The sequence below is a fragment of the Anolis sagrei genome, chromosome 2 (assembly GCF_037176765.1).
Source record: "Anolis sagrei isolate rAnoSag1 chromosome 2, rAnoSag1.mat, whole genome shotgun sequence".
Classification (NCBI taxonomy): Eukaryota; Metazoa; Chordata; class Lepidosauria; order Squamata; family Dactyloidae; genus Anolis; species Anolis sagrei.
In genome coordinates this window covers 75,255,624-75,398,970 of record NC_090022.1, presented here as the reverse complement: position 1 = coordinate 75,398,970, position 143,347 = coordinate 75,255,624, and the positions used below count along the sequence as shown (strand labels likewise).

At 40.6% G+C, this 143,347-nt stretch overlaps 7 protein-coding genes and 1 pseudogene across 8 annotated transcripts; 1 reads left to right on the top strand and 7 right to left on the bottom strand.

Moving 5' to 3' along the window:
* Window positions 1-10,529: 10,529 nt before the first annotated feature.
* On the bottom strand, window positions 10,530-12,647 carry LOC132766679 (taste receptor type 2 member 9-like). The gene has a single exon (XM_060760998.2). The coding sequence runs from the start codon at window positions 11,601-11,603 to the stop codon at window positions 10,701-10,703; it is 903 nt and encodes a 300-aa protein (XP_060616981.2). The 5' UTR covers window positions 11,604-12,647; the 3' UTR covers window positions 10,530-10,700.
* Window positions 12,648-13,806: 1,159 nt separating this feature from the next.
* On the bottom strand, window positions 13,807-23,801 carry LOC132769097 (epidermal differentiation-specific protein-like). 2 transcript variants are annotated; one of them, XM_067463636.1, is made up of 3 exons: window positions 22,969-23,801; window positions 20,583-20,621; window positions 13,807-17,648 (listed from the first exon to the last, which is right to left on the bottom strand). In XM_067463636.1, the coding sequence occupies exon 3, from the start codon at window positions 17,573-17,575 to the stop codon at window positions 16,571-16,573; it is 1,005 nt and encodes a 334-aa protein (XP_067319737.1). In that variant the 5' UTR covers window positions 17,576-17,648; window positions 20,583-20,621; window positions 22,969-23,801; the 3' UTR covers window positions 13,807-16,570. The 2 variants fall into 2 exon arrangements, with proteins under 2 accessions (XP_067319737.1, XP_060621710.1); XM_060765727.2 differs by lacking the exons at window positions 20,583-20,621; window positions 22,969-23,801 and adding an exon at window positions 19,400-20,572.
* Window positions 18,920-19,095, bottom strand: LOC132769509 (U2 spliceosomal RNA; annotated as a pseudogene).
* Window positions 23,802-24,459: 658 nt separating the features above from the next.
* On the bottom strand, window positions 24,460-37,897 carry LOC132769098 (NACHT, LRR and PYD domains-containing protein 3-like). Its single transcript, XM_060765728.2, has 7 exons — window positions 37,714-37,897; window positions 33,290-33,571; window positions 31,843-31,863; window positions 28,967-30,686; window positions 27,738-27,824; window positions 26,136-26,303; window positions 24,460-24,792 (listed from the first exon to the last, which is right to left on the bottom strand). The coding sequence occupies exons 2-7, from the start codon at window positions 33,555-33,557 to the stop codon at window positions 24,693-24,695; spliced, it is 2,364 nt and encodes a 787-aa protein (XP_060621711.2). The 5' UTR covers window positions 33,558-33,571; window positions 37,714-37,897; the 3' UTR covers window positions 24,460-24,692.
* Window positions 37,898-44,768: 6,871 nt separating this feature from the next.
* Window positions 44,769-47,699, bottom strand: BRK1 (BRICK1 subunit of SCAR/WAVE actin nucleating complex). The gene is given in 4 exon segments (XM_060765729.2): window positions 44,769-45,465; window positions 47,251-47,333; window positions 47,458-47,613; window positions 47,616-47,699. Coding segments are annotated over 4 exon segments (333 nt in total). The 5' UTR covers window positions 47,683-47,699; the 3' UTR covers window positions 44,769-45,438.
* A 2,310-nt stretch (window positions 47,700-50,009) lies between these two features.
* FANCD2 (FA complementation group D2) lies at window positions 50,010-108,201 on the bottom strand. Its single transcript, XM_060765730.2, has 44 exons — window positions 108,088-108,201; window positions 104,091-104,178; window positions 101,802-101,939; window positions 100,059-100,126; window positions 93,061-93,164; window positions 92,792-92,855; window positions 92,149-92,201; window positions 91,542-91,620; window positions 90,459-90,583; window positions 88,974-89,061; window positions 86,294-86,398; window positions 85,208-85,308; window positions 83,687-83,795; window positions 82,334-82,369; window positions 80,405-80,548; window positions 79,080-79,214; window positions 78,174-78,305; window positions 76,020-76,127; window positions 75,329-75,438; window positions 74,091-74,151; window positions 73,420-73,539; window positions 72,720-72,793; window positions 72,415-72,561; window positions 71,303-71,403; window positions 70,835-70,950; window positions 69,784-69,892; window positions 68,645-68,746; window positions 67,006-67,115; window positions 66,195-66,341; window positions 65,449-65,565; window positions 65,216-65,344; window positions 64,981-65,099; window positions 64,591-64,701; window positions 63,636-63,763; window positions 62,859-62,958; window positions 60,313-60,435; window positions 59,223-59,319; window positions 58,893-58,964; window positions 57,717-57,755; window positions 57,191-57,265; window positions 55,931-56,005; window positions 54,859-55,005; window positions 52,280-52,366; window positions 50,010-51,293 (listed from the first exon to the last, which is right to left on the bottom strand). The coding sequence occupies exons 2-44, from the start codon at window positions 104,155-104,157 to the stop codon at window positions 51,216-51,218; spliced, it is 4,350 nt and encodes a 1,449-aa protein (XP_060621713.2). The 5' UTR covers window positions 104,158-104,178; window positions 108,088-108,201; the 3' UTR covers window positions 50,010-51,215.
* A 14-nt stretch (window positions 108,202-108,215) lies between these two features.
* EMC3 (ER membrane protein complex subunit 3) lies at window positions 108,216-124,047 on the top strand. Its single transcript, XM_060765731.2, has 9 exons — window positions 108,216-108,297; window positions 114,064-114,266; window positions 115,145-115,202; window positions 117,238-117,331; window positions 117,854-117,958; window positions 119,656-119,737; window positions 119,844-119,923; window positions 121,069-121,151; window positions 122,779-124,047. Exons 2-9 carry the CDS (start codon window positions 114,112-114,114, stop codon window positions 122,905-122,907), a joined length of 786 nt encoding a protein of 261 aa, XP_060621714.1. The 5' UTR covers window positions 108,216-108,297; window positions 114,064-114,111; the 3' UTR covers window positions 122,908-124,047.
* Window positions 124,048-126,513: 2,466 nt separating this feature from the next.
* Window positions 126,514-129,257, bottom strand: C2H3orf62 (chromosome 2 C3orf62 homolog). The gene is made up of 3 exons (XM_060765732.2): window positions 128,812-129,257; window positions 127,166-127,257; window positions 126,514-126,802 (listed from the first exon to the last, which is right to left on the bottom strand). Exons 1-3 carry the CDS (start codon window positions 129,255-129,257, stop codon window positions 126,555-126,557), a joined length of 786 nt encoding a protein of 261 aa, XP_060621715.2. The 3' UTR covers window positions 126,514-126,554.
* Between the last annotated feature and the right edge of the window lie 14,090 nt (window positions 129,258-143,347).

The following is a 143,347-nucleotide window of genomic DNA, read 5'->3' as shown; positions in this document are numbered from 1 at the left end:
AGAAAGTGCGCTAGCAGTTAGTCTTAAATTAGTCCCAGGAAAAAAATGGCACCGGTTTGGTTGATCAGTTGACTTGTGGATATGGGTACCCAATAGGTTTCCGTATCCAGCTTCAGCCTCCCTGGGACATTGTAAGAGCATCCCGGGCAAGCCAGCGGGGATCTGCGGCTCGGGAAAGGAAAGGTTCATGCTAGTTAATGTTTGAGTCAGTAAAGAGACACAATGTCCCTTTACTGAAGAGGAAAAGTTAGAAGAAAAGATACTTTTTTATTAGGGATTGGTTACATTGAAATGGGGAGGCTTTGCAGGGAAGCAAGAAAGGTCCCTTGTATTGGAGATGCTGCTAGAGTCCCAGTCCCTCCATATTCTTGAAGGTCCATGCTCTCAGGAACTGCGGAACTTCCTGCTGCGTGGTCAGATCAGCTTGAAGGTGGCGGCCTGCGAGTTCATACTCATCCTGAGCAAAACATTTTACTGTGCAAAGGCTGTCATTGCCATATGAGAAATCTTAATTTTGAAGTACATTTTTGAGGTAATATTTTTAGACCCATCCTGCACGTGTGTTATTAAAAGTTAACCCTGGGCCCAACATTGGCATATATTTGTGCATAAAATAGTGACTTGATATTTATTTGTTGTATCATATTCAGTTTTTGGGATGATGGCTTTTTCTAGAAAAGGATTTGTTTAATGCGATTTACAGAAAGATAAATGCAAAGATGGGCCCTCAATACTGGTAACTATTTCCATCCTATTTGCATTACTTGCAGTTGCAGCTGTGATGGCGGCAAGAAGGATAAGCTGTTTTGCCTACAAATTAGAATGTTACACCTTAGACCAGATATGGGCAAACTTGGGCCCTCCAGGTGTTTTGGGCTTCAATTTCCACAATTCCTTGCCAGCTGTTAGGAATTGTGGAAGTTGAAGTCCAAAACCCCTGGAGGGCCCAAGTTTGCCCATGCCTGCCTTAGACTCATGGCAAGGAAGAAATCACTAAAGAGCAATTCAACAAAAAGTTAACACATCTATGACGTAAGTCAGAAAAAAAACCAGAATAAGCTCATACTTGGTAGCTAAACACAGCAAAAAGGACTTTGGTTGTAAATCAATAAGGTCATTTTAACTTTATATCCCACAGGATACAATTCTCAGCTAAAATTCTTTCTCAAAAGAAGAGTTAGTTAACCCCTGGGCACAATTTCTGTTAATTTAAACAGTGTTAGGAAAGTCAAAGGCTGCTATAAAATAGCAGAAATGGACAAAATGACTATACCTGTCTGAACGTATCTCCATCTACGTCCCACTTCGGAGTTTAAGATCTTCTGGGGAGGCCCTGCTCTTGACCCCACCTCTGTCGCAAATGCGCTTGGCAGGGACAAGGGACAGGGCCTTCTCGGTGGTGGCCCCCCACCTGTGGAATTTGCTCCCTGGCGAAATTAGGCTATCTACATCCCTCCTTTCCTTCAGAAAGAAGTTGAAAATGTGGTTGTGGGACCAGGCCTTCGGGTAGCACGCTGACAATTACAATGGCAATTATGACAATCGTTATGGAAATGAACTATGGACAAGCTTCTGATGGAGTCTCTGGCCACAGAATTTGACTTAGATAAAACCACCAGGCTGTAATATTTTTAAACAGATTTTAATTGAATTGATGTAATGTTTTTATCTGTATGTAATTATTCGATTTTATTATGTATTTTATTATGTGTATATGGGGGCATCGAATCGTTGCTGGCTGTAAGCCGCCCTGAGTCCCCCGTCCCCCCGGGGGGTTGAGAAGGGTGGTGGTGGGGACTCAGGGTGGCTTACACAAATAAATAAATAAATAAATAAATAAATAAATAAATAAATAAATTCTGATTGAGGAGAAATCTTAGACTAACTTTTTAAAAGGTTGGGATCTGTTCATCCCTTTTTCACAGCAACAATGGAGGCATTTCTCAACAGGATTCATGAATTAGTAGAGTTTTGGCTAAAGCAGAAGTGTGATTATACTTTTTGTTTTAAGTGAGTACACTACTAAGGATTAATAACCATCAGACAGACATTATATATTTAGTTGTTTAGTTGTAGAATACAGCATGCAGTTTTGCAGTTTTGGTAATTTTATAAAATGTCTGTTTGAGTGTTTTATTTTATGCTTTTCTTGAATATTTTTTAGAGGAAAGTCTATTATCCAGACCATCCTTTACCCCTTACAGCAGAACTGGTCTCTTCCAAATGCTAAGAAGCTGGAACCTCTATCAAATGTGATGGTGGTTGGGAGATTTGGGTGCAGGTTACACAGAAAAGTAAACAGTTCTCATTTTGTTTGGAGGGAAAAGAAAGTAGTTATAATGCAGATATAGAAACATAACAAGAAGGCCAAAGGTGATTTGGTTTGTTCAGGTTTTTTAAAGCAATAATCTGGAAAGGACAAAATACAGAGATAGCCCAACAAAAGCAAAGGCAGGAAAGACTGGAGAGTTTCGGGAGCTTTGTCCCTTGTGCTGGGCATTCCCTGTTTCTCAGAGCAAATTGGATATTTCTCTTCTCCTGCTAAAAGCATCCTATGTCTAATATATATTTCCAGCTGAGCACTCTAGGTGTATATAGGCTTGTGGTTTCAGCTGTCTGATTCTCCCATTTTGACAGGTTCTCATTTCTTTACTATCCAAATAGCAACACAGATTTGCTTGGAGAAAAAGAAATGCAAAGATATGTCTGTCATATAACTCAGGGGTAATTATATTCATTCTGCATTTGCATCCCTATGAGTGCAAGTCACAGTTAAATCATATTAAACAGTATCTCTGTTTGCATGCATGCAAGAATCATAATAACAAAAATAAGAAAAACATAATCCTTACATTGTTTGTGTGTACAAGTAACTCCTTGGGATTGGGACAATGGATGCAGAAATGGCTGTGTGTGAGGAAAATTATAGAAGTATCCAGCACAATCTGAGCAATAAGCACAGTAAGTACAAAGGGGTTCATTGTAGCTCACAGAATACCACATATACTCGAGTATAAGGCGACCAGAATATAAACCGAGGCACCTAATTTTATCACAAAAAACTTATTGACTTGAGTTTAAGCCAAGGGTGGAAAATGCAGCAGCTACGGGTCAATTTCAATATAAAAATAAAAACCAATAAAATTACATTAATTGAGGCATCAGTAGGTTAAATGTTTTTAAATATTTACATAAAACTATAATTTAAGACTGCACAACTCTGATTAAACCATTATTCTAACCTTCTAACCTTCTTCATTGTAAATGTGCTTATGTAACCTTCCAATAATAATAAAGAGAATAAAATAATAAATGTAATAATTATAATAATAGAGTAAAATAAATGCAATAACAACAATAATAAAGGCAAATAATAAAGGCAATAATAATAAAAATAGAGTAAATTATAAATGTAATGATGATGATGATGATGATGATGATAATGATAATAACAAAGTAAAATAATAAATAAACTTGACTCGAGTATAAGCCAAGGGGGACTTTTTCAGCCTAAAAAAGGGCTGAATAACTAGGTTTATACTTGAGTATATACAGTACATTTTTTAAAAAAGCCTGAGTAAAAATGACATGAATGGTGACACAGCCTGGAGGATACACAAAAAACAAATACATTAGCGGGGGGGGGGGGGGGGGAGTCAAGAAGATTGAAGATTCCCTTTAGAAAACACTGCTGACATCAGAAGGAGATGGAGTGAATTTATTTCCTCTCTTTCTTATTATTCTCTTTGTGTCATTTGCACAGGGATCCTGCTCTGATGTCAGCAGAGTAGCCCATGGCAGCAGGGAGTTCATATGAAGCTCATATTTGGTCAGCTCTGATCACCCACCTTCACTCCCATTTTCATCTCTTTCCCTGCTGTAACTGCACAAGGACCTCTCCCTCCTATGTGTGTATATATGTGTATGCTTATCAGAAGAAATATAGGTTGCTTACCTGTAACCGTATTTCTTCGAGTGTCCATCTGTGAAATTTGCACCTATGGGTTCTCCTGTGCACCTGCGCAGCAATCCGGAACATTCTAGAGATTTAATGATTTTTTTAATGGTTTTTTGAGACAATATAGGCCCCCGCCCATCCCCCGCCCCCCAGGTATATAAGCCTCTAGGCGTGGCTTGGCTGCTAGTTCCCCAGCGCTAAACAGCAGCTAGGTTAGGGCATGACAGTGGGGAGGATGGGCGGGTTGTGTGAATTTCACAGATGGACACTCGAAGAAATACAGTTACAGGTAAGCTACCTATATTTCCTTGTCGTGTCCTCCGTGAAATGCGCACCTATGGGTGAATAGCAAGCTACTAACCTGGAGGTGGGCCATGCCACACAGGAGAAGAGAACAGCTCTGCCAAAAGCGGCATCTTTCTTTGCTTGTATATCCAATTTGTAGTGAGAAGCAAACGTTGATGGTGTAGACCAAGTTGCTGCTCTGCAGATTTGTTCCAGAGACACTCCCCGCAAGAACGCTTGGGTGTTGGACACCGAGCGAGTTGAATGGGCCACCAGGTGAGATGGAGGTTCTTTGCCTGCCAATTGGTAGGCCAGACGGATCATCAAAACAATCCATGGGGCTAGTCCCTGAGAAGTAACAGGGTGGCCTAATGTGTCTTTCCTATATTTTAAAAAGAGCTTGGGTGATTTCCTATAGGAAGCTGTCCTATACAAATAAAAGGAGAGAGCTCTTTTAACATCAAGGGAGTGAAGGGTAGTTTCTAGTGGTGATGTCGCGTTTGGAAAGAAGGCCGGCAGGATAATGTCTTGTGACATATGGAAATAAGAAACTACCTTAGGGAGGAATGTGACATCTGTTCGGAGGACTACTTTGTCCTCATGAAACCCAATGATTTAAAGAGGGACCATTTATAGCTATAGGATTTCTTAGTAGCTGGTTTGTGGGCTGATACTTCTTCAGATAAATTTAACTGGTCTGATCCTCCATGCCATTAGGCAAAGGGACTGGAGGTCTGGGTGGAGCACTAGGCCATTCTCTATTGTGAGAAGGTCTGGGGTTTGTTTGAGGTGAAGGAACTCTTTGTTGGAGATTTGGAGGAGTGGGGCAAACCAGTGTTGCCGGCGCCACCAAGGGGTGACTAGGATGCAATCCGAGCTGTCTTGGATTATTTTGGCTATGACTGGGGGTATGAGGGGAAGGGGGGGGGAAGGTAGAGGAGACCTGGGGACCATTGGAAGAGGAATTCATCTCCGAGACAGCCTGGGGATGCGTAAGGGTGGAGGCTTGCGCAGTAAAGTGGGCAATGGTTGTTTACTGGTGACGCAAAGAGGTCTATCCTGGGCTCGCCCCATTTGTGCATGATGAATTTGAATTGATCTGGGTGGAGATGCCACTCGTGATCGTTTTTCGCCATCCTGCTCAAGGAGTTGGCCAGTGTGTTGCCCTGCCCTAGGAGGTGGATGGCTGTGAGAAGGATATTCCTCTGAATGCAACACTACCATATGCGTGTTGAAATGGTGAGTAATGTTTGTGAGTGTGTTCCCCCTTGTTTGTTGATGTAAAATTTGACTGCCGTGTTGTCTGTCACAATTGGGATCATGCAGTTGGATATAATGCGGACGAAGGCCCAAAGGGCTTTCTCTATCACCATCAGCTTGAGAGCATTGATGTGGAAAAGGCAGTCATGAGGGGACCAATGGCCGCTGACTTTGAAACCTTTGAGGTGTGTGCCCCAACCTGAGTTGGAGGCATCTGTTGTGAGGGACATGGAGGGGCGGGGTTGGTTGAATGGCATTCCCGATTGAACATTGTACTCCTTTGTTCACCATGTGAGGGATTGGAGGACACTGAGGGGCAGATGTAGGGTTTGCAACTGAGGGTCGCAAAGGGGGTCGAATGATCTGATGAACCAGTTTTGAAGGGGTCTCATCTGAAGGCAGTCGTATGGAGTGACGTTTGTGGTAGAAAACATATGGCCAAGGATAGATTGGATGGCCCAGGCTGAGGCTTGCTGGGATCGTTGGAGGTCGAGGATGGCTCATCAGAGGTTGGAGAAGCGGTCTTCTGGGAGGGAGGCTCTCTGTAGTGTAGAGTCTATGATGGTTCCTATAAACTGGATGAATTGTGTTGGACGGAGAAGAGATTTTTCTTGATTTATGACCAGACCAAGTTCCTGTAGGAGAGATAAGGTGTAGTGAATGTCACTATTCAATTGTGATTTGGAGGAAGAACACAGTAACCAATCATCAAGATATGGGAAGACCGTAATCCCCTGTTGGCTGAGATATGCTGCTATAACTGCCATGCATTTTGTAAACACCCTGGGAGCTGTTGATAGGCCAAACGGAAGGGAGTTTAATGAAAAATGGTTATGTTGTATTGCAAAGGTGAGGAATCTGCGGTGTGATTGTCTAATTGAGATGTGAAAATAAGCATCTTTCAAATTCGCCATTGCTAACCAGGATCCTTCTGGAATGAAGGGAAGTATGTTAGGGAGAGTGACCATGCAGAATTTGCGTGGTGTGATGAAGGTGCTGAGTCTGCGAAGATCAAGAATGGGACGTAGTCCTCCATCTCTTTTGTCTACGAAAAAGTATCGGGAGAAGAAGCAGGTGTTGGCTTCTTGGCAGGGGGTGGGAGAGATAGCTCCTTTGTGAAGCAGAGAATTTATTTCTTCCCAGACAGCTTGGGAAGGTTGGGTAAGGAGGACATGCCCTACAGGAGGGTAGGTGTCAAATTCTATCGCATATCCCCTGTCGATGATATCCAGTACCCAGGTGTCTGTTGTGATAGATAGCCAAACTGGTAGAAAATGATGTAGTCTGTCTAGGTATGTAAGATGTAGTGTGGTAGGTAGGGGGAGGGGAGGGAAGGGAAGGTCTTGCTAAAAATGATGTTTGTTGTTGTTTGTGGGTCTTGTACCACAGTACTGACCTCTGGAGGGAAGCGGGGGATGTTTCGCAGCTGTAGATTGGAGCATATGGTCTCTGCCAACCTCTATAGAAGGAGGTGTTGAAAGGTCTGTTGTAGTATTGGGGTAGGTAGTAATAGGAGCCCCAACGTTGGCATTGGTAGGTGTATGGCTGTTGGTCATACTTATAGACTGTTTCATCTTGTGTGAGTGCTCTAGTTGTGAGTCAGTTTCAGGGTTAAATAACCCTCCCTCATCCATAGGGAGGTCTTCAATAAGTGTTCTCTGAGACTGTGAGAGAATTGCAGCCCTAAGCCAAGCATGCCTGCGAAGGGCCACCAAGCCTGCTATAAGCTTGCCTGAAGTATCGGCTGTATGCTTTGCAAGGTCTTTTTGTAGGTGTGATAAGAGTAAAGCTTCTTGTTTAAAAGCTTTAGCTAGAGGTTGTTCAGATGGAGGTAGTAAGTCTAGATAAGGGGAAATTTTGTTCCACAAGAAGGTCTGGTAAACACTCATATAAACTCCATAGTGAGCCATGCGTGCAAAAAGGCATGCTGAGGAATAGAATTTTCTTGCCATGGAATCCATTTTTTCCCTTCTTTGTCAGAAGGAGAAGTTTGGTTTGTACAGGTTTTGGTTGGGCATCAGTTACTACAGAGTTTGCTTTAGGCATCTTAGATAGCCATGAAGCTGAGGAAAGATCAATACGGTACAAGTTCTCTGCTCTTTTGGGGGTTGCTGGAACCATAGCTGGAGCAACTCCTGTATTTTTAAGGATTTTAAGTAAGTAAGGCAAAGTGGGCAACACAGTGGTGTTTGTTGTTCTACAGAGGTGAAGCATGGATCTGAAACTGTATCTGTTGGTTCAGGTGTGGAGAGATTCAAGGTTCTGGAGAGTCTTATTAAAAGGGCTGAGAATTTTTTAAAGTCTTCTAATTATTGAGGGGAGGGATCAGGGTCTGGGTGGGGGTCCTCAGGGATAGGTGTATCATCTGTGGACTCCAAATCAATAGTTTCTGAGTCTGGTTGGTGTGAGAGGGGTGGATCCAAGAGGGGTGGTTGAAGATTTGCATCAGTATGTTGTTCTAAAGGCTGAGAGAGTGTGGCAGTAGGAGGTGCACAGGGTGGCTGTGGATATCTAGGATCAGGTGGGTGGGGGGCATTGAATCCTTTGGTATGATCGGGAGGAGGAGGGTAAAAGAAAGGGTATATGGGGTATGGTGGGGGGAATAAAGATGATTAGGTTATAATGTTCTGGGGAGAGAGAGCGGGTCTTTTTGGAGGGGTGAAGGGAGGGAGTTGGGGGATAATCTGACTCAGGGGAACGAGAGGGCTGCGCAGGAGGCATGGATTGAGCAGGGGGAGGAGTCTCCCGCGGTACCAGAGACTCAGGCATGTTTGGAGAAGGAAGTGGGGATGATTGGGAGGGGGGAAGAGGAGGAGGAGAGACCGAAGGGTCGGCAGTGCGATGGGCTTCCAACACAATGTGAGGATCTAAAAGCTTGAGGGGGGGAAGTTGGGGGGGGGATCCTCCATTTCAAGTAAGGTGGGCAGAGGCTCCTAGAGTTGGAGCGTGGAACCGTGAGGTTGGGGCATCGGTTCCAGTGTAGAAGGACTCAAGGGCTGAACACCAGTGAGTTGCTGTCCCTTTTTTTGACTATTTGATTTTTCTTTAGATTTTGAAGACCTCGTGGTCTGTTTGGATGTTTTTTGTTTCTTTTTTGGCAGCTCCGCTGAGGAAACACTTGCCAAGGGAGAGTTACGCCTATCCCCAGCACATGGGAAGGGAGGCTGAGGAAGTTGTTGTAAAGGGGAGGATTGGCTGGGATGGGAGCCGGTTGGGGTGCTAAAGCACGCTTATATAGGAGGGCTTTCAGTTGGGCGTCCCTGCCTTTGTGAGCTCTGGTAGTGAAGCTCAGGCATATTTCACAAGTTTGTAAGTTATGGGATTCCCCCAAACAAAGAAGGCATTTAGTATGCCTATCAGCTTCTGGGAGATTAGCTCCACAAGCTGAGCAGTTTTTAAAATAAAGGGAAGACATTCTAGCCTGCCTGAGAGAAGAGAGTCGTCAGCCGGTCTGTGGTCAGGATTGGAGAAGGTAGGTAATCGATATGGAAGTCCAGTAAAGCACAAGAGATGCTGCTAGTTTGGCGCGGAAAAGGGAACTAGCGGCCAAGCCATGCCTAGTGGCTTATATACCGGGGGGGGGGGGGGGGAGGAATGGGGGGGCCTATATTGTCTAAAAAAATCATTTAAAAATTCATTAAATCTCTATAATGTTCCGGATTGCTGCGCAGGCACACAGGAAAACCCATAGGTGTGCATTTCACAGAGGACATGACAAGGAATTAATTTTTTCCTCACTCACTTTGGGTGAGAGGGAGGAAGGGAATGGGATGGGGAAGCAAGAGGAGGCTGGTCAGATGTTGCATGGTCTCCGGGGCAGATGAGGGCGCAACATAGGGAAAGGGGCGGAGGAGAGAGCTTAGGTCTTGCTTTCTGATTTACCAATGAGTTTTTGGAGAAATTCATTTCTCACTTCTACATGTAGAATTATCATTGGAACAAAGCAGTCCTCGAGTTTTGTTGCTACCTAGCCCAATCCTCTCTATTACCCAGGCTTCACAGACAAATGTCTATGATGTTGCTCCTCTCTCCCCTGATTTTCATATCAGGTTGTGGGAGAGTGCCTATCAAAATTAGGTTGAGGGTGATCAATGAAACAGGGCATCTGTTTGTGACACCCAGCTCAATCCTTGTGAGAGCTTATCTAAAAACAAACTTGTCGAAGGAAACCATTGAAACTGTCCCCAGTCCACCTTCACAGCTACTGCACATTTGGATGCTCCTCCTCCATTTTCCTCTCCTCTTTTTACCTTTATTCTGATTCCCCAGCAGCCCATCTTACTCTCTTTGAGGCTTGTCTTGCATTGCTCTGCAGAAGCTCAAGACTTAAGAGGAGCTGCTTCCATTGCCACAGGCCAGGAAGTCCTCCATCCCCCCTTGAATGCTGTCTCCTACAAACCCCCAACCTGGAAACAGCGAACTCACTCCTTTCATTTGCCTTCTCCACTGATCCACTTGTCTCCTGTAACTTTGCCAAGACAAGAGGGTGAAAGCTCACAGCCTCTTCCATCTCACTGTCTTGCTCCCTCCCTCCATCTCAGAGACCCAGCCAGGACCCCCTATTCCTACAAATGTGGATGGTCTACTGTATTCAATAACATTTAATAAAATATCTGAAGACTTGTAGAACTTCTGAAACAGAGGTGTCCACACAGATCTTCAAATATGTGGAAATCTGCATACATGCATACACTGAATAATAACAACTTGTAATTATTCAGTGTATGTATGTATACACCAAGTCAATGCCATGCTTTCTGGGCCTAGGTAATCACCAGTCAACCTATCTCACAAATCTACTACCCACCCTCAATTCCAACCTGATCTCAATTCAGGATGCAGGCCACATATTTAAAAAAACAATTTTCCTGGAAACTGTAGTAGGTGTTTAAATGCTGCATTAAATATTTAAAGAAGAAGTACTTTCCTTTCAAAAGCAAATGAATAATAATAACAAAACTTTATTTATATTCTGCCCTATCTCCCCAGAGAAACTTAGGGCAGATTCCAAACATAAAAGGAAAACATTCAATGCCTGAACATGATAACAATACACCCATAATAACGAAAATTGACAATGAACACCATGTATTCCAACAGGACCAGAATCGAAGTAAGGATTAATTATTCTGTTGGTGTGGACTTTCTTCAAACACAGGCTAGTTGAATATACTACATTCCCACCCAGTATAAAAGCTCATTTAGTCCTCCAGAATGTTGGTCTTTGAAGCATCTCCGTAGCTGCCTGCTTCAATTTGGAGTTGCCCAGTATGAGGATGACTGCTTGCATAGAGCCATTCGTCAGCTTTATTAGTATAACCAAGGTCCATTTGAATCCTCTTAAATCTTTCACCAATAACACAATCTGTGCAGTGTAAAATATAACATAAAGAAGTAAGAGGGAGAGGATTGTCCCAGCTGCCTTGATATGAACTTTTGTTTGAAGGCTCGTCAGATTGTTTCCTTTGCCTGTCATTCGGCAGTTGTGTCTCAAGAGTGAGGCAACAACTAGGATGGAGCAAAGTAAAACCACAAGAAGGGGACAAGCAGAGCCAAACAACATAAAAAAGGATTTAAAAGAATCAGCATGAGCTATTTGAACTTGACTCATGTCAATCCCCTTTGTAGTTCCGTTGCTTAGGTGATATATAAAAGTATTCTGGAAGGCAAAAATAAAAACAGCTAAGGACACAGCTAAAGACCCCAAAAGAAGCCGGGGTATTAGCCATGATATCCTCAGCTTGCACCAAAGGAAAAAAGAGCAAGAACTGTTCACGATCTTGATGCAGTGGAAGAAAGAGATCCAGGCAGTGTTCCAGAATCTGAAAAATGTTAAAACACTAACAAAGGTGTACATTACTTGTAGCACGACATTGTTGCTGATCACAAAGTAGTTCTTCAGCAAAGCTGCAGCCAAAGCAGTTGCAATACAGATGTTGGATATCCCCAGACTCAGAAGGAGTTGCTCATTGGAGGCAAGGCTCCTGCTTGAAGCCCATTCAACAACAATCACTTTGAGTATGAAGCCATTGGAGATGAGCCCAGCAGTGACCAAGTCAACCAGAGCTACCAGAAAGGCAAGGAACTTGACAGACAACATATCTGTAGACTAGAAAATCCTGCTTTTTTTAATAGTGAGTATCAGTTGCTTGAAGAAAGTTTCTGGGATGAGATGGCAAATGCAAAGAGCAGATCAGCGGTGTAGGTTTTGATGCACTGAGAATTATCTAATGAACAGTATATTCAGTCTATGCAAATAAACAGGACTCATATATCTCCAATTTCCATAATGCTTTTGTCTGGAACTATTATTTTGATAAATATTAGATGGAAGGTCCTTTCCAAGGACTTTCTAACATTCAGGCATGATGCTCAACTTTTAGTAGCTGTGTGAATAAGGTTTGACACAGACGTATGTAATATTACTCTCTGTGTAAAGCAGGAATGGGCAAAGTGTTGCCTGAAAGTGGCACAAAGCCCTTGCGGTTCCAAACTACCTTGCCTAAAACCCCTGAAAAGAAAAATAAGTTTCCATCTGATTTTTCACTCCAGGTGGCTTAAAATCTCTGCAAAGTATGTATTTTGTTTCTCCAAGCTATAAAGTCCCATGATCTTAATCAATGTCAATGTGTGAATTTATGATCCTTTCTTGTTTCTTTACTGTTTGAAAAGGGGCATTGATTTGTTTATTGTTGTTTATAGAAAGGGAAATTCAAATATGTGTTTCTGACATTAGCACCATGGTAAACATATCCATTCTTCATTTGCATTCCTGTGATTGAAGGAGAATATTACACTGACATGATTTCGGAAACAAATATAATTCCTGCATTGTGTCTATGGAGCTGTATACCCTGTTGGAATATTGTGAAGCGTTTACATCTAAAGGAAGTGAGCTTTGCACTGGAGTTGTTCAAGAGCAATGCAACCATGTTTGTTCCCATTGGGGAATATCTGACTCTGTGGAACAAAGTGCAAATTTAGATTAATGGGAAAGTGGTATATGAGAATGTTATTATTATTTCCAAAAAAAGAGGCAAACAGTCTTTAATAATTATTCCAAATACAGATGTGCTGTTATAGATTTAGTTGGGTTGGGTTGTTGTAGGTTTATCGAGTTGTATGGCCATGTTCTGGAAGCATTCTCTCCTGACGTTTCACCAGCATCTGTGGCAAGCATCCTCACAACCTCTGAGGATGCTTGCCACAGATGCAGGCGAAATGTCATGAGAGATTGCTTCTATAACATGGCCATACAACCCAAGTAACCTACAACAACCCAGTGAAAGCCTTTGACTATATGTTGTTCAAGCTGATTCCAACTAATAAGGACCTTATCATGAAGTTTTCTTGGCAAGATTAAATCAGGAGAGGTTTGCATTATTTAGCAGTGTAAATCAGCCTCTGTTCATATGGCAACTGATGTGTGGCATCTGGGCTTTGGGAAATTGTATATTTATGTTCTAAAGCTTATACATAATTGATATTGCTTGGAATCACTACAATATATAGGAAAACCTCAGTATTCCATAAATCAATTGTCTTTTCTGGAGTCTTATTCATGTCAATAATTTTACCATATGTATCACCTCCCATATCTTCATTGCCTTTTCCATTGAAAAAAAACGGTTTTTCACTGTTCTTCACAGTCTCTGGGAATGTTCATTCATCCACCTAACAACAAATATACATTTGATCCCAAACCTCCTGATTTCCATTGTTAGAAACACCAAAATAATTATTAACCATGAAAAATTAATCTGCCATGCAGAAATCTTATACAAGTGTATTCAGAAGCATATCCCTCTGAATGTTCAACAAGTATAGCTTTAAATGTGATAATCTTTTTAAGTGCATTGCCAGGGAGTAATGAGAAAACGGATGACATTCTGGTTTGAACACTGGCTCTGTGGATGTGATAGGGATAGTGTTATTCTCCAAAAGCACACTCATTCGTGGAATAAATTCCATCAAGAGCTGCTTAGTTTTCAAATTCAGGGAGCAAAATAGACAGCCATGGTGTGCTTGAGTCCATCCTGAAGAGACAGGTAAGGTTAATAAAAATAGGATGCTTCTTGTTTACATTGTTTGCTTCTGTTTTAATTGTATGGAGAGGGTCTGTGTTCTAGCAAATATGCTGAATCAAAGCTCATCCATTATCCATAATTTTGACAATAATTACACTATCCTATTATACTTCTAGTAAGGGGTAGCCCAAGAGGTAGAATGAAAATCACATGTAGTTCATGTCTTTATCAATCCACACACTGTGTTGCTAGAGAGAGAAAAATGCCACGCAGATGAACAGTAAAGAACAAGGTGTTTACTCTTTGTTATGCAGAACAAAACATATACAGTCATGTGAACAGTTGCATTGACTCACACAATGTCCTTTTGAGAGAGATTAAAATGATCCTTAGGTGTCCATGTGAAGGACTTTCTTTCAGCAGTCCAGAAGCAGAAATTATAAACTAACTTGGTAAGCTCCCTGCACAGAAAACCTAAACATGTAACTGTTGCCAAAACTCCCAGGCTCAGCTAGCCTCTCGGGCATGGCTTTGCATTTTTCAGTTAGCACACTCACCAACTGATTTTTACATGCTCCAACAGCCCCAACATCTATTTCCTTCTTTCTGTTCAGGATAACCAAATTTAAGATTATTTACAAGTAACACTAGCTCTCATAAGAGATAGAGGCATAAGAACAAGACCTTGCAGAAAACCCACATATCAATTCTTTAGTAATATTGTTTCTCTGTCTTATTAATACCATAAGCCTTTAACTTTCACAGGACTACGGAGAACAGACCCTTTCAAAAATGGAAAGTGTGTGTGTGTGTGGGGGGGGGGGGGTTAAAGTTTTTTTTTTCAAACTGAGAGAACATCTCTCTAGGAATGTCTTGGTCCTCTAACCTGACTGCTGAAGTGAAAGTTGACCACAGAGTTGCACTGGAGGACCTAGAGATTCCTAGAGATAACTTATTCATGAAGTCAGCAAATAATAAAATCTTAAAAAGTCAAATCTACAAATGTGGAGGCCAACTGTTATTTGACTAGCCAATTTAGAATGACACCTTAAGAACCACACAAGATTGTGTATATTCTCTACTGTGGAAAAATAGTTACATATATATACAATACTTGTAATAATGTCAAAAAATTACATATGCTTACCTATGACACTAACAGGATGCCAGCCAAAGGATGGTTTTCAACAGGATGTAAGGAAGGTACCTCTTTCCATGTCCCAACAATCCTAATAAAGGTTTCCTCATATAAATAGTTGGGACAATGTCAGGTTTGTAGGCTAAATGGAGGCTACAGGGTATGTGGTGCTCTGTGTAGTGTATGGCTTGTGATACAGGCTTTTTTTCCTGATGGGATGTAATACATTACGATTTCTTTCTCTTCTGTACCAGAATAAGCAGAGCAAACAGGCTTGGATTGGAAACACAGCAAATATACATAAAGTCATACAGTTATCATTCCCTGAATGTGTTCTTTCACTTTTATGGATCAATTTGGAGCACAAGAAGAATGCAAATGATACCAATTTCTCCCCTTGGCTAATACTGAAATTTAGACATTTGACATACTCACATATAGAGTACTTTTTTCAATCCATTGTATTAATCAGAAAAGGTTCAAACAGCATAAAGAGGGGGGGATATAAAACTAGTAAAGGTGTGCTTGCCAGAATGCATTTCTGTAATATCCTCTCAGCAGGCTCTCTGCCAGTGTGCAAAGCTGTTGGGTGAATTAGGAGGCCAGCTGTGTTGCATCTTGCATGGCTTTGAGGCAAAGCTACCCCAAACCCCATATGCTTTGATCTGGTGAGAACAAGAACATCCATCAGCTACACTCACAGCAGAACAGCCTGCAAATATTTGGTATGCTGCAAATTGACCTCGAATGCATACCAAATGCCATGTGGGTCCATTGGTTGTGGGCACACCTCAGGTCTGTTATTCCTTTTCTAAGTTCTATGGGTGCAGCTGATCGAGGCATGTCATATATGGAGAAATCCCATATAGACGTGTCAGGCGTCAGAAAAGGATAGCTGCCCCCTTCCTCCCCCAGAATATTCCAGGCTCCCAGAAAATCTCTAATATTTTGGAGCCTGAAACTTTCACGAGAGCATTTTATCTCACAAGGTTTGAAGAAGACTTTATATAGGCTTGCCTCATGTATATGAGCTATTTGTGAACTGTCCCAACAACAAATATGGCAGTACCTATATGTTGCTGTTTGAAAAACTTGGCATTCCCACTTGGGGACACACATAGCCTTCATCTGGCCCAAAGTGGCTCTTGGTTGCTTTATTGGCGAGTCCACATTTAAGCTAAAGTCTGGAGTCCAATATTTACAATTGACACATTTCAAGAGATAAAACTTTCACAAGTTCAGAGTAGAGTATATATCTGGGGATCATGGATTAAATGTAGATAAATGCACTTTGGTATTAGTATGGTAACAATTTTGAATGCTCAACTACAAACAGTAGTTTGTAGTGTGTTGTCTTATTGTTAATGCTTACGTTATTGTTTTATTGTCTATGTTTGATTTTAATTGCTTGTATTGTTGTTATTATTGCTTGTATTGTTGTATTTGGGCTCGGTCTCATGTAAGCAGCATCAAGTCCCATGGGGAGATGGTAGCGGGATATAAATAAAGTATTATTATTATTATTATTATTATTATTATTATTATTATTAACAAAGATGAAAGACTGACATGACAGTACAGCAAGACCCTATAATGCTGTAACTCATATTTGCGATTTCACTTACTTGCACCTAGGGGGAAATGGTTCTTCTAGGGATTTACTTGGTCTTCCAGGCAATTCTATGGTCCTGAAGTTACAACAGAGTTGTATTGGAGGATCTAGAAAATTCCTGAAGAGAGGTCTAGGAATCTCTAGGTCCTCCAATGCAACTGTATAATATGCTGGGACTGTAAATCATGTAATTAAACAACATTCAGTCCAGCCAGGAGTGTATTTCCTTTTTTAGCTAAAAAACGAATTGTATCTTCTGTGAATATGATGGCTGTTACTGCATGTTGAGTCTATGTTTGTTTTTTCATCTCAATTGGCTTAACAGCATACTTGGTACTGATGCTACGTCCTGACACACTTCGATACTCTCCAATCTCTGTCTTTCTCTTCCCATTCCTGGTAATGCTCACTTCCACAGGAGCGGAGGCGGTGACTAGCTTCCTCATCACCTGGACATTCAGTTCTGAATGTGGTGGGATCTTGACCGGCACTGTAACCTCAACTTTGTCTACAGTGAAAGTAGACTCTGGTTTTCCTTTCTCTACAGTGATGGTTGTGCTTGGATCTATGGTTATGTTGAACTTCTCATCTATGTGCAAGTCGGGCACCAAAAATTTAAAACTGTGGCTCGTGGCTGCTTCATAGACCCTGCTGTTGCTGGTGGTGAATGTTTGCTCATAATCTGTGGCATTAATGCCACTAAATTCATCAATCACCACTTCACCCTCGCTTTCTACCTTCTTGTGATCCCACAAGATCTTGGTGGTGATAACAGGCCGTCCGGCTTTAAGAGGATACACGTAGGAACACTTATCATGGAAATTGAATATTGGACCATAATCAGGATTTTTTGTCCCTTCCCGAGCTATACAGAACCAGCCATTTCGATCAGCATTTTCATAGAGTAGCCAGGCCCCTCTCTGGACAATATGGGAAGATGCCTTGTTATTGAAATATCCGTAAGTCAGGTTGGTTGCCTCTGTTATAATTTTGCTCTCCCCTTCATATTTTTTATTCTGATAGAGTGTGATCTGAGGATTTTCCAAATCTTCAGTCACTAGCCGGAGAGAAGAAATTTGATTATTTAAGGGGATGTGCTTGTACTCCCCTTCCTCAAATGTAGCAGGTGGCCCTTGGTAGTTGGGATCACGGAAGGCCAGCCAAGGTTGCCCAATCACCTTCAGGGATGAAATACATTTTCCAAAATCCACACTTCGTAGGTCAGGAGCATCTGAAATGAATTCTTTACGAAGTCCATTGAAGTCTTCGTGTTCATAAACAATTATTTTATTCATCTTTGGAAGGATGGAGAGAGGAGATCCCTGTTCATCTCCGAAGGTGACCTGTTTGTTTGCAGATGCTCACGTGCTGCCATGAAGTGGAAAGAGACACAGAAAAATATACACTAGAACAAAATCCAATGTAGCAATGTGAACAGAAATAGAACCCCCAGCTCCAAATAACGCTGTTTACTAAAACAGTGGCAGCCTAACCATGTTTGTTTACTTAGAAGTACACAGAACCGCCAGTCACCAAGGGGGTGGCAACACTGATTTGAGCAATCTGTTGCTTATGAGTCAGTTCCCACCTCTTCCTCAACCCTCTTCTTATGGAATTGTGGGAAATTCAAATGGCAACTGCTCAGCATCTGAGCAAGACTCTTTGGGAAAGGAACTAGTCCAAAAACCACATTAAAAGACTTTTTTTCTGGTCTCTGGCCTCAGAACTACACATTTGATAAGACTCCTTTCTTGTTTTTACCACTTAAAACCACTCTAGCTTCTTCTTGCAAGTCATCCCCAATATCACTTTTTTTTTCATCTCAGGGGCTGGCAACCCTAATTTTACCCTACTGATTTCAGATATGGAAGCTAACTGATCTGGGAACAAGTCTCCTTGAATTCAAGGAACATTATTCTGTATGTTTAAGTCTCCTTGAATTCAAGGAGACTTATACATGCAGAATCTTGTTGAAATGATACAATGCTATCCCTTTTACTAGGGATAGTAAATCTTCTTGAACATAGCAGAACAATTCAGAATAAACATGAATAGGGTTGTTCTTTCCACAAGACATACCTCCAGCCTATTCCTGTTTCAGGAAAAGTTTTAGAACGTAAAAGCACATCATTGAATTTACCCAGCAGAGCACGTTTATCAAAGGATATTGGTTGCATTGATTTAAAGTTAGATTTATATAATAAACAAGCACTCAGAATTAAAATATGAAAATGTCTCCATTACAGCCACTTTACAATTACAGAAGACATGTGTAGAACAGAAAACCCTATGAAATTCATGGGGTTGTGCATGGGTAAGTGCCCTCAAGTCAACAGGTAACTTGAAGACAGGTACATGAACACAAAATATTCAATAGATTCCTCCCTAGAATTTGGAAGTAGCAGCTACAAATGAATTACTTGTAATTAATTCCCTCCTTCATAACAAAAGTTTAACTAAGGGGCACATCAAAAGTGTAGAATTAATGCAGTTTGACACCACTTTAATTGGCATGGCTCAAAGCTATGGAGTCAGGGGAGTTATAAGGTCTTTATAATTCACTGTCAAAGAATGCTGGTGTCCGACCAGTCTACAATTTCTAGGCTTCCATTGCATTGAGTCATTCATTCTGGAGCCCAAGAACCCAATTCCTAGTTCGAAGTAGGCACTGCAATATGAAGTTGATGTGTGGAGTGGATGGAGCAAGCCCCTATTCCATCTTCCAGGTCCCAAAATCCTCAAATAGAGAATATATCAGATATTAAACTGATAAGAACAGATACTACACTTGATCTTAGCCAAATGGGGAAATGGTCCTATTGGATGACATATATTGCATTGGAGCCCAGTTCTCTCCTTCCAGTAGGCATCCATTAACATAGACATATGATTATCAGACCATATTACTAGCCTGCCTACAGGATGTTTTTAAAACCTTAGTTGTTGATATATAGTCTGAGCAAGGACTAGTTCCCTCAACAGCTGAAGTCTTTGCCTCAGATTTTGCCCTTTACGCTCTGCTTTGCTTTTTGTTCTGAATTAAATGCTATTACTGAACCTTAAGAGTTCCCATGACAAATAGCTAATACTTCATATATATGTAAGGAGCCTCTACCTACCTTGTTAGATGATGAAAGCAAACATCCAGTCTGTTAGCAGATGTGAGTTCCCTTAGGCTCTTACTAGCTATATATAAGGCAAAAACTGAATAAATATGAAACCAATTAGAATGTTTTTGAGAACTGGAACTAGCTATGGTGAGTGGAGCCAAGCTGAAGAATGCAGATGGAAGAACTTCAAGCCGCTCTGACCCAAAAAGCTGTCCAGAAGCGATATTTTAGCCAAAACTTTGCCCCAGTTCTTGGATTTTTTTCTCTCTCCAGTCTAAATGAGAAACTTAAAGGCAGAGATTATTCCATTTAAAAAGCTCACTGTGAACTCCTATCATCTTTCTATTGTTCTTTTCCCTAATGTCTTTTGACCCATTCAAAAGGGTTGAAAGCTTATGGCTTTTTTCACTCCCTGAGGTTAGTGGAACTTGATAGTGCTTTAATCTTGGTTGGTCTCTAACATTAGGCATTATACAGGATGACCTAGTCTCTTGTCAGTCATGCTTTTGTGTCTAGATAGGATGCTGGAGAGAAGTCAGCCATGGTGAATGTAAGTACCCATGACATGGGGAAATGCAGTTTTGAGATCATAAAATAAATAAACATTATGTTGCTAGATGGGAAGGTTAAACCCAGATTCCCCAAAATTGCTTTATCTGTCTCATTACATGTCCAGGGATAGTTAGGTGGAGCAGAGGGATCTTTAGGTATGAATGAAATGGTGGTATCAGGATGTGGTTTTTGGATTTTTTTTTTAAATACTGAGGAACATTCAGAGAATCTGGCATGTAAAAGAGAATGGGTGTGTATGCGTGTGTGTGTACACCTTGAAGTCATTTGTCAACTTCTGGCAACCCTATGGATTTTAATATTTTTCTTTAGGCAGTAACACTTCAGAGATGTTCCTTCTTCTGAATTCTGGCCTGTAGCACCTGGTATTCGTTGCTGGTCTCCCATCCAAGCAGGGCTGACTTTGCATAGTTTCAACATTCAGACCGGATCCAGTGTCTTGAGGATATTTAAACGAGATGGGTTTCAGTTAAACTAAGATGGCGTTTAATATTAAGCAGGGGGCAGAACAGTTTAAAAACAAATCCATAGAGGAAAGCTGGCAGAATTATAAGAGCCTCATCATGCAAGGCAGGTAAAGTGGAACTGCATCAGGATAATAGCACCTTCGGTTGCAACTTACCACTTGATGTCGCTCTTCTGTTGTTATTCTTTTATCTAACTGAAAAAAAATCAATGACATTATTTTTGCTTATGTTGCAATATAATTTCCTTTGTAAATGTTCAATTGTGCTTTCACTTTGATTATGAGCAACCAAGGGCAGTCTAGTTGACATCCTTTGGGTGTGGAAACAGTAATATGAATGGCATTGGCAGCTCTCAAAGAATGCTGCTTAGTGCCAAAAGTCGGCCTTTCCTCTAAAGCTCAGGGAAAGTTCTGTTAACTGGGTTTTGGGATGGAAGGGCAAATGTTAGATCCAGTGGCTCTTGGACAGCCCCCACTGCTTGATGGGATTGAATTATTTGGATGAAAGGATAGCGTTATAACGCTTTAATTCTGCAAACCATGGTGTCTTCTGTTGCTGGAAAGGGGCATTTCTCTCTGTGTGTATGACCTAAACAATAAAAGGGGGATAATGTCTTGGGAGAGGTAGTGGGTGGGAAGTCCAAAATCCTGCAAAACGTTTTTAGCATAAACAGATGCTGCAATCATGCAATGGTTCTGAAGGTGAGATAGCAATTCTGCTTGAATAGTGTTTTTACACACAATGCAATTTTAGTGGGAGAGGAGAACATACAATAACACTATATGAGAAAATATGCTTATTGGAGACATATGGAAGATGGGCTTGATTTTAGAGGAATAGAGAAAATGAGTGGGATGTGATAAATTCTGGATACAAACTCTTTAGAACGCTCAGAGAACATATTGGATGTTGTTGTTGTTGTTGCACTGCATGTCAACCAGAACTCTGTGCCAGATTACAAAATTATAAACCAGAGTTAGATACTTCTCTTTATTTCATACCTCGTTTCATTTTATAATCTTCTAAATTTTATCTAGGTTTGTTTTTTCTATTTATTTATCGTATCAGAAGCAAACCAAGGGTACAGTTGTAATGTATTTTTTAAAAACCACAGAGTTTAAAAATTTGGCATTCTATTAAATGTCCTTTGACCAGTAGCTGGCCACTTGGAGTGCCTCTGGTGTTGCTATAAGGAGGTCCTCCATTATGCATGTGGCGGGGCTCAGGCTGCATTGTAATAGGTGGTCTTTGGTTTGTTTTTTCTATAATCAAGTATAAATCAACCTATTGTTGGAAGAGACCTCATGGGCCATCCTGTCTAATCCCTTGCCTAGAAGAAGGAAAATCGCATTCAAAGCACCCCTGACAGGTGGCATCAAGACTAGTTGGTGTTATTTTAAAATAGACAAACTGCAACTACAAATGTTTATGTGTTGGACAGTAAAGAGTCAAATCATGTTGACATAGAAACTTAAATTGAATGTAAAATGACTGTGTTTATCTATATAAATAAAAATGTAATGTTAGCTTGTGGGATTAACGTAACTCAAAAACCACTGGACGAATAGACACCAAATTTGGACACAATACACCTATCAGGCCAATGAGTGATCATCATTCATAAAAACACTGAAAAACACAGAAAATGCTTAAAAAGCCAAAAAAATAAAAAATATTACAATGCATGCGCAAAATCACATATATACACATATACACAAATATATACACACATATACACACACAAAACACATATACACAGACTAGGCCACAGCAACACGTGGCAGGGGGTGCCTAGTTATTCAATATATTCAGAACAATTGCCTGGTCACTATAGTGTTATAGCTGTTCATCAGCCTGAGAACTAGAACAGCCGTAGGTGTAAACAACAGTAGAAAATTCAGGGTGGATTCTGGCATTAAAAAGTGTAGGAGCAGTATGGGCATCTTGTCAGGGTTTCAAAACAGCATGAAATTCCCTGTTGTGTAGCGGAAGGGACTTTTCACTCTTGTTAAGGAGCCAAATACCTTCTGTTAATGAAGTGGTCTCCACAGGAACCAAAACAGCAGATACAAAGCAGTTGGTTCCAGCTGGAAGGCTTTTCTTTCTTCAGTTGCAGTAATAGTACAAATACTAACACACTCCATCCATCAACCTCCAACCCTCATCATATCAACATAGGGCTGCTACAAACTTATATGCAACAGTCTCAATATTCTGTTAGCACTTAAAGAAATGCTGAGTAATTTACACGTTTGAGATTAGATTACCATAAGATAGTTGTTAAGAGTATGATCACCACACTGAATGGGATCAGCACTTTATCTTCTACTTCTGAGCAATCACTATTACTGAAATCACAAGACAGACAACTGATTAAATTATTAAGAATGCGTTGAAACTAAGCACAAACTGAAGAAAAAGAAAAGCTGAAGTGCAAAGCTGTAAACCGGCTATAGGTTGAGTGATATCATGGATTCATCTAGTCCGCAACTATCTGGTCTCTTTTTTAGCATATCTTCAAGGTTTCAGGCTGATATTTACCTTTTCCACCGGAGAGAGACTGAATCTGGAATCTTATAAAGCAAATAAAAATGGCCATTTCTTGTGTATACAAAGTTTCGCATTCATTTTTCAGGCAGACTAAACAATTGATGGTAGTTCTTCCTCCATCAGAAAGTGTGCCTAATATGATTGCTTCAGTGGAAAACAAAGACTCACATATTTTGGTTGCAGACTCTCATGATAAATAGCATCTCAAGCTGTTTATGAGTCCCATGAGGAAAATGTTCATAACATTCCATAAGTACATTTCATTTCAATGTTTCATTTCCCTTTAAACATGACTTAATAGTTTCTGAGAACCAGAATCCCAAAGTGAACATATGAAATGTCACATCTGCTTTTACTTAAAAGTCATTTTCACACTTTGAAAATAGGACTACTTTGTGGGGATGCTCTTTGGCAGTGACATCTCAGCCCATCCTCTATTCACATATCAGCTAGCATGCCAACAGCTTAAATTAAGAAATAGCTTCCTAAGATCTAGAGATACTTGCAGGAACACATCAACAAGCGAGAGACCAGACTAAGACCGTGCTCTGGCACCACAAGATGAAGAGCTAATCTTCAGAAATGGGGCTACAAAGTGGAGCCCACGACATGCGAGTGTGGAGAAGAGCAAACCACAGACCACTTACTACAATGGAGTCTGAGTCCCGCCACAATGCACAACGGAGGACCTTCTTATAGCAACACCAGAGGCACTTCAAGTGGCCAGATTCTGGTCAAAGGAAATTTAGCATAGTGTCACCAGTTTTTAACTCTGTGGTTTCTATATATTATAATTGTATTCTCAATTCGCTTGACACAATAAATAAATAAATAAATAAATAAATAAATAAATAAATGATACTTAATATGGGGCTTGTCTGCACTGACTACTTATTTTGAGGCCAGTCCAGAGATATCTACATGCTATTGGGCAGGAACAAAGGTAACATGTGCTTAATCTAATCGGTGGAGGCCCACGTGGACAGTGGATAAGTATGTATTGGACTTGGTCATGCTAGCCACATTTTGGCTAAAGTAAATTCCAGAGAATTACTTACTTTCCTTAGAATAGGAGAAACTAATTAAACCTGGTTTACCCTGCATTAAGAACTGAAAGTCCATGGATGTTATGTAGATATCTAGTAGTGACCACTGCAGGCTATTAGCAGGTGTAGACAAGCTTAAGGTTACAAATTTTCATAAACTTACACACAAAAATCACAGTACCAATACAAAAAACTACAATAATGCATAGCATTTGTGTAAATCTGAAGAAAATGTTGCAAGTGGCATATGTAAGACTCAAATCAATAGTTCAGAGCTTTCCAAACATTTCATGTTAAGTGACACACTTTTTAGGCATACACCACTTCATGACACAGAAATGAAGTTTTACTAGCAAACCAGAGATTAAACCAACCTCTATTAAGAGATACAGACATGTACATAAACTGTAATAATGGAATATATGAGGACACAACATATCTTCGGATAATTTTGTATTTATATATTTTAAAATATATTATTTCTTATTTCATATAAGTTCAGAGGTCTCTTGTTTCAGTCATGTGACACATCTACACATTGCAGCCAACGTACTAACATGTTGTGATACACAGTCTGTCAATCTTTTTCATTAAGTTAGTCTTTATGTATTTGTGGCTTTGAAGCTATGTTGTGGTTTTGATCCAGCGTAGACAGGAGCAAATATCTCATCACATCCACAACAAAAAACGACGTTCTAAGCGATTTAACTTTTTTTCTAGCTGTTTCAGGCGTTTTCTGCCTTTTTCACCAAAACTATTACTGCTCAAACTAGAAGGGAAGGAAAGGGGAAAAAAAAGAGATCCCAATGAGCATCAGGAACTGCAGCTATAAAATGTAGATATGAGCTGCCAATTCAGCTTCAAGACGAAATACAACCAAGATTTTGCACAAATGAAATTGCCTAGATCAACCAGAATCAGGATGAGAGTGATTCTTACTCCGTCCCTCCCCATGAATGCCGTGAAGACCAGCTGCAAAAAATTAGGAACATATCCAGAGCAATGGATTCAAACTACAGGAAAATATTCCACCTAAACATTAGGAAGAACTCCCGAAATCAAGAGTTGTTCAACAGGGGAATATGCTGCCTCAGAATGTGCAGCAATCTCCTTTCTTTGGAAATTTTAAAAAATAAAGCTGACATCTGTGAGGAACACTTTGTGTTCTTCCATAGAAGGGGGTTGAGCTAGATTGTGTTTATGGTCTGTTCCAACTCTATCCAGCACACACTAGCAAAGAGGCTGGGCATGAGTCCACTGGAGTCTAAATAAAGATAACAGGGAAGGCTGCCAGTCTAGCCTCTCTGGGAGGAGAGCCCCTGGGCCTGGACATTCACTGGGAAGGCCCTCTCCTGTGTTCCCAATGGGTGGATCTGCAAAAGTGGTGGAACAGAGAGAAGGGCTTCCTCAGAAGATCTCAAAACACGGACAAGCTCATATGGGAGAATATGGAACTTGTAACATCAGCCTTTGTTCTATTGTCTTGTACAGCAACAGAAGTAGTTTACAGCACTCCATCTGAATTAACATATTTATTACTTGACTTTCGGCTTTATGACTTTTGGAATATGCTTTCATCTCTCTGGATGCTTAATAGCAATGTTTCTTCTGGTTAATTTCTCTAGGTGTCGGGAAAATGATATGTGAGATCTGTATAAAAGTATGTGTTTTATTATGCTGATATTTTCTTTTAATGGGGTAATCTGAAAACTACATTTTATGATGTGAAGGGTATATTTAACCTGGGGAAAAGTAGATGAAAGAGGACATGATGCAGCAAATCTGCTTTCCAGTGATTAAGAGGTCACAACTAAAACCAATGAGTGAGCACTGAACCCCCCCCCCCCCCAAGTTTCCAGTTATACAGCAGTGAAACAGACTAGCTTTGATGATAGTGGGCTTTCTTTGGTTGGGAATATTTGAGCAAAGGCTGGGTGGCCATTTGTCAGGGAATTTTTTGTCACATCTTCCAGTCTGTGTTCCATTATTATACAAGCTATAAAGTTGGATTATCTCAAAGAAAGCATATTTCTATCCCTTTGCCATTTCTGTCATCCTAGGCAAATAAAATAAAATAAAGGAAGACACTTTCCTAGTCTTCCTAAAACTCACCGTATAAAATTAAGGCTGGTGCAATTCTCTAAGAGGCGTTGTATGAAAGGCACAGATACTTCTGTGAAGGAGTTTTCTTGGAGACTTAGAGTTTTGAGCGTGTGGCTTGTGCTCAGCACATCACAAAGTTCTTGGATGCAAGCGTCTGTGAGGAAATTCTCATCAAGACTGTCAATGTAAAAATTGAAGTACATTTACATGCAGGCCTACAATCATTATTATTGATTCTTGAGTGCTTTAGCAAGTAGAGAATCAAAAGCACTATACAGCTTGGGGGGGGGGGGGGCTACTATGACATCTACTATCACACTCATGCCCCCTTGGGATATAAAGTAAATAGTCAAACTTTTGGGCTTCCTTCTTCAATCAGCTGGGGTCTCTAGATGCATTTCCCAAAGAGTCAAGCAGATGGGTAGACTAAGCAGCTAGAAGAAATTAAGCTTTAATCTAAATTTTAATAAGTATCATGGATGCTTATGGAACTAGATCTCCAAGCACATGCTCAGAACTCAAAGACATCCCCTACAACACCACCGGTCAAACTATAGAAAATAAATATAAATATATAATATGTCTAACTAAACATAGTTTCTTATCTACTGATGCATAGATCCCAAGACTCCCTACTGCTATAGTACTCAAAAAAGAACATAGGACTTTGCTAGCCAGCATCTGCTTGATGAGCTGAGACAAAGAAAAAACAAAAAAAATCTTGCTTAACATTTCCTTTGTGAGTGTTTCCATAACTGTGTTATCATGTAACTGAACAGATTACTAATGCATCTACATATAGAATGAATATACCACTTTTACAACTCCCATTATTCCATAGCACTGAGCTGTGGCCATTAAAGTGGTGTCACCTGTATTAAGTCTGGATCAGTGGTTCTCAACCTGTGGAATCCCAGATGTTTTGGCCTTCAACTCCCAGAAATCCTAACAGCTGGTAAACATCTGACACCTTGCATAGCTGTTTTACAAGATCAAAGATAGTGGTGGTGTGTAAACATTATGCCCACCTTCCATTAACTGAGGGGCAGGCCCTCACCTGCGTCAAGACCTGTATACATGGTATAAAGTGTCTGCTGAGCTGGAAGCCATTCGTTTACTGCCTGGGGAGCAATCTCTGGTCCTTGTCATCCTGCTGCCAGCCCTTGCTCCCCTTGATGTCTGCCTTTTGCTCTCAACACCAGTGTCCAGCTACTGATTTCTATTAACTGGTACCTACTAGTGTTTGTTCTATTCTAGCTGCTAGCTTAGCCTTTTAGATTTGTCCCACGGGTCACTAAGAACATGACACAGGATAATCTGTCAATCAATAACTGAACACCCAATAATCTGGACATCAGGTTTTCAAAGATGGCAGATGTAGTTAACATCCCATAACTTCTAGTAACAGTAAGACCCCCAAATCACCTAGCAAGTTCCTAGAGATTATGCTTTTCTAGGAACCTCTAGGTCCTCCAATGCAAATTTATGGTATTCTGGAACCAGAATTGAATCAATTTAATGGCATTTACATAACTGCAGCTTGACTGGGAGCATATTTCCCATGGGTATTCATTTTTACTGTATGTTGGTTTCTACTTCTGTATTACTTACTCTAAAGTAGTCACATTACAGCCTGTTTCCTTTAGAATGGCACACAGAACTTTCACTCCCGAGTTTCCAAGTCTGTTGCTTCCAAATCTGCACAAGGGAAGGAAAAACAAAAACAAAGTCCAGTTTTGGAAAAGCTCTTTCAGAATGAGATAAAACATACAAGAAGATGCAATCTTCATTGTTGATAACATGACACACAGTGAAAAAAACCTAATGACGAATACATTGTCCTTAATATCAGAAAGTGTGTTTCTAGTCAATAGGGATAGTGAAGTGCTTCAAAACAAGGGATAATGGATTGTTTAAAGCTTAAGCATAAGAAAATGGCTGTATGGAGGTGAAATTAATAGAAATAAGAAGCCTAACCTTTGTCACATTGTCATTAGCCTCTAGATGCTTATAGATCTACTGTGCATCTCAGATACTCCAACAAACTTTATAATGGGTTGTTGTAGGTTTTTCGGGCTATATGGCCATGTTCTAGAAGCATTCTCTCCTGATGTTTCACCTGCATCTATGGCAAGCATCCTCAGAGGTTGTGAGGCCTCATGCAGATGAAATGTCAGGAGAGAATGCTTCTAGAACATGGCCATATAGCCTAAAAAACCTACAACCCAGTGATTCCAGCCATGAAAGCCTTCGACAATACATTAAACTTTATAATGATTTATATTACTTTGGCTTCATCACAGCACACTGATGTGTAATTATTACCGCGCATGAGACGTTCCGCATATTGTAAAAACCTCAATTGCCTAAGCAATTAAAATTCTTACATTAGAGGCAATTGATTTTAAATTTTAGAGATCAAAACAAACAATAATGGGCAGTCTGGTAAATTTCAATCTAATCTCTTCCCCATTAGGTGAGGATTACAACTTTTATATTCTTATCTGTAACTGAGATCAGAAGATTGCCCATTGAGCATATTTTAATTAGATTATATCTCAAAGTTGATCAAACTAAGTTATCAGACATTATATTGGGCATTTCTAACAGAACGTCATGCAGATTGGGAGATTGCACCAGATCTAGGAGCTACATAAGTTTGGTTTCTGGGTCATACATCTCCTGAGTTCAGGAGGAGCTTGGCTTTAAAGTAGCGATTCTCTCCATGCAACAATATGAATAATAAAGGCACTGGAGTCCAACTCATAGGCTCATTACCTGAATCCTGAAATGCCCAAGCATGTGTTATTCATAGAACAGAAAAGGATGGAGTCACTTACTCTAATGTGGAGCAGTTCTTTATTCCTGAGGCCAAAGCCTTCATGTGATGAGAAGTCAACCTGCAATAGGTTAATTCAATGGAGTGGTCCGTAATTTCACTGTGCTGCAAGCAGAAAGCCAGGACCCGGCAATCCAACACTGAGAGTGTATTGAAAGAGAGGTTAATTGTCTGGAAATGCTTCATCACACGCCTTGCAAATTCAGCTTCCTGGATCTCAAACAGACAGTGGAAAAACTTCAGTAGGTGATGGCCTTTTCGTGGAGGATTTTCAGCTGCCACTTCTTCTGCTCTCTGCAGTAAGAGAGGCTTTACAAGGTCTGATGAAGTCTTGCACCCCAGCATCTGCTCCAGGAAGGAGCACACGTTTCTGCTGCTTAAGCCAAAGATAAAGTGCACGGTGAACGTTAAATGCTCATTGCCTGGCTTCTCACACTCAACTAGAAGTCTCTTCAGGTCCAGCTTATTGTTGTCTAGCTCTTCTGTTGACTCCTCTTGCAGAATATACCACATCGCTGCAAAAAATTCCTGAAAGCAAAGGTGCAGGAAACTGTAGAGGGTGTGCCGTCCAATCCCTTTGTGGAATGTTCTTCTATCTAGAAATAGGTCTTTCAGAGAAGAAGCATCCAGATCATGTTTCTTGATATCTTGCTCCTCAAAAAGGATTTTCTGCTCCAGGATGCCATCACTTGCTAGGGAACAGAGTTTTCTGAACTCCTTCAGAGCAGAGATCATCCGTGTTTTGGGATCATGCTTAAGGAGAACATGAGAAAACTGCATAAAGACCTTTGTCGTGGTGTCCAAGGTGTCTGCAATCTCATCCTCAGTTTCCAGTTCAACTTTAATTACAGAACATATGATCCAACACACCATTGGGATGAAGCAGATGGTGGACACTGCAATGGTATTTTCAATGAATCTCAGAGCTATGTGTGCTTTCCGCTCATCTTCAAAAAACTTTAAAAAGTATTCGCGGCGACCCTTTTCTGAGAATCCCAGGATCTCAGCAAACCTGGGAAACTTCAAGCACTCCCGCAATCTTTCTGCAGCACCAGGCCTTGTGGTGATCAATAGGTAGGATTTTGGCAGGAGGGTTTTCCACAGCAAGCTGCTCAGAACAATTTCCACAGACACCTTTGAATAAGGGTCGTCACAGCAATGGTCTCCTCCAGGTTCCTGAAAGCAACGAAGCTCATCAAAGCCATCAATAATAAATAGTAGCTTCTCTGGGTGAGCTAAGATTTTTTTCACTGGGGCATACATGTCCTGGCACTGCTCTACAAGAAGGTCAGCCAGGCTGTGAGGCTCTTCCCTGAACCTCAATTCCCTACAATGGAAGCAGAACACATAGTCAAAAACATCTGGATAGAGCTCCCCAGAAGACCAGTCCAGCATGATCTTCTGCACCGTCATTGTTTTACCAATCCCTGCAGGTCCTTGCAGCACAACAGTTCTTGATGTTCTTCCAGAACTATCTGGTTCAAAGAGGCTTTCAATGTCAGTTGACGAATACTCAGACCTGTTGCTCTCCAACAACTCCATGTGCAATCTGCCAGTGGCAGACAGTTCATGTTCCCTATGCTTTTGAGGCCGATGCTTCTGGATGATAAGCAGTTCTATATAGCGTTCCTTCAAAGGGATGCTCTCACCAAACAGACTGTTTTGGTCTTCTGTCAGTTGATATTCTTCCATGACAGTCTCAGCATATTTCTTTTTATAACCTAGTAGAGTGCCATACAACAAAAAAGAAGGGTCCGTCACCCAAGATGGTTACTTTGGTAATATGAAACTAGAGCGCTTTTGACAATGGAGGTTAAGAGTGCCCCCTTTCTGTGGTCCTTCAGACCGAAGATAAAGAAACATGTTGATTCAGGCAGCATTTTCGTAACTAAGCTAGACTGCTGTTTCAACTAGTTGGCTGCTGGCTATGTTTTTATGCTGTTTTTAATTTATTTATTTTTATGTTTTACTCAAGGTTTACATTTTTGTCTGTATTTATTATCACCCTTAAGTGCATTTTTCAACAAAATGGTAGGGTATGCATTAAATAAATAAAATAAAAATAATTCTCTATCTCTCCCAGGAATTCTTCCTTCAACTGTCTTGATCACATGTTGCTTTAACCTAAAACTATTCTCTTCCTCAAGATCATCAAGGTAGATGATCTTGAGGATCATTTGCAATTATCTGATGTTTGCCTGAACTCTTTCTGAACTGTCCAGAGATATGAGGAAAACCTTAAACTTGGACTTGTTTCTACAATCTGCTGGTCTGCCTGGACATTAGGGGATACAGCCTCCTCTAACGCCAAGACCCTCTGTAACCACTCCCTTGAATTTTAAGCTGACATGATATACTAGTACTAAACCAGGGACTGATATAATCACATCTTCTTGTGTCCATGTTTATCTGATTCTCTCCATAAGTCTGTCTGTGTTGACAGCTTTGGTTTTCTTTTCCAAATACAACATGATCCCCATATCCACAAAGGATACACAAATCCACAGATAATCATAGATTATAAAAATGAAGGACTTCCAGCCCAAGAATACCACAGAGTTGTACTGGAAAATCTACAAAATGCCCAGGAGTATTTTTTGGACATGGATAAATGGAATTGTGGATATCTGCGCAGAAACAGGGTTCCAGCACATGAACTGCTGGAGCACGTTTAGGAGATGAACACAGAGGAGAAAATGAAGAGAAACTCCCATTGTACGAACAAAGGACTGTTTGGACATTATGGGATATATCCAGGTTCCCATGTTATGGACTCTACACTCAACTCTCTTTTCTGCTTCCCACCAACTGTGACAAAATATTCACATCTTCAATGGAAAACTAATTATAATGATTTATGAAGCTGTATTCACATACCTTCCAGTCGCTTCCCGATTGCTGAAAAAGATACAGAACCATCAGTTAGGCTATTGCAAATGGTAGATTCCTAACTATAAAAGCCCTACTGCCATTTGTATGGATACCAAAATGCCTGTTTATAAAGCTATTGTCCTTCCAGTTCTATTGCCCTTCCTTTATACAAACATTGTTCTCACGTTCTGGAAAGATTCCATCAGTGTTGCCTTAAAAAAATACCCTGCAAATATCTTGGGAAGACATCAGCATTCTAGAAATTGTATTTATTTAAACATTTATATTCTGCCCTTTTCACCCCAAAGGTGACAGTACATATACGGCAAACATTCAATGCCGGGACAAGAAAACATTATATGCATACATAAACATTAAAAACATTTGTCTCAATATTAAAATACACTCTTTGAAAAGGCAAAAACCACCAGCACTAAAGTGACAATTCTCCAGCATCAACTTTTCTGGAGCAGCCGTGTTGTCCTACAGCCTGATCTCCTTCTCCCAAAGCAGTTTCTTTATTCTCATCTTAAGAACAGAAAATGGAATGTTGGTGGGCATCAAAACAGATTTAAAGATGAGCTTAACCTAATAAATGTGGCACAAACAACAAGAACTGGGAAGCCTTGGCCCTCAAGCTTTGTAACTGGAGGTCAGCTGTTACCAACAGTGCTGTGGATTTTGAGGAGGCACAAAGAGAGGGCAAAAGGGAGAAATGCACCAAGAGGGAGATGTGTCAAGCAAACCCTTGTCAGGGCCACATTCTATCTGGAAATCTATGTCCTCAATGCAAAAGACCACATGGATCTAGAACACGTATTTGCAGCTACTAAGGGACCCTCTGCCAAGACTCTACCCATGGAAATTGCATGAGCGATCGCCTATGATGATATGAGTGCCCTAGAATGAAGTAGTGATGGGAATTGTCCAGCTTTTCAGATGTTGAATTACAAACCTCAGCATTCCTCACTACTATCTATAACAGTATTTCTCAACCTGTGGGTCCCCAGATGTTTTGGCCTTCAACTTCCAGAAATCCTAACCGTTGGTAAACTGGCTGGGATTTCTGGGAGTTGAGAACCACTGATCTATAAGGATGGATGGTGGGAATGGCTTCATTCTGCAAAGAGGTGAAATCTCAGGAATCACTCGCCCCTGGCCACCACCATTTTTCCCACCCAGGCCCTGCAAAAAGGCTGCTTGGGAGAGTAGTGAGAATTGGTGCTTCTTTTAGGTTTTCCCAGGACAGACTAAACTCTTGCTTTTGCCCCTCCACTCACGAGAAGAGGATGGTTCCTTTTCTGATGAGTTAAGGTGTAGTACTTACATTGGCCTGTGGAAAAGTCAACCCAGGTTTTGGGGCTCAATTTTTAAATTAAATGCCAGACTTATGCATGAGTATACGCAATATTTAATATTATTAAGCTTACATTTTAAAAAAGCAAATTTATACCCTTGCTGAGCTTGGAAGCATTATACTTGAGACCCATGTCTTCAAAAACAGACACCACCAGGACAGCAGCCTTGTCTTCATAAAACTCAACCAGAAGTCCAACCAGATTTTCCCGATCTGCTTTTTCCAGTCGTCCAAGAGGAATGTTCTTATCCCCAGGAGCTGTTGTGGTATGGAGCTTGAATTTAAATCTTTTTAATTCTTCTTCGCCAAGGTCTTCTAAGGCATCTAGAAGCAAGTCCTGAAGCATCCCTGTTCCAGTCTCCATTGCTGAATAACAGCCTGCAAAAGAGAATGATTCTCAGTGCCAGAAGAAACAATACAAATATCAGCATCAAGAAGATACCATTCAGCATGACCGGAATCGTAGAAGACACCTCTCTTGCATTGAGGACAATGTGATACAAAGATGTCCTTCTATCATTAGGTTGAAAGAAACCTGTAGCAAAAGAATCATAAAATGATGTCATAAAAGGGCTGAACGTTTTTACTTCCTAAATTGATAGCTATTGTAATTTTTTTTTTCATGTCAGGAGGGACTTGAAAAACTGTAAATCACTTCTGGTGTGAGAGAATTGGCCATCTGCAAGGAAGTTGCCCGGGGGATGTCCAGTTGTTTTACCATCCCGAGGGAGGCTTCTTTCATGTCCCTGCACGAGAAGCTGGAGCTGACAGACAAAAGCTCACCCTGTTCCCCGATTCGAACCATTGACTTTTCAGTCAGCAGTCCTGCTGGCACAAGGGTTTAACCCATTGTGCCACCTGTAATGTATGTTTATTTTCAGGTATGGTATTTGTTTTTAAAAAGCTCATGTTTGAAAATAAAATGGTTGATTGTGTTTATTTATTTATTTATTTACCTCACTTGAAGCCCGCCCTTCTCACCCCAAAGGGGATTCTGGGTGGTCTTACAAAGGCAACAATTCAATGCTGCATATAGAAATAATAATAATAATAATAATAATAATAATAAAACCTCTTTATTTATACCCCGCCTCCATCTCCCCAAGGGGGACTCGGGGTAACTAACATGAGGCCAAACCCAACTAATTACAACAGAGCGAAAGAATACAACAGAAAAACATAAGATAATACATCAAATAAAAATACAATAAAATAAATCAAAAGGATAATACAAAATAAACACAGAATATAACATAAATAACAAACATTGAGCCAAGTGGGCAGGGTCAAATAAACTGACAGGATTTTAAAACCCTGGGTGAGATGGATGAGTAGGTATGTATCTGATGGGAAGTTCGGATGGGACAAACAATGGGATTAAATTAACTGGAGGATGAGATAAAGTGCATCGAAAGACATTATGTACTGATTTGGTCAAGGTAAGGGACTTGCTGTTCAATCCTCGAAGGCACACTGGAACAGACAAGTTTTTAGGCTTTTCCTGAAGGCTGCCATATTGATAAATAAACAAATGCATTCAAATCCATTATGCAACTTAATTTTGGTAGATAAGGAATACTATCTCCTTCTTCCTTCTTCTGGGAGACATGAAATGATACAGAGAGAGGTCAACCCTCCTGTTTAAGGAGCTCCACTGGCTGCCGTTTATTTTCCAAGCCCAATTTAAGGTGCAGGTGCTTACCTACAAAGCCCTGAACGGTTTGGGACCACCCTACCTGCGTGACCGTATCGCTGTCTACGAACCCACATGCTCACTCTGGTCATCTGGAGAGGCCCTGCTTGTGATCCCGCCCGCATTGCAAGCACGCTTGGTGGGGACACGAGACAGGGCCTTCTCTGTGGTGGCCCCCCGACTCTGGAACGCCCTCCCGAAAGATCTCAGACAAGCCCCTACATTGGCAGTCTTCAGAAAGAATTTGAAAACTTGGCTGTTCCGATGTGCCTTTTCAGATTAGGAAACTCCAGCACCAAATCCTAGAAGCACCTTAGTAGAACCAAGATCACTGCACACTGCACACTGCACTTATATTATAATCCTACATTCCTCCCGTCACATCAGCACTTTTAATCCTGTACCCCTACTCTGGCCGGCCCAGTTTTAATAGTGTCTTGTTGTATTGTTACTGTTATTGTTTTCCTGCTTAACTGTTTTTAATTTGCTTTAGGTATTGTATTGTTGTATTGTGTTTTGGGGCTTCGGCCTGTGTAAGCCTCATCGACTCCCTCGGGAGATGCTAGCGGGGTACAAATAAAGTTATAATAATAATAATAATAATAATGCTGAATGAATACTTCTGCAGTCAGTGAGAAGAAGGAGCAAAGCCTGAGAATAGTACACTGTAGTCAAGAGAATCCAAGAGTTGAATTAGGTACACATATATGTGCACTTTGCCTTTGTTTGCATAACTCTGAAGTTCTACAAACTACTGAAGCTTGGAACAAACTTTATCTTGAACCCTGCAGTGAGCAAAACTGAAAGTAGTGCTGGGTTTTGGTAATACTTTGACCAAAGTTATTGTTTGTTGTGTTTGCCTTCCTGCTCATTCCAGCTCCAGCAGGAAATGTGATGGGGCTGATATTTCAGTTTCATATTTCATACTGCCTAACAAGGTCACCATGATCAGACTGCAAAAACAAGGAATGCCTAGGAGCAATTGCTGAAGAAGGTGCATTCTGTGGAAGTATCAAGTCAGGATGCAGCATGGGAAGCTAGGAAAGTTACTGAACATATCCATTTCAAACCCCATTCTTGTCCTTTGGCTTTAAACTTGAGAGCATTTTATTTTTTCAACCTTTTAATAAATTACCATATTATTTTTTAGTTGTTCATGCTCCCAGTGCTGTTGCAGACATTTTTATATGGTTATAAACAGATTAGTTAATATTAAGGACAACAAATTGCTATTTAGAATGTCTGTTCCTCCTTTCTGTAAGCTATTGTTATTGCCGTGTACCTTCAAGTTATTTATGACTTACGGTGACCCTAAGGACCTTCCAGACAGTCCCTATATCCCAAAATCTGATCGCAGGTTTTCTGCTTTAGACTGGGATCCCTTCCACACCACCGAATAAAATCCCACATTATCATCTTTGAACTGGAATATATGTCAGTGAAGACTCAGATAACCATTTTCAAAGCAGATATTATGGGATTTTCTGCCTTGATATTCTGAGATATAGGGCTGTAAGGAAGGGTCCAGATTATATGAGTCCCCACTGTCAGATAATTTGGGATATACAGAAAACCTGGGGTCAGATCCTGGGATATAGAGCCTGTTTGGAAGGGCCCTAAGACAAACATATCATGGGGTTTTCTTGGCAAAATTTAATCAGTGGTTGGGGTGCTGTGAGTTTTCCAGGCTGTATGGCCATGCTCCAGAAGCATTCTCTCCTGAAGTTTCACCCACATCTATGGCAGACATTCTCAGAGATTGGGAGGTCTGTTGGAAACTAGACAAGTGGGGGAACGTCCAGGGTGGGAGAAAGAACTCCTGTCTGCTTGAGGCAAGAGTGAATGTTGCAATTGGCCAGCTTCATTAGCATTCAATTAGGAGCCCCTGGTGGCGCATTGGGTTAAACCCTTGTGCCAGCAGGACTGAAGGTCACAGGTTCGAATCTGGGGAGAGCGCAGATGAGCTCCCTCTATCAGCTCCAGCTCCTCATGCAGGGACATGAGAGAGGCCTCCCATAAGGATGGTAAAAACATCAAAACATCCGGGCGTCCCATGGGCAACATCCTTGCAGACGGCCAATTTTCTCACACCAGAAGCGACTTGCAGTTTCTCAAGTCGCTCCGGACACAACAACAACAACAACAACAACAAAGCATTGAATGACCTTGCAGCTTCCAACAGACCCCTCAACCTCTGAGGATGCCTGCCATAGATATGGGCAAAATGTCAGGAGATAATGCTTCTGGAACATGGCCAGACAGCCCAGTAAACTCACAAAAACTCAGTGATTCCAGCCATAAAAGCTGTCAACAATGCATTAATCAGTGGTTATTTGTCATTGGCACAATGCTATGGAATCCTGGGATTTGTAGTGTGGTGAGGCACCAGACGTCACTGGCAGAGAAGGCTAAAGACCTTGTAAAACTACAACTCCCAGGATTCCACAGCATTTTGGCATTGTGATTGAACTGGTATCAAACTGCATTAATTTGACTGTGTAGATGCACCCAACTGAACGATGAAAATGCATGGGTGCCACGCTGTCAGCCTCCCATGGGGACCATTTTGGAATTCCAGATAAAAGATGTCCAGCCTGTATCCTTGTTTCTGACCCAAGGAAGCCTACCCCTCGGCACCTTTGTACCTGGGAAGCCACCCCCACCCCACCAGAAAGGTCAGGCTGTAGGAGGCACCGCTAGTTCCCTCTCTCCCTCGAAAAGAAAACCCTCAGCGGGGGGCTCGGGTGCTGGGGGTGCCAAGCCATCGCCTTGGAGAGGGAGGGGTGCTGGGGGTCCCAGGGAAAAAGGGAGGAATAAGGAGAATTACCTCACAGGGTTCCGCCAAGGAGAAAGACAAGCCCTGCCTGGGGCGAATGGGAAAGCGAAAGTAGACCCAGGAGACGAGAGGGAGGGGCTGAAGGGGATGCTCTTTGGACTGGGCGTATGGAAGGCGCCTCCAGACCTTGGGTGCAGCTACACCAGGCTTGGGCAAACTTGGGCTGTCTGGTTGTTTTGGACTCCAACTCCCACCATTCCTAACAGCCTCAGGCCCCTTCCTTTTCCCCCTCAGCCGCTTAAGCGAAGGGGCCTGAGGCTGTTAGGAATGGTAGGAGTTGGAGTCCAAAACCCCTGAAGGGTTCAAGTTTGCCCAAACCTGATCTACACTGTATTATTATTGCAATTTGGCACCTCTTTAATTGCCATACTGTAGAGTCATGGGAGTTGTAGTTTCACAAGACCTTTAGCCTTCACTGCCAAAGAGTGCTGGTGCCTCGCTAAACCACACCTCCCAGGGCTCCATAGCATTGAGTCATGGCTGTTAAAGTGGTGTCAAGCCCTGCAGCGGCTACCACCACCTGGGATACTTTTGATAAATTTCCTGCAGCAATCCTCCCCTTTCAGTAGTTACATGGTTTCTAAATAAACATGGTTGGTTATCCTTAACTTTTGCTTCCTTGTATCTCTTTTTGCCTCTTTGTGTCCTTTCCTCTCACTTCCACCTTCCTCAGCTGGCCAGGGCCCGCCTGGGCCACATGGCCCTGGGATTGGGGGTGATTCTCTTCCTTTCACCCACATCAACCTTCTCATCTCCCCGAGCTCCATTCACCAACCTCCCACCCCCATGGGTCCCCAGAGTAATTGGGTCCCACTCAGTATCTATGGATCCCTTGTATACATGCCCCCCCCCCGCCCCCATGGATACTGGGCCTCTGGAGTCCTCAGGTTCCCTTGGTATCTGTGGGCCCCTTGTGTATGTTTTTAATATTTCATATTTTATGTCTTGATATAAAACTTTGGAGAATGAAGCCACTCAGCACAATCTTAATGACTTTTTGTCAGCACCTCTCGAACTGGGAGTCCCTTCCAGCAGTTTTCCTGGTCATCCTCTACTTACAAAGGACTCAAATCACCCATCATCTGTGGCCCATACCACTGGCTGAGCAACCAACAGGCTTCAGAATTGGACCACCTGTTCTTTGTGCAGCCACATGGACATATGAAAATACATTTATCACCTGGCATTTTCTTCCCTGATGTTGGGATTACTTGCTCTGCTTTCCACTTAGCCATTTCCCCTTTTCTCAGGATCCAATTTATAATCCTATCATCATGGACAATATGCTGCTTTGTAATACAATGGACACTGGTGCAGTCACCAGACTCACTTAGTTGGGGCTCCAAAAAAACAACCATCATAATAGAACTCATAGGACCTGTTGCCCCTGCTTTCTTCGTCCTGGAGTTGGGACAATGTAATCCAAACACAAAACTATGTTTTCTTTGTCTAAAGTTTCCATCCTGCCACTCTTCACCCTATGGGGAGCATAAATCTGCATTGGGAGCAGGGAACGCTCTACTATTGGCTGGGAGGGGCCACAGTCTCGCCTCTCAGGGAATCCCCAACCAGCTGGTCATAACGTCAACAGGACTCAGCCAATCACAGTGGAGCCAGCACCAGTTGGGGCGGAAACGGGAATTTCAAAGAACGGTACTGTACAAAAATGTTTATTTGTTTCACTGTTATGGCATCTCAGCTTACTTTGGAGGATAATCACGGGCTGGCATCACTTCAGCTGCCTTAATAAACTCCCGTAGTGGCTTATTCTTCAACTTGGTGAGATTTATTTGGGAATATTGGGCTTCTTCATCTTGCCAGGTACACAGACCTACAGGGCGGCCTGTCACTGTTACTGGTAACCACGTATTGGGATCCAGTATCCGCACTTCAGGTTTCTCTATCCGCAGCTCGGATCTCACCATCCACAGCCATTTTAAATTGTTCTATTTCAAAGCTGCTTTCATTCTACAGTGTAGGTGTCCTTTAACTTGGTACAGGCATATGGTCTTTTGTTTAATTATTGAACCTTATTGATTTGCATTACTTGTAGGTGAGTTTTTTTTCTGTTTTGACATGTTTTTATCTTTTCAGTAGGCAAGTAAGGAAGAGGTTTTTATTATCTAAATTGACATGAACGAGAAACAGTGAATAAAAATAGCTATATTAAGAACAACCACTAAATTAAAGTTTATCTTTCTCTGAATATTCATGCTCCAGATTGGATTCAGTTTAGCATCCATGGCATGAACTGGATGTCTTTACCCAACACAAACTCAGTGTAAATGTGGGGATGAAGTCTTGTCCATGTATTACCATTCATGTTATGTATCCTGTAAGTAAAGTTATTAAAGATTTCTCTGCAGAATAATAAAGGCTTGCCTCCTATAACTTATGAGAGGGCCGTGTTATTCTCCAAAATTGGTTATAGTAAGCTGGTGATATGTTTGAATGGTCTCAGCTAGGAATATACAACTTGAGGTATACCATCTCAACTTTCCTGGACATACAGTAAGGGATTTATAGATCATCATCCTTGAACAAGGGAATTACAAAAGAATACTAGAAACAGATGAACTGAATTGTATTCAGACTCCAGTCCTTGTAACATTTATATTAAATGTTTATCATCATTTAGCATGTTAAGTTGCTCAATCCAATAAAATTAACTCCAAAAAAAGCCCCACTTTGAAGTAAAAGTGTATTGGGGTGCTTTAGTTAACACATATTCTGCTCCTTTGCAAAAGTTATTCTACTTCCATTCTACTTGTTTTGCCCAATTCTTAACATTTTAGCAGAACATGGGGTGGAAGAGGATAAGTCAGGACAGAAAAACAACACGTGTGAGGTCCATACCCCATTAAGACACAAACACACACACACACATTTTGCTTGCTTAAACAGAAAACTGGGATCCACTTTTCTGCCAGAATTTACAATATGGTATACAGATGAGTGAGGGAAAATCTTGACATCTTGGCCAGGTTTCATAGCATATCTATCAAAATCACTGCATGCCATTTTCCACTCATCCTTCCAATATCCTTTAACTCTTTCTTGAAATGCATCAAAGTTCACTCTCTCATCCAGCTCTGGCAGTTCTTCCTCCTATAATAATATAATCAGGTTTTGGATTAAACAGGATTGCCATTCCACCTACTCATTTACTGTGAAGCTACTGGGGCATCCATTAAGTAAAGCCCAAGATGCAGATGGGCAGTGTTATCTCTCACTGTTATGTCTATTAGGCTGCCCAGAACTTGTCTTACCTTATCCTAAGATCCTTGCAATTAATTTTACCAGTGACCACCAGTTTGAAAGAACATCATATAGAAACTTTAACTTGGCAGATACATCCTGATTTCAACACTGAACCTCATAGATTGCCTTACTTGTGGGTGCCTACTTTTTCTTTTGTTTTGGAAATATTTATTTTTATCTCTAGAGAGGCAAGTTGGGACATGGTTTATTGTGTACGTTCACATGAATGAGGTGCAGTGGTTTAAAAAAGGCAGATACTTATTATTATATATGCATTTTTATCCCACCTTTCTCTCATGGGTGGGATTCCAAGTGGCAAGATACTTATACTAAGTATCACTGCAAGGCTCACTGAAAACATTTGTTACCATTCATGCTTCCAAATGGGAGTAAGTTTAGCATCCATGATATGAATAAGACATCTTTACTTGACATGAATCCAATATATTTCCATGAATCTCTTACCTTGTATGGAAATAATGCTAAAATCTCCTGCTGCCTTACAGTGCAATTCTATATATGTCTGCTCAGAAATAAGTGTTACTCTGTCCAGTGGAGCTTACTCCCAGGTAAATATAAACAGGTTTGCATCCCAAGACTTCAAATGCATGGGAAAAAATGAAAGTTTGCTTTCATCCCTGAAGTCATATATTCCAATACCAGTTGTCCTTAAATTTACCCATTAGGCCAGATATGGGCTTAATTTCAAAAGCCTTTTACAAAGAAATAGGCCCAAAGCAGTTGTCCTTCCTTGGCCAGAGCAATGGAGGTGGGAGTCAAATGCATGACCTTGTGTACTGCCAATATGCAGCCCCATGGGGTCTTGGCCTGTAGAGATGTGTTTATTATAAAGTGTTATTTATAATGTGTTTAAACTGTATTTATGTTTTACATTTATTGCCATGGCCTAGCTGTGAGGGATAGGTTGCCATGGTGACAAGACAAGGCAGCAGAGGAGGTGGGCGGAGCTTAAGGAGAAAAAGGTTTGAAAGTGTCAGTTAATTTCCAGTCAGGAGGAAGAGACCCTGAGAAGAAGAGCAGAGCCGGTTAGGGCTCTGTGGTGGGAAGCTTTATAGATTCAGTTAGTTTTAGTGATTGTGAATATTTCTTCAGCAAGGTAGCTGAAGGGAAACCTCGTTAGATTGCTTGAGTAAAAAGAATCTAACAGAGAGGGTTTTAGGATCGCCAGTAGTGTAAGACTGGAGATCAGTGGTTTGATCCGGTATAGGACAAACATTTGTGAATATTCACAACAAGGAACACTGAAATAATAAAGTACTTCACTGAAGAAGGAGTTTATAAGATTGTAACATCTAAAGCCTGAATGTATCTCGACCAAGCCATATTGTAACCAACAAGCATATGCCAAACTCAACATCTCAATATTGCAACAATTACGCTTTGTTTAACAATAAACTTGTTCTCTTTGTATTTTAAACCTGCCTCCTCCATTGATTTTACGTTTGGTGCATTCCACTCTACCAAAGTCACCTCACAACGCTAACAGAGATAAACAGAGACTTTAAGACCAGCGTCTCTAAACAGATTGGTGGCGGTTTAATTTAATAGCAGTCTAGGAACTTCCTTATAATTTTGGTGATTCCATCTGGTGGGATTAACACCACATCGTTACATTTTATTGGTGGCATTGATACCTTCTTTACATTTGTGGTGGCATCCAGTGGCATTAACGCTTCCTCACATGGCCCCACAACAGAAAACGCCACAGTGCACATTTTATATTCGCATCAAATAATGGAAGAAATAATATAAGAACACTGTCTCTTACCACATATGGACTCCCCCTCCTTGCTACATGTGTTAATAATAAAGAGAAGCAGATAAACACAGTGTCTTTTCTTGTACTAGCCTTGTTAGAAGTACAAGTTAACCATCAGCATATTCCTTTGCATAATTACTCAAAGTCCTATTGTTGTTCACTGAAATTTACTGCTGTCTATGCATCTAAGAATTGAGTCTTCTGCTATCTTTTCCTGTAGTGCTTTATTTGTGGTTGATGAGCTTCTTAATTACAAAACTGACCTTATTTCATAAGGTGTTTGTCACCTGAAGAAGCTGTTAAGCATAACAGCAAAACATATATATGTGTGTATACATACACATGTGTATGTATGTATATATATATATGTATATGTGTGTGTGTATGTAGATAGATAGATAGATAGATAGATAGATAGATAGACAAACAGACAGATACGTATATATTTCTACTGAAGCATAATTGAATGAGACTTATGTCCAGGCTTGTGGGGACAGGACCACAGCTAAAACAAGCTTTCAAAAGCTTTTAGTTATTCCAAACCAAAAGTGGGTTGATCACAGCTACCAAATTTGCTTTTGCAACCCATCAGTTCCTCCTCCAAGGTTCCTGCATAAAAAAGCAACAATATTTGTTTATTTTTCATATTTCCATATCTCACGCAGTCCACTGTCAGTGCTAGAGGTGGAAATTCAGCTTCTGGACTGGTGGAAGTTACTCACCTCTGCTAGACCAAGCAGACTCCACATAAATCCCTCTCTCCTGGTTATGCTGGTAGGCCAGTGGTCCTCAACCTCCCTAATGCCGCGACCCCTTAATACAGTTCCTCATATTGTGGTGACCCCCAACCATAACTTTATCTTCGTTGCTAATTCATAACTAATTTTGCTACTATTATGAATTGTCATGTAAATACCTGATATGCAGGATGTCTTTTCATTCACTGGACTGAATTTGGCACATATACCCAATGCGCCCAAATTTGAATACTGGTGGGGTTGGGAGGGGGGATTGATTTTGTAATTTGGGAGTTAGTTGCTGGGATTTATAGTTCACCTAGAGTCAAAGAGCATTCTGAACTCCACCAAGGATGGAATTGGGCCAAACTTCCCACACTGAACTCCTATGACCAACAGAAAACACTGGAAGGGTTTTGTGGGCATTGACCTCGAGTTTTGGAGTTGTAGTTCACCCACATCCAGAGAGCATTTTGGACTGAAACAATGAAAGATGTGGACCAAACTTGGCACAAATACTCAATATGCCCCAATGTGAAGAGTGCTGGAGTTTGGGGGAAATAGACTTTGACATTTGGGAGTTATAGTTGTTGGGATTTGTACTTCATCTACAATCAAAGCGCATTCTGAACCACATCAATGATAGAATTGGGCAAACTTCCCATATAGAACCCCCATGACCAATAGAAAATACTGTGTTTTCTGATGGACTTTGGCGACCCCTCTGACACCACCACGCGACCCCTCCAGGGGTCCCGACCCCCAGGTTGAGAAACACTGTGGTAGGCTAAGAGGAGTTGGAGCTGAGCAGTATCTGTAAGGATACACTGCTCCAGCCCTCTTTTGTGGATAATAGCAAAATATCCTTTATTATTCATAATTTACAAGCCAATTAGCTAAGTGATTGGTAGGTCCTTTTTCATAACTACCAGATTGAGAAATTGCATACCTGAAAGAATCATTAAGTAGTGGGATTTATCATATAAGGCCTGACCTAGAGCAGAGAAAATCCCACTCCTTATAAACTGGTAATGCTATGGAGATGTATTAATTAATCTTATAAAAATAAAATATAAGAATTCTCATATAAAAAGCATATACCTGCTTTATATAATTACTGGCAGGTGGCAGAACAGCCACTCACAAAACACACAGGAACTATGATGAGCATGTGAACCGTAAGGGAATGATGGCATCTCTTTGGTGCTCACATCATTTTCGAACTGCACAGCTACATACACTCTATAGCAAGGCTCCAAACTACTACATGCTATCCAGAGATGTTTTATTGTTGAAACACAAATGGAAAAGACATCCCAAGTTGCATTACAGAATAAAAAATACTTAGAAAACTGAGTTAACCCCTCCCTTGGCACATGTTTTTTCCCCCAACCCTATCCCCATATATACTGCACATTTATTTTACTAAACAGCTGCAGCACAACAAGCCATTTGATATCTTCCAGCAACAAAAGCCATCTGCGGAATATGTATAATGTATATTTGAAATAGCTGCCCACTAGGAACAGTCCCCAACACCTTAATCTGTTTAAATCCAAAATAATAACCGTAATAAAATTGTGGTCCTAGAAATGAAGATTTGGTTTCACAAGGATTTGGTCGCTGCAAAGCAAGAGTAGCTTCACAAGCATTGGGGAGGGAGGAGAAAATAACACAGGTTGCATGAATCAGCTTGTATAAAACCCACAGAATTAAACATGCAGCTGTACAATTTTGCAGTTTCATCTGGAATCACCCACATAAAGTCACAGGCTCGAAATTTTTGGGGGGATGGGGTTGGTGCAGCTTCCTGAGGGGCAGAAACAAGCATAACTCTCATCCGTATTAAGTAATGAAGAAACTTAATGTCTGAGCATCAGCTTTGTGAAGAGCTGCACGTTCCTTTCCCGGCTGGATCCCTGCCAGCCTCCAGCATATTTATGTCAGCGTTTCACCTTTCGTTACCTGCCGAGAGGAAGAAAAGAGACTGATTAATATACAATGGAACTTCTTGTGTGAGGGAGAATAAACTTGAGCTCTGAGAACACGTACAAGGCTGAGACTTGTAAGTTTTGACAAGGCCATTCCCATAAGACTGCATTGCAGATTACTAAATCCCAAATGTGTGAGATCCTGGATTTCTATTAAGGGGAGCAAGAATACAGACTTTTCCCCATAAAAAAACATCGCTTTGTTGGGTCCTGGATGTTTCTTACATACCCACAGGAACACCCAAAATATAATACAAAATTAAACATGGGCAAATCCTGATTTGGAAAGGTGTATAGAAAGAGGAAAGGCCTGGCCACACAATTGCTTGAGGCAGAAGCGACTTTGCCAGTGCTGCTTTACAAAAATCCAAACTTTCAATTATACTTGCACTTATCTAACAATGCATTGACCCTTCCCTTGGAGAGAAGGTACTTCCCTTGGAGAAAGTACTGAGGGGCCACCACTGTTATAATAATATGGCTCTTTAAATAATATTAACAATAATAATAAATGCTCTTTAAATACTACTATTACTAATAATAATAATATGGATCTTTTAATAATAGTAATAATAATGATCTTTTAATAATAACAATGTTTTGTTAAATAACAGTACAGGGTTCTTTAACTAATAAGACTAAGAAAAAAGTGGTACTTTAAATAATAAGAATAAATGTATTATTTATATTGCTTTATTTGCTTGCTTGTTGATGTATTGTTTTATTTATATCAACAATATTGTTTATATTGCTGATATATTGTTTTATTTGCTTGCTTGTTTGTTGATATATTGTTGTATTTGTATTTGACGGGCTTGGCCTCATGTACTTTATTATTTATTATTTATTTCTTGCACTTCTACCTCGCCCTTCTCAACCCCCGAGGGGGGACTCAGGGCGGTTTACAAAAAGTCACAATTCGATGCTGGCACAACAACAAGGTAAAAAATAAAACATATAAACAGTAATTAAAACAATCCATTATACATCACAATACCTAAAAATAATCTAGTGCTCAATGTTTAAGCTGTCCTGAGTCCCTTTGGGAGAATGGTGGTGGGGTATAAATAAAGTTATTATTATTATTATTATTGGCTCTGTAATTACTACTAATAATAATACGGGTCTTTAAATATAGATAATAACAAGGCTCTTTAAATAATAATAATAATAATAAGGCAATAAATATATTAAATATAGATAATAACAAGGCTCTTTAAAGAATAATAATAATAATAATAAGGATCTTTTCATAATAGCAATAATAATAATAATAATAATAAGGAAATAAATATATTAAATATAGATAATAACAAGGCTCTTTAAAGAATAATAATAATAAGGATATTTTCATAATAGCAATAATAATAAGGCAATAATAATAATAAAGCTCTTTAAATAATAATATGGATCTTTTAATAATAATAGTAATAATAATCTTTTAATAATAATAATAATGTTTTGTTAAATAACATACAGGGTTCTTTAAATAATAAGACTAAGAATAAATGGTATTTTAAATAATAAGAATAAATAACACCTTAAATACTACCAATAATAACACGGTTCTTTAAATAATGATAACAACGCCCTTTAAATAATAATAATACTAATAATTTCTTTAAGCCCCAAACGCTAGTTTCATTAGAGCCTATTTGGGGGAAAGAGAGTGGGTGGCTCTGATGGGAGGGGGGGGAGGGGAGGGAAAGGGAAGTGCAGGGGGGGGGGTCTCCATCCCCTCAATGACCCGCCTTCTCACCCGGGCCTCGATGTACTCGATCCGCCTCTCCAGCGCCGTCAGCTTCTCGTTGAGCGTGGCCAGGCGGGAGCGGCACGACATGTCTGCGGGGGGAAGACAGGAAGGGAAAGAAGGGAGTGAATGGCTGGGACCCCCAGGCAAGCAAGCAGGCCGAGGGGCTGACAGCCTCACTCGGGGGGGGGGGGGGAGAGGGAGGCCGCTCCCTACCGAAGGAATTGAGGAAGTCCGCGATCTTCTTGATGGAGCTGGTGATGACCTCGATGTACTCGCGGTTGGCCCAGTCCTGGTGGATCTCGCGCTGGACCGGGTCCTCCTGAACCGACATGGCAGCCTCCCCAGCCCCGGAAACCACCGCGCCTGCGCACACCTGCTGCTCACTCGCCGAGGCTTCCTTACCGCTTTCCGGAACAGGCCGCAGGTGGGACTGCGCATGCGTGCCCAGGCATCCTCCACGGTCTTGCGCAGTGGCTGTCCGTGACGGAAACGCTGAAGAGAACGGGGACCGCCCACTAGCTATGACGCAACGGAAGTGGGCGGGGCGCTTCATCTCCTCTTTGCTGCTGGGAGGTGCTAGTTTAGCTGCAAAAGCCTTCCGGTGTATCTGCCTTTTAGGAAGAGGCCTGGGTTAGCCCAAAGCACCTGGAGGGCCCAAGTTGGCCCAGGCCTGTTGTAGGATGAATGCAGTTTGACATCCCTTTGACAGCCATGACTCACTGCTGTAGTTTGCAACGCCTTTAGCCTTCTCTGCTCAACAGTGCTGGTGCCTCATAGGATCCTAGAGTTGGAAGAGACCTCATGGGCCATCCAGTCGAACCCCTGCCAAGAAGCAGGAATATTGCATTAAAAGCATCCCCGACAGATGGCCATCCAGCTTCCAAAGAAGGAGCCTCTACCACACTCCAGAGCAGAGAGTTCCACTGCTGAACAGCTCTAACAGGAAGTTCTTCCTAATGTTAAGATGGAATCCCCTTTCTTGTAGTTTGAAGCCATTGTTCCACATCCTAGTCTCCAGGGCAGCAGAAAACAAGCTTGCTCCCTCCTCCCTATGACTTCCTCACCAAACTATATCTCCCAGGATGCAATAGCACTGAGCCATGGCAGTTAAAATGGTGTTGAACTGCATTATTTCTACCGTGCAGATGCACCCTCAATCCTCTGATCACATTGTTACTCTAATTCACTAAGTGTTGTGCGCAGTGTTCTAAACCCTTGTGCCGGCAGGACTGCTCACCAACAGGTTGAAGGTTCAAATCCAGGGGGAGCACGGATAAGCTTCATCTTTCAGCTCTAGCTCCTCATGTGGGGACATGAAAGAAGCCTTCCCCAAGGATGGTAAAACATCGAAACATCCGGGTGTCCCCTGAGCAATATCCTTGCAGATGGACAATTCTCTTACACCAGAAACAACGTGCATCTTCTCAAGTCACTCCTGACACACATACAAATCTAAAAACTTAGAAATGGAGCTTGTCAGTGACCCATATTGTGGAAGTGCCACTAGCTTCTTCAGCAGCAAATGATGCTATAAACCATACAGCAGAAGTGACACAAGCCTTCCATTTACTTCCAACGTTACTCCATTGTCAGTGAAGATGGTCTGGAGCAGGTATGGGCAAACTCTGGCCCTCCAGGTGTTTTGGGCTTCATCTCCCACAATTCCTAACAGCCTCAGGCCCCTTCCTTTTCCACTGCTTAAGCAGAAAAGGAGAAGAAAAGAAAAGGGCCCGAGGCTGTTAGAAAATGTGGGAGTTGAAGTCCAAAACACTTGGAGGGCTGAAGCTTGCCCATCGCTGGTCTGGAGGGATCTCAATGCACACAGAGGTCATTATTTCTTAGAAATACATTTTAATGTGTATTTGTGGTATTTTAACAATGCTTATGTGTTTTAATTATTCTGTAACCCACCTTGAGCCACAAGAAGAGAGGCAGGTAAGAAATAAATTATTATTTTTCTCTTTCTTGGCCTTGAGGGAATCAGCCCGTTAGGGGACTAAAGGGTGAAACACAATTTCCAATCTATTCAGTTTCTGTTTATTTCAAATCAATAAAAGCCACTTTGCTGCCGCCGCCAATGGGTTTGAAATGTAATTGACAGAACAACTATAACATTGCTTTGTTTAACAAGTGTGGGGGAGAGGAAAAATTTGCTGTCCTACAGACATATGCAAATGTGGAGTGGAGGTTTTTAAGCAGAGGCTGAATGGCCATCTGTCAGGTGTGCTTTGCGTTTTTCCTGCATGGCAGAAGGGGGTAAGACTGGATGGCCCTTGGAGTCTCTTCCTACACTAGGATTCTATGATTGCCCTACAGCTAATCAGTGGCACTCTTCTATCAGAAGAATTTGTTGATTTTTAAAATTCACTTTTGGAAAGCACCCTGCATGTGTCAAAAGATACAAAGAGTTTAGAAGACTAGGTAAAAAACACAGTTTATATCTTTGAATTAATAATTTCAGAGATGCCATGAATAAAGAGACAGAACAATTAGTTCTGGCGAAGAAAAGGTATGTTTTTCCTTCTTTGAAATACATGCTTAGAGAAATAGCAACAAACATGTGATTGGACAAACTGCTGGCAAATTGAACAGAACTCCCCAAAATGAAGATAATTGATCATGGAATTAGAACACGAAAGTTTCCTTTTTGTCAGTGTGCATGGATATGTGATATAGTACTATTCCTTATAATGGTTAGGCTGCATACGATGAATAGGAAAGGCATTCTGATATTAAACCAGTCACGATGCACCTCACAAAGCAAATGGTAGACCTTTCAGCTTTATTTATCTGCAAATACATCTAAAAGGAATTGATACATAGTCTCCTACAATGCCTAAAACCTACAAACCAGAACACTGTATCTGTAGTAGTACTGAAAACTTGCAATGAGCAGAAAGAGAAAAAAAGTGAACATTGTAACTAAAGTTCCCAAAGAAATGGTTTTCTAGAATATGCTTTTAAAACAGGATATCTCATCCTAAAAGTGCATAAATATAACGGCCACAATACAAAACAGTGTTGGCGCACTGATTTCAGTGGTCTTAGCCACATAAAATTGGCTTTAGATTATGATTGTAATCTAAAAAATATAACTATAATATCTATTGATTAAAATGTAGACCTGTGCTGGGGGCAGGAAACCTGAAATAGATCGTGGCAATCTTATCAAACAGAGGGATCAACAAAACAATTTTTTGTACCTCATATATAAGTTTTCCAGTTTCAGCTCCAACCACATTCTAAAAATCCACCCCAGTTCATTAATTCCTCGAATATACATTCACTTGGCATCACAACCGTGATGAGCAGTTTTCCAACTGTTTTATTGGGGTGTTTTACCAACATAAGTTAAACTTCTGCCAGGGGAAACAAATGCTCCACCAGATTCTGCACTGCAGCTCTTATCTACTATTGCATGGATAGCCAAAGATGATGGAGGATGGCACTTGCGGTCTCAATATCTGGAATGCCACAATTTCCCCATAACTAATCAACATATAAATGTCTCCAACGAGAGATCCCAGCCATAGAAATCCCTAAATATGGTTGGATTTCATACAAAAGAACAGTTAGCATTGCCTCTTAACAAGCAACCCTACACCTGACATCACAACAAAACATTTTAATCAGTCCAAATAAATATTTTACATTCAGATATTCTTAGAACAGTATAGAGCAGCTACGACTAGATACAGAGCCAAATATAAACTATAGTGAAAGGAATGAGGGGCAAGTGGGGGAAAGTGCTTAACAATTGGTTTTCAGGCTTTAAATCATTATAGAATGTGAAATATTTAAAGACAGTGAAAATACACTTTTAAAGTCCAGGTAATAGTCTACCTTACTTTAGCATTGCCTGGACAACTGCAGCATAGAGTTTTGAGTTGCATAGTCAATATTGTTTCTTTCATCTTACAGGTTTCAATCATCTGTCTTGTGAGTTAGTTTATCCCGTGATGTGGTCCAGTTTAATCAGAACTGTCTTCATCACTATCTTTAAGAACTGTCCTACCATTATTTTCTGACTCCTCTTCTTCATCCTGTTCCTGGTGAAAAAAGATATGCTTAAGTATAGAAGAGCGAGGGATACAAAATACACAGAGGAAGGACTGTAGAGAACCACCGATTCTACTTTGAGATGTTACTGACCACAAGTAATTTTAAATTAGGGTGACCTATATTTTGATATGTATTTTAATCTGTGTAATTTTGTCTTTTATAATAAGTTTTATATTATATGTCTTATATATTTCTGATTGAATTACGTTTAATTGTTTGTAAATTCTTTGTTATGTTTTGTACTGGCATTGAATGTTTGCCAATTTTACTTTGGAAGCCACCCTGAGTCTCCTTGGAGAGAGAGGGCGGGTTAAAAATAAAGTTTTAATTTTTATTATTATTACACTGTACACCACCATCGGTGACCTTTCACTGCATATACATTTGCTGTGATATTAGCATACAAAAAGGATAACATTGACTATTTACATTATATACTACTGACTTCATTTGTTTCCAATCTAAGTAAGTTATTCTACAGTTTTATAAACCGTAAACAAGCAAAAACAGATTACCAAATGCATAGTGCATTGACTTGAGGTGAAAGCAGAGGATGGGAACTACATTTGCTTTGCCTCCTCAATCCATGGGTTGGTAAGTTGTAAGAGCTGAAATATGCCTTCACATTCATATCTTTGTTTTTCTTTCCACTTTTACTACTACAGAAATGTAGTATTTTTGCCTTTCCACGTCAAAGAAAATCTAATTTTCTCTCCTGATCACTTAGCCTGCATGTTCCCATGTTTGTCTCCAATTAGAGACTATATAAAATGATCTATTGAGAATAAAAAATAGTGGCATTTCAATTCTAATTGCAATGTTCAAATTATAGTCACCCCTTTTTAAAAAAATGCAGTTTTATATTTGCTGCACAGGCAAACAGATGATGATTTTGAGTCTCATTCAGATGTAAAGTATGATAGCTGCTTAAAACACAACCATCACATTAGTCATCCTGCCTTTTGAAAAATACCTCTGTAGGATCTTCTCCTGTGACCATAGAAACCTCCTCATCCTCTGTCAGGCTTGCCTCGGATGCCTGCGAAAGGATCTCATCTCCCTAGAATAAATACAGTAAACTGATGATACTAATCAGAAATTGAACTATCAAGTGATCTGGAAAGCTTTTAAGAGGCTGTGCATTTGGATAGCATCGTTTACTGTCTCAGTATATGCTAGAAGCAGAGCAAGCAATAAATACAGTATATTCTGGCGTATAAGACTACTTTTTAACCCAAGAAAATCTTCTCAAAAGTCAGGGGTCGTCTTATACGCGGATGTAGTCTTATGCATGGGAATTGTCTTAACAATATATTTTAATTGGAAAAGTTGGGGGTCGTCTTATACGCCCAGTCGTCTTATATGCCGGAATATACGGTAAATCAAATGACATGTTAGTATTAGTAGGCTGTCTTATAGCTGTATACAGGATCTATGTTTTATATAGGATGTGTCTATATGCCAAATATTTCCAGTTGATATAGTTCCTTGATATCCTTGTTTTCAATACACTGATATCTAATGTATCTAGTAATATACTATTCCTAATAATAACGCCAGCAATAAGGTTATTTCTAATATGTGCTGGCAAGTGTTATGTTGTCTCCCAACTACATTCTAGACCCAGTTTCAACTGTTGGCTGTACTTTTAAAGCATTAAATAAGGATTGAGTATCTGAAAGGCTGCCCTTTCCCATTTGAACCTTTATGTTTTTATTTATTTATTTATTGAAATAATGTAGAATACATGGAAAGAGGGTGAATATTTTCAAGAAGATAGAAAAGTAGGAAATTATATATTAAAAAATGTAAAGAAAAAAATGTAAAAAATGTAGAAAAGTGTGTGTGTGTGTGTGGGGGGGGGGGGATATTCAGGTCCCAAAAAGAAGAAAGGACCCTTAAAAAAGAAAGAGGAAAAAAGGAAAAAAAGAAAAAGAAAAAGGACTTCCTTCTAATTCTGCCCGTTTTTGTCTCTTTTTGTCTGTATTTATATAAATCCATTTTTGTGTTTCTTGGTTGTGAGCTAAGTCCAGTTGCTTGTCTTTATGTCTATTTTCCATATAGTCATCAATTATTGATTATTGACCAATTTGTTTGTTTAACCGGGTTGCTTGTATTCCTTTTTAATAAAAGAGAAAAATTAATATGTCCATGTCTTTAATTTCATTTAACTTTTTGTTTTTATTTTTTCCAGTGTTGCTTCTCTAGTATTTCTTTCTGTTTCCAAACTTTCGCATAAACTATTCTGGTGGCCGTTGTCATATACCTAAATAGATTATCCTCATTTGAATTTAAGATTATGTCATCGTCTATAATTCCCAATAGGTAATATTTGTCTGGATTAGAAGTTACCTCGTCATCATTATCCTTTCCCAAAGTGTCTAAGTCCAGGGAGTTTAATCTTGCTCTCTTACTTTTCTATCCTTTCCTTGGAGTGGTGGACATCATCTTTGGTGTTGTTCTTGTACCTAGTTTACGTTCGTAGCTTGGAGATTTATTAGCAGGGTCCTCTGTCTCTTGGTCTTTCATTAGTTTCTCGTAGAAAGCCTTTGCTTTTTCTGTTGAGGTCAGCCAAAACTTTTGTTCCCTAAAGGTTGTCATGATGCCTTCAGTCTTCTTTGAACCTTTATGTTTTTAACACCTTCTGATGACACAACATTCTTCTGTATACCCTTGATAAATTTTGGTTAGAACATGAAGAATCTTTTTTTTCACTTTCCATGGTTAGGAGCCCTGTAGTTATTTGTTTGTTTTGTTTTGAAAGTTATTTTACTGGCTCTGCCTGCCCTTTTTAATTATAACTTTTTTACAATGTTGCCTTTGTGAGCCACTTTTAGCATTCTTTTGGAATAGTCGGCCTGAAATACTTTTCATTAATAAATAATATCTGGACTTATTTTGAACAGCCAGATACCGTGAATGAACTAGATGAGATGGTGCCATTTTACAGGTGGGAGTGCATTCGATTGCTTCGGAAAGGCAGTACTGAAAATAAATTTCATTGACCGTCTCCACAGAAACACTGTCAACTCATTCAAATGTCTTGCAGTATTATTAGTCTTTTTGCTCTAATAAGTTAAAGAAGAATGGAGAAAATGCTCCAGAAGTTCAGGTCAATGCAACAATTATGGTTTAGCATTAATATGCCATTGAATTTTGTGTTAGTTATCTTCACTGTACAAAGTTTGCTAAAAATACTCAATCAGTATTTTCAAATAACATATGTTGAAATTTAAAATATAAGAAAAATTAAACATTATTTGTTTCTTTTTGATTAAGACTCTGTGAAACCAATGGCGTAAATCCAATTACTAGTTCCAACTAGAGTTCTAATCAATCAATGTGATTTACAAAAATGTTGAATTACCATTCAGCAACTGATTCAGTGAGTAACTTATTTAGGTCAAGAAACAATAGAATCAAGAACAATAGAATCAATCCAATAGGATTTCCAAGTCTCTCAAATAACAGTATCCATTATAGTTGTATCAAACCAAGTCAATGAATCACTTACAGGTCACAAAATGGTGCCTTCGGTCTGTATTTGCTCACCTGGAGGTCCCTGTTTTTGAGGACACCCACCCAGAAGGCCTCCTGACAGTGGTTGAGAGCCAGCATTGCTTTTACCCGGTATACGAACAGCTCAAGGGACTTCTTTAGGAAGGGCACATGGCTGGTGAGTCCTGTATCTTGATGAATCTAGTATGGAAGGAATGGACACATGGAAATGATCACCAAACTGTTTTTGTACTCTTTACTGTCTTATCTTCAGTATTATACAGTGAAAGTATACGATCTGAAGCCAGATTTCGTTTTCATGAGTGAAAACGAAATCCGGCTTCAGATCCTATATTTGTGTTTCAGGTGCGGTCCCCCAACATATACCATGGGAATAATGATCTACTTCATTAATGCCATTATGATTACTTGGCATAAGACAGGCATGAGCAAAATGGAGTCTTGCTGATAATTTATTTATTTATTTATTTACCTTACTTATATACCGCTGTTCTCAGCCCGAATGCGACTCACAGCGGTTCACAACAAATATGAACAGCAAAAATTCAGTGCTACAGTATAGAAACAGTTAACAACCTAACACATTACACAATTAATAAACAGTTACTACAATACCCATTCACTGTTGGGAGATGTAGTCAACCACCATCTGGAAGACCACACTTTGCCTACTTTGGGTGTAATGATCATAAAGCTTATATTGTGCACTTAAAATGCTGCTGAAATTTTAGACAGAGGCTTTCAGCAAAACCTGGTGCTTCCTCTGAAGAATGCCCCCCCCCCCTCTAAAAAAAGAGGAGTATTAAGAAACTAACTGAAGGCATAAGGAAGATATTAGCAGGGAGATTGCAACAACTCTGTTCATACTTACATATAATAAACCTATAAGATGATTAGCTTGATTCTCAGTATTATGTTTCGGCATGAATGATATAGGAAGATTTAATGGAGGACAACTGGAATATTTCTAACTGTTAATTGTATCTCTGATTCAGTACTGATAGTCTGTGAAATAGCCAATAACTTAACACGGACTGAAAAATCAACACAAATTAGCCAGATTTAATTACTTCAAAAGTAACATCCTGCTTGCAGTCTTATTTACCTTGGAATGTCCACACATGTGATGAAGTTGTCTAGTGCTCAACTGAAAGGTTTTCAACAAACTCTGCACATCTTCCTGCAAACACAAAGAGGATCATTTATAAACATTGTTTAAAATGGCTACTGGACTAATCTAGTGAATTTTTTATCAATTTTATCACTCAGGGCCCTTCCACACAGCCATATAACTTAGAATATCAAGACAGGAATTATCACAATATCTGCTTTGAACTGGGTTATCTGATTCCACACTGCTATATATTCCAGTGCTTTGAACTGGAATATATGGCAGTATGGACTCAGATAACCCAGTGTAAAGCAGATATTGTGGGATTTCCTGTCTTGATATTCTGGGTTATATGGCTCTGTGGAAGGGCCCACAGTTTCGTACTTATCAATGAATGCTGAATCATTTGGAGCTGCTTCAGGTAATGCACGACACCAAACCCAGCTATGTCACTAACTGTACATTAAACAAGCAGGGGCGCTTAAACTTTGGCCTTACATTTTAAACTCTCCATCAATGTTCCTATTTATCCTGAGAAGGAAACATGTACTCTTTGCTTTATTTTGGATCCTTCCTTTGTCTTTTGTTCTTTCACGCTGAGGCTGCAGCAAAGTCATGTCCCTCTTCAGAAGTTTTTCTTCATTGTTGCTGTTAACACTGTTGTTGCGGTTGTTTTAATCTAGGTTCTAACCCAACAAATATTGTAAGTAGTAGTAATCCTGAGAAATTAGGTGCTAGTCATTGGAAATTTCTCCCAAATGGAAGCAGTCCTGATAAGGAAAAAGCTTAGCTACCCCCATGTCTTTCTGGTCTACATTCCTTCCTTCCTTCCCCACCCCACCCCCACCCCTCGTGTATGTATATATGTATGTGTGTGACGTGTGTATATGTATGTAGATTGTATGCCTTTAACAAAACCCAGTTTTTGTGGTTTTACTTAGTGCACATTGATGCCACTATTTAAGCACCTTACATTTTTTTGACAAATGTACTTGTATGTTACAGATTTTTTTTTGTTTTATGCTCCCCGATAATAGAGTATCATGGGAAGCAGGCTCTACAATGAGATGCTATGTAATCATGCTCCCATGTTCTAGGTTTTGTCAGATTTGCAAGAGGTGCCAGAAGAAGTGAAAAAATTCATTTCATAGAACATGTCATTCAGTTCATGGGTCTCGACATTTATACCCAAATATTTTCTCCAATTTTTTTCTGCTGTTGTTTTGTGCCCACAACCCTCTCCCTAATACTTACCCTGTGCTTTTTAAAGCTGTAGTCCAATAGGGGCATGCCTTGCTTCAAGAATGTTTCCACAAAGAGGCGGCCGTACTGCAGATGAGAAAGATGGGAAAAGGGATAATTGGCGGTAACTGCTTATCTGTTAAGTGTCCCTCAAAACCCCTGGTACATTATTCCATTGGCACTAAAATATTAGTTCAGATTTCACATGATCAAATGGATATCATCTTATAGGAGAGTGCATATTTCTTGATATTCTGAGAAACCCAGCTTAGCCTAAATTGAAATAAAATGTGCATGAAATAATAGAAAACAAATGCTATCAGTTTAGGAGGCAGGTCACACTGCTTTCCTCTCAATGCAGGATAGTAGCAGCCATTGTGATCCCCAGCTCTGCCCCACGGAAACTGTTGCAAAATGACAGTCAAAAATGATATGGACAAACAGAGAGGCTGGCTATTGGCAAGAGGCTGAGGTAACAGTGTTTAAAAACAGAAACAAAACCTAGTAACTCTAAAAAATGTTTGGATTACTCACTCACCTTCAAGCAAACACTAAGCACTGGCCGACTGTCAAATACCTGTTTGGAAAGAATAAGAATTTCAATGTATTGTTGAAGGCTTTCACGGCTGGAATCACTGGGGTGTTGTGTGGTTTCTAGGATGTGTGGCCATGTTCCAGCAGCATTTTGTTCTGATGTTTTACCTGCATCTGTGGCTGGCATCTTCAGAGGATCATATAAGATGCCAGAATCATCTTCAGATGCCAGAAGATCCTCTGAAGATGCCAGCCACAGATGCAGGCAAAACATCAGGAGAAAATGTTGCTAGAACACAATCATACAGCCTGGAAACCACACAACACCCCAAAAAGAAGTTCACTGCAAATACTATACAAAAGTGCTACTTAAAAGTAACCCCACTCCTGCAAACCTTGTTACTACTTAAATACAGCCTTCCCACCTAGTCATTATTGGTATTTTCAGGTATTTCAGTTGTAGATTAATAGCTGTATATATATATAGGCAGTCCCTGAGTTACAAACATCCGACATATCTAACTCATAGTTAAGAACAGGGACAAGACAACAGGAAGTGAGAGAAATCTGCCCCTCAGAAGAGAAACAAACTCCTGTAAGAGTTATCGTGAGGAAAAGGGGTCTCCACTGAAGCTTTATCATCAATCCTTGTTTCCACAACAAGCCACATTTTTCAAAATCCAATTATCACAGGGGCAAAAAGTGAGGTAAAATCTCCTGAACATTTTGGAAAGTATCTGGAAAGTGTTGCACTTTGGAAAGTATCTGAAAAGTACACTAAAATACAATTTCAACTGAAGAAAAAATCTACAGAACCTATCTTGTTTGTAACTTGGGGGCTGCCTTTATTTTTTAGAGTGCACGGATGCCACCCTCAAAAGTAGCCCGGAAATACATATCAGTCTTTGTGTTCGGCTATACTACTTTGGGGGATATTATTACAGCCACAAAAAATGAATTTGTTTCAAGATCCTACTAGAAGGGAGGCAAGATGTGCTCTGAAGAGAAAATGCAGTTTATATTTGACAGATTAAGTTCTATGAGGCTAGTAGGGACTCAAGGTAGCTCAAGAAACGTCAGAAGTCACCACAATTACTTTGACAGCACTAATGCAGACCACAGCAGACAAAAAATACTGTTATTCCACAAAAAGGAAAAGAGTAGTGTGATGGCTGCTTACCTTAACTAAATTAACAAGGATGTGAAAATCCCGCACAGCCATGTTCCACTGCAGCAATTTCTCCAGCTGGACCTATGGTGCAATAATAGGGTACAAAAATTTTATCCAGGCATTCAGCCTCCTTTTGTCAGAGAGAGAGTAGTGGTCACAGAAGGTTGGTAGAACATTTACATTGGGAGAAATTCTAGATGAACAGCACCTGCTCACTTGGAATTAATTGGGATAAATAAAACAGCAACACTCCCCAAACGGCAATAAAGAACAATTTCAAAAGAGAAAGGCTTGTCTTTCCTTCTTCAATCCCTTTAGGATACGGGTCTGTCACCATACCTCTTTGCTTTCTGATGATGCTGTTTCAGGAGAAATGCTTTTTATGGAGCTCTCTAGCTGAGTCATCATCACTCGAAAGAAAATGGGAAAAGTTTGCCTGGTGAAGAGAATGGGTACAAATAAAAGCTAAACTGTTCACCTTATTGTAAAATAACATACAGCTTTTATACTACAAATGTGATGTATATATATCCTGCCTATGAGATTTCTTCCCGCACCACCAGCATTGAAGCAATGCTCCTACGTCATCAACTCTGTTGAGCTGGCTACATTGTCCGAAGGCCCGATCACCCTCTCCCAAAGCAGTTACTATACTCCAAACTTAAGAACGGGAAACGTAATGTTGGTGGACAAGAAAAGAGATTTAAAGATGGGCTTAAAGCCAACCTTAAAAACTGTGGCATAGACACTGAGAACTGGGAAGCCCTGGCCATTGAGCACTCTAACTGGAGGTCAGCTGTGACCAGCAGTGCTGCAGAATTCAAAGAGGCATGAATGGAGGGCGAAAGGGAGAAACGGGCCAAGAAGAAGGTGCACCAAGCCGACCCTGACCGGGACCGCCTTCCACCTGGAAATCGATGTGCAGGAGAACATGCAGCTCAAGAATAGGGCTCCACAGCCACCTACGGACCCACCGCCAAGACACTATACTTGGAGGACCATCATCCTCGAGCTATATTGGCCTGCCTATGAGATCTCTTTCTAAGAAACCATGTAAAAAATATCTGAGTGTAGTGATGACAAAGCATTAAAAGGTAAACTTAACATAACAACGAAGCTGTGTGGTATTGGGATTGCAACTTGAAATCAATAAACTTAAGAATGAAAACAATGGAAGAAAACTGTATTTGCTACAACTGTGTTGAATGAAACTGATGCAAATCTCATCAAGAACAACCTGAATTCCAATTCTCTAGTTATTTTGGATAATAAACTTATTATTCATCGATACACTTTCTTATTTAAGATGTAGTCTTTGTTGTTGAAAAATGATGACATACTCAGATTTGGCTTAGGATATCATTGAGGATAAAGAGGAAAAGCAAAATATATTACAAATTTAAATTATTCCATTAATAGATGTCCTTACCTAGTCAAGGTAGGGTAAGTGGAAGAGTATCCATCTTTCGAAGAATTGATCAACTCAGGAATTCCAATGCTGGAAATGTCTTCTATTGCTTTTAATACATTATCTGTGTGCTCCATATATATACTGTGTAAAATAATTGTAAACATAAATTATAGCAGGCCATATGCAAATAAGAAAAACTATTTTAATACTTTTCTGTGCACCAGTCTTAGTTTTGCGGTTTGTAAATGTAAAAGAAAACCTAGTGTTTTGTTCCTTATTCCCACAGAACCAATAATTACAAACATGTATTGTGAGGATATCAATTAAAGGGGGGATCAGTTTCATAGTAGGAGACTCCAACAAATACTGACAAATTGATTATGGCATAAGTTTAGCATAAATTTGCATAAGATAATCCACTATTAAACCAAAATTTCAGGCATGTATTTGGTATATATTATGTAAATTTAATTTGCAGACAGCATATTTAGGCAGTCCAAGGAGTAATAATTATATCACTAACGTTAGCAGGGCATTAACAAAACTCTTGCTCATATCCTAGCACCAGGAAAGATGATGATGATTTTTACCCCACCATCTTCCCATGATTGGGACTCAAAGGTTTTACAAATTAAAACAAATACAATATAAATAAAAAACACACAAGATATCAACATTAAATAGATAAACTATTATCAATATTAAATAATTTAAAACAAACAGGTTAAAATACTTTTAAAAAGTACAAATTGAAATTATACTGCATTGTCTTACAAGGCCTCTTCGTAAAAAAACTTCAAAACATAGCGTGAGAAGAATCCATTCTTCTATGGGCCCTTCCACACAGCCATATAGCCCAGAATATCAAGGCAGAAAATCTGCTTTGAACTGGATTATCTGAGTCCACACTGCCCTATATTCCAGTTCAAAACTGAGAATGTGGGATTTATTCAGCTTTGTAGAAGGGGCCTAAGTCTCTTAAATGGCTCAAGTCCCCTTCTGAAATTTATTTGTTCCACTGTGGCAAATTTAAGCTCAGTAAGAACAACCTGGCAGTCTGAAGCAGACTCTCAGTTGTTTCTGAACTATTTCAGATGTCAGAATTCTGCCCATTTACTCTTTTGTGAATAAACTGACCACTTGATGCAGAAGAGCACTGCTGGCAAAAGATGGCATGCTTTAAATCAGCATTTCTCAACCTGGGGGTCGGGACCCCTGGAGGGGTCGTGAGGGGGTTTCAGAGGGGTTGCCAAAGACCATCAGAAAACATATATTTCTGATGGTCTTAGGAACCCCTTTGGCAGAGAATGCTGAAGATCCCTTCGCCTGTCCTTCTCTTCTTTTTTGAAACAGACAGCGAATCCTCCCACCAAAAGTCCTCTTCTGCTGTGATTGGCTAGCCTCTCAGCCATGGGAAGGGCTGTTTCTGAGACTCCATACAGAGAGCGGAGAGCAGGCATGCTCCACATATAGCAGTGTGGTGCACATGTGCAGGCATGGAGAGCATGTGAGACTGGAGGAAGGCTCGTGGCAGTGAGTCCCTTCAAGGCATGGGGGTTCTATATGGAAAGTTTTACCCTATTCTGTTGTTGGTGGGGTTCAAAATGCTCTTTGATTGTAGGTGAATTATAAATCCCAGCAACTACAATTCCCAAATGTCAAGGTCTATTTTCCCCAAACTCCACCAGTGTTCACATTTGACCATATTGAGTATCCATGCCAAGTTTGGTCCAGATCCATGATTGTTTTGAGTCCACAGTGCCCTCTGGATGTAGGTCAACTACAACTCCAAACTCAAGGTCAATGCCCACCAAACCCAGTATTTTTTGTTGGTCATGGGAGTTCTGTGTGCCAAGTTTTGTTCAATTCCATTGTTGGTGGAGTTCTTTGATTGTGGGTGAACTATAAATCCCAGCAACTACAATTCCCAAATGACAAAATCAATCTCTCCCAATCCCACCAGTATTCAAATTTGGGCTATTGGGTTTTTGTGCCAAATTTGGTCCCGTGAATGAAAATATATTCTGCATCTGAGATATTTACATTACGATTCATAACAGTAGCCGAATTACAGTTATGAAGTAGCAATGGTAATGATTTTATGGTTGTTGGTCACCACAACATTAGGAACTGTATTAAGGGGTCGTGGCATTAGGAAGATTGAGAAACACTACGGTAAGATGAGAAAGTGAACAAACCCTCTGATGTTCTAGGCGATGCTGCTGCCAAAACAGATAAAGTAGCAAAATTCATATAGATATTCAGAGTTCTAATAATATATAATGTATCTGGGGATATAGCCTATAGACCATGAAAGCTTAGCTAAAACAATTTCTAGTCTTTAAGACACCAAAGGATTCTCTGTGGTTTTTATTTTGCTGCAACAGTCAATTATTCTCTAATTTTAGAACCATTTTTATGGTTGGCAATGGGCAATTTTCATACTTCATACTTTCAAGTGACATGAATTGATGCCTGGATAGTTGTCTTTTTGTGGGAATCAGATGAATATTTACAAGAAGAAAGTCCCAAGTCTCTATGGTATACAGAAAAGCCATCCTTACCAGAACAAAGTATGGAGCGCTTCATTAAACTGGGTGCCCTTCTGACGAGTTCCATTGGGCTGCATCCAAGACTGACAGAGGAAATATTTGGTAATGGAACCTGTCAAAGGACAAGGAAGGAAGGAAGGCCAGGGATGTATTTAACTGTAAAGGATGGGAAAACATCCAGTATTATTTGCTTTAAGTGTCTACATCAATTACATGTGCTGAAAACAGTAAGTATCCATTTTGTCTTTGTCTTTTGTTATTATTATGGGGTGAATGCACAAAGAACTGGATTAAACTGAAACTATGTAGTTGTAAAAATAAAGTTTTTGAGAACCCACTCTTTCTCTTCCAGGCTAGGGAATGCAGGCGTCCATATGTTCCTATCTCTTCATGTGTATGTGTGTTCACATTAAGAGTGAGAGAATACTCTTTCTTTTGCTGCATCAAAGATAACTTAATCTCTTTCTGCCCTGCTCTCCCCACTCTTGCTTTGTGATATTGGGGAAATAGACCACTCGTGCCACACAGAGCTCCCACTGGTTCTCAAGCCAAAGATAGACGAAGGCAGCTCAGAGACTGACTCTGGAAAAGAATAGCTCTTCTTAACTGCTTTCATGTCTTATGTTTTATATCATTATCTTTGCTCCCTCCTTCCAAGTGTTTTTTTTAATAGTATCCTTTTAAAAATGTAAAGCTGCCACAAATGAGAGGGAAAATAAATACAAAGATTTTTTTTTTGCAAATTAAAACTTGCACAATACCAAAGAAAGACATTTCTGTAAATGTTACCTATTTCTTTGTGTTTCAAGTTGACCACAGATTTTTCAGCAATCACAAGCAGAAGCCGAGTGAGACTCAATGCACAAAAAATATTGGGAACGCTGTGCTGGAAGTTCAGTAAATACTGAAAACTCTGGCTGCAGGGCACAGTAAAGAGGTGTCAAAATGTCATTGCTGATGCACCAGCACATATAACAAAATACAGTGTTAAGTCTGTCTTGCTAGATGATTCAGTAGTCTATTTTCCTTTTAATCTTTTTTAGAAAGATGGCTGGAATGGAACAATAATAATAATAATAATAATAATAATAATAAATTTATAGACTGACCCCAAGGGGACTCAGGGCAATTTATACATAAAAAAGGCAAATATTCAATGCCCTAAAACAAATACAAATATCTCCTGAGGGCTGAGAAAAGCAGTATATAAGTGAAGTAAATAATAATAAAATAATCTCAGAATAATACAAATAATACAAAATAATAATAAACTTATAACAAAAAGAATTAGTGTCAAAATAATAAACAGAATATAAATAATCAGATAAAGCATAATTATACTAGTAACATAATTAACATTAAGACATGCACCCTATGAAACAGTTAAAATACATAAAAAGGCCATCATGGTTGTTCTATAACGATGTACCATAGCAGCAAGTAAGTTAGCCAGTGTTCTGATGGAATCCTAGTCCTGCTCTCCATATGCTGACATGCAAAGGTGCGTTTTCAAGTTTTTTGAAGGACAGATGGGTGGGGGCTGTTTTCATTTCTTTATAGAGGGAGACGGGGGGCAAACACGGAGAAGGTCCCCTCTCTCCTCTGCTGAGCACAGTGCACGAGATGGCCTTGGAAGGTCTTGCAATTGGCTAGCAAATATTTTAATCAGAGGAAATATGACAAAAAGGAAAGCAAGAATATAAACCTATCAAGAGACATAGCATGCATGTCTTCTTTAACCTACCTGAGCAATTCTTCAAGGGGGAATTCTTTCTCTCCTGGTTTGAGCCTGTCAGTAAGGACATGGAGGCCTAGTTTCAGCAAGTTGTGGTTTTCATGTTGAGAAAATCCACTCCTGAAAAAATAAAAGGTATCCATCATCTTTTGCTATAATGCTTAGTTAGTGTACAACAAGCAAACATGTGCCTTCTTCAGTCGTTGTGTGGCTTGTATGCAAATGCAGGTAGCCAGAACCTTTCAGATTCCTCTATTATTGTCTCCCCATCATTTTTTTTCCTTATGAGGACCACGAGCTCTGTGAACAACACTGGGAACCCATGGTGTGATAACTTTGACAGACTAGGAGAGATTGTAATTTCGAAATGTCTCTATGAGGAAGAACCATCACATTCACCAAGCAAACAGAAGACGGAAGATCTGCAATAAATGCTGATAACAGGATGACATGAGCTGGTGTTCCTGAACATTGACTCCTGGCCCATCAACTACGCCGTGGTTCTCTGCCATCAGTGCCTTAAGGAGAAAACAAGCAATTAGGTTAAAATTATGGCCCAGCTACTTTATAACACACTAACTATGAAATCATTTATCAAGGACCCTTTGCATACAGGCATAATTTGTTTTCTGACCTGGAAGTAGTTGTGCATATTTTCCATGTGGTTGCACAGTGGCTTTAAAAATTCAATAGTGCACTCAATCACTTCTTGAGATGTTCTTTGACAAAGATGTGAGAATCCAGCATTTATTTTTCCTTTGCCCTGTATAAAGTGGTAGCATATAAAAGTGTGTGTCAACAACTCCCTGCTTCTTCTTTTCCCCTCCTTATTTACTGATGTATTAATGTTCCCTCTTTTGTACATACCTTTAAGAAAGGGGCTCTCTTTGCAGGGGCTGGGATCAACACATGTTCCAGTTTACGGCGCAGATCTTCCAAAAGGAACAGGAGCTCAGCCGGCCCTATCTGCACTATTTCACGGGTCTAGCGTTTTAAAAGAAGCAACACAATATCATAAGTCAAGGACCTGTTCAGGTTACATTTGATGAAAGGAACAGAGTAAGCAGGATGGATACCCAGATGCTACCCTCGCAATGTATCCAATACCCCTGGAGGAGATTGTTGGAAGAGAAGAGTGCTAGGCTCTAAACTAGAGATCTACCCTTTTAAAGCCTTCCCTCCAGATAGGGATAAAGCTGGGGAGGCAAATCTGACCCTGGAAGCACAAAGTTTAAGGCTTTATCGGAGGATGTTGATCACTTGGAGCCCATATTTTCTTCCATCATATTCCACAGGAACAGAGCAGAAAAAAACAAAAGAAATTGGAAGCATTTTTCCTTCATATGTTCTAAAACATATCTAAAAGAAGTGAAATACTAGCTCTGTACTTAACTTTTAGGATTATAGTGGCGGCAAAGGAGGAATACTGGTGAATATCTCTTTCACTAGGGGTGCGTCAACACGGTAGAATCAATGCAGTTCAACACCATATTTACTGCCATGGACGCTGCATTTTTCCGAGTCCCCAGCAGACTTTGGCAGAGAAGGCTAAAGACCTTGCAAAATTACAACTTATTTGCCATGCCCTTCTAACTATCTTTTAGTCTGCTTGCCTTTGTGTGCATTTCAGTATCCAGAATAGATTTGGTCAGCAGCCCACAGTGAAGTATATTAAAGACCTCCAAGTCTAATTCACGGAAATATGCACTATAACTCTGCAGCGGTACCAGTGATGTCCATGATTCCTTTCCTGGGGAGTCCTGCAAAGGAAAAACACTAGTTGATCCAAGTTGGAGGCTCAGCTCTGCAACAAAAAGATGATTAAAATGACTTCAGATACTAACAGTCAAATGACGAAAAAATCACTCCACATTTATTGTATTTCTTGATGACACTAGAAAGAAGAAATACACAAGTGGTCTGTTGCAGACACAGTTTGTACGTATTACTCTTTGGGATACTATACAAGTACTACCAAATTTTTGTGAAAGTGACAGAACCTTCAGATGTCTGTGCGTCCTAAATTATGACTGACGGTGATCTAATAAAACAGGTTGCATGAGAAAGAAAGGGGTTTGATGGGCTTTGTACTTCCCTGGCCTATTGACTTTAAGATTTTCAGCAAATGGAAGTATCTTCACCAGATGAATGACTAAATAATAGAGAAACAGTGACATCACAGATGCACTAATTGAAGCTGTTAAGAGTGATTCCAAAGAATAGGAAACCTATTTCTCCCAGATCATCACTGAGCAGATACCTAATTTTTTCATTTGCTTGTACCATGCTTGTTTTCTAGTCAATCTCTGCGTAAGCCTCTGGTTATCATGAAATTCTCCAAGAAGGAGACTCAAGGCAAAATCTTCTTTTCAAAATGTCTCTAATAAATATATATATATATATTAAAATGTTGGACAACAGAACCTTTTCCAGCTGGCTGGCCTCAGATTCAGGTAGATTTGATTCTGTGTCCTCCTCTATTTGTGAGTTGTCTGCAGAGCTGGTTTTGCTGTCAGATTTGAGGGCCTTTTTTCCTAGACAAGAGAAGATTTCACAAACAAACTTTAAACCAACTTTATAGATGCTTATAGTGACTAGTAAAACAGATGGGAAGGAAGATACATTTTTCTGTATGATGCCCCAACTTATACCAAGATGGATATAAATATTTTAAAACAAAGTCAGAATATTTTAAAATAAAGTTAGGTAACTGAACTTACCAATAAAGAAACCATGTGACATTGCAGATAAGTATCTGGACTTGGATTAAAGACTTTAAAAACTCATTTAGCTGACTAGTTGAATGTGTGCTTAAAGCTCAGCCTAGTCTACTTTATAGAGTTCTTGTGGGGATAAAACTGGACAGCCCACCCTTTCTCTGAAGAAAAATGTAATCACTAGTGTTACTGTATTTAATTGGGGAAAGAATCATTTCTATTTCTGAAGCATTCATGGTAGTTCAGAGAAAAGTGATGAGACAAGTTGAAAGGATCACATGCAGAGGGGCTTCAGGGGAAAAGGAGCAAGAAGAAAATTGCAAAGAAGGGGAGACAGGAAAGTACCAGTTTTAGCTTCAACACAACCAACTACAAGAAAAATCCCAACTGCAAGAAAAGTCCTAGCTGCAAGGTGAAAACTAAAAATCAGTAGAGAAAAATACTTGTCACGTGCAATATGTTTGTACTGGCTTATTTAGGGAGAGGGTGACCATTACTCAGGGGTAAAGCAGGTTTAACCCTCGGCATCTCCAGTTGAAAGGATATCTTGGTTGTGAATGAATAAATGAAGCTTTATTTATATTCTGCCCCATCTCCCAAAGGAACTCGGAGCAGCTTACAACAAAACAATAACATAAATAATAAAATACACAACAAGTCAAACAATTTAAATCACCAGAAATAAAACTAGTCATAATAAAGAAGATGAAATATAACTCAGGAATGTCACAATCAATATAAAACTATGTGGAAGTTTAGCGTATAAATATAAAACATTAAAACGAGTAAACATCATGTGACCTGCTCTTGCTAGTTTGAGCACTAGGGTCAATTAAAATTCTACTTAAACCCCAATGGTTTAAATTATGGTCAGTCGTTTCCAAAAGCTTGTCTCCAACATCCATGTTTTCAGTTCCTTCCCGAAAATAGTTAAAGTTGAAGCCAGTCTGGTTTTCTTGAAGAAGGAGGAAGAAGGCCCTTTCCCTCATCTCTGTCAGCTGCACTTGTGACGTAGGGTGAGAATGGCTTCCCCGGCAGATTAAAACCTGAGAAGGTTTATAGGAAGAGACGCAGTTGTGCAAACAGACTGGATCCGAACCATATAAGGCTTTGTAGCTAATAACCTGCACTTTGAATTGCACTTTCCTATCAAGGCTGGGAAAAACCTCCTGCTGTGGAAGCTACTTCCTGCCAAAGTAGATAGTACCAGGATAACAGATCTGAGTCAAGTTATAGCACCAGAATATGCTGATTTGTATTTAAACCAAGTTAGATCCATTAACCATAAAAGTATCTATAGCAGACCTCACTGAAAAAGCAATATTCTCACAAGTGCAATATATTACCTTTATTCTTCTTTTTGGTGGTACCAACTGTATTAATAATAGGAATTCCTTCTAAGGTTTCAGAATCAAAATTAGCAAGAGGAGGAGCATACCCAGGGCTTGCTGGAAAGACAAACAGGAAGGAATTCAGCTGTTAAGACAGAAGGCAAGCACCACATATTCTCAGGCAGACTTCTTATTCCAACACTGAGAACATTATTGAGAACTGACAGTTTTTAAAAGAGGGGCCTTTAAAACCATGCTATACGGGGTTAAACTTTATTATTGCATTTTAATTACGCAGTTGGCATCATATCCAGAGTATGCATCCACATATTCAATCATCCACAGTTTGATAATATTTAAGAAAATCCCAAAAGCAAACTTTGATTTTTCCAGTTTATATAAGGAAAACCATTTTACTGCAACATATATAGGGTGAGGCAGCATAACTTCCTTTTTTCAAAACTTAATAAAACCCATTATATGAATCAGAATTTTTTTTTATAATGTAGGCGCATACCTAAAGTTTTGTTTTACGTAATTTTGAAGATCAGATTAGGTAAGTGACGTCCCCCATTCTCCATACACTGAGTAAAGCGATTTTCGGCGTTTGTCATGACTCTTGCCAGCATAGCAGGCGTTATGTTGGCAATTTCTTCCTGGATGTTGGTCTCTAAATCTTGTAGGGTCCTTGGACAGTTCACATAAACATTTCAAAGAAAAAAACCCATAGAAAAAAATCACAAGGGGCCAAATCTGGAGAGCAGGCTGGCCACTCCAAATCCGCTCTAAAAGTAGGCAACAACGGCAAAAGCACGCTCCTCACTGTTCCAATGCATAATGGCGACTGAACTGTGTCAGGACAAAACTTTATACTCCCGCCTCTCAAACGAGACCACTAGCATTCCGCTACGTCTTCAACCGACTGAATGGCACACATTTTTAAAAAGGAAGTTATGCTGCCTCACCCCGTATAATGAGAGGTGAGCATCCATGGATGTTGGTTCTGGAACCAAACTACAGTGAATACCAAGGGCCACTGTATCTTTTAACTGTTTTCAAGCTTTCAATTAATTATACCCAGAAAAATGCAGGTACTGAATGTTGCTTTCTTTGACTCATTTAATTAATTTTAATTTTATTCTGTTTATGCTTACCTGCCAGGAGTTTCTCCAGAAGACACTGTAGTTCTGTAATGTTCTGTAATCGAGCCAAAACCCTTCCTTTGATCTCAGCATCATTTTGTTGACAGAAGGCATTCACAACCTTGAGAGGTAAATTACATTTATGAGATCTAGAAGCTGTTGAAATTCCATTACAAATCAAACAGGTTTATTCTGATATTTTTGAAGTCAGGTAAAGAGGTCTCAATACATTTCATAATTTGTGAAAAGTGTACACACTTTTCAATCTGGAGAGCATTGCTGGTATCAGCAAGAAGGCCATCCTCCTTTTCTCCCCTACCTTTCCCTCCTTGTACTCACACTCTTTCCTTCCATCCCAGTGAACATCCATTCGCCCATCACTGACACAGAGATAGCTGCTGCAGCCAATTGTGGGTAATCATTAGTCCGGAAACATTGTGGTTTTCTTCTCAATGTCACCAAAATGATCAGTGAAAAGGTGTGTAGGAGGTCCCCGCAACTCCAGGGTCCCTACACGCAAGAGCTGAGAGCCACAAGTTGTGTACTTCTGCAGTGAGGAAATTTCTCCTTCAGCCTTTGCTTAGTCCCAAATATGACTCCCATTAAAAAAATAATAATACTTGCCAGCTTACACTAAAGAACAGAGGCATTTGCATCTGCTGATACAGCCTTAATAATTTACATTTTCCTAAATGACTGTATAATCTATGCCACACAGTACAGTGCTCTATGGTCAATAAACCTTCAGAGACGTCCCAGTGCTCTGTCAACTTGCCGAGACACTGCTCACAGCTCCATTTTCTTCACCAGAAGCTCAAAGTTCGCTTTTTGATATATATATTTTGAATAAGTTGAAAAGAGTGACTGATTCCATTGATGCAGAATCCGTGGATATGGAAGAAAGTCTGTACATGTCGACTGAAGTAAAAAAACACTTCCAATAGGGCATTCAAGGATGTAGTGCTTCCCAAATCACAGTCAATCACCTAACTTACCAATCAGGCATTGAAGAGGTACAGAGGGGCAACATTATAGGATGCTACCCTTTGAAAGTACTTCTTACCTCACGAAACCAGTTTAGTGCATGAAAGAAGAGAGTACAGAGGAATTCTCGCTCTTCCTTAGACGACGATTCTAACTTTCCTCCTATTTCCAGGTTGGTCAGATATAAAGGGCATACTGTAAGACAAAAAGTTAGAAGAAACAACTCATATCACATCTCATCTATTGTACCTGCACATAGTAGTTAGTATCATTTCATGCCCAAAGAACATAGAGTTTAATTTTATTTTCATGACAGCTGAAAACTGTCATGACTGGATGGCAGAATTATTAAGGCAAAAGTATCAGTCTACGACAGAACGTTAGAGGTGTAGATAAAAGTCCAAAGAGTAAATAAAATATAAATATCCAATTCATAACTTTGTTCTGCCTCAACATAATATTGCAGCCTCAGCTGCAACATTTCAGTATTTGAAAGAGATTATAGGATGACCCACATCATCCAGAGCTAACTGTCTGCATCTTGTACCTAATAAGGCATCAATATCCTCCAAGTTCCCATTGTTCAGTTCTGATATGCAGAGCCTCAACAGCCGAAAGAATGGTGACAAGCACACCGAAGATACAATCCTAGAGAGAGAAGAAACTTGTGAGTATACTGAAAGGAAATGTGCCAGGATATAATATTGTTAGAAGATTGTAGCAAAGGTAGGCAACTGAGCTCTGTCAGATATTTTCAATTTACATCTTCACTGCCTTAATAATGGAGAAGGATTATGGGAAGTCCAATAACATCTAAAGCAATGGTTCTCAACCTGTTGGTCCCCAGGTGTTTTGGCCTACAACTCCCAGAAATCCCTGCCAGTTTACCAGCTGTTAGGATTCCTGGGAGTTGAAGGCGAAAACATCTGGGGACCCACAGGTTGAGAACCACTGTGGCTTTGCACGTAGAAGGCCTCCAGTTCAGTCCCCGGAATATGCAGTTAAGGCTGAGATATACTTCTTTCTTAAACCTGGAGGAGATGGTGGAAGTCTATTAATATAACGCTAAGCTAAACAAACTAAACATATGACTTGTTATAAATTAGCTTTCTATGTTCCCATAACTTTTTCTGGTCACATAATTCAAATTACTTTGCAGATTTGAAATCTCAGGCCCTTTCCACACAGCTGAATACAATCCCACATTATCTGCTTCAAACTGGATTATATGGCAGTGTGAACTCAGATAACCCAGTTCAAAGCAGATACTGTGGGATTTCCTGCCTTAATATTCCACAATATAGGGCTGTGTGGAAGAGCCCTTTGATTTTACATTCCCAAAGGGCTGACCTAATATGGAGAATATATTCAGTGAAATAGGGGACTAGGGATTGCAAACCATAGTCAGAAACTTGAACCTGAATTGGGAAGGCATAAATCGGGACACCTGCCCCAGTCTTCTCTTCATTCTAAAATTTAGCAGAATTGCCTGTGTATTTTCTTCATATTGACTATGAAATCAAACTCTTTCTGTGTAATGATGGAAATGAGGATCCCCATGATTCTACATCTGTTACAAGATTCCACATTAGAAGTCACTTTTCTTCCATGCTTAACATATTCTATTAATTTCAATAGAAACAGAGAAGCATTGCTTACCTTTTTTCCTTACTTTTAGCTGTTACTTCATCCACATGCTTGTTCAAATAGCTCTGGGACACAAGGGGCAACAAGTTAATAGCAATTGTTGCCTCACTTTCTTCGTCTTCTAAGCAATATAGGGCCTTCACTGGGAACATGAAAGCACTGTAGAGAAAAGAGAATGTCAAGTCAAGCCTATCTCCATCATAATTTATTTAATTATTTTTACTAACAATAATAATTAATAGAGTAAAAATAAAATAACCTAAAATAATAATAAAATAAAGTAAAAAAAATAAAAGTAAAGATATTTTTTGAAATACCTGTCCTCTATAAGGACAAGATCTGTCACAAAATCCGCCTCAAAGTCCTTCACAACAGTGCTCCCAATCCAGTCCTAAAAAGAGGAAAAAAAGAGGCATTTTTGCTATTTTGGGAGGGCTCTCTGGATCATTTTGGGCCAGAGAGAAGGCTTTTCTGGCAACAGAAAGTGAGTGGAAGTCACTTTCTTGTCCAAAAAGGGAACTTTTTGCCAAAACATTATTTTTAACCCTTGTGGGGTTCTATGATCCACATCTTACTCATATCTGAACTATAAGATCACTGCCCAGCCTTGGGTCAGAACAGTCAAGCAAGCGGGGAATCTGCAGCACTGAGAAATAGGTTGAGACCGAATTGTGGTTTTTAGACCTGTTTGCAAAACATTGTGCTACAGGAAACCACAACATGAACTCACAGCACTATTTAAAACAAAAATTAAATGATACCTAAGATTTCATTTTGATATTTTGGGAAAATCCTATACCAACTTATCTGTATGTGGACACATTTTTCTCCAGAAACTTACAGAGATTGTGAGGACCTAATTATGACTGCGTATTATAGGAACATTAAATTGAAAAACTATATTGAGATCACTTGCTAGGAATAATTTCATCCAAGACACCAAGGGAATTTTAAAGGACTGTTTATTGTGCTATATTAATAATTAAACAAATAGAGATCAATAGCAGTGGATCCTACCAGGATTTGCAAGTCCATATTCCCTTTCTGGATCAGGTTAGCAAGTTCGTCATAGTAAAGAGCCAAGGCTTGGGGAATCTGCCCACAGGAGGAGCACACTAGCTCCAGTAAAGATGTGATCTGTAAAAACACATGACAATTACCAGGATATTGTCAGAAATATTAAAAATTAACTAGGTATTTTTAATTACAAAAATGTGAGTCAAGCACTGAAAGGTTTAAATGGTTGCAATGATTTAGCAAAAGTTGCAGTTCAATATAAGCAGGTGTGCCTATAGCTGAGCAGCTGTCAGTCTGAGGTAAACCTCAGTGGAAGAAAGGTCTCAGTCTGTGAGAAGGCCTCACAGTGTGAGGTAGGCCATAGTCTTTGGATGAATGTACGCTGTAACATGCAACAAACCGACACACACACAAACTTCCAATAAAGACAATAAACAAAGAAAAGCTATATCTGTATCAAAAGAGAGAATTCATCCAAGAAACCTCTTTTCAGTCCTATTACTTTTGATGTGACAGGGAAAAGTATGTTAACAGAACTCATACAAGAATTCTTCCCCATTCCTAAATATGCCTCGATTTTTCTCTTATCTCCCAAAATTTATAAATGGATACACCCCCCTTTCCTCAGGCTATACAGCAAATACCTGTCTTGCAATTATCCATAGACTTGCCTGTCTACAATGCTCCTTGCTCAGCTGTGCCTGTTCCAGTATCTGCCCATTTTCTTTATTTCTGAAATCAAATTGGATATACATTAATTTGATGTCATATAGCTGAGCAACTGTATTTGCCCTTTCTTATTTTGCCCTTGGTCCAAGGAGAAAGATTGCTCTAAGGATCCCTCACAAATACAAATGTATTAAACATAATACATTTATCTTTATATCTCACTGATCACAATACAGTACATCTTCATGCCCACATAGCCATTACAATTCCACAGTAATGTTCCTGGCGGATTCTAAAGCCAGAGGGATAGAAAGACTTATGAAGATCTCTTTACATTACAACCTTACTGCCCCCCACTAAAATGCTATTGCTTAACGAAACCATATCAAGTGAAATAACACAATCTTACTGGCAGCATCTTATTTTTGTATGCAGTTTGGACAGAGATTTTTACAAACAAAATATTATTTAATAATTAAAAAAAAAACCCTCAAAAGCATCCTACCTGCTTAAGTGCCCCCAAATCTATAAAAAACATTTTGGTATGTCCCTTGGATGTTTTCCAAATCCCATCTTTTGTGAGGTATAATTTTTCACAAGCAAAGTATATTGCTTGTGTATTGCTAGATGTTTGATATGTTTGATATTTTTTAAACATTTGAAAGACTATTTTAATTGACATGTATATTTTTACAGCTTTATAATATTGTGTTTTACTGATATTTTTATTGTCTGAATCTTGCAATGAATTAGTGCCATAGTTTGTAAGCCACCCTGAGTCCCCTTTTGGGGATGAGAAGGGCGGGGTATAAATACAGTACATAAAAATATAGTGCAAATTATATTAAATAGCATCTGTATCATTTTGGCAGAAATGTGCAAGGTCTGGAACATCCTCTCTCAGTATTTCTTATATCTACTTCTTTACACGAATAACACAGTCATAGATCCTGTTCCTATTTTCTAAAGCTTCTTAGGAGCACCAGCTTTGATGAAAACCTGATAGACTATAGCAGGAAGGACACATTATACTGTCTCTTTTGAAAACGATTTTCCAAAATAACTGTATATCCTTGAGCTTTTACAGCACTGCTATCAAGTGGCACTGCCTTTTTTTGCACCCAGAAGAGAAGTGCCTTGATTGTGTGTTCCTGCATGGCATAACGGGGCTGGACTGGGTGGCCTTGTGGTCTCTTCCAACTCCAGGTTTCTCTGTGTCAACCTGACGCCACTGGCTCACCTCTTTGCTGCCATGCTGCCCACCATGGTAACTGCACCAATAATTCCAATGCGCCTATATTTGGGAATAGTGCTGGAGAGTTGCTTTCTAATCACCATATGTATATCATCCTGCATAGAAAAAGAGGGAATAAGATGTCAGCATTAAAAAATTCTCATCCAGTAGTAAACATTTCATGTCATGGATTTACATGGGAATCTTAAAGAAGAGAAGCAGCACACGCAAAATTAAATATGTCTACTCCTTCTTATCTGTAAATGTATCAGGGAGTGATTGAGAAATGTTTCCTGCTACTACCAAATCATCCTTCAGAGAAAACAAAATAGCATGACTTCTCCAACATTTGGCAGGGATAACTGTTGTAAGATTTGGGAAAGAGAAAATAAATACTATGCTAGTAAGCGAAAGGCTTGTTTCATTCAAGCAGGGGTGGAAACATAATGTACAAACTTCAGAGATTAGAAATTACAACTAGAGCAAGTCCACAAAAATAAAAACTATGAAAATGTAATGCAGAATTGTTTAAAAATGCAAAGCAGTGCTTACGCATAAATATGTAATGTGTCACAAGAATTCCTACAAAATAAACAATGATTTAAAGTGAACTCCTTTATTAGTTATGGCAGATTACATTTATTTTGACAGGCAATATCCAAGACACTTTCATTGGCTAGGCTGTATTTGCCCTCACCTGAATGTGGCTGCTTCTGTGCCCTTGGCTGAACGCCAGCACACTAAGTATGTGGAATAGTTTGCGGATCTGCTGTGGACTTAGATTATCCATGTAGTCTAAAATGCTCTAAAAAGAGAGAAGTCAAATGAGGCAAAACACTTAAAATCTTAATCTTATATTCTGATATAAGAATATAAAAGTACTGCAAGAGAAGAATTGGAATACCTATACAGGTTTCCTCTAAGCAGAAGTGGTATGAAATTAGGCCATTTGCCAATTTGTATTGGATCAGCAAGAGTCTGCCAATTGCTGAGGTTCTTCCAAAGAGTGCCAATCTGGGTGGACCTTGGTCAGATTCAGCAAATCACTTCTTATATTCATATATACAAGTGCATGCTCAAGGTTACTTAAGAGAGGCTAGGTTTGGCTCAGTTGTCATTTTTTCACAAGCTAAAAAATGTTAACAGACCACAGGGTTTCTAAGAAAAGAAGAAAAAAATCTTCCCTTCTTATATACTCCCACACAAACCGTATCTACTGTATTTTAACTGTACCTTCTATATTCTATATTCTGGGGATCACAACCAGATACAGTGAAGACATCTGCCCTTGCGCTGTGCTACTCTGCTGCTGAGTATGCATGCCCAGTGTGGAACAGATCTCACCACGCTAAAACAGGAGATGTGGCTCTTAATGAGACATGCCGCATTATTACAGGGTGTCTGCGCCCCACACCACTGGAGAAATTACACTGCTTATCCGGTATTGCACCACCTGACATCCGCCGGGAAGTGGCAGCCAATAGTGAAAGGACCAAGGCAGAGACATCTCCAGCTCATCTCCTGTTTGGGTATCAGCCAGCATGTCAACGACTTAAATCTAGAAATAGTTTTCTAAGATCTACAGAGACACTCGATGGAACACCTCATCAAGCGAGAATCCAAAAGTGGCAGACTCAAACCCAGAACCTCAACCAATGGCTGATACCAAATGAGAGACTCCCCCCTGGGCACACAGAAGACTGGGCGGCTTGGAAGGCGCTGAACAGACTGCGCTCTGGCACCACGAGATGCAGAGCCAACCTTCAGAAATGGGGCTAAAAAGTGGAATCCATGACATGCGAGTGTGGAGAAGAGCAAACCGCTGACCACCTGCTGCAATGCAACCTGAGCCCTGCCACATGCACCATGGAGGACCTTCTTGCAGCAACACCAGAAGCATTCCAAGTGGCCAGATACTGGTCAAAGGACATTTAATCGACTACCAAACTCACAAATTTTGTATTCTGTATTTTGTATTTTGTCTGTTTGTTTGCTTTGTTCTGTTAGAAATGTAATATAACTGACTGGTTGCTGATGACTCGATAAATAAATAAATATTCTATCATCTTGTCTTCTCACTTTTCTTGTTTTTCATAGCAAGAATCTCAAACATATGTAATTAGAGAGATGGAAGGGCTTTGAAGATCATCTAAGCTTTTAGTGAGCCAGTATGGGGTAATGGTTTCATCACTGAACTACAATTCTAGAGATTAGGGCTCACATCCCTACTCAGCCAAAAAAAATCACTGGATAACCTTGGCCCAGTCACACTCTTTCTGTCTCAGAGGAAAGCAAATTCCATTTGAACAAACCTTGCCAAGGAAACCCTGTGGTAGATTTGTCTTAGGGTTACAATAAGGCAGAAATGACTTGAAGGCAACAACAATACACATAAGTAACTACAGCATGTTTCCCTTTCAACCTTATAAGAAACAATATTGGCCAAATGCATACAGAACTGTTATCGGCAAAACTTCTTATCTAGCAACTGAAATCTCTTTCTCAAGGAATCAATCTTGTGTTCAAATTTGCACACACACATTGTTACTTTCCAATAATACCTTGTCTCCTCCTATACTTTCTGTTTGCTCATTCCCAGATTTATTTCAGGTTTAATAGAAATGGGAATGATCTTATTCCTGTAATTACTTGTTGCTTGTAGATTACTATAAACTAAGGTGACTTGAGGATAAATTTAAGATTCGTGAGAATCTTTTTTTAAAAAACAAACAACAAAGTGGATTGTTTTCTCTTCTCACCAAACCCCTCATATTCATTACACTGCTTGACTACGAGATATTCTTAAACTAATGGTATCAGGGACTAAGCTCCCGCTCTTGCCTATGCTTACCTTCAGAAAGACTCCATAAGGAACCACTGAAGAGGTATGAAGAGACACCAGGTCAGTGAGCATATCCAGAGCGACATCTACTTCCTCACTATTGCCACCACATGCATGAGTAACCAAGGCACCCACAATCTCCTGAAGGAAATAGACACAGAAAGGGAATGTTCAAAGTGCAGATGCTGTTGAAGAAACTTCTAGCTTTGGAAGAAATTGGTGGGACTCAGGAAGAAGCTATTATAGTATAAGAAGTTGCTTTATCTTGAGTCAGATCACTGGCCCATATAGTCTAATATTGTCAGTTCTCACTGACAGCAAAGGCTTTCAAGTGTTTCTAGAACTATTTGGGCACATATGGCAGTCTATATACCGACCAATTCTGACCCTGGGGTGTCATGTCTTGAAGATGCCAGTCACAGATGCAGATGAAACGTCAGGATAAAATGCTGCTAGAACATGACTATATAGGCCAGAAACCACACAACATCCCAGTGATTCTGGCCATGAAAGCCTTCAACAATATATTTCTGATCCTGCTTACCTTCTAAAATCAGGAAAAATGAGGAGTGTTTAGGATAATAATAATAATAATAACTTTATTTTTGTATTCCGCCACCATCTCCCTGAAGGGACTCAGGGTAGCTTACACACGGCACCAAGTGCCAAAAACAGAACATAAGATAAAACACAACTTTAAAATACAGTTGAAAAAACATATAGACGTATTGAACAACAAACTTAAAAACTCAATTTAAACAGCGCTCATCATGGTATAATACTACTCTGAACACTAGTTTTCTTGGTTCTCTGGAAAGAGTCAATAGCTACAGAGCTTCACATAAAGAGTGTTACTTCTAAGGAAATGTGTGCACATGTTTAAACCAAGCAGAAAACAGAACTGCATAATGATACCTGCTGGCAATAAGCATCAAAGGCCGCAAATGCTTGCTTGTACATACAGCTACCAAAGGAGACAATACAGGAGTCTGCTGAATGTACAAAAACCTCAGCCAGTGACAGGATGGCTGGAAAGAGATCTCTCATAACCTGCATGAAAACAGAACAAGAACAAGAACAAAAGTGGCTTCAGACACATATCCTTTCAAATTCCCATCTGTTGACCCAAGATCAGGAGCGTGTTCACAGTACACGATTACAACATTATAATCCCATTTTATCTGTCACTGCTATGGAATCATCGGATTTGCATTTTAGGGAGGGGACTTTAGAACACTTAGCCAGGGAGCTCCTTCAGTGCCTCTGACCAAAATACAAAGTCTAGGATCCCACAGGATGAAAACATAGTAGTTAAAGTGGAATGGTAGTACTATAATATCATGGTGTGGTTTTAAGATTGAATGTAATGTTTTGAAATGTTTAATATGTATTAATTTTAATTTAACTTCAATTTTAATGTTATCGGAATTGTATGTGTTTTAAGGCATTGAATAATTGCCTATATGTAAGCCGCCGTGAGTCCCCTTCAGGGTAAGGAAAGGTGGGGTATAAATAGGGTAAATAAATAAATAAATCTGTTGTGTGAATATGCCTATCGTATTCTGCAACTTGTTGCCAAGATAAGTTGAAAGCACTTTAGCATAATCAGAGAGATTAATTAGGAAAACAGTAGACCAGTTCATAAAGATTAGCAGATGTCAACAACCTAAAATGGCTAGGAAAGGAGAAGACAAACAATAACCCTGCCTTATTCTCGTAAGTGGTCTGTTCAATTAGCTCAGGAAATGCACCTAAATGTATTTCTTTTGCTGCCACATTCTTCAACTTAAGAAGTAAAGGAATTACTGTGGTTGTCTCCATATACAGATCCAAAATGTAAACGAGTAGTTCAATGCACACAAAATTGGTTTCATGCATAAAATTATTTAAAATGTTGTATAAAATTGCCTTCAGGCTGTGTGTACAAGATGTGCATAAATGGGTTTCATGTAAAGACTTGGGTCCCATATCTAAGATTAAGTGCGTATATGCAAATACAGGAATGCATCTATGCATATACGTTAGGTGCGTATATCCAAATACAGGGATTCCAAAATCCAAAACACTTCTGGTCCCAAGCATTTCAGATAAGGGATACTCTACCTGTATTGCCTACTTTATGCTAATAATCTTTCTCCTTGAAAATCTGAACCTGTGTGCCTGACTGTGTGGAAAAAATCAGACAGATTGGAGCATGCCTGCCAATATGCAGAATGGCTGCCAGCAGCTGAAGTACTCACAAGTGGATGGTATCGGAAGGCACTCCGCAGCAGCTGCTCTCGCAGGCAACCTGACCGAATCTTGTTTCTCATCACTCTTTCAATTTGCTTCTTAATCTTTGAATTTGTAGCATACATTAGGAACAGCACTATCAGATCAAGAACCTTTTGGAAATAAAACAACATCTGATTACACAAAAGCTAATGTCAAGCAAGACAGAAGAACAAGGAATAGACAAGCAAGCAAACTGAAGACTGAGCAGGCCTCCACACCACATAATGTGCTGTTTGACAAGATTCTAAACAAAACATGTTTCAGTTTGCTTTGAAAATAACAAAGTTCTAGGGATCATGCTTTAGTAAATAAGCAACTTTATTTTTATACCCCACTACTATCTCCCCTAGGGAACTCGGGGCGGCTTACAAAGGGATATGCCCAAAGATTACAGATAAAACAGAGGCATAATTAAAATCAATCAATAAAATCATAAAACAACAGAGTCATAAAACAACATCATAAAACAATATGGCTGGAAAAAAAGGGAACATAGCTGAGTTCAGGCTCAATGAGTGCAAAATTTATAAAACGAGTCCATGGAAAGTGCCGAAATCAAATGAACAAGGGCTGGGGATACTATTGTTGGAAATGTCGAGGTGGCTGATAAAAGGGCCAAAATGAGGTGCAGAAGTAGGGGCAGGATAGTTTTCTGGTGAACTGCCTAATCAAGAGCACAACAGAACATCCAGATTTTTAATTCCCTCTGAAAGGAGGACAAGGTGGGAGCCTGTCTGATCTCCTTAGCAAGGGAGTTCCACCACCAAGAAGGCCCTCTCCCTTGTCCCCACCAACCGTCAGTATTTACCACAGACTAAAATATGTCCAGTGGTTAAAACAAGAATTTGTTCCTGGAGCAAATTATTGTTATGTTTTCAATCTGGAGAACTACATAAATCATTTTTTTATATTTTACATACACACATGTCTATCTACTGCAAAGAGAATTCCTAGTATCTGTATGTGACAGATTTTTACCACTGACTACTAAAACAGAACACATTTTTCTACCATTAAGAATAGTTTCAGATTTCTGAAATTTGAAAAATTGGTACCACATAACATAACAAAACAAATGTCGATCTATTTTAACATGTTTAAAAACATAGTTTAAGTGGCAAATAGCTACTGCAGAACCTGCATAGAAGAATATAATAATAAAACTTTATTTATATACTGTCCTGTCTCCCTGAAGGACTCAGGGTGGCGAACAACAAAATCAGAAAACATTCGATCTTGTACAACAAATGTAAGTAAATACCCATCTCACCCAAATCCCAAAACAAATACACATTTATACCAAAAGTAAGACATTAAAAATGCAAAATATTAAACATGCCCCTGTTCTATATACACCCTTGTACCTCATATATACCTCGTTCCTCATATGTTTTCAATAAAAATTATATGGAAAAAAAATTAGCATCACAAAAAAATTAGCATCACAACATCAAAGCACATCACTTGGGTGCACATAATGATGCCTAAGCAAAGAGAATTTTATCATTTCTTCCAGCCATTCCTGTATAGCAGATCCCTTGGCTGAAGATCCCCTGATATGCAGAGTTATAAATATATAATATATATTTATAAGTCTGCATATATAATAATAATAATAATAATAATAATAATAATATAATGACCTTGGCGTGCACTTAAACACAATCTGCGCTGACAAAATTACTATCTGCCAGCTGCAGAAGGCCACCTTACTGGGATCTGCACGCATTATTCGCCGATACATCACACAGTCCTAGACACTTGGGAAGTGTCCAATGTGTGATCCAGTACAACAGCCAGCAGAGTGATCTTGTCTGCTGTGGACTCATCTTGTTGTAATTCAATAATAATAATAATAATAATAATAATAATAATAATAATAAGTAGAAGAATACCTTATGGTCAGAAGCAGAATAAACATTCTCAATAGCCTAGAAAAGAAAAGAATGCAAAATAAGTAGATGCCAATATTGTATAATTATATTCATTAATCACCTTGTGAAAAAAACATAAGCAGCATGATACAGGGATTCAAAAAGCCTCAAATAATTCAAATAATCTCTCTCCTTGAAAATCTGAACCTGTATGCCTGACTGTGTGGATAAAATCAGACAGATTAGAACATGCCTGCCAGTATTCAGAATGGCTGCCAGTACCTTGAATGGCAAAGGATTCCATTAAATTCTGACACAGAATAGATTTAAGTTACTCTTTTTTAGAATTTAAGAACCACCAATTTACCTAATAATAAAATTTGCATTGCAGATGAACTAACTGCACTTGAAAACCATTTGACAACCAAAATTATCTGAGCTTTACATAATAAATTAGTAGGGAAATAGTCAATGAAATAATGGATGGAAGTAACATAATGAAACCATATTAAAACAACAGAAATAATGCAGCACATTTATTACTAATTATTACTAATTAATTATTACTAATTGATAAGCTAGTCTTTCATACATATTAAGAACAACATATATCTTAGAATAAAATGAGTTTGAAAAAAATAACTGAATGGTTTTGACGTAGGATATATCATGGACATGCTGAACCTTCCGTGCTTAAACATTAGCAGTAGGAGTACAAATGTTGAGAAGAAAAGAAAATTGTTTGTTATTAAAATAGATATTATTATTACTACTGCTGCTGCTGTTACTACTGTTACTAGTGGACAGATGTTGAAGTAAACTTTTATTAACCTTCTATGGAATCATTATTTAGCATGGAAAGCTATTATTTTGTTTCTATATTGTAACACTTTTTTTCTCCTATTTTCAAACAGAAGCAGTACACCATAAGATCATCTTGTCTAGCTGCCACCACTCATTCATTTTAACCCTTTAATTTACAAAAAAGTTGAAAAACGACCTTGATGATGCTTGACTATCAAAGGATGGAACTGAAAAGAGAAGTCAGCACCACAACTGGCCTGACTTAGTGCTGCTTCTTTTCCAGTAGTGTATATCAAAAAAATGTATTACTAGAAGGACTTTGAGCAGCAGATATGTTCTCAGTGTTATTTACTCTCTTTTCTCCTAAACAGGAATCTTTCCAGAACCCATCTGAACTCTAAGTGCAACAACAAAGTCATTAACTAAATAGTTCCTATTTCATATAACATTTATTATACATAAGATAATAGATGTGAAGAAGACATTTAGATAAAGTCAAAAGCAGAAGATGGTTTTATGAAACTGCAAAAGCTACAAAAACATATATAAACTATATAAAAACAGCCTGACCTTAATCCAGCCTTCTAAAATGGTCTTCTGGAATTCAATAGCTGACTTGATGACTTCAAAAAGAAGTTTGACACAGTCCTGGTTAATGCTCACTTGGCTTGCAGGGAGACTAAAATAAAACAAACAGGGGAAATTATTGTATCACCTTAATAGTTAACAAATTTGTTTTAGTGGAGAATGATTAGTTCAATACTACGACAATGGCTAAATTACAATGGTTTGCTGGCACAGGTAAATAAGATACAATAAATGTAAAAGGAAAAAAAAGAAGAAAGCCTGGCAAAGGAGAGGTTAACTTTTCACTCCCTGACTGCTGAAACTGAGAGAATTGTTTTTGTGCAGGGAAGGGATGGTTAAAGCATCTCCCACCACTAAACAAGTCCAGCAAAGATCAGTGTTTCCCTGCTAAAGCCTCTCCTTTCTTCCTGGTGATCTGAATCATAACCACTGCTCAGAGCTACTAAGAACAATGTCAGAACAGTGGTCCTCCCCCTAATGCACAGATGTTGGCTGGTTAACTGCATTTTGTGGAGCAAAACTAAGATGAGTCTACCAGTCCTTTGCAGATCATGCAGATTCACATACGTCACACACAGTTTATGGGTTTGCCACATGTACACTAAACTAAAGGCAAGCATGGGAACTGCAGAGAGGAGCATCACCACCAACAATAACCAAGGCAGACTGAATAGTAAAATCAGAAACCACTCCAAAGAGAAAACTGTGGTGGAAATGCCACAGATGAGCTAGCAATCTATGGGAATATACTGGGACTGAAAAAGTGTCCTCCTAAGCTTGGTGCTCCTTTATACTATCAAATGTGCATAAAGCCGTTCTATATCTATCAGATAGCCTCTAAGGAGAAGATGCTCCACTTCATAGGGATAATACATGTGGGAAGCCTTTCCGCATACTGATCTCGATTATCTGGTGTGTGCACACAGTGGTGCCTTCACAGTGGTGACTGCAATATGTACTCCAACCAAAGATCTTATGTTCTTTTAGAGGAATGCAGAAGAAACCCTGCATCAATGGGGGATGTTTCCAGTTGTCATGAGGATAAGCAAAACTGTGACTAACAGCAAAGCCTATTTAAATTAAAGACCTCTGGCCCAAGAATATCATAGAGTTGTACTGCAGGATCTAGAAAATGGCTAGAGAGGACATATTTTGTTGGAAGTGAATTAATGAACCTGCAGATACTGGTCCTGGAGATACATACTATACTTGGTGATGACAGATGTGGTGTAGTGTTTATATGTCCTGCAACACAAACACAACTGGACACAGACAAATACAAACTGTGGTAGTGTGACAGGTTTGATTGAAAAGGAGAAAGCAATTTAACAGTGAGATTTAATAAAGAACTTGTACCAAGTACAAGAATAGCAGTCTGACTATTGCAATATCAAGGTTTTTCCTATCATGTGTTACTGTAACTATTAGTTTGCACTTGTACTGACACAGCAACTCTCAGGATACTGAATTTCAGGTAATGAAGCCATTATATTGTATACAAACCTTGCTTGAGACTGGTTTCTAAGCTTGCCCTGGGAAGCCTGAATTTGTGGCAGTGAAACACACGAGTCCAGATCCAGCTTCTTACGAAGGTCAGAAATTATCTGCAAGGTATATGTTTTTGCAGCTATCACTCACTTTTGCACTGATAGTACTTTAATTAACTTTGAAAAGCTTTCTTTCTTTTATTGAAAAGAGAAGGGTTTCATGCTAAGGCTGTTTGGGGAAAAGGTTTGGTCTGGTCTGAAATTTCAGTTTGCAGTAAGTAAAATTGTCCCTTTTTGCTTGCCAGCCATTTTTCAGTGTCCTAACCTCAAGAAATGGTGCTACAAAGTGGAATCCACAACATGCGAGTGTGGAGAAGAGCAAACCACTGACCACCTGTTGCAATGCAACCTGAGCCCTGCCACATGCACCATGGAGGACCTTCTTGCACCAACACCAGAAGCACTCCAAGTGGCCAGCTACTGGTCAAAGGACATTTAATCAACTACCAAACTCACAAATTTTGTATTTTGCCTGTTTGTTTGCTTTGTTCTGTTAGAAATGTAATATAATTGACTGGTTACCCTGACACGACAAATAAATAGTGTCCTGATGTTTGTGTGCTGTGTGTCTTGTTTCTGACTTATGACAACCCAAAGGTGAACCTATCACTGAGTTTTCTTGGCAAGATTTCTTCAGGGAAGTCTTGCCTTTGCCTTCCTCAGAGAGAGAGTGACACACCCAAGGCTGCCTAGTGGGTTTCCAAGGCCATGTGGTGATTTGAACCCAACTCTCCAGAGTCTTAGTCCAGCAACAGAACTATGTGGGCTCTCTTGGGTATTCTAATACAATAGCATAAACAGGTATCGTAGTAGTATCAGGTTACGCTTCTTTAACAATGACAATGGAATCATTCTTAATAAGAATGGCAATCTTATTTGCATGTATGAACCTGACTATGTCAATAGTAATGCACCTAAAATTGTGCTGGCTAATCTATTTCTTTATGCACACAACAAAAGCAAACATTCGAGTGCTGTTCCATATGGCTGTCTGTATTTCCAGAGAATATACATTATTCAGTCTCCAGGGTAGCCATCTTACCTCCACTGCATTAGTTTCCTTGATAGAACGGAGAATAAATTTAACTACTACAGGCAAATCCTCGACTTGTACAGCAGCCACTGTGATCATAATAGACTGGCGCACCTGAGGGAAGAGCAGTATTTATTTGTGCTTCATTCACAAACCACCTTTTATGCTCTTGAAAGACTATAGCAGAAAACTCAAACCACCTAAGAAACACATTACACGTAGTCCCTAAAAACAGCTATTAAAAGTCACCCCAAATTTTCAAGGGTTTTCAAGGAAGATTCGCAAAAAGAAACAATCTCTACAGATTAATACATTAAAGGTGGGAGAACAAATAAGAACAAAGAAATACTGGAGGGATTTCAAAAAATTTATAAACAATTATATGCAAAAGACCAAATATTAAAAGAAGACATAATGGAATACATAAACAAATTTAAGTTACAAAATATCAGTGATGAGCAACGAGAAAGACTAAATAAAGAAATTAGTGTAGAAGAAATTGAGAGAGCCATAATTAATCTAGACTCTAAAAAAGCCCCAGGGCTGGACGGTTTCACAGCAGGTATATATAAAGTATTCAAAAATGGACTTGCTCAGAACCTCTATAATATGCTCAAGAATACTCCCTTAGTTAAATCCCCAGAGACTTCCAATATTAGTTTTCCATGGTGTACAGAAAGGATTTTTAAAAGACTTAAATGCAGACCACCAAATGCAGACCACCAACAAATAGCCAACACCTGTAGGGAAAAGGTCCGCAAGGCTAAAGCACAAAACAAGCTCAGGCTTGCCAGGGACATTAAAAACAATAAAAAAGGATTCTTTTCTTATGTCAGTAGAAAAAGGAAAAACAAGGAGGCGATAGGGCCTCTTCGAGGAGAAGATGGGGCAATGCTGACAGGGGATAGGGAAAAGGCAGAACTACTTAATGCCTTCTTTGCCTTGGTCTTCTCACAAAAAGAAAGACATCTTCAACCTCAGCAAGACAGAGTGGATGAGGGATTTGAGGACATCCAACTCCAAATTGGGAAACAAGTCGTACAGGAATACCTGGCTGCTCTAAATGAGTTCAAGTCCCCAGGGCCAGATCAACTATACCCAAGAGTATTGAAGGAACTAGCAGAAGTCATTTCGGAACCATTGGCAACCATCTTTGAGAGTTCTTGGAGAACGGGAGAAGTTCCAGCAGATTGGAGGAGGGCCAATGTGGTCCCAATCTTCAAGAAGGGAAAAAAGGATGACCCAAACAACTACCGTCCGGTCAGCCTCACGTCAATACCAGGCAAGATTCTGGAAAAGATTGTTAAGGAAGTGGTCTGCAAACACTTAGAAACAAATGCAGTCATTGCTAATAGTCAACATGGATTTATCAAAAACAAGTCATGCCAGACTAATCTGATCTCTTTTTTCGATAGAGTTACAAGCTGGGTAGATGTGGGGAATGCCGTGGATGTAGCGTACCTGGATTTCAGTAATGCCTTCGACAAGATCCCCCATGACCTTCTGGCAAGGAAACTAGTCCAATGTGGGCTAGGCAAAACTACGGTGAGGTGGATCTGTAATTGGTTAAATGGACGAACCCAGAGGGTGCCCACCAATGCTTCCTCTTCATCCTGGAAAGAAGTGACGAGCAGAGTGCCGCAGGGTTCTGTCCTGGGCCCGGTCCTGTTCAACATCTTTATTAATGACTTAGATGAAGGGTTAGAAGGCAGACGACACCAAATTGGGAGGGATAGCCAATACTCCAGAGGACAGGAGCAGGATTCAAAACGATCTTGACAGATTAGAGAGATGGGCCAAAACTAACAAAATGAAGTTCAACAGTGACAAATGCAAGATACTCCACTTTGGCAGGAAAAACGAAATGCAAAGATACAGAATGGGGGACGCCTGGCTCGAGAGCAGTACATGTGAAAAAGATCTTGGAGTCCTCGTGGACAACAAGTTAAACATGAGCCAACAATGTGATGTGGCGGCAAAAAAAGCCAATGGGATTTTGGCCTGCATCAATAGGAGCATAGTGTCTAGATCTAGGGAAGTAATGCTACCCCACTATTCTGTTTTGGTTAGACCACATCTGGAATATTGTGTCCAATTCTGGGCACCACAATTCAAGAAAGATATTGACAAGCTGGAATGTGTCCAGAGGAGAGTGACTAAAATGAGAAAAGGTCTGGAGAACAAGCCCTATGAGGAGCAGCTTAAGGAGCTGGGCATGTTTAGCCTGAAGAAGAGAAGGCTGAGAGGGGATATGATAGCCATGTATAAATATGTGAGAGGAAGCCACAGGGAGGAGGGAGCAAGCTTGTTTTCTGCTTCCCTGGAGACTAGGACGCGGAACAATGGCTTCAAACTACAAGAGAGGAGATTCCATCTGAACATGAGGAAGAACTTCCTGACTGTGAGAGCCGTTCAGCAGTGGAACTCTCTGCCCAGGAGTGTGGTGGAGGCTCCTTCTTTGGAAGCTTTTAAACAGAGGCTGGATGGCCATCTGTCAGGGGTGATTTGAATGCAATATTCCTGCTTCTTGGCAGGGGGTTGGACTGGATGGCCCATGAGGTCTCTTCCAACTCTTTGATTCTATGATTCTATGATTCTAAGCACCTTGCATTTTCCTTTGCTGTGTATTCTAATGCTTACTTTCCAGTACTTGTGCATGGTCCCATCCATTGATAACAAGACGTCTTACCTCAGACAGAAGGCCTAGATCAAGATTTAAACTGGAAAGCGCATCCAGGATTGGAACTGTTAGCTCAGTCTTCTCCTTTAGCAAAGAACTAAAATGACAACATATTTATTTTATTTTTTAAGATCTAGTTTCAACTGTTAAGTATATATTATGTATATATAAATATAGCTAGAATAAATATGAATATATTAAATAAAACTATAAATAAATATATGTATAAATAAGTATAAATAGCAGGAAACTTCATACACTGGTAGAATTTTCCCAATAGTTATTTTACAGAAGCTACAAAATGAACAATTTGTAATCAACAGCCAAACATTAAAAAGTTTGAAAGATTTTCCTATTGACAACAAACAGCTGCATTTTCATATATTCAAGGTACTTTATATAGATTTCTGAAATTATTCCAAAACCATTAAAAATAAGACCTATAGTTAACTGAACTCAAGAGTATATTGAGGTAGGGAATAGGGAGAGACATGTAAGAAACGACGACAATGTGTGGAAATTGTGTGGTCCTCCAAATGTTGTTGAACTATAACTCAACATTGATTTTCCTCAACATTGGCTTTTTCAGGCCCACAATCCATTGTCTTACTCAGCACAATATCTGATGGGCCATATGATTCCCACCAGAGATTCTCTTCTTCAGTGCAAACATTTTGTAACTACAATTTTCCTGAGAGATGGCCATCTAGCAATACAGAACAAAAGATAACCTTTTATTTTCCAAGATGGTCATCTCATTTGAAAGTTCCTCGTAAAACCGACTTCCCTATAATAACTACCCAGTGCTTTCTAATTCTATCTTCTGATACAAACAAGAAAAATGTGTTCTTTAACTCAAAGACCTCCATATATTTAAACACAGCTATCATATTCCCTTCCTGTCCCAGCTAAACACATTCAATTCTTTCAACAATTCCTCATTGTACAGGCAGTCACTGTGTTATGAACAAGTAAAGTGCTGTGTGTTTGTTGTCAAGTTGAATTTGTATGTAAGTCACAACAGGTACATTGTTTAAATGTAACTCCAGTCAAAAGTTCTTGTTTTTTTTAAAGTTTTGGATAGCACAAGGAAGGGTTAACATCCCTGTGGTGTTTGCTTTGCTGACTGTGTGATTACTGGATTTTGAAAAATGGGGCTTGTTGTGAAAACAAGGATTGGTTAAAAAAGCTTCAGAGGAGACCCCTTTTCCCCCATGATAACTCTTCCTTTCCACAAAGTAGATTTTCTCTCATTTCCTTTTGTCTCACCGTTTGTAACTAAGTCATATGTAAGCTGGAAGTTTGTAAATCAGGTACTGCCTGTACTTGGGTTTCCAGACCATTCATCCTTAGTCATCCTCCTCTAGATACACTCTTTTGTTTTTGTTTACTATGTTTCTAGAAATATCAGACAATATCTTCATATATAATACCAATACTGGCCATCACACACACATATACAGAGTGGAAAGAACGTGGCAGTGTAAAACTCACCTAAGTTCTCTAGCAACTTCACTATGTTGGGCATCTTCCAGGATTTCTGGCAAGCTTGTTATAATGTCATGTTGAATTGGAAGAGGAGAAACACAAATCATCTGCATAATAGTTGACAAAAGTTCCTGAAGATGATACAACAACTAGATTATGAGGGGCATTGGAAAAGCAGATTTCACAAACACTGACAACCTAATAGTCAGCCTTCCATAGCCATAGATTAGTCATCCACAGATTCCACAGCTTGAAAAGATTTCCCCCACTCTCTCTCACACACAAATCCAAATAGCAAATCTTGACTGTGCCAGTTTATACAAGGGAAATCATCTCATTACAACACATGGTATCTAATTGGACCCGAGCATCCTTGGATTATGGTATCACATGCACATGAATTTTGGTTTCATGTGCACACAAAAGGGAAGTCACGCCATTGGTATATTTATTATAAATACACTGCTTTATAGTTTTTTTTTACCATAAACATTTGAAATTATTATTTTAATTGTTCCCACAACATCTTACTTCAGAAATAGAAACTGAGATGGAGACGAAATAACTTCAGCAAATCCAAGTCAGAGCTGGGCTTTGAAATCTATCTATCAGACCACAGTGGATAGAAATCTATAGTACAGGGACAAATTCATTATCTAAAAATGTTTGCCTAGCTAATAGTTATGGGAAGCCTGTACTTTAAAAAGGAACCTCACATAAAAAATATGAGGAATTTTCTCTGCTAGGCCTAATCTTGCCTATAACAGTATAGCACTGTTTGCATGGATTAGGCCATGGGAAATGTATTAGAATTAGAATAATTTTATTGGCATATTTAAATATAAGCAAAATAGAGCACTCCTGGTGGCTCAGTTACCTAGTTTGATTTCTCTGTAAGGAGAAGACTTACTTACAGCTTAAATCAAAGCTGAAGAACTTATGTTTTTTTCCAGATGTTGTTGGGCTCTAATTCTGTTATAAAGGATTATGGTAGAGTAATTCACCAACATCTGAAGTTCTGCTGCCCTGGGTTACATCCTGCTGCTACGGGAGCAGCCACTGTCTGTCAATTTTATTGATCATACTTGCCTTGCTGTCTGCTATCCTGTCAAGCCATTTTAGCTGATTGACAATCAGTCGGGGCAAATTGAGCCCATCGTTGCCCACGCTGAAAGATCAGAACGACAACCGGTAAACAGTTCAAGCATAGGTGTAGTCCCTTTTCTACTACCAAGAAAGATTTTTAATTAAACTGTTCAAGATTCTGCCCATTCTATTTTAGATGCATATCAAAACTCTCATTAGTTGGGATAAACCATTACAGTAATAATTTCTGTTGGACATAAAGGTCTCCTTGTCATACTGTGAACAAACTTCTTCACAACATGCAACAAGAATATGATTGTCTTTATCCAGCCAACAAACCTAGTCTTTGCATCAACAAACACTCACCATAATACATTTAATAATTCTGTCGCCTAAGATTTGCCTTCTACAGCAGACATGAACAGAACCAATATAATCTTGAGCTTTAACTGCTCAGAACCTTTAACAAAGTATTTGCATTACTCTATAACTTTCTAATTTACATCTGTCAAGGACATACAGTTAGAGAGATTTTTAAAAGTAATTTAGAAGAAACACCTAGAAAATGCACAACTATCGACATTCAAAGTTGAAGTATTAAAATACCTACCTTTCATCAAAAAATTCAGGAACTTTTTCAAACAGCAATTTTATGACAGCAGGCTTCCAAAAAGAAAACAAAAAGCCAGAAGTGTTTTGAGAAAATTACATTTGTGATAAGGCAGTAAACTATATATGGTATTACATACCTCAAACCCATTGCACTCTAGGAAACAGTGCATGAAAATCCCTCTCACATGACAATAAAGTTTACATAAAAACATAATAAATATCTATAGGCCAAACCATATCATGCTTACTTATTTTTAAGAGGGAAGAAACAAGAAAAGGACCAGACCAAGAACAATTAAAATTGCCTTGAGTAACAGGTCCTTAAAATAGGTATGATGATGATGATCCCTTTCCCTATCATCATCATTACCAATGTATCACATTAAAGCAAGACTGGAGAACATGAGATCCTATAAATGTAAGATAGATTGGAAGACCAACTCTCATTCATTTTTTTTCTTTTTAAAACAAGTCCATTGCTTTATTGTGTACTGTATATAAGAAATAAAACAATCAAAAAAGAAAAAGTGAAAAAGGTGTGTATAAACAGGTTTAAAAAAACACTTGTTAAACATGTGAAAAATTGTTTAGTGTGTCTTCCACTTTTCAGAATATCAGATTGTACAATAAAGTGAATTTACCTGTAATATCTCTATTCCAAGGAGCAGCTTTATGAGACTTTCACAATATGAATGGACTGCATTACTGTAATAGAAACATTGTTACTTCTTAGCAGTCATCATAATAAAACATTCCAGGATCCTGGGTTTCACAGACTTAAATTCTGTTCCCTCCCACCTTCCCTTATTTTTCATTGTAGAACATCCTGACTCTATGATATTGCCATAGAAAATAACCAAGAAGGCTGTTTGTACAGAGAAAAAGAAATTCCACCCTCACTCTCATTCACCTTGCTTCCTGATTTTGCACAGGTACACATGGTAGCAGGCAGTTCCTGAACTGATCTCTGTTTTCAATGTGAGATTCCAATCCTGAGATGAATTCTTCAACAACCTAACAGGTTGAGAAATAAATAATAATAGCTCAGCCACAACCAAGGCTGTACAAATTAGTATTTAGAGTGCAGTAGCATACAAATAAGGCGGAGGAAGTCTGCTCTCTGTGTGACTTTTTTCCTTTGAACATTCAGGAAAATTGAGAATTATGATTTGTAAGTTTTTAGGTTTCCCTGTCACATTCCTTCCAGAGATATCAGTGCTACCCTTGGTTTTCTTTAACTGAAAAATAAGTATTGATCTTGACATCCTCTGCCTTTCACTGTTCTTCTATATGGACAGTAAATATGGGTTGTTTACCTGTAAACGTATTTCTTCCAGTGATAGTCTGTGAAATCCGCACTAATGGGTTTCTGTGCGCATGCGCAGTGATTTCGGAACATTCTAGATGAAAAGATTTTAGGCGGGAGTCCCGCCCACCCTCCCAATGGTATAAAAGGCAGTAGGCGGAGTTCCGCTTCAGTTCCTTGCCGCCAGACAGCAGCCAGGAAAAGAGGCATGACATAAGAGGGGAGGACGGGCGGGACGTGCGGATTTCAGACTATCACTGGAAGAAATACGTTTACAGGTAAGCAACCCATATTTCTTCCTCGTGTAGTCTGTGAAATGCGCACTAATGGGTGATTGTAAAGCTACCAACCTGGAGGTGGGTCATGCCACACAGGAGAAAAGAACTGCTCTGCCGAAGGCCGCATCTCTCTTGGCGAGGATGTCGAGCTTGTAGTGAGAGGCAAAGGTGGAAGGTGTCGTCCAAGTTGCTGCTCTGCAGATGTCGTGGACAGGAACACCATGGAGAAAGGCTTGAGATGTTGAAAGTGACCTCGTAGAGTGGGCATGGATAGTTGAAGGAGGCTCTTTGTGTGCCAAACCATAAGCTAAGCGAATTGTGGATACTATCCATGATGATAGTCTTTGAGATGTTACTGGAGCTCCCAAGGCGTCTTTCCGGTATTTTAGGAAAAGTCTAGGAGATTTCCTATAGGAGGCTGTCCTGGATATATAGAAGGAGAGGGCTCTTTTGACATCCAGCGCGTGGAGTGCAACTTCCAAAGGAGAGGAAGGGTTAGGAAAAAAGGCAGGGAGGGTGATGTCTTGGGACATGTGAAACTTGGAGACAACTTTGGGAAGGAAGGTAATGTCAGTCCGAAGGACTACTTTATCCTCGTGGAACCTAATAAAAGGAGGATCTGAGCGAAGAGCAGCGAGTTCACTGGCCCTCCTTGCCGAGGTAATGGCCACTAGGAACGCCGTCTTCCAGGAAAGATGGGAGATGTCACAGGAGGCCATGGGCTCAAAGGGAGGTTTGGAGAGTTGAGACAATACAAGCTCAAGGCTCCAAGCCGGGGGTGGAGGGGAAACTGGGGGGTGAACATTTTTATAACCTTTAACAAATAACTGTATCAACGGATCTTGAAAAAGGGACGGTAGTCCTGATTTCCTCCGAAACCAGGAGAGTGCTGCGAGATAGCACTTAATTGAGGAGAGGGAAAAACCCCGTGAGGAGAGGTGAACTAGAAAATCTAATACAATATGTACTGGGGCTGAGGCAGGCTCAAAGCCCAAGGGGTGAGTGAAAGACTTGAATTTTGACCATTTATAGGTGTAAGCTCTTTTGGTGGAAGTCTTTTGGGCTGCCTGGATGATAAGTCGTGCAGCCTCGGAGAGATGGGTCATGGTGTGATCCTCCACGCCGTGAGGCGTAGAGTTGGGAGATCTGGATGGCAGATCAGTCCGTTTTGTATGGTGAGGAGATCCGGGCTGGATCGTAGGCGAAGGAACGTTCTTCGTGATGCGTGAAGGAGAGGGGCAAACCATGGTTGTCTGGGCCACTATGGGGTTATCAGGATACAATTGGCCTTGTCTGTGATGACCTTCGCCACTACTCTGGAGAGTAGAGGAAGGGGGGGAAAGATGTAGAGGAACCCTTGAGACCACTGAAAGAGAAAGGCGTCTCCTAAGCAACCTGGGAATACGTGAGGGTGGAGCCTCGCGCAAAAGAGTGTGCACTGTGTGTTGTCTGGGGAGGCAAACATATCTACTTGTGGTTGGCCCCAGTGACGGGTCAAGAGGTTGAACTCTCTGGGGTGCAAGTGCCACTCGTGGGTTGTGGTCGGAGTCCTGCTGAGGGAGTCCGCCAGGGTATTGTCTTTTCCCGGAAGGTGGATTGCAATGAGGAATATGTTCCTCCGAATGCACCATTCCCAGATCTCTGATGATATGGAGAGGAGTGTTGGGGAGTGGGTTTCCCCTTGTTTGTTGAGGTAAAATTTTACCGATGTGTTGTCTGTGACTACCTGGATGGTGCGGTTGGAGACTTGGTGAGCAAAGGCCCGGAGGGCTTTTCCCACTGCCAGTAGCTCCAGTGCGTTGATGTGGAGTTTTTGCTCTGAGGGAGACCAGCGGCCGCTGATCGTCAAGTCCCGGAGGTGTGCTCCCCAGCCGAGGGAGGAGGCGTCTGTTGTGAGTGACAGAGACGGGCGTGGGGGTGTGAATGGGAGACCTGAGCACACATTGGATTCCCTTGTCCACCACAGGAGGGAGCTGAGGACGTGAGCGGGAGGTTGAAGAATCATGGATTGTGAGTCGTGAATGGGATCGAATACGCCCAGGAACCAGGACTGGAGTGGGCGGAGGCGAAGCCGGGCGAAGGGAGTCACACTTGTAGTGGACGCCATGTGGCCAAGGATAGATTTGATAGCCCATGCAGAGGACCGGCCTGAAGAAAGCAGGCTGTTGATGGCTTGGCAGAGATTGGAGAACCGGTCTTCTGGCAGGTAAGCCCGTTGGGATGTGGAGTCTATCAGGGCACCAATGAAATGGATGCGCTGGGTAGGTATGAGGTGGGATTTGTCGAAATTTACGACAAGTCCAAGTTCCTGTAAGAGAGACAAGGTGAAGGAGATGTCAGAGAGGAGCTGGGAACGAGATTTCGCTGAAAAAAGCCAATCATCTATGTATGGAAAAACCGTTACGCCGTTCTGGCGTAGGTGAGCAGCTACTACTGACATGCATTTAGTGAAAACCCTTGGGGCGGAGGAAAGACCAAAGGGTAATACGGAGAAAGAAAAAATGTGGTTGTCCAGTGCAAAGGAGAGGTATTTGCGATGGTTGTGTCTGATTGAGATGTGGAAGTATGCGTCCCTGAGGTCAACCTTGGCGAGCCATGCTCCCTTCGTGATGAAAGGAAGGATGTTGGCTAGTGTGACCATGCGAAATTTGCGAGGTGAAATAAATTTGTTAATGCCTCGGAGGTCTAAGATGGGGCGTTGACCTCCGTCCCTTTTATCTACTAGGAAGTAGCGGGAGAAAAAGCAAGTGTGAGCCAGGTCGGGATGTACAGGGGAAATTGCCCCTTTGTCTAAAAGAGAGGAGATCTCGTCCCAAAGCATGGGAGAGGATTGAGTTGGTAAAATTTTTCCCAGTGGAGGGAGAGAATGGAATTCAATGGCGTAACCCTCATCTACTATGCGGAGGACCCAGGTGTCATTGGTTATGGACTGCCAAGCAGGTAAGTATGGATGGAGTCTGTTGAGGTATAGTGGTAAGGTGGATGTGGTGTGTGTGGAGGGTGGGGAAGGGTCAGGTAGATTCAGTGGTGGGGATGGAGGGGGGCTAAAAACGCCGTTTTTTGTTATCTGGTGGTTTAGTGCCCCGATACTGACCCTTAAAGGGAACAGGTGGCTTCCCGGTGGTGGCAGGAGATGAATGAGGACGTTGTTTTCCTCTGTAGGAGTGAGGGTTGTAACGGCCTCTGTGATAGGTGGGGTAATGATAATAATTGCCCCATCTTTGCCTCTGTTGATAAGGTTGTTGGTCATATTTAGTGACCGTTTGTTTCATCTCATGGGAGTGTTTTAACTGGGAATCTGTTTCTGGATTAAACAATCCTGTTTGATCCATAGGGAGATCTTCAATCAGCGTGCGAGCTGAAGGAGAAAGAGTGGACGCCCTGAGCCAGGCGTGACGTCTCAAGGCCACTGCTCCAGCAATGAGTTTGCCGGATGTGTCAGCTGTGTTCTTTGCTAAGTCCTTCTGGAGCTTAGAGAGAAGAAGTGCTTCTTGAGCAAAGGCTTTTGCCATTGGTTGATCAGCCATTGGTAGGAGATCAAGGTAAGGCAAGATTTTATTCCAGAGGTGTGTCTGGTATACACTCATGTAAACGCCATAATGTGCCATTCTGGCAAACAGGCAGGCAGAGGAATAAAACTTTTTTGCCATGGCATCCAGTTTCTTTCCTTCTTTGTCTGAGGGAGAAGCCTGATTTCTCTGAACTGGTTTGGGTTGGGCGTCTGTAACAACTGAATTGGCTCTAGGTAGTTTAGCAAGCCATGAAGCTGCCGTGAGGTCAATGCGATAAAGATTCTCAGCCCGCTTAGGTGTGGCTGGAACCAGGGCTGGAGAAACACCTTCTGTTTTTAGAACTTCTAGAAGGTAAGGTAATGTGGGCAATATAGTTGACATGGGTCGTTGTTGCTCAGATGAGGTGAAGCAAGGGTCATCCACAGCCTTAGTAGGCTGGGGAACGGCCAGATTAAGTGATCTGGAAAGTCTGATTAACAAAGCAGAAAAGTTTTTAAACTCTTCTGCTTGTAGAGGGTCTGGATCTGGTTCAGCTTGAAAAGCAGGAGCGGGAGGTGAATCACTGGAGGATTCAGCGTCCACAGTTTCTGGGTCGGGTTGAAGATCCTGTTGAGGAGTAGCAGGATCTAGGGGTGGTGCCCCCTGGTGTTGAAGGATAGGAGGCTCAGGAGGGGGCCTAGAGACAGTGGCGGAAGGAGGAGGGTAGGAATGAGGATAAGGATGAGGAGGAGGGGTATGGTCCCTCGAGTATTCCCCTTGATAGTAAGGGTAGTAGAAGGGGGGGGGGATAGAGGGGAAAGGGATACTCATAAGGGGAAGGAAAACGTGGGTCGCGATCGTGCGGATCGCGCCCGCGCTGGCGTTTGGGGGGAGGAGTGTGGGACCGGGACCGAGAATGCGAGGAGGAGGAGGATCGGGACCGCCGCCTGGAGCGGCTCGGCCGAGAATGGCCACGTTCTGCCTGAGAGGTGGGAGGGGCCGGTACCGGGGAGGAAGGTTGTTCTCTGGGAGGTTGGGCAGGCTGGAGGAGGGAGGGGGAAGAGGGGAGGTTAGGCTCGGCCTGGGAGTTGAGGAGCTCAATCGGAAGAAGCTCCGGGGGCTCCTGAAGCTCCAGGAGCTGTGCGGTTTGCTCCGTGGGCGAGAGCTCAAGCAGCTGGGCCGGCGGTGCCAGCGTGGGAGGACTCAGGGGCTGCATGCCAGAGAGTTGCCGTCCCTTTTTCTTATTTTGTTTCTCCTTTGACTTGCTCTTATGAGCAGTTTGCTTGGAGACCCTGGGTCTTTTCGGCGGCGGCTCGTCCCCAAGGGGAGGAGTCCCGGCCGCAGGGTTTTCTTCCAGCTGCATGGAAGAGGAGCCCGGCCGCTCCCCGGAGAGGGGGGAGGGTGAGGGCTGCCGAGAGAGACTAAGCGCGGCTTGGCGAGTCTCTTCAGGGGCCAGTGCCTGCTCATATAAAAGAGCTTTAAGACGGGAGTCCCTGCTCTTTTGGGCCCGAGATGTGAAGCCTCTGCAGATCTCACATGCAGAGCGATTATGGGCTTCCCCCAGGCACAAAAGACACTTATTGTGTCTATCGGCTTCTGGGAGATTAACTCCACAAGCCGAACACTTTTTAAAAGATAAAGCCGACATGCTAGCCTGTCCGTAATCAGTCCGTTGTCGAGGGTAGGAGAATGGAGGATCGTCGAGAGGAGTCCGAGTCGATAACAAGGTAAGTAAACAGAGAGGAAAGTCCGAAATGCTTCTGCTGTCGCGCGGAAAGAAGAACTGAAGCGGAACTCCGCCTACTGCCTTTTATACCATTGGGAGGGTGGGCGGGACTCCCGCCTAAAATCTTTTCATCTAGAATGTTCCGAAATCACTGCGCATGCGCACAGAAACCCATTAGTGCGCATTTCACAGACTACACGAGGAAGAAATCAAATATTTCAAATATTAGATGACTCGCTTTCATTTAAGTCAAGGCAGGTAACTGTGGCCTTTAAAATGGTTTTTTTTTATTGTAACTCCCATAATCTCTGAGCACAGGCTATACTGGCTGGGGCTGAAAGAAGCTAAAATATCTGCAGTACCACAACAACCCAGCACATGTAACTGTCTTTTAGGGAAATGACGTGGTTAATAAGCAGAAATGGGACTTAATAAGGATGTACAACAGTAATAGAGTGAAATGGAGTCTGCACTATGCTGCAAAATGGTGTTCCTTATGTAAATTAAGATGGCTGCCACTATTTCTAATGGTGGGAAATGGCACCCATAGCACAGGCCCTTACTTCTTCCAGCCTCCCCTCACTTATCTCAGTAATGATGGCCAATTAGAAATCCATGACATCCCAGAACAGTAGATTGGATGATGGTTGCTGTGGTTATGTGGTTGCTGGTAATGGCAATCACAGTGCCCCCAGAGGTGCATCCCCGCAGCATTCCGCTGGCTGGACATGAGGTCAAAGATCCCCTAACGGCCTAACCGAAAGTCCCAGAACTAGATGCTCTGTGCTGGAGTTCTGTTGTTTTGGCCTACAGACCTCCGGCACAGAGTGTCTATACCACACTACAGCAAATGTTTCATCCTTGGCTCCTGCACCTGGCTGTGCAGGAGCCGAGGATGAAACGTCCTTCTTCGCATGCAGCCCCATACTTCTCTGTATGTGGCCGCATGTCATCGAAAATGGCTATGTGTGTCAGTGCTGACATGCATGTCATAGGTTCGCCATCACAGATTTAGTTGATGAAGAGCACTGTGCTCTCTCTTCCAAACTCCTAGCTTTTGTGGGTAAGAATTAATTTTAGGGACATCAAATGAAGGTATTTTCCTACCTGTGGATAAGAAGGATGCTTTCTCAAAGCTTGATGCAACTTCTTCTGGAAAATGGCTCCATCCACAGCTATGAGAAAGGCACAATTAACTTATTTGATCTATATTTCTACCAATTCTATGGGATTGAAAGTGTCTTACTATTTAAGTTAAAAGAAAATATCTGAAGCAACAATGACTATTGATTAGATCAAAACAAAATTAAAACAGCATTAACTATCAATTCAATCAAAACATTATTTAAAAACATAATTCAAAAAAAGTAAATCATATGCAGTATGACTCCTGTATAGCCAGGGGATACATTCCCGGGTTTTTGAGAACTTCATTGAAATGAAGGATTTCTGACCCAAGAATATCATAGTCACATTGGAGCACTTTCAAAGTGCTTACAGAGCACATATTTCATCAGATGAATAAACAGAACCATGGATACTGGTCCCAGGGATACGGAGTTCATAGTGTAAAATGTTGAATATTAACTGAAAACAGCACACCCATAGTGCAACCAGCTAAGGCTGAAGGTCTGTCTAAATATGAAGGACCGTCATGTTAATTTATTGTTAATGAATTTATTGTTGAATCTGTATAATGCTTTAAATGGATTTTACTGTTTTAATTGTTATTTTATAGGTTTATATGTTGATAGCATCATTGGATGCTTATGTAAGGCCGCCCTGAGTCCCCTTGTGGGGAGAAGGGCGGGATAGAAATGTATGTAATAAATAAATAAATATGAAGATTTATTTCTTGCCAGGGAAAAGAGCAGAGGGGCCAGTCAGGCCTCCTTTGGGAGGGATTTACATAGCCCATAGAAAGAAAGCTGTCTCCTATGTCTTCACTGGATGTGCCTGTGATGTTAGTGGGACACTATTCAAGCTCAAGCCCTCTCCGAAACATCTTAAAATTATGTACAGCTCATTTGGGAGACACATCCTTTTAAGCACCCAAGCTGTTTAGGCCCTTTAAAAGTCATAACCAGAACTTCTGAATTCTGCCCAGTGGGGCAAAGCTTCATTCACTGAACTTTTACGTAGAGTGACTAAAAGCAAAGGAGCCCAGCAAGAAAAGTATGAGAACTAAGATAGAAATGCTGCACCTGTTGAATCTTTCCCTATCCTAAAACTGTAAAAGGCACAGGAAATCTATGGTAACATATGTTAAGCCTGCATTCCTGCAGTCAGCAAGAACAAAAACCTCTAGTGTCTATTCAAATTGGCTATGCTACTTCTGCTCATGAACCTTCTTGCATGGCACATAGGAAAAAAAGTATGAAGATCCTTAAAAATTATAATACATGCATACACACCTGTCATCCTAGGCAAATATATATGAATAAATAGTCTTAGGGGACCTCTTTCAAGATAATTATTTTCCCAATGTAATCTTTCAGCATCTCTGCCACTATTTTTAATGTCATTCAGCCCACACCTTTCATCAGCAGGGAGCTGATAAGCTACTTGTTTTTGTTCTCTGCCTTGGTTGCAAAAACAGGGATAGCATATCCCGCGCCCTGCTCTCTCTCACACACACACACGCAAAATTCTACTCTGCCTATCTGAGTATATTCTAGCACAAAATGTAATTAAATTTTAATAGTCAAGAATAAAGCATTACTCCAGAACTGTTGACAAATGTTGCTAGAATTACTGTCACTTGAAAATAAAAACTTTCAGTTACATTTTTTTCCTGCCCAATTATTAGATATGAGATCTGTCAAGGAAGCACATCACAACAGTCCATACCTATTTCATTCTGTCTTTCTCCAGCTTTCAGGGTTATCCCTGCAGACTTAAGGAGCTGCCCAAAGACATTGTGTAACTCTATAACTCCATCTTGAGGAACAGATATTTTCTTGCCAGAGACCCGAGACCTTTTTGCTTCTAAGATGGAAACATTACTTGCATGAGACAAATGTAATGCATGTGAGAGGTGATTCTTTATACAAATAAATAAATTCAAAAAGTAACTTTCATGTCAAGAAAATCAAGTAACAAACAAAAACAAGCTGCATATTTCAGGACAATATCTGAGAAATGCCAGCAGTAGATACTACTGAAAATGAAAACAGAACTTGACAAAACATTTGCATAACTTATGAATTGGTGCTACAAACTGAAAGTAACTGTTATCGTTCTGCAAACTGAAAAGGATTTGGCTGACATCAATAAAGCATCAAAGTACTTAACTAAACTGCTAGATTGTACTTCTTAATAAATACACTTTGGGATCTGTAGACCAATAGTATCTAAAGAGACATAAGTTGCCAGTCTCTTATATGCCCTATGATAGTTCTTGTGTGCCTTCAAGTTGTAGCCACTTATGGAGACCCTATCACAGAGTTTTCTGGAGTTGAGAACGTGTGACTTTCCCAAGATCACCTAATAGTTTTCATGGCCAAGCAGGGATTCAATCCCTGGTCTTTAAGAGTCATAGTCCAAAATTCAAATCATTATGTCATGCCAGTGGTGCAGTGGGTTAAACCACTGAATTGCTGAACTTGTTGACTGAAAGGGTGCAGGTTCTAATCTGGGCAGCGGCGTGAGCTCCTGCTGTCAGCCCCTATCTACCAGTTTAAAAACATGCAAATGTGAATAGATCAATAGCTCTGGCAGGAAGGTAACGGCACTCCATGCAGTCATGCCGGCCACATGATCTTGGAGGTGTCTACAGACAACGCCAGTTCTTTGGCTTAGAAATGGAGATGAGCACCAACCCCCAGAGTTGGACACGACTGGACTTAATGTCAGGGGGAAACCTTTACCTTTACCTTATGTCATGCTAGCTTTATACCAGCATAGCCAGGCAAAATTCATGGTCGAACAGGAGAGAAAGTATTGTCTCTGGTTTTAAACCATGTTTAAACATGAAACACAAAATCAGGGGCAATCCCAGACTTGCAGCTCAGGAACAAGACAGCTGCTCATTTTTATCACAATGTGCTTACGAAGAGCTAAATGAGTATTGAAAGTACAATGCAACATGGATGAGATCCAGTTATCTGCCCAGGTTAGTGAAAAACACAAGTATAATTTCCAGAAAGCAGCAGCACAAAAACAAGAGGCTTGGAATACATGGGAAAGACAATGGGCCATGGCCAAGCTGTAGCTCTTATATCAGCTATGGAGGAAGAGAAAGGACACTATCCTTCTAAGATCCTCCAAGGTTACTATATTCTCACTGTTTTTGGATATGGGGTCTTCCTTGCCAGGTGCAGTACTACACCTCCCTAAACTGATGCTTTGTTGTATTGTTTATTGCTTGTTGTGTAATATTGCTTTAACTGTTTTTAATTTGCTTTAGGTGTTGTATTGTTATGTTGTGTTTTGAGGTCTTGGCCTTTGTAAGCCGCATCGAGTCCTTCGGGAGATGCTAGCAGGGTACAAATAAAGTTAATAATAATAATAATAAGACACAGGAAATTAAACACAGGAATCACAGGTATGAACCTGTTTGTGGGAGGCTCCATCCCTGCTGGTTTTCCGCAAGTAGGTCAAAACTTTCCTCTGACAACAGGCATTTGGGGAAGGATAGGGGGCAATTTGAATTGTATTTAATATATTTTAACTGTATTTTAACCTAACACATGCAGTACTATTTAATTGTTTTTTAATTTGTGTATTTTGCTTTGTTTTGAATTGATCAAAGTTTGCGGTTGTTAGTCGCCTTGAGTCCCCTTAGAAAGGCACAGTATAAATAAATTAACTGCATAAAATATAAAATAAATTAATCCTCCTCCCTTCACTACTGATGTCCCTGACTGACCAAAAAGATTCCACACTCAAGGAATAATATTCAAAATTTATGATGCAAAGACAGCATTCCTTTGGAAGTAATTTTTATGAGCCTGCAAACAGTTTCAAGTATTCAGTTGTCATAACTATTGAGAAAAGGACATTCCTCAACAGGGAAAAACCACAAAGAACAGCCCTCTTTGTCTGTCATCTACCTTTCCTGGACATTACTGAAAACTATAGTAGGCTTTCTGCTTTGCCAAAGAAAGTGAAAATGACATAAAACAGTTTTTGACATACTTGGTAATTCTTCGATCACATTTTCACCACGGGCACTGGTTTTTGACAATTTTCGTTTTGAATACATGACAATAGACACTGATGTATCCTATTACAGACATAATGGGGAAGAAAACAAATCCACATGAAAGATACGTTTTTAAAAAAATGCAAACAGTGTTGTCACAAAGAGAAAGAGAAATACCATATTTTGGATACCATAATATGTTTTGGACTTCATCTCCCACAATTCCTTATAGCTAGTAAGCTGGCTGGGATTTCTGGGCACTGAAGTCCAAAACACTTGGAACAGAGTTTGAGAAACACTGCTACCTATGGATGCTTAAGTCCCATTACAGACATAACAAAGTAAACTGATGTTCTTTATACAAAATGTCAAAATCAAAGTTTACTGCTTGAATTTTTTAAAATGTTTCCAACATTTGGTTGAATCCATGGAGGCAGAATCCATGTATATGAGGGAGAGGCATGTCTGTACATGTGTGTGTGTTGTGGCCTCATCTATATTGACATTTAATGCAGTTCAAACGGCAGCTGCCACACAACAAATAACAGAATCATAGCGTTGGAAGAGACCTCATGGGCCATCCAGTCCAACCCCCTGCCAAGAAGCAGGAAAATCGCATTCAAAACACACCTGACAGATGGCCATCCAGCCTCTGCTTAAAAGCCTTCAAATAAGGAGCTCCACCACACTCCAGGGCAGAGAGTTCCACTGCTGAACAGCTCTCACAGTTAGGAAGTTTTTCTCATGTTCAGGTGGAATCACCTTCCCTGTAGTTTAAAGCCATTGCTTTGCGTCCTGGTTTCCAGGGCAGCAGAAAACAATCCTACTCCCTTCTCCCTATGACTTCCCTTCATATATATATCCATGGCCATCATGTCTCCTCTCAGCAGCTAAACATGCCCAGCTCTTTAAGCCAGCCCTCATGGAGTTTGTTCTCCATACCCTGGATCCCACCGTTATGTGTAACAGAAAGCCCTTAATGTGCATCAAAGCTTTGTGGTTTCTGTAATTGCCATCTAGGCCTCAAACTGGTTTGCGGAATTTCCTGTGTAATCATCTGTACAGCGAAAGAACTTTCTTCAATACAGCTTTTTGGGGGGTTTTTTTCTTCGTGTCAGGAGTGACTTGAGAAACTGCAACTCACTTCTGGTGTGAGAGAATTGGCATTCTGCAATGACGTCACCCAGGGGACGCCCAGATGTTTTTGATGTTTTACCATCCTTGTTTTTACCATTGTTCAGGAGGCGGCAACAAAGTACGTCCCAAAGAAAAAGAAAACCAAGAAGGCAAAATGGTTGTCTGCTGAGACACTGGAAGTAGCCCAAGAAAGGAGGAAAGCAAAAGGAAACAGTGATAAGGGGAGATATGCCCAGTTAAATGCGCAATTCCAGAGGTTAGCCAGAAGAGATAAGGAACTATTTTTAAATAAGCAATGCATGGAAGTGGAAGAAGACAACAGAATAGGAAGGACAAGAGACCTCTTCCAGAAAATTAGAAACATTGGAGGTAAATTTTAGGCAAAAATTGGTATGATAAGAAACAAAGATGATAGGGACCTAACAGAAGCTGAAGAGATCAAGAGAAGGTGGCGAGACTATACAGAAGATCTGTATAGGAAGGATAATAATATCGCGGATAGTTTTGACGGTGTGGTGAATGAATTAGAACCAGGCATCCTGAGGAGTGAGGTTGAATGGGCCTTAAGAAGCATTGCTAACAACAAGGCAGCAGGAGACGATGGGATCCCAGCTGAACTGTTTAAAATCTTAAAAGATGATGCTGTCAAGGTGATGCATGCCATATGCCAGCAAATACGGAAAACACAAGAATGACCATCAGACTGGAAAAAATCAACGTATATCCCCAAAAAAGGGAAATGCGAAAGACTGCTCCAACTTCCGTACAGTGGCCCTTATTTCTCATGCCAGTAAGGTAATGCTCAAGATCCTGCAAGGAAGACTCCAGCAATACATGAAGCGAGAGTTGCCAGATGTTCAAGCTGGGTTTAGAAAAGGCAGAGGAACGAGAGACCAGATTGCCAATATCCGCTGGATAATGGAGAAAGGCAGGGAGTTTCAGAAAAACATCTACTTCTGCTTCATTGACTATTCTAAAGCCTTTGACTGTGTGGATCATGATAAATTGTGGCAAGTTCTTGGTGGGATGGGCATACCAAGCCACCTTGTCTCTCTCCTGAGGAATCTGTACAAGGACCAAGTAGCAACAGTCAGAACTGACCACGGAACAACAGACTGGTTCAAGATTGGGAAAGGCGTACGGCAAGGCTGCATACTCTCACCCAACCTTTTTAACTTGTATGCAGAACACATCATGCGATGTGCGGGGCTTGATGAATGCAAAGCTGGGGTGAAAATTGCTGGAAGAAACATTAACAACCTCAGATATGCAGATGACACCACTCTGATGGCCGAAAGCGAGGAGGAGCTGAGGTGAAATCAAGGTGAAAGAAGAAAGCGCAAAAGCTGGGTTGCAGCTAAACGTCAAAAAAAACAAAAAACAAAAAAAACAAAAAACCAAGATTATGGCAACAAGAATGATTGACAACTGGGAAATAGAGGGAGAAAATGTGGAGGCCGTGACAGACTTTGTATTTCTAGGCGCAAAGATTACTGCAGATGTAGACTGTGGCCAGGAAATCAGAAGACGTTTACTTCTTGGGAGGAGAGCAATGTCCAGTCTCGATAAAATAGTAAAGAGTAGAGACATCAGACTGGCAACAAAGATCCGCCTAGTCAAAGCCATGGTATTCCCTGTAGTAACCTACGGATGTGAGAGCTGGACCTTAGGGAAGGCTGAGCAAAGGAAGATCGATGCTTTTGAGCTGTGGTGCTGCAGGAAAGTTCTGAGAGTGCCTTGGACTGCGAGAAGATCCAACCAGTCCATCCTCCAGGAAATAAAGCCCGGCTGCTCACTGGAGGGAAAGATACTAGAGACAAAGTTGAAGTACTTTGGCCACATCATGAGGAGACAGCAAAGCCTAGAGAAGACAATTATGCTGGGGAAAGTGGAAGGCAAAAGGAAGAGGGGCCGGCCAAGGGCAAGATGAATGGATGGCATCCTTGAAGTGACTGGACTGACCTTGAAGGAGCTGGGGGTGGTGACGGCCGACAGGGAGCTCTGGCGTGGGCTGGTCCATGAGGTCATGAAGAGTCGGAGACGACTGAACGAATGAACAACAACACCATCCTTGTGCATGTCCCTGCATATGGAGCTGGAGCTGACAGCGGGAGCTCATTCGCGCTCTCCATGGATTCGAACCTACGTCCTGTCAGTCTTCAGTCCTGCCGGCACAAGGGTTTAACCCACTGCGCCATAGGTTTGAAACTGCATTAAATGTTCAGTGTAGATGGGACCTATGTGATTTGAGTATGTTTTGATCTTGTTTCTATGTCTTGTGTGTTCGATTGGTTTTATTTTTTTAATCAATGTACTTCACCTATATTGCAACCCTGCCTCGGGCCTTGAGGAGAAACGCATAAGGCATAAAATTATGAGTTCCATATTATTAGTATTACTCTTATATCACATATTACTCTTATGTAACATTTCAGAGCCCCCGGTGGTGCAGTGGGTTAAACCACTGAGCTGCTAAGCTTGTTGACCGAAAGGTTGCAGGTTCGAATCCGGAAGGTGGAGTGAGCTTCCGCTGTCAGCCCCAGCTTCTGCCAACCTAGCAGTTCGAAAACATGCAAATGTGAGTAGATCAATAGGTACCGCTCCGGCGGGAAGGTAAAGGCGCTCCATGCAGTCATGCCGGCCACATGACCTTGGAGGTGTCTACGGGCAACGCCGGCTCTTCGGCTTAGAAATGGAGATGAGTACCAGCTCCCAGAGTCGGACACGACTAGACTTAATGTCAGGGGAAAACCTTTCCCTAACATTTCAGCCCCCACCTCTAACGCTTTGGTCCCACTTGCCAGACGAGAGCTAGGCCAAGGCGAGGGGCCGTCCAGTCAGCCGCCACCCTACCTGATCGCCCCGAGGGATCCTTCCTTCCTCAGGGAAAGGCCGCCAAAGCCGCGCCTCCGCCTCGCTCTCAAATTCTCCCGCCTCGTCAAGCTCCGCCTCGCTGGCGCACGGCGGTGACGTCACCAATCACAGCGCACAGCCGGGCGCTCCGTGACGACATCACCCGATGCTCCCGGAAGTGTGAAACGGGACCAGGTCGGGGCTGGCGAGGCAAGTGGGGCAGCCGCATTTGGGGGGCGGCATTTCCCTCTCCTCGGGGGAAAAGGCTTGGGGCTTCCTTTCCTGAGAAGAGGGAGAGCCTCGAGGTGTTTGTCCCCTCCGGGGTGCCCCGAAGGAAGGGAGGCGAGGCGCCAATTCCCGCCCTGTCTTCCCCTTCCTCGGGGTCACGGGGAGGGAGGCGTGGAGGGTCCCGAAAGGCCCCGTTGCCCTGGAAACCCCTCCTCTGAAGGCCGGCTTAGGCTCCCTGGGGCCCTTCAAGGCAGCTCACACTCGCCCCAGAAACGCCAACATCCTTGTATAGTTTTTTTTCCATCCCAAGTTTTGGGCCTGAGCTTCCTTTCTTCTTCAGGCCGTTTCTCCTCGACCGTTGTCTGTTAGTGCCAAGTATCTATTTTCTCCAGCCTTAGGCTTCTCTAAAGGCCAATTAAAACTAACGTTCAGTGCTCATGCTCACAACCCTCAGGGTCTGCTTTTTTAAAAACGTGGCTAGAATGTTCTTTTTTTAAAAGAAGAATCTGGGTTTTGTCTTATACTTTCAAATCGTTTCAGACTTATAGGGATGCGGGGCCCTTCCAGACAGCCCTGATATCCTAGCCCCGATCCTAGATTTTCTGTTTGTTCTAGATTATTTGGCCTTAGGGATTTATATAATCCAGGTTAAGGCAGAAAACCTGAGCGCACATCCTGGGATATAGGGCCTGTCCAGAAGGGCCCTCTGTGTAACATGAACCTATCCCAGAGTTTCCCAAGACAGAGAGTGTGACTTGCTCAAGCTCACCCTATACGTTTCCATTTGCCACTTTGACACTGTAAAATGAATGCAGTGCGACTCCACTTTAACTGCCATGGCTCCATGCTGTGAAATCCTGGGAGCTGTAGTTTGCGGAGGCACCAGCACTGTTTGGCAGAGGCATCTCAAGGCTTTCTAAAACTACAACTCCCATGATTCCATAGGGTTGAGCCATAGCAGTTCAAGTGGTAATAAATTGCTTTGGGTTGCTGTGAGTTTTCCGGGCTGTATGGCCATGTTCCAGAAACATTGTCTCCTGACGTTTCACCCACATCTATGGCAGGCATCCACAGAGGTTGAGGAGTCTGTTGGAAACTAAGTAAGTGAGGTTTATATATCTGTGAAATCTCCAGGGTTCGGGAGAGAACTTTTGTCTGCTAGAGGTATGTGAGAATGTTGCAATTTGCCACTTGATTAGCATTTAATGGCCTACGGTTTCAAACCCTGGCTGGTTGCTGCATTGTTTCTACAGTCTAGATACAGTCATGGTCAGGCAGGAATTCAAATTCTGTTCTCCAGAGTTGTAGGTGAACACTCAAAGTACAATGCCACACTGGCTCCATAGGCATGCGTATATTTGGAGTTCCTCTTCTTAGGAATTTGTTAGATCTAGAATATGAACCATGTTTTCAAGGCAACTTGAACTTAATTTCCAAGAAGCTGATATACTATTTGTAATACTGTGGCTGTAGACAGTCCCCCTCGATGGACTGTCACCTTGTCGTGGTGAGGGGGCTTGCGTGTTCCAATGAACCTGTAGGCACAACAACTGGAGTCGTGCACTCCCAGGAGTGGCCGCGGGGGAGGTTCCAGACCAAGCACAGTCCGAAGACCCAAAGATCTCAACGGCGGAGCAGGCGGAGGATAACACGGCACATGTTACAACGGCTGCGAAGGCGGAAGAAGGCTGCAACAGACTGAGAAGCCACGGTCATTGTGTTAAACTACATCACCAGTGGAACCTCACTCTGTGAAGTCTGTGTGTTGATCAGTTGTGCACTGACCTCCACACATTAAAAAAACCCACGCACAGGCGTCTTCCAAAGAAAATAAAAACCAAGCAACCAAAGTCCCATGGCGATCAGCGAGTGGCGACGGGGGCAGGACTGTGAAATCTGGAAGCCCCTAGTCACAGACTGGCACATGGGCGGTGGGTACGGACTCAGTCGTTCTACCTCAAGGTCCGAGGCAGTTGAGTAGTTCGGCAGCTGTATCCGCGACTGAGCAGCCCTATTGAGGACCCACTCTGCTCACCCCACATGGGGAGGGGGCTAGAAAAGGTGCCCTAAACATAGTCTGCCTCACTTATCCCTGACTGGACTGCCGCGTCCAGTGGGGTCACCACCCTGCGGCCAAAAAAGGAAAATGAACTTCGGTACGTGGAACGTACGGACTCTGATGGACAACAGTGGCAGTGAACGCCCCGAACGCAGAACTGCCATCATTGCAAGGGAGCTGGGACGCTTCAACATCGACATAGCAGCCCTTCAGGAGACCCGGAGAGCAGGAGAGGGACAGCTGAAGGAAGAAAAAGGAGGCTACACCTTCTTCTGGAAGGGACTGCCCGAAAAAGACCAAAGAATGCACAGAGTTGGCTTTGCCATCAGGAATGATCTGGTGAAACATCTGTCCGAAGCACCCACTGGCATCAACGAACGACTCTCAACCCTCCGAATCGATCTTGCCAAAAACCAACAGGCAACCATCATAAGTGCCTATGCACCAACACTAGATGCTGACGAAGACATCAAGGAGAAATTCTACTGTCAGCTGGATACCGTCCTATCGGGGATACCTAAGGAGGACAAAATCATCCTCCTGGGGGACTTCAATGCAAGAGTCGGGTGAGACTTCGACCTGTGGCCAGGGACCATCGGAAAAGACGGGGTTGGAAACAGCAACTCAAATGGCATCCTGCTTCTCACCAAATGTGCGGAGCATAACCTCGTCATCACCAACACGCTCTTCTGCCAGAAAAACAAGTTCAAGACATCATGGAAGCACCCCCGGTCAAAGCATTGGCACCTCTTAGACTATGTAATCACACGCACCAGAGACCGTCGTGACGTGCTCCTCACAAGAGCCATGACAGGTGCTGACGACTGCTGGACTGACCACAGGCTAATTCGATCCTCGATGGCTCTCAAGATTGCCCCCAAGCGCAGACTCCAAGGAAGGAAGACAAGGCGCAAAATGAACACCCAAGCCCTTCAGGAGCCCTCCAGACGAGCCCATCTCCAAACAGCACTCAAGGACCATCTACCCACAGTACACCCCGAAAATGTCGAGGAACATTGGAACAAACTGAAGACCTCCATCATCCAAGCCTGTGAAGAAACTATTGGATACCAAGCCAAGAAACATCAAGACTGGTTTGATGAAAATGACATCGAGATCCAACGGCTAATTGACAAGAAAAGGAAAGCCTTCCAAGCATGGCAGAGAGACATCAACTGTGTTGCTAAGAAAAAGATCTATGCCAGTGCAAAAGCTGAGGTCCAAAGAAGGACAAGAGAACTCAAGAACATCTGGTGGACAAAGAAGGCTGAAGAAATCCAACACCTGGCAGATACCCATGATGCTCAGGGATTCTTCAAAGCCACAAAGGTCATCTATGGACCAAGAAACCATGGGATACAGCCTCTACGCTCATCAGATGGAACCAAACTCCTGAAGGACCAAAACTCAATTGCACTACGTTGGAAAGAACACTACCAAAGCCTCCTGAACCGCAGCTCCAATGTGGCCGAAGAGGTCCTCTCACAAATCCCACAACAACAAACCAGGGACGAGCTTGCAGCACTGCCTAGTTTGGAAGAAGTCAGCAATGCCATCAGCCAACAGAAGAATAACAAAGCCAGCGGACCAGATGGGATCCCTGCTGAAATCTTTAAAGAGGGAGGACCTGAGCTGACACACCAACTCCACCAGCTCACAGAAAAAGTGTGGGTGACCGAGAAAATCCCAGCAGATTTCAAGGACGCCACCATCACCACCCTCTTCAAAAAAGGGGAAAGAACAGACTGCGGAAACTATCGAGGTATCTCCCTTCTAACCTCTGCTGGGAAAATCCTCGCAAGAATCCTTGCAAACCGCCTTCTGCCCCTCTCAGAAGACACCCTCCCAGAATCCCAGAATGGCTTCCGCCCCTCCAGAGGAACAGTGGACATGATCTTCACTGCAAGACAGCTCCAAGAAAAATGCAGAGAACAAAACCAACCTCTGTACATGGCATTCATCGACCTTGCAAAGGCATTCGACACAGTGAATCGCAGCGCTCTCTGGACCATCCTCCACAAAATCGGGTGCCCAAACAAATTTGTGAACATCCTGCGGCTCCTCCATGATGACATGATGGCAACAGTCTTGGACAGCAGTGGCTCCCAAAGTGACCCATTTAAGGTGGAATCAGGTGTCAAACAGGGATGTGTTATTGCCCCAACTCTATTCTCCATCTTCATCGCTATGATACTTCACCTTGTTGATGGGAAGCTTCCCACCGGAGTGGAAATAATCTATCGGACAGATGGCAAGCTATTCAACCTCAGCAGACTGAAAGCCAAAACTAAGGTTACAACAACAGCTGTTATAGAACTCCAGTATGCTGATGACAATGTCGTCTGTGCGCATTCAGAAGAATATCTACAAGCCACTCTAAACACCTTCGCAGAAGCATATGAGAAGCTCGGCCTGTCACTGAACATTGAGAAAACCAAGGTGCTGTTCCAGCAGTCGCAAGCCTATCCCTCTCCAATGCCAGTAAAACAGCTTAATGGTGTCACATTAGAAAATGTGGACCATTTCCGCTACCTTGGCAGCCACCTCTCCACCAAAGTCAACATCGACGCCGAAATACAACACCGCCTGAGCTCTGCAAGCGCAGCATTTTCCAGAATGAAGCAGAGAGTGTTTGAGGACCGGGACATCCGTAGGGATACCAAGGTGCTTGTTTATAAAGCTATTGTCCTCCCAACCCTGCTCTATGCCTGTGAGACGTGGACTGTCTACAGACGTCACATGCAGCTCCTGGAACATTTCCATCAGCGCTGCCTCCGGAAAATCCTGCAAATCTCCTGGGAAGACAAGCGGACAAACGTCAGTGTGCTGGAAGAAGCAAAGACCACCAGCATTGAAGCGATGGTCCTCCAACATCAACTCCGCTGGGCCGGCCACGTTGTCCGGATGCCCGACCACCGTCTCCCAAAGCAGTTGCTCTACTCCGAACTTAAGAACGGAAAACGGAACGTTGGTGGACAGGAAAAGAGATTTAAAGATGGGCTCAAAGCCAACCTCAAAAACTCTGGCATAGACACTGAGAACTGGGAAGCCCTGGCCCTTGAGCGCTCCAGCTGGAGGATAGCTGTGACCAGCAGTGCTGCAGAATTTGAGGAGGCACGAATGGAGGGTGAAAGAGAGAAACGTGCCAGGAGGAAGGCGCGTCAAGCCAACCCCGACCGGGACCACCTTCCACCTGGAAACCAATGCCCCCACTGCGGAAGAAGATGCAGAGCAAGAATAGGGCTCCACAGCCACATACGGACCCACAAGGAAATCCATAATGGAAGACCATCTTACTCGTCCAACGAGGGATCGCCTAAGTAAGTAAGTAAGTAAGGCTGTAGAAATGACTATAAGACTGATTACGGTAGTTGTTACATATCATATTCTGTGTTGGAGCCCCCGGTGGCGCAGTGGGTTAAACACCTGTGCCGGCAGGACTGAAGACTGACAGGTCACAGGTTCGAATCCGGGGAGAGGCGGATGAGCTCCCTCTATCAGCTCCAGCTCCTCATGCGGGGACATGAGAGAAGCCTCCCACAAGGATGATAAATACATCAAATCATCCGGGCATCCCCTGGGCAACATCCTTGCAGACGGCCAATTCTCTCACACCAGAAGCAACTTGCAGTTTCTCAAGTCGCTCCTGACTCGACCAATATATATATATATATTCTGTGTTCTTTCAGGTATTAAATATCAACGCTGATGTTCATGACCACAGTTGTATTTAAACAATGAGTGAACCAGAGCTGTTGCTGGACTCCAATATTCGACTATGGGTGGTCCTCCCCATAGTCTTCATAACCTTTTTTGTGGGGATGATTCGTCATTATGTGTCCATTTTGCTCCAGAGTGATAAAAAGCTCACACAGGAGCAAGTGTCAGACAGGTAAGAGATTCTTCCAACTGAATATTTGTTTTTCGTAATTAAAGGTTACAGAGATTGATGTCAGTATGTGATTATAATATCTAGAGTTAGATTGCTCAACAAACATTAGATTGCATATTACATGGCTTTCAGTTGGCTCTTGGTGTGTGCATATATTTATAATTGGTAACACTATTGATTGCAGTTTTGCCTCTGAAATCCAGGTAGAGGCCATGACCAGGAAACAAACTATTTTTATTAATGGTTTTAATCTAATTTGCTTTAAAATTATTTGGGTCTAAAACTCTTGAGTAGCTTTTGATATATGAAATTGCTTTCAAAAATCTAATCAGACTAGTCTGTTTTCAATAATATATATTTCTGTTTTTTTATATTGTAATTTTACTGTACAGCACATTGGGGGAGATAGTAGGCAGAAAATGGTTTTTAATATCACTACGCACATTATGATTTCCCAGTGCAGAGCTAATTTCACTGCAAAGAAATGTGTATACATTATAATATCAGAAATATACTTCTTCCGTGATGGATTGAATAGCTGCTGCATATATACATTTATTTGTACACTTTTACCTTGGTTTTTTTTACTTAAAAACCCAACTTTTCCTCCAAGTAGTAGTATGATCCTTAATTGTTATGGTATTTAGATGCTTCTGAGCTTCCTTATGCTTTCCTGCAGAAAGCCTTTACATCAAAAAGGAAATGTTTAGATCCACCATCAATGGAAAGGAATAATATCTTTGCCCTTTATCTGTTTGAAAGCTGTTGTTAGAGGAAGAATCAATTTCTAAACTGAGTCATCTAGAAAATTTGCTCAGTACCTATTCTGCTACTTTGCAAGTTAAAGCACATATCTAATAATGACTTTTTTCTTGCAGTCAAGTTCTAATTAGAAGTAGAGTTCTGCGAGAAAATGGAAAATACATTCCAAAGCAGGTATGCTTCTTTCTGTGAGAATGCTTATGGATGGAGGGTTGTTGTTGTTGTGTTTTAAAATTGAAAACTTGATTCTTTCGGACTGTCAGCTTTCATAAGGGTCTTCAGTGTTCATTGCTAAACATGTTTATGCAACAGGCCTGAACCTGTTCATTTGAACAGGAAATGAAGTACCTCCAAGGCAGTGGAATGGTAATACATGATACATGCAATGCGCTTTACATTGGGCTACCTTTGTACGAAGTTCGGAAACTCCATTTGGTTCAAAATACGGCAGCCAGACTGGTTATAGGAACATCTAGGAGTTGGCATGTTACACCTATCCTAAAGTCACTTGACTGGCCTCCAGTTAGTTTCTGGGAAAAGTACAGTGTGTTCGTTTCGACCTTTAAAGCCCTACATGTTTTCTGTCCAGGTTACCCAAAGGATCACCTTTTCTCATACAATCCATCCTGTACGCCAAGGCCCTCTGGGAGGTGTTTGCTCCAACCAGCCAGAATCTGACTGGCGACCACCACCCAGAGGACCTTTTCATTGGCTGCCCCAGGACTATAGAATGACTTGTCGGAAGAGCTCCAATAGCTAAATGAGCTGTCAGAATTTGAAAACCATTTAAAGGCATATCTCTTCCAGCAGGCCTACCCAGCCAGTTTTGAGGCATAAATTTTAAACTCATATCTTTTGTTTAATCTCTTCTTTGTTTATTTTCATATGTATTTTAAAGAAATACATTTTAATATGTATATTATATAGAAATACATTTTAATATATGTATTCGTGGTATTTTTACAACTTTAGTTATTACATTTGGCCCTGCCATTGATTTTAATTGCATCATTGTGTGTGGTTAATGTCATTTCTTTGTTTTTTGAGTTATTTTGCTGTTGTTGTTGTTGTTATTGTTTTTACTATTGTATTTGGGCTCGGCCTCTTGTAAGCCGCACCGAGTCCTTCTGGAGATGGTAGCGGGGTAAAAAATAAAAGTTTATTATTACATATTTTGTTGACATTTTGGGCTGGTAACTTCAATGAGCATTTCCAAACAAGGACTGTGGAGTTTGCTTGCCTTGCTTATAGCATGCACAGTGTTCTAGAAGACATTGCATACATTCCTTAACTTTCCCATGTTTTTCTGTTGCTTCTTCCATCTTTTTCCAAGACAAATGACAGAAAGATACTTCCACAGTGCCTCACTAGAAGCAGAAAATATTATCATTCCATTGTTGCAAAATTGCATATCTTAATTAAAGCATCTGTTAATGGGAAGAGAAAATTAGCTACTCAAGTTGCCAGTGACATTGAGTAACACGACTAAATGTAAGAATGTTTTGCCACATCTGTATAAGTCATTTGTCTATAAGGCACATCATGAGCATCTAAAGCAGTGGTTCTCAACCCAGGGTCCCCAGATGTTTTTGGCCTACAACTCCCAGAAAGCTCAGCCAGTTTACCAGCTGTAAGGATTTCTGGGAGCCGAAGGCCAAAAACATCTGGGGACCCACAGGTTGAAAGCCACTGATCTAAAGAAAAATAAATGTCAGGAGCGAATTTGATGGACTTCTAACTGTTGATTTTAAGATCAGATATCGCTTCCTAAGCAAACATTTCAGAATGCTGAAAGATAGATACAAAATGGAACTATCAACCACTAGTCCATTAGCCAAAATTCACTTGTGGACTTAAGTCTTTATAAGTAGATTTGCATCTATGGGAAATAAAGTTTATCAGCTTTGCAATCTCTGTATTCAGCAAGAGGCTGCTGTTACTACCCGAGGGAGCCAACCAAATAACTGTTATGCATTGGGATGCCAGCTAGGGATTGCTGATGCACATCAGTAGAGCCAGATACATATTGGACACTCTTGCTGGTATCCCATTGTGCGTTTCCGCAGTTCCCTTAACAGGGGTTTTAAGCACTTCTGCTGCATAGCTATGTATGCAAAAGTTCACACACAGTAAAAATTCCAGCCTAAATTATATTTCACTTTGAAGCCAATGTTCACTTTTTTGGTTGCAATTTGCTTTTTTCTTCCAGTCATTTCTGATGCGGAAGTATTACTTCAATAATCCTGATGAAGGGTTCTTTAAGAAAACTAAAAGGAAGGTAGTACCACCTTCCCCAATGACAGGTAAGAAACCTTGAGTGGGCCTTACTCTCCCCCCCCCCCCAATTATTTGTTTTATGTTCTAAAACAAGCACTAGATCAACATATGGCAAACAAAATCTTTGGGGTGACAAAATAAATTTCACTTCCATGTCAGTATTGCTTATGAAAATACTGTTAGGATCAGTCAGGAAGTGGCAATGATTTCCTTGCTATTTCAAATTCTAGCTTTCAGAATAAAGTTACAGTTATCTTGTTGACCTTTCCTGCTTTAAATTCAAGCAGAGCTTGGAGAACCCCTTACTGAGATGGGCCACTTGTGTACTTTAGGTATCCTGCATAATTTTTTAGTCAAGATTGGATAGACCTAAAGTCCATAGCCATTACATAGCAGCAACTCAAATACTGAAAGCAATATTAAATTGAAATGATCTTTCAGTTATTCTAAGAATTGTTTTTGTTTTCATGCTGATATGACAAGCTCTTTCAGAAATCCAAGGAAACATGTCTTAATATGTATTAATTTGAACTGTGTTTGATTTACAGATCCAACCATGTTGACTGATATGATGAAAGGGAATGTAACAAATGTACTGCCGATGATTTTAATTGGTGGCTGGATCAACATGACTTTCTCAGGTTTTGTTACAAGTAAGTATCAGCCTAGGAATCTAAATCTGAGTTGTTTGAATGCTGTGTGTGTGTGTGTGTCTTGCAAGCAGATACTTTGCTTTTGAAGTTAGTCTGATGATGCGGCTTTACTAATCCCCCCCTTTTTTTTTTGTCGTGTCAGGAGCGACTTGAGAAACTGCAAGTCACTTCTGGTGTGAGGGAATTGGCCGTCTGCAAGGACGTTGCCCAGGGGACGCCCGGATGATTTGATGTTTTTATCATCCTTGTGGGAGGCTTCTCTCATGTCTCCGCATGAGGAGCTGGAGCTGATAGAGGGAGCTCATCCGCCTCTCCCCGGATTCGAACCTGTGACCTGTCGGTCTTCAGTCCTGCCGGCACAGGTGTTTAACCCACTGCGCCACCGGGGGCTCCACTACTAATTCCCTAAATAGACTGATTTAGCGTTACTTGACATTTATCAAACAAAAGTTTATAATGTCCTAACAATTGATAAAGCTTTGAACTGGAATATTTGAGTCAGCATTATGTGGTGTTGAACAAGTCACTATTTATCCGTTCTGATCCTTGTCTGTGAAAAATAAATACTATTGTTTGTCCTGACTAGACTACAGACTTTGGGGGTAAACTCTATGCGACATATTGGCAACTAGTCAGTTAGGTTAGCATTCTGTCACCATAGTTTTTGGTGGAATTTCTTGTGATTGGTGTAAAAGGGTGTCGGAAACTGAAAAAATAACATTGGCTGTGTATTCTCACTCCTTTGTGTCATGGTGACATTGGGGCATCCTGTGCAAATTTTCTTGAAATAATTAGGACGTCATAGGCCAATCTGAGCTGAGTTTAAATCCTGCTGCAGGACTTTGCATACAAAGCTTTTATTGTGTCTCCAGCAAGGGTGGTAATCCGAGCTCTTCAGTTTAAAGGATAATTCAGATGATATAAGCCAGTGGTTCTCAACCTGTGGGTCCCCAGGTGTTTTTGCCTACAACTCCCAGAAATCCCAGCCAGTTTACCAGTTGTTAGGATTTCTGGGAGTTGGAGGCCAAAACATCTGGGGATCCACAGGTTGAGAACCACTGATATAAGCCTTCCCCTTCTCATCCCAGCATTCCTATTCCTCATAAACAAAAAATGAAGAGCATGGAGCCAACCTGTGGGGTTAACCATGCTCTTTCAAAAAGAATATGAAATTAATCCTATATTTGCTTTAATGTGAGATTCCCTCCCCTTACTGAGAGAAGAGAAAACTCTGGCATGCACATTGTTCAAATAATATTTGCCTTAGAGTGAGTGAGAACCATACTTAAAATGGTGTCTTTACTGTAATTGCATGTGAGCCCAATATTGTAGCAGCAGATGTAATCACAAACTCAATGGGTGTTTTCATTGGTTAATGTTCTTAGATGCTGCAACATCTTATATCCTTTCATTAGAACTGTCTTGTAATCATGGATGATTGCAGAAACCCACATTTTCTGTGCTTGAACTCAGAGGGAATTGATTACATCCCTAATCAGGACATATTGATAACCATACACAATTGGAATGCAAAAGTACGGAAGAGAGCAGAATCAAAGACTATGGAAATTTAGCTTAAGACTGAGAAATGAAGCAGAAGATTAAAGATTTCTCTTGATTTATGTACCTCTGTATAGTACTACGTATATACATAATCAATGTTTTGACCAGCTTTCATGTTTGCTTACTTTTTGCAGCAAAAGTCCCCTTTCCCTTGACGCTGCGTTTTAAACCAATGCTACAACAGGGTATTGAGTTGCTTACTTTGGATGCATCCTGGTAAGAATTCTTGTTAGATATCATTTGGAACACAATCTAATGCTATGAAAGCTATTGCAGAGTCGTTTATCTATTTCAGTGACAACTGATCTCTTTGGTTTGCTAGGGTAAGCTCAGCATCTTGGTATTTCCTAAATGTCTTTGGACTTCGAAGCATTTATACCCTCATTCTTGGCCAAGACAATGGTAAGATATTGCTGTTTATTTTGAATTAAATGAAGTTCTTGATCTGAATTCTAGTGGTAGTCCTGACTGCACTGAACTCAGTGAATCAGTTATTGAACAGTGAGTCACCATTTACATGAACTGCATTGATTCATTGGGATTATGCTAGTTAGAACTGCCAGTGGGATTAAGGCCCTTATTTGCTGCTTAAGTGCATCAGAAAAGAGGTAAACTAATGCCACTTTCCTACAGAAGTCCTCCCAGAAATTTTATTTTGATTGAGCCAAACCTGTAGTAGTCTATCTACTACAAAGTCATTAGTATTAAATAAAATAGAAGGCTAGGATTAGACATGGCCCCAGCAGGCTGTCATTTAATGTACTTCTTACTTATGAAGTCTTTCCTTCTTGTTGTCTTAACTGAGATTATTATAATGTATCCTCTAAGTCCTGGCTCAGATGCTAATATTAGTTATTATAGCTACTGAAAGGTGTACGATGCTTCATTGGTTAAAGGTAAAAGTTTCCCCTGACATTAAGTCTAGTCTAGGGGGTGGTGCTTATCTCCATTTCTAAGCAAAGGGCCAGTGTTGTCCATAGACACCTCCAAATTCATGTGGCCAGCATGACTGCATGGAGCACTTTATTGGTTACTAGGCAGAATACTTGTTATCTTCAGCTTGTTAAGACTGCTGACTGATAGGCTTCTACATTTCTTGTGTTTGCCTCATTTACAAAATGCTAAAAGGTGCTTTCTTTCTGTCCGCCTGCTGGGAGTGGCACAGTATTGATCAGTATCGATTCTGAAAAATACCTTCAATTCATAGTCTTTGTACTGATGTTATATAAAACAAAAGAGGGGGACAAACGGTCATTTCTCGCAGTCCTCACTATTGGTCATGTTGGTTTGGGTACTGAAAATTGCAATTCAACAGAATGTTGTTGAATTGTAATTCCCAGTACCCAAACCAACATGACCAGTAGTGAAGACTGTTAGAAATGACCGTTCTGTAGTATGTGAAGGGCTGCATGATTCTTGTTCCCAGTATGCAAACCAACTTGACCAGTAGTGAGGACTGCTAGAAATGACTATTTTGCAGTATGAAGGGCTGCATGATTCTCATCCCAGTATAAAGTAACAGAAGGCCTTCTTTGTTGTGTTTACAGCTGCAGATCAGTCCAGAGTAATGCAGGAGCAGATGACAGGGGCAGCCATGGCGATGCCTGCAGATACTAATAAAGCTTTCAAGGTATGAAGTTTCTGTTCCCTCCCCTTTTCTTCTGTTCAAGAAAAAAAAAGCCAGATGAAATTTGAGGGGCTGAAACAAGCCCCTCAAATTTCATGTGGCATTTTTCTTTTCTTTTTAATGAGCAGGGAAGATCCATAAAAGCAAGCATGTCTATGATTGCTTTAATGGTTTGTAACTGGGATTTTTAAAATACTATTTACATTTAATCCTGTTTTAATGTTCGTATATTTTAAATAGCTACGCTGATGCTTTTAAGTTAAGCCGCTATGTGTCCTCCTTGGGGGAGATAAAGCGGGATATAAATAAATATATTACTCTAAAAGAATGGTTATCAATCTTTGGTCCTTTGGGTTGTTTGGATTTCAACTCTCTGGAGACCAAATGAGTTTATCAAGGGATAAGGATTCTGAGAGCTGAAGTTTGAAACTGTTGGAGGGCCAAAGCTGGAGAAGCACTGTCCTCATATATGTCAAGAACTTATGCTGAAGAATTCTTTAGCTACCTGGAGAAATGAGATTGAATACCATTGTTCTAAAACAATATTTTCAAAATAGTAAGGGTTTTTTTGTATTTTTCTGAGGAGTAGCAAATTAGTAATAGTGGTTAAACTACCAGTGTTCTTGGGCAGACATAATGATTGCAGGGCAGTAATGAGATTCAGCAAGAATGGCCAGTCCTCATTAGGCTCCAGCTGAATCTACCAAGCATGTTGAGGCGGATCTACTGTTCACCCTAACCCTAACCAAGAAAGCTAGGTTAGAAATGCCTTTTGTATATGTGTGTATGTTTTCTAAGGCAAAGAATACTCAGAAAGGGTTTTGTCATTCCTTCCTCTGAAATACACTACCTGGTATTTGTTGACCATCTCCCATCCAGGTACTAACCAGGGCTGACCCTGTTTGGAAATTTTAAATGATGGGACACCCCATCTGTGACCCTTGGCATACATTGGGCAAGTCATATTCTTTCAGCTTCAGGGAAAGGGAAAGGCAAACCCCCTTTAAATAAATCTTGCCAAGGAAACCCTATGAAAGTTTTGCCATAAGGTCTCCCGAGGGAGTATAACCTGTAAGAGAATATGGAATTTGTGTTTGCTAGAAGTAGGCATTTTGGTTCTTATTTGTGTGTGTGTGTAAAATGAGATACAATCCAATTTCTTTGGCAAATCCCCCTCCTCAGCACTGTAATCTGCTTCTCCCATCCTAAAATGGTCTTCCTTCCTTGAGATAAGTGTATGTACTCATGGGCATGTTTGCCAGGAATGCCCTGTTAGATAGATCAGGCAATTGCTGACCATGATGACCCTTTTTTCTGCCTTAGACATGCCTACACACAACGTTTTCCAAAGCCCCAGTGCCAAATAGTTTTACAAAAACTTTCAGAAAAGATTCAAGTTATATTTGATCTTTTTTGCTGAGACTCATGAAATTGGAAATAGCCACATATGTTGTTAGAAATGTCAGTGTTGTGGTACAACCTTCTAAGCTAACCTTAGCCCTCAGATTGAGACACCTTGTATTTCGAATTAATAAGGAATTTGAGCTTAACTTGAAGACAGAAATTTAGTTGAAACAGCAAATTGTTGGTACTTGTTTGTCCATGCCAGTGCTTTTTAATGTGATTGCAGACGGAATGGGAGGCTCTGGAACTGACTGACCATCAGTGGGCACTAGAGGACGTGGAAGAGGAACTCATGGCTAAGGACCTCCGCTTCGAAGGCATGTTTAAGGAAGAGTTGCAGACATCTATGTTTTGAGTGTCTTTCTACAGTTGGCATTAAATTGGTTATGTTTTAATATCAACAATGTATTCTTATTGGTGAACAGAATAAACATGATCAGAATTTCTGTGAGCTGCGTATCTGCAGATGAGAGTCTTACTTCTCAGTTCTCATCTGATGGTTTTAAAGTCATAGTGGAGCTCTGGTGTAAGAGTGACTTGCTAGGCCAGAGGGTAAGCTACTAAACATGAAGGTATTAACCAACTATATTAGAAGATGCATTTGTAAATTCAGGGCAGGGGGTCAAATGTGACTGTGGATTCTTACAAGATTTAAATTTAAATCTGCAATGTTAAGATCCAGTCAGGGTCTCTTAATATTTTTGAAAATATTGGTATATGATTTATCCCTAAAGTCTCTTTCTTCAATAGGTGAAAGAATTGCCACATGAAATAACTATAAGACTTCTTAGAATGTAGGCATCCAGTGGGCCAGGTGATGCAGCACTTTCCTTTCTGTCCACTAGGAGGCAGAGTCTGAGAAGACAGGCTTGTCCTGGACTGGTCAGAAGGTACCTCAACCTCTCGCCATTTTGTTAGGGTCATAAGTTCAGGGTCTCATCTGTTTGGCTAGAGACTGAGAACTCATTCTTATATGTAACAAAACCAGGAGTTTCTGCACTTCCACGCTCACTGACATCAGCCCCTGGAACCAATCATTTGTGCTTTCATTTCTTTCACTTAATAATTTGTTGGAATGTTGGAATGTCAAATATGCACTTGGTCCAGGGCAAAATCCCTTTGTTGTTAAGCAACCATTCTTTGTCTTTAGAAAACAGGCTCGAGGCCTTACCATTATTGTTTCCTTAACAAACAGGCATCTAAAGTCTCTGTGTATTTGTGACCTAACATACTTCATGAATTGTGTTCTGTTGCTTTTTTGGAGGCTTGTATATATAATCAAAGGACAATGCACATTCCTGAAATTCCTGATGCTAGATCTAACTAGGTTGACTGAATAAAATGTTCTCGTTTATTTAGTAGCCTAATGCTGAGAATAGTTGTGCACTAGTTGTTACACACTAAACTCACACAATAGACAAAAGGTTATTGAAGCTGTACCCTTTCTTTTGTTACACTCAGAGGTTAGTTAGAATAAAAACAACTGATATGCTAACTTTGCAGAGTAACTGTTGGCCTTATTCTGTACTCGATCAATTATGTGGTTATCAATATGAATAGTTCATTGCACATGTATCTTCAAGAAACAAGAATTGACGGCATTGAAATACAATATTTGTGCAGCAAGCACAAGCACCTTCTTTTGCTTAAAAGCCACATTGCCTCACAGGAAATCTATTGGGAGAGAGGGAAGAACACAGACAATTCAGTGGTCCAGGTGAATAACTACTTTCTTCTCTGTCCATTGACAGAGTCTTGAGAAAGCAGCCTTATCATGGGCTGACCAAAAGGCACTTTTGAATATCTAGCCATAGATTGATACATGGCTAGAGATTGCTTTTTGGTCATCCCATGATTCCTTCCAACTACGTTTGAGGCAGTAGCTTCCAATAGTAGGGTTTGGGAGCTGACCGTTCCGTGAAGGGAGAGGGTCCTCACTAAGCCTCTGAGGAAGGTCTGCTTAAGATGAAAACTGCCTTTTATGAGAATGTTATGAGAATGTAAACCAGATACATGATTTTGTAACTTTTAGGCATCACTTTTCCAATTGGGTTGCTGTGAGTTTTCTGGGCTGTATGGCCATGTTCCAGAAGCAATCTCTCATGACATTTCGCCCACATCAATGGCAAGCATTCTCAGAAGTTGAGGGGTCTGTTGGAAACTAGGCAAGTGAGGTTTATATATATTTAGCTGGTCCTGATTGATTCCACTCTAACAACTACCATGTCAGACTATACAGAGAAGCCATTTAAATCCACAAGCATGTGGACAATTTCAATAGAAAGTAGAAAACCATGAAAATTAACAAAATCTGGCTACCACTATTTAACAAAATACAGGACAGTAAATAAAGAGCAACACTAGAGCCAGGGGATTCCAGACAAGAATCAATCAGAGTGAGCTAACACCTCCTAACAAAGAATTCCCCCAGACAGCAACCAGACAGGCTTTGAAGCTGCAAGGCCATTCAATACTAATTAAGGTGGCCAATTGCAACATTCACACTTGCCTCAAGCAGACAAAGTGTTCCTTCTCCCACCCTGGACATTCCATAGATATATAAACCTCACTTGCCTAATTTCCAGTAGACCTCTCAACCTCTGAGGATGCCAGCGAGAGGTGTGGGTGAAATGTCAGGAGAGAATGCTTCTAGAACACGTGGCCATACAGTCCGGAAAACTCACAGCAACCCGGTAATTCCAGCCATGAAAGCCTTCGACAACACTTTTATGATTGTTTACTAAAAATTAATGCAAAAATTACTTTTTCAGCCAGGCAGCACCTCAACTGAATGGGGGTTCTGCTGATTGTGACACTGAGAATGGATGCTTACATCACTCTTGCGGTTACAGGGACTCTTCTAGCTCTATAGTAGTCTGTTGGAGCAGAAGCATGGTGAAATTGACCCCATCCCCTATAGGGCACATTGCGACAATATAATCCTCCCAACAATATTTCTCCCTTCCCCTGTCAGTTACCAGTCACCTGTCTATACACTGTCTGTGTTAATATGAGGAAAAAGGAGGAAGAGGGACATGTTTTCCTTATCATCAGGCTTTTTATGGAGCAAGAGAAGGAAGCAGCCATTTCCGTAATTTTTAATATTCACTGTGCAGTTTTGTTAACTACAATCTTAAATGCATATTTTCACAGACACATACTTCCCCCATAGGGAATGGTGGTCAGAGCCACAAGTGAGAAAAATTCACCCCATAGTATTGGCCTTTCACATGTTACATGAAATTAGGTTGACCGCCCAAATAGATCTAAATAGGACTTGCACCATCTTTCATTGAGTTTTAGAACAAGCACTGGTTATAATGCTAAATAGAAGATGTTTAAGTGAAAGCAGTGACTAAATTAAGAATGGATATTTTGTAAAAAGGAGAGAGCAATCTCTTTGAGAAACTAGAACAAAAATCCTTGTCTGCATTTCTGAAAACACTGACCTTGCTATTATTTATTTATTTATTTATTCAAAGTGGTCAGTGTCTTTCCATCAGAGGCAGTCTTCTCCTCCTAATGGAAGAAAGACCTTCATCCCTTTAACAGCATCAAATGTTTACAAGGTAATGAGTTTTAGAACATTTATTTCCATGGCCACTAGGACAACTTCAGCAAAACTGAGTATTCTGATTATTTTTACATTTTGTAGACATGTAATATTTGATAACTAAAGCAAAAAAGTGGATGTGCACAGCTGTTTTTCCTCTAAACTCAGGAAGATGGTTATTTTTGTGTGTGAAGGGCAAGTGTTGGCATGTCTAGCTTCCCTGTACAGTAAAATGTTGACCACACTTTCAGTTGGGATTTTGAGAACACAAATACCCAAACAAAGTTCACTATTCATTTAAAATACTGCAGCTTCACATCGTATTTTAAGTTATTTAGTTTATTAGTGCATCATGTAACATGCTGGATTGTTTGCCAGTTTTTCCATGGTTCGGACATGCTACTATCCAATCTTAAAATGAAGATAGCTCACACCTCACACCAGCCTCTTTAGTGCAGCTGGTGCAAGGTGGAGCTGTTCAGTCTATATTCCTCTTCCATATCTAGCAACGTTTCAATGATGGCTTCATCCTCCGTGCTGTGCTCCAGGACCTTTCTGAAACTACTCACATCCATATCAAGGACTGAGGATGCATCTAGAGGAAATAGTTCACTTGACAGCCTAGACACTTCCTGCAGTTCATTATCAAAACCAGGCTTCCTTGGAAGTTTTTCTGCTGGCCACATGGCTGAGTTATCTTAAAGGTAAAAAGAATACAATATGTTAGTTATCCAAATAACTTTGTCTGTAGACACCTCCAAGGTCATGTGACCAGCATGACTGCATGGAGTGCCATTACCTTCCCCCTGGAGCGGTTCCTATTTATCTACTCACGTTTGCATTTTTTTGAACTGCTAGGTTGGCAGAAATCATTATAATAATTATTTGTTTATATCCATTTTGAACTATTACCATTGAGCAAGCCTCACACCTCTCTGAGATAAAGGGCTAGGCTGCCTCACACCACGTTTTATAAAACAGATGTAGAGGTCTCAGCATCATGACTACCAAGTTTTTTTTAAAAAAGCTGTTCCCATGGGTCAGAGTTGCCATTACTTACCACTCAAATCAGCAAGCTCTTTCAGATTCTGTGGAGTGGCATCATCATCACTTAGACTTGTTTCAGACTTCATGGGCCTTTCATCGGTTTTGCTAAAAACCACAAACACACCTTTAATTGGACAATACAAGGCTAGTATCCATGCTATTATTTATTTATTATTTGAACTTATATGCCACCACTCCGCTGGGGCTCGGAGCAGCTTACAAGAACAGGCTAAAATTGAACACAATTTAAAAACAATTTAAAACAATTTAAAAACAGCAATCAAAGATCAAACTTTTTCAAAAAAGTATGTTCTATGGTGTATTAAGTCTCCATATTCAGTTGGGTTTTCTGATTTATGGTTTAGTAACTAATTTGCATTATTTACATCTGGGAAAAGATGTAATGTGAGTAACATAATCAGTCCTGTCCCATATGTAATGAAGTTGTTTACTATTATTTAACTAACTTTTTTATTTTTTATTTGAACCTAAGAATGTGAGTGTTTCTGTGTTTGTGGAAATGAGCCTTAAAATTATGACACACAGAAGACAAGATGGTCAAATAAATGTGTATCCAAAACAAAATACTGCCAAAAACATTATTGGCATTCTTAGTGGCATAAAATTTTAACAGATTGCAGCTGATAGCGAACAGTAAGCAATGGAACAGACTGTCTTGCCTCTGTTACTACTCCCATTCTGCAGGTGTGCAACACAATTTGACAGTGCCAGTTACCAGCTTGAGGGAACAGGTGTCCAGGTGCTGGACAACTGCAATTGGGCTGCTGAGGGAAGGGAAAGCCATGCCTTCAGTGAGAAATATAGGACGTAATGCTGGTGATCCAGGTGGCTGACCGCTATCTCTACTCACCAAATGAAGCTGGAGTGTTGCTGGGTGCCTCCTTGCCCACCCATTGTTATTAGGAAATACCCTGGTTCTTTTGAGATGCCATTTTGGCAAGGGAGCAGGCATTGTAGAAGGAGGCAGTGGATTCCTCCTTACCCAATGTCCATCAATGGTCATTGCTGCCATGTGTCACCAACAAAAGTCTGGCTTAATGTTGTAGTCCTTCATAAATTTATTTATTTATTTACTTACTTTGCTTGTATACCGCAGTTTCTCAGCCCGTAGGCGACTCAACGCGGTTCACAAGAGCAAAAAAGTCAATCGTACAACATACAATATTTAAAACCATTAACAGCATAATATACAAAATAATGACACATCAATAACAACACATTAACGTCTCGTAACTAAAATCGTGATCCAATTCGTCATCTATAATTCCGTTTCCTATATTCATCGTTCAATTGCACTATTTATCTGAACACCTGTTCAAACAGCCAGGTTTTTAGTTTTCTTCGAAACACCATTAACGAAGGGGCTGAGCTAATGTCCATGGGAAGGGTGTTCCACATCCGAGGGGCCACCACAGAGAAGGCCCTGTCCCTCATCCCCGCCAGGAAAGGGGAACTTGCTTCTAAGTAGAAAAGTATAAAATTGTGATACAACTTAACATGTTGGTATCACTTCAGCTAATACAATAAAATGGTCACAATAATTTTGAAAAAAAAGCAAATTCCATATTTCTTTAAATTGGCTGTTCAGATGCTTTTCATCACACAAAAGAAATTAGGTCTGAGACAGATAAAGCATACCTTAGATGCTGTTTTCTCCCCTCGCTGTCTTCTAAGCTGAGAAAAAACTGTCTGTCGGCTATGAAAATTGGAGGATGTAGCCATGTGTTTTCCTTGCTTGACAGGGGCTCCCGTTTTGAGTATTGAATGTTGGGGGCCACAGTTACTGGAATTAGATTTTGCCTGAAGAGGGGGTTCTCTTTTTCAGAAGTAGAGGCCACTGGTAAGGAGACCTGAGGGCAATACACAGTGGGTGGGGTGCTTTCTCCTTTCTGATTAGAGGGTTCTTCGTTGGGGGGCGTTGGGGGCCGTGCCGTGGGTAAATCAGAGCTCTGGTCAGCAGCGGGGTCTTGGGAAGCCAGGGGAGGAACGGAGAGGTCTTCCATAGCTCGGCCAATAGCAGCAGCAAGCTCCTTACGACAACGGTTTAGCTTTTCCGACATCTCACCTGAAGAAAAGTATCCCATTGTGTCAAGGCTTGGTTATTGAAGGAAATAAACTGTTGGAGTAGATTAACCAACTCACTAGCAATGACACCAAGCTGTCGGCCCCTTCTGCAACAAAGCAGTGGATCATTCCTAACGTTTGTCAGACTTTAATGTAAGAATGGGTAACTACTGCCTTCCAAGTTGTTCTGGGTTGCATCTAGGACTCTGGGAGACCAAGGTTCAAATCTCCATTGTCATAGAAGCCCACTACTTTGACACTACGTTAACTGCCATAGCTCTGCAATGGAATCCTGGGATTTGTTGTTTGGGGAGGCAGTGTAGATGCATCCCTAGACTGTAGTTCCCATAAGTTTTTGGCTATGATGCAAAGACTCATGGAAACTGTAGACCAAAGACATCTGGAAGATCCTCTCTTGCAGTAAGTTGTAATATCTTCTGACACCTATTATCGAATCTTAATTTAGATGACAAACACAAAATATTTCAAATAATTTGTTTCTTAAAACATGGCTGCTGAATTTAACTTTTAAAAAGGCATAGTCCAGAGCTTCTCAAGATGATATTAATATTTGAATATATACATAGACTTTAACTGGGGAGAAATAGTTTCACAGCCTCACTCAGCCCATAGTGTGTCTATTTCATATAGCCAATAACTGGATTAATTAGATATAAAAGTATTTTTTTAATGCAAGGCTTAGAAACTGCAAGTTGGGGAAAACACTCCTGGGACTATTCAGAGACTGCATGGTCACCCACAAGTGCTAATAAAAACACCAGGGAACTGACCAGAACTTTACAAATTGCTGCTTCTGGAAGCTTTCAGGAGATGGAGCCAGCCAGCAAGTTTGGATGGCTGAAGTTTTGCAAGAACAGCCTTGAGACTGTTTGTAATCCTGGGGTTACACTTTGCCTGGGGTTACACTTAGTAAAGGTAAGATTTTAAAACAGACCTTAAAATTATGTGTTCTCCATCTTATAGAAGTCCTGCCATTATTAAGCAATGTCATATTTCCTAAGGACTCATCTGCAATATACCTTAATATCAATGTCTGTGTCAGAAAGCTTCAGTTCTCTCAATTGTTTTTAGATCAGTGCTCTTCAAACTGTGGCCCTTGGGGACTTCAGCTCCCAGCATTCCTGACTATTTCTGGGAGGCGAGGTCCAAATAATCCAAAAGACAAAAGCACGAGAACCACTGTTTTGGACTACAACTTTCATGATGACTTACCATGCTGGCCATAGCTTCTGGGAGCTAAAATCCAGTGCATCTTTAAAGGATGATGGGTCCCTATTTCTATTTGAAGTGAAATCTACCTCAGGCAAACCCCAACCACTGTTTCATAGTGAGTAAGATCTCCTGAGGAATCTGTATAAGGACCAAGTAGCAACAGTAAGAACTGACCATGGAACAACAGACTGGTTCAAGATTGGGAAAGGTGTACGGCAGGGTTGTATACTCTCACCCAACCTATTCAACTTGTATGCAGAACACATCATGCGATGTGTGGGGCTTGACGAATGCAAGGCTGGGGTGAAAATTGCTGGAAGAAACATTAACAATCTTATATATGCAGATGACATCGCTTTGATGGCTGAAAGTGAGGAGGAGCTGAGGAGCCTTCTAATCAAGGTGAAAGAAGAAAGTGCAAAAGCTGGGTTGCAGCTAAACATAAAAAAAAAACAAGATTATGACAAGAATGATTGACAACTGGGAAATAGAGGAAGAAAACGTGGAGGCCATGACAGACTTTGTATTTCTAGGTGCAAAGATTACTGCAGACACGGACTGCAGCCAGTGAATCAGGAGATGCTTACTTCTTGGGAGGAGAGCAATGTCCAATCTCAATAGAATAGTGAAGAGTAGAGGCATCACCCTGGCAACGAAGATCCGCACAGTTAAAGCAATGGTATTCCCCGTAGTCACCTATGGATGTGAGAGCTGGATTATAGGGAAGGCTGAGCAAAGGAAGATAGATGCTTTTGAACTGTGGTGTTGGAGGAAAGTTCTGAGAGTGCCTTGGACTGCGAGAAGATCCAACCAGTCCATACTTCAGGAAATAAAGCCCAACTGCTCATTGGAGAGAAGGATATTAGAGACAAAGTTGAAGCACTTTGGCCACATCATGAAGAGACAGGAAAGCTTAGAGAAGACAATTATGCTGGGGAAAATGGAAGGAAAAAGGAAGAGGGCAAGATGGAGGGATGGCATCCTTGAAGTGACTGGCTTGACTCTGAAGGAGCTGGGGGAGGTGACGGCCAACAGGGAGCTCTGGTGTGGACTGGTCCATGAGGTCACGAAGAGTCGGAAACAACTGAACGAATGAACAACAACAAAAGATCCGTCTTATGAACACCATCAAGGCACCAATGATCAGCCTCCTCTGCTTAGAGATGCAGCCATTAAAACAAATTACTTTGCCTCACTTCACAGATTAAAATAGTGTATTGTGAACATTAATCCTTTTAAAACTTTGAAGCACGCTTTGACTAAATCAGTGGTTCAGCGCCTCTAGATTATTAAATATAGTTTTCGGTGGGTGAGCAGATGGCGACTACTGGATAGCATATGTTCTGTATCAGAAACTAGAGCTGATGTGGTCTATCCAATGCAATTTTAGGAATCAACACCCTAGATAACCAAACTAAATCTAAAGTTGACCAAAAACTGATTCGTAACCCTTTGGGTACTAATGTTGGAGAGTGGTCCCTGGTCAAAGAGGTCCCTGATCAAAAAAAGGTTGGAAACCATTGAACTAAATGGATGGGTGGCCAGCCAGTTTGAAGGAGCATTAACCCACATGACGTACCTTTTGCACACCAAACTACCTGGAAGAATCAAGTGTGAATATACACGGTTTACCAAGGTGTCTCGATTGTAAAACGAATGTGGGGTAAACCAGCAACTGCTCCCAACCTGTGTTAAACCCGGATGTCAACAGCTGGATCTGGGACCTCCTGGTGCCCCTCCTCTCCCCGCCGAGGCTTCAACTGCCACGGAACCTTTGCCCCTTAGAACTCCCCCCCCCCCCCCCGCCCCTGAGAGCCAGCACTTGGGGCCTGTTACCCAATCAATGCCTCAGGAAGAGAGCAGCCCTCTGGGAAACTCCTTTGGGATAAATGGCTCTTAAACTGCCCTCCTTCTACAATATCAATACCAAACCCGGTATTTCTCACCCTGCCCGTACCAAATTATATCAGGCTTTTCTCCTTTGAGATTTCTTTCCAAATAATTCCTGTTGATGACACACTTCTTAGGCCCCATTCCACACCTAATGAATGAATGAATGTTTTGAACTGCATTTGGCATGTAATCCGGTTTTTGAACCCAGATTATCTGCTTTGAGCTGGATTGTATGGCACTGTAGACACATACTCCTGTTCAAAGCAGATAATTTGGATTCAGAAACTGGATTATATGGTAGTGTAGATCCAGTCTTAGATGTGCATAATTTCACAACAGAGTGATTCAGTTTTACTATCAAACCGAAGGTCAAGCCAATCCCTTATAAGAGATATGGACACATAAATTGCAATAATGAAGTGTATGGAGACAGAACATGTATCATTTATACATTTATAAATGTGATCTACTGCTTATTTTGCATACTCAGAGGTTTCTTGTTACTTTCATGATACACCTATATACTAAAGGCAACACATTAAAGACACATTGTTTGGAAAGCTCTGCTTTAATGGTTTTGCCTACTGCCAGACTTTTTATTTAGGATCCAGAGCTCCTTTGCATATTGGTAATATGTTTATTAGTATTTCAGCTTGAGGAATTACTTATCCCTATATACCGATGTATAATTCGAGAAGTGTTACTTAAAAAAATCAACCCGTGTCAACCTGAATACTGTATTTTAAGTCTTATCAAAAAGGGAATTATCTTCTTCCCTGAGTAAAGTGACAAAAGGCAAAAGCTCAGTCAGACCCAGAACCTAACAGAGGTGCCAACCTCCTTTATTCTCCCCCCCCCCCCGGGCACCACTTTGGGCTCTATGAATGCCTGGACAGGGCTGCCCCTCTGACTGGTCATAGGCGCTTTTCCCTCTCTGTACAATGATCCTTGACTTATCTATGGGCCATACCAAAATTCTGAATTTAGGCCCCCTAACTTGCCCCTGAATTATATATATAGGAGCTTGGCTTATAGTTGAGTATATCCAGTATGCTGCCGGGCTGTTTGCTACCACTCTTTTGAATGGCTGTGTTACACTTTTTTTTTCTATCTTTGGTTTTAATTAATTCATGGATAACCTGATAAGTCTTAGATGTTGAAACATTATGTATTCTTAACAAGTCACCTGCTTTTTGGCTTTTGTAAGGTTGAGATTCCTTCTTGATACCCTCTCATGAGGATATCTATATAGACTTATCTATATAGATAGGAGCCCCTGGTGGTGCAATGGGTTAAACCCTCATGCCGGCAGGACTGAAGACCGACAGGTCACAGGTTTGAATCCAGGGAGAGTGCAGATGAGCTCCCTCTATCAGCCCCAGCACCTTGTGTGGGGACATGAGAGAAGCCTCCTACAATGATGTTAAAACATCCGGGCATCCCCTGGGCAACGTCCTTGCAAATGGCCAATTCTCTTACACCAGAAGCGACTTGCAGTTTCTTAAGTCCCTCCTGACATGAAAAAAAATCTATATAGATAAAATTCCCATTTATCTTCTCCAAAGCACCTAGTATGATGGTATCCAATACATTTTTAAATATATACTATTGTAAGCATCTTATCCCATCTCACTTTTCTCAAAAAGAATGTCCTGATTAATAATCTTTTTTTTTTTTTAATATAATTTTTATTAATTTTCATAAACATACAAAATATTAAAAACAGGAAATAGAGTCAGAAGGGTAGTATACATACTGGGGGGGGGAGCGTGGAGGGGAAGAGAAGGGAGAGTTGGGTAGGGGAGGGATCTACAGGTAGGGGGAGGGGAGTGGTGGGGGGGGGGAGATAACAAGGGAAGGGTATGGTACTTCCAGGTCTATCCGTCGTGGTTTACACTTCTTTGGATTCATATAATAAGTTTGACTTTTACCTTTGTACCTATATGTATACATATATATTTTTAAATTGCTGTTATAGTATTTACGCTTTACATGTTAAACTCTAAATATAGCATTTAATTCTTTCTTGTGTCAGATGGTTAACTTTCTGCAAGTGCAGAAAGTATCTTTGTTGTTGAGTTGCTCCGGGTATTTAAACCCTTGGGTTCTCCTTGAATTTAGCTCTCTTTCTTGGATTGTTATTGTAGTGCTATAGTGTATAACCCATTGTTTTCCTCTTTTATAAATTTTAATACTGAGTTCCAGTTGGTTTTCTGAGGTTTCCTATGACTTTGAGAGATTTTTTGTGTCAGGATATCCATATTTAATATATCTAATACCTTATCCGTCCAGAGTTCCAGTGATGGAACTTCTTTGTTTTTCCACAGTCTTGCTATGACCATTCTAGCTGCTGTTGTTAAATAAAAAAGTATTCTGTCTTCATTTTTATCTAGTTTAAGATTATGGAGTCCTAATACTAGGGTTTCCGGTATCGGGTTAAATTTTATTTCTAATATTTTTTCTATCGATCTGTGGACTTGTGTCCAGAATTTTTTGATCCGTTTGCAACTCCACCACATGTGTAGTAGCGTGCCTTTTTCCCTCTCACATTTCCAACATCGATCTTCTTTTTTGTTCTTGTCTATTTTGGCCAGAATTTCCGGTGTTAAGTACCACCTATAAAAGATTTTGTACCAACTCTCCTTAATGTCCGTAGCGTAGGTATATTTGATTTTGTTTTTCCATATTTTCTCCCAGTCAGCTAGAGGTATTGAACGGCCTATGTCTCTTGCCCAGGTGGTCATATTGGCTTTGACTTGTTCAGTCTCCGTGGCCCAGGAGAGTAGCTGGTTATATATTTTTCTTATAAGTTTTGTATCAGTTGTTAGAATGCTATCCCAAAAGGTGGTTTTTGTTTCAAAACCTACTTTCTCGTCTCTTCTGAAGTTCTCTCTGATCTGGAGGTAATGGAACCAGGAGATAGAAGCATCTATTTGATTTAATTCTTCTCTGGATTTTAATGCTATTTCTTGTCCCTTGATGTTGATTAGTTGTTTGTATGTGAGCCATATCCTCCTAGGTATTTCTCTTCTGTGATGGGCTTCAGTAGGAGAGAACCACAGTGGCGTCCTTTGATGGAATTTATTTTTGTACTTGTTCCAGATGTTAATTAGGGCGGCTCTTATTGGATGATTTTTGAAAAGTTTTTCCTTTTTGTCTTTATCTCTCCAAAGATAAGCGTGCCAGCCCTGGCTTATATCAAACCCTTCCACTGCTAGTATCTTCTCTTTACTGAGTTTTGCCCAATCGCGAATCCAACTTAGGGCGGCAGCATCGTAGTACAGTTGAATCTCTGGGAGGGCTAGTCCCCCTCTCTTTTTATCATCCACCAGATGTATTGCCTTTATTCTATGTTTCTTCTTATTCCAAATAAACTTAATGATTTCCTTTTGCCACTTCTCTAACATCGTCTTCGTTTTCAATATTGGTAATGACTGAAATGTGAAAAGGAGATCTGGCAGCACGTTCATTTTAATTACGGCTATTTTACCTAATAGTGACAGATTTAACTGAGACCATTTCTGCAATTTTTTCTGGATTTCCAACCATTTCTTCTCATAGTTGTTTTTAATGAGGTGGTTATTGTTCGGAGTGATTGTTATTCCGAGATATTTTACTTTATTGCTGACTTTTATTTTTGTCTGTTCTATTAGCTTTTCCTGATTCTCCTTACTCATGTTTTTTGTAATGATCTGTGTTTTATCTCTGTTTATTCTTAGGCCCGCTACTTCACCATACTCATCAATTGTCGATAGCCATTTGTTTATGTTATTAATTGGGTCTTCCACAAAACACACAACGTCGTCCGCAAATGCGCGCAGTTTGAAAGAGTGACCTTTAATTTTTAACCCTGTTAACTCCGGGTTCTTCCTTATGTTGTTAAGTAGGCTTTCAAGAGTCAAAATGAATATCAGCGGCGATAGGGGGCATCCCTGCCTCGTTCCTTTTAATATAGGGATGTCTACAGACTGCTGACCATTGACCGTTATTTTTGCAGTTTGTTCGTTGTATATGGCTCCCATCGCTTTGGTAAATTGGTATCCGATATCCATTTCTCTCAACACTGCCCTGATAAAGTTCCAGTTAACCCGGTCGAACGCTTTCTCTGCGTCGAGGAACATTAGGCCTACTTCTTTCTGTTTTGTCTTCTCACAGTAGTCTATGATGTTTACTACAGTTCTTATGTTATCCTTTAGTTGGCGTTTGGGTAAGAACCCTGTTTGATCTTCCGTTATTATATGGTTTAATAGATTTTTTAGCCTGTTGGCTAGCACTCCAGTAAAGATTTTATAATCGACATTGAGCAACGAGATAGGTCTGTAATTTTTGACCGACGTGCTGTTTGTGTTTTCTTTGTATATAAGCGAGATAGAGGCTGTCTTCCAGGAGTCGGGGATGTGGCCTTCCTCTAATATGTTGTTGAAAATTCTCTGCAAAAAAAGGTGTTAGAATTTCCTGGAAGGTTTTATAGTATTTGATGGTAAAACCATCCGGTCCTGGAGCTTTGTCTATCGGCATATTTTTTATTATTGTTTTGATCTCTTCTTGTGTGATGATCTTATTCAAGGCTTCCCTTTGTTGTTCTGTTATGCGTGGTATGTCTTGCCTTCCTAAGTATTGTGAGATTTTTTCCTCTGGAACTTTCTCATCCTTATAGAGGTCTTTATAGTAGTGTACAAATTGCTCCGTTATGTCTTTTGTTTGGAAGAAACTTGTTTCATTCGTCTCTATTTTTGTTATATATCTCTTTTGTTTTTTGATGTTGATTCTTCTCATTAACCACTTCCCGATCTTGTTCGCGTTTTCGAAGTGATATTGTTTGACGAATTTAAGTTTCTTTTCTATCTCCTCTAATTGTAGAGTATTCATTTGTTTCTTCAGAAGTTCTAGATGGAGTAGGGTTTTTTTGTTGTACGGGTTTTCCTTTACTTGGGTTTCAGCTTTGGATATTTCCACAAGAAGTTTATCCCATTCTTCCTTGTTAATCTTTTTCATTCTGGCTCCTCTTTCGAGGAAATGTCCTCTTATATAGGCCTTTTTGGCATCCCATACTATATTTATGGGTGTTCCCTTGTCTATATTAAGGTCGAAATATTCCTTTATTATCAGGTTTGTGTGTTCTAGCTGTTTGGGGTCCTTTATGAGGTTGTCCTTCAAACGCCAGTTATAGATGTTATTTTCTTTCCGGTGTATATTTATTATTATCAATATCGGGGAGTGGTCTGAATTTATCATAGGCAGTATTTTACTTTTCGATATATTAGGTAATATTGTTTTGGATCCCCAGGCCATATCGATGCGGGTCCAGATTTTATGTCTGTGAGAAAAGAAGGTGAAATCTTTTTCACCTTCGTGTTGGTATCTCCAGATATCTTTTAGTTCCAGGTCCGCTAGCATATTTATAAATTTTTTTGGGAGTATGCCCGATTTTTTGGGATTGGCATTTCGTTTATTGGGAGATTTATCATTTAAGTGGTCGATCACTCCGTTAAAATCTCCTAGAATGAGTAGATCTTTGTATTCTACTTCTTCTATATATCTTTTCAATTTATTGATGAAATTATCTTTTGTGGAGTTCGGCGCATAGATGGAACATATTAGTATTTCCCTGCCTTCTATCTCTATTTTTACACCTAGTATTCTCCCTTCCTGGTCCTTGAATATTAATTTTGATGGTATTTTCTCATTAATGTACATTACGATTCCATTTTTTTTCTGGGGGCCCGATGTGTGGAACATATTTCCTAATCTGTGATGTTCTAAGAGGTCGCTATGTTGTTTTGTAATGTGTGTCTCCTGCAGAGAAATAACACTATAGTTTCCTTTTTTTAATTGGTGAAAAATTTTCCTTCTTTTATTAGGCATATTCAGGCCATTGACATTATTACTGTACACTTTAATATTACAATCCATCATTATTTTTATTTATTTCTACTATATCCGTGTCCTTCCTTGCTTCCATCTGTTGGGGTGGGTATACCTTTGGTGACAGTTCTCTGGCTCTTTTTCTTCGATTTTCATATTCCTCCTCTTCTTGTTCCTCTGGATGTTCTGTTGTTTCTTGGTCGTTCTCTGCGATTTTCAATTGTAATGTCGGGTTTTTCTCTTTCTCCTTATTCTTGTCCTCTTCCTTCTGATTCTCTGTCTTGATTTGTCTCTCCCAGAATGATCTTGCTTTAGCTTCGGAGGTGAGCCAATATTTAGTTTCTCTCCAGGTCACCATTATACCCTCCCTCTTGTCCCATTTAAATTTTACGTGTCTCTTTTTCAGTTCATCTGTCAAAAAGTAGTACTTTCTCCGTCTCTCTAGGACTGTGGAGGGAATTTCTTTTAAAATTACTACTTTGTTTCCTTTGTGTATTGTTGGTTCCTTTGCATTCTCACCTAGGATTTCATCTCTCAATGATTTTTTTGCACAGCAGACTATGATATCTCTAGGGGTTTTGAATTTTTTGGAGTATTGAGTTTGAATCCTGAATACCCTGTCTAGGTCCATCTCTATACTGGATCTTGGTTTCTTAGTGATATTGGATATGATCTCAATTATAGTTTCTTTGATGTTTTCTTTTTCTTCTTCCTTTACGTTTCTAAATCTTAATTGATGTTCTTTTTCTTTGGCTTCTAGGAGTTCCTGTTGCAGTTCGGATGTGGCTAATCTTCCTTCTAAGTTCTCTATTTTCTTTTTCATGATTCCTTGTTCTGTCTTCATCTCTTTGTTCTCTCTTATCAGATCTTTGTTGTCTTTTTTTAATTTCTCCATGTCGTCTCCCAGGTTCTTCATTTCCTCTTTAATTAGTGTCTTCATTTCTTCTTTCATCTCCTTTTTCATCTCCTTCATCTCTCCTCTTAACAATTCATTTTGATTCTTGATTTCTGTTTGAATCTTCCAGATTTCTTTTAGGATATCTTTCACCCCAATCTCTTCTGTGAGTGAGTTTTTCCTGTTGGTTTTTTCCCCTTTTTTCTCCATGTTTTATTGTGGGGGGGTCTTAATGTGGTTATTTTTAATTTGATTGCTTGTAGTATTGTTACTGGCGTTTCTGGTTTTGGGGTTGTAAATGTTATCTAAGATCTGTTATTATATTGTGTTTCTTCCTTGTTGTGAGGTCTCGAAGGTATTATCTAGTCATTCATATATGTATATATATATGTTGTTTTCACTTGTTTATTATATTTATTATATTTATTATATTAGTATCCTTTTTCTGAGTTGTTTTATCTTTAGATCAATTTAGATCAGGAATTAAACTTATGTTGAGCTGGCTTTATAGATGGTTATATGTTGGTATAGTTATGTTATGCTTCTTTTCCTCTTTTAAGTTTTCCTATGTCTCTCTAATAATTAATTTTTTTTTTAATTTAAGTTAATTTCAGTTCACTTGTTTGTTTATTTAATTATTATTTGCTTATTTTAAATATTGTTGGTAAATATTGCTAGATATTAATTACTGTTAGTTATGATTAGTTATTTCCTTTATTAATTTATTATTGTTATTATTATTTATTATTATTATTATTATTATTATATTTTTATTTTATTTTGTTATATTTATTTTTGTTATTATTGTTATTTTATTTTTATTTTTATATTATTGTTGTTTTATTATATTTTTTTATTTAATTTAGACTTTTGTTGTTTTTACTATTTAATTTATTTTTATTGTGTCCAATCTTCTTTCCTTCGCTTTGGTCCTCTTTCTTCTTCTATATTCCTTTCTTGGGTTTGCTCTTCCCCTTCCCTATGCCCCCTTCCCCCACTATCCTTCTATATTAGTTTTCCAATTAATGTCCCAGTCTCCTAACTTTCGGGTATTAGGTCTGCACGGCAGTTTGGAGGGCTGTCTGTGACATTAAGAGCCCTCTCTGCCAATCTCGCGAGGTTTCCTGGCGAGAGCGCGACTAGGGTATTGTTTGCCAGTCAGTCCCAGTCTTTCGTTGATTTGAAGGTCGTCAGTCCACGCCTGGCACGGGCCGCTCCTCCCACGCGTCTCCACTCCCCTCCGCTTTTTTTCCAGCCTGTGTTCGAGCACAGCTTCTGCAGGTAGAGGGAGAGTGGGGTGGGGGGGGACAAGCGGGATGTTTAGCTCCTTTTTGATAATTTATTATGTTCCGCGTTTCCTGTAGAGCTTCAGGATTTCCCCTGTGTTTCTGCTCTCTCCTCTTTATGGGCTCTGCCTTTGCCGCTTCTCCTTCTTTTTGTTGGTGTGAGTCTCTTGGAGTTTTAAGCCCCGGAGTTGCCGAACTCCGAGTTTTGGGCCCCGGAGTTGCACTTAATCTGTGTGAGGTTATTCAAGGAGGGTTTTTATTTACATATTTTTGTGGGTATCATTTTCTTTTAGATATTTTCCACAGTTCACAGTTCCCTCAATACAGAGCCGGAGTCCCTGGCTCGTGTTCTTTATCTCTGTCGTGGTTCGCCCAACTCATTTGGATATTAGTTTGGCCCTAATCTCGAGGATAGCTCCTCTAGGTTTTCGCCGGGTTTACTCAAGGTCTTCCGGCCATAGGCTGGTTAAGTCCCACTGAGTAGATAGACGCAGTTTGGTCTTGATATCTAAATATGTAAATATGTAAATATACAAGTATATAGATGTAGTTCAATAGATATAGTTCAGTATAGCAAATATAAATATAGTTCAATATAGTTCAATATGGCAAATAACAATATAGCAGCACTGTGGGTTTAATTCTTCGGTTCACTTGGTCGCTGGATCCCTAGATCACTTCAGTATTTCAGTATTTCAATAGCTCTAAATGTCTCAACAACAGTTTGATAGTCCATAGTCCATACTCACTGTTGGGCTCTTTGGTTGCTTAGTGGTTACATCCGGGTGTACTTTGTTGTTCAGTCCTTTTAATCCAAGAAAGAATTGGTTATTTTGTAGCTTTCCTTCCACTCCGGATTCCCTTTCTTCTTATCGACTTTCTTGTCTCTTATTTCTTCATGCCATTTAAAATAGCGGCTGACAGGCTGTTCCCGGCTTTTGGCCAGGTAACTCTACCGCACCCTGCACAACTCACCGGCTTACTGAGCTGGTCATTTGTTGTTGGTTTGTTGTGGACCAGCTTATCCGGTTGAGTTAATAGCGCCCACCCGCTTCTCGCTGCCGGGCTGGGGGGAGCTGGGAAAGTTTCCCGCTGGAAAAGTTTCCCGCTCAACCAAGGGTTTTGCGGTAAAAGGGAGAGCTAGGCTGCGGAGCCTCAGCTTTCCGTGACGCCCGCCATGCTGCCGCTACCGGAAGTCCCTGATTAATAATCTTAATCCATGGTGATAAAGGCAGTATTGCTAGTTTGGAGCATTTGAACACATTTTGATATTTTATTCTATATTTGTTTCAAAAAGCCACTACATTAGTTGACACTTATATTTTCTAATAATAGCAGAAAGCTGTGAGGTTTTAGTTAAAGTGGCACCAACAGGTTGCTGTACTGGCAAATTTTTGATCGAAGCATCTTTTACCAAATAGAGTTGCAAGTTTGAGCATTTACTTTAGATATTATTTCACTGTGTGGAAACACTTGAAGCCCACACTTATTGCAATTCACTCCTTTTATTTTTATTTTCTTTTATACAGTAAAGCCAGTCACTTACAAAGTGCTATCTAAAAACAGATTTTGACACTATACAGAATATACACATCAGCTCAGATCCAGCCTGGTCAAAAGCAAATCCAGGTTCCAAATACCATCGATACGGTGTTTAGAATAAATTTAATTCAGGCGTTCCAAATCACCAAGAACCAGTATGTGCTCTGACTCACGTCAAGCAGTATAGAAATTTCCACCTCAGTATGGAGCAGAAATACAAATGGTTTCAATAATTTGGTTTTTCCTTTTAAATGTGTTTCCTTTTCTGTCCAAGTGCTATACTGCAAAAGAAAACATAACCAAAAAATCAGAAAAAGAGTAAAACCAAAACAATGCTGTACTACAGTTTGAACTTAGCCTTTAAATTATTCCAACTGCTACCCAGCCATCATTCCCAGTGTGCAGCGAAAATAACAAACCAATTTAAATAATTACAGCTGCCTCCCACCCACCATCATTTCCAGGAAGGAAACACCTCAAACCAGTTAAAAACAGCATCTGGATCAAACAATGCAAATTTCAGTGCTTCAGAAGGACTATCCTGCAGATATATACGTATATAGTAATAATTGGAAGATTGTCAGTGACAGCAGTGAGAACTCTTCTGCTAAGGCTACAGATAAGCACCCAACCCACTTTTAATAAATTCTGCTAAATGTCTTGATCTGGCTATGCCCCCAGCTCTTCTTTGCTAATGTTACTGCTGAACAGGGGCTTGAAAGCTATGTTTATTCTTACCATCTCTTAATGAATTGGGGAAAGGCATACATTGAGGTAAGATAGCAACAGGAAGCAATATATTACATACGGAAATTAACCGGCTGTGGAAAAATAGCATGTCTGAGAACATCTAAGAGGGGAGAAGCCTTTAATTGATTTCTGAAGCCTAACATGAGAGAAAAAGCCCTGGACATCTCTTCATGGGGATGCTAAAACACTGCAGAGAAACAGAAGAAAATAAGTGGTTGATCCTCCTGGAATATGAGAAAAGTTCTCTAATGGGGCACAGAAAAAAAAGGCTGTGCCTCTCCATTGCAGAATGCATAGTTTAACATGAGAAGTGAACTGAGAAGAGTTGGGCTGTTGGAGAAATATAGAGCATAGGAAATTCACAGTGGATTGGTGTGAAGGCAGAGCCACATGAATACTTTTCCTCAGAAAATGGGGGATGGGTATAGTTCACTCCCAAAGAGTTGTGATATTTGCATAGGACAAGAGGACGGGAAGGGGGGGGTGAGGTTGGGAGCACAGAGCAAGATGGTTCCTACAGATGAGCTCACAGACCCTCATATGGGGCACAATGGGCTGGGGCAAACACCTTGTGAAAGCCCACACCAGTTGGCCCAGCTTCTCAGCAGTCAGCATGTGGCGGCAATATGTGGTGTACAAGATTGGT

Bases quoted from the DNA above. Each gene is read 5' to 3' on its own strand.
- LOC132766679 (XM_060760998.2), bottom strand. From the start codon at position 11,603: ATGTTGTCTGTCAAGTTCCTTGCCTTTCTGGTAGCTCTGGTTGACTTG.
- EMC3 (XM_060765731.2), top strand. From the start codon at position 114,112: ATGAGTGAACCAGAGCTGTTGCTGGACTCCAATATTCGACTATGGGTG. The intron at 119,738-119,843 runs GTAAGAATTCTT...TTGGTTTGCTAG, and splicing joins CTTACTTTGGATGCATCCTG to GGTAAGCTCAGCATCTTGGT. The intron at 121,152-122,778 runs GTATGAAGTTTC...ATGTGATTGCAG, and splicing joins ATACTAATAAAGCTTTCAAG to ACGGAATGGGAGGCTCTGGA.
- FANCD2 (XM_060765730.2), bottom strand. From the start codon at position 104,157: ATGTATTCAAAACGAAAATTGTCAAAAACCAGTGCCCGTGGTGAAAAT. The intron at 85,309-86,293 runs GTAAGATGGCTA...TATACCTTGCAG, and splicing joins AGGAAACTAATGCAGTGGAG to ATAATTTCTGACCTTCGTAA. The intron at 68,747-69,783 runs GTAAGCATAAAC...TTGTCTTTCCAG, and splicing joins TCTGGAGAAACTCCTGGCAG to CAAGCCCTGGGTATGCTCCT.
- LOC132769098 (XM_060765728.2), bottom strand. From the start codon at position 33,557: ATGGAGACTGGAACAGGGATGCTTCAGGACTTGCTTCTAGATGCCTTA. The intron at 31,864-33,289 runs GTATAAATTTGC...TATCTTTTTCAG, and splicing joins TGCTTCCAAGCTCAGCAAGG to CAATCGGGAAGCGACTGGAA. The intron at 30,687-31,842 runs GTATGTGAATAC...GCACTCTACTAG, and splicing joins AATCGGGAAGCGACTGGAAG to GTTATAAAAAGAAATATGCT.
- C2H3orf62 (XM_060765732.2), bottom strand. From the start codon at position 129,257: ATGGGATACTTTTCTTCAGGTGAGATGTCGGAAAAGCTAAACCGTTGT. The intron at 127,258-128,811 runs GTATGCTTTATC...TGTGGTTTTTAG, and splicing joins GGGAGAAAACAGCATCTAAG to CAAAACCGATGAAAGGCCCA. The intron at 126,803-127,165 runs GTAAGTAATGGC...TTTACCTTTAAG, and splicing joins AGAGCTTGCTGATTTGAGTG to ATAACTCAGCCATGTGGCCA.
- LOC132769097 (XM_067463636.1), bottom strand. From the start codon at position 17,575: ATGAATAAAATAATTGTTTATGAACACGAAGACTTCAATGGACTTCGT.